Source organism: Amphiprion ocellaris, chromosome 16 (genome assembly GCF_022539595.1).
Source record: "Amphiprion ocellaris isolate individual 3 ecotype Okinawa chromosome 16, ASM2253959v1, whole genome shotgun sequence".
Classification (NCBI taxonomy): Eukaryota; Metazoa; Chordata; class Actinopteri; family Pomacentridae; genus Amphiprion; species Amphiprion ocellaris.
Window position 1 is genome coordinate 7663207 of NC_072781.1, and position 129473 is coordinate 7792679.

The window sequence follows — 129473 nt, forward strand, 5'->3', positions numbered from 1 at the left end:
TTTAGTGGTAGAATTATTAAACGAGTATATTTAAATAGCATGTTTCTTAAAAAACAACATTTACACTTATCCTGTTTTATTCATTAAAATGTGGCCCAGATATCACATATTCTCACTTTTTAAAAGCCTTCTTTCATATTTTTTGTAATGTGACTTTTTTTTATTGCACAATCAGCCCCTATGGGCAATCCCTTTCTGCCTAATTCATGACAACTCCCACTCTACAGAGAGAGCATTATACAGAAACACTAAGTATAAAACTAAAAATAACTATCACCACTCTAACATCTATTTCTGTGCGTATATTTTTGCACCGAGATTATGCTCACAAAACAAATACACAGCATACTTTTTGGCTGATTCCGAGCAGAATATTTGAAAAGTTTTTCCCCACTTATGGAAAACTATTCACTATTTGAGGAAAACACTACAAAATGATTCATAGCGTACAGGTAAAATGCTTGGCTGACTGTGTGAGCACTAAATATTTGAAAAGAATAACAAATAATGCAATATATTTACCTTTTTAAAACGATTTGCAAAAAATATTAAGATCAGTGTTTGTTTTGCATTGCCAAAGCAAAAACTGTTTCATATTTTACATCAAAACTCAGACAGATTTTCCTTAACTTCGTATTATAATAATAACTTACTGCACTGATATATTTATTAGAATAAACTGCTGTGGAGGTCAGGACTCTGTTTCATGATTTAGTTTACTTACAAGCCAAAAATCTAAGACTAAATTGTTGCATTTTAGCATCATTTATGTTTACTTTCAGCAGACTTGCTTGAGTAGAAGGATAGAAAAAGCCTCTTTTAGTGTGTATGAAATAAAAACTGAAAAGCATATTGGAATTGGAGGAGGAAAACTTAAAAGAATTTTCATTATTTAGCCACTAGATGTCACCAACTGACCATCCAATGCAAGCTGGGTACTTGATAGTGTCACACATTTTTGAGTGACACTTTATTCAAAAATGACTCCTAATATTTAGCAAATAACAAACAATAAGTAATAAACATTTTTTGTAAAAGTGTTTGTTATCAGGAATTGGGTAACTTTTTTTCATGTAGAAATGTGTTTACTCATATTTTAGGAATCTCATAATCTACCTTATAAGAATATGACTAGAAAATAGTTCAGGTTTATATGTTTTTATTTATTTATTTATTTTTTTAATGTTATTTAGTTTATTTCAACTTTAATCAGAATACTTAGCCAGTGATGTGTACATGTGATTTGTCCCACTCATGGGAGGACAGCTGGACTGGCTTTGAAAGACTCCATGTGCAGGTATTAACGTGCAATTCAACGAAATAAAGTCTGAATGCACAGAAAACACAGTCTAAATGCACATTTAGTGGTGTGATGCTGAGGAGGATGGATGGAGCCAGGATGTGGCATGTGTGCATGACGTCATTTCTCCATGTACTGTGCGCCATTTTGGAAGAAAAAAATCACGGATAATTTCCGTGGTCTTGACAGATCTGGACCCGAGTCTTCACACTGATTGTTGGATGCTATCTCTTTCCCCGAGCAAGCCGCATTGATTGATTAGGTATTGCAAGCTGTGTACAGCAAGAGCTGCTAAATGAAGCAATGGCGGGTAAGCTACTTTTGGAGGGAGGAAAAGGATCCACCTCACTTGGTGTGTGTGATGGCCTGAATCTGCAAGTTAGCTAGCCAACGTTAGCGCTGGCGAGCTAAGTTGCTAGTTGTCAAACTGTGTCACTGTCAGGTCATTTTGTCGCTGGGCGAAACGCGAAACGGACGCGAACTAACGCTGTGCTCTTCCTACAGGAGTTGCAGGAGGAAATGATTTCCAGTGGTGTTTCTCTCAAGTGAAAGGAGCGATAGATGAAGATGTTGCGGAAGGTATGTGGCTAGCGTTAGCAGTGCGGCTAGGCTAAAACGGTGGGCAGCTAGCTAGGTGGTCTGATGATGGTGCTCTGTGGGCTTCACATAAGGTGCACGATAGCTAAAGCTGGATGGACGTACGGGTTTTAGTGTAAGGCGGCTGTCGTGATTGCTATAAGTGTGTCTGTGGATCAGTAGCTCAAACGCCCTTCCCCTGTAAATTACTGTGTCGCTAGCTAGCTGTATGCTAGGTGGTGGCTAAACTATTAAAGGGGAGCGACCGTGTCCATGACGTCAATGTGCTGCGTCCATAAATTGTCGAGTGACATCATGCTTGTTTTCATTCATTCAAGATTGGGTGTACGTGTGGTGCGTGTTTACCTGTCACTGCCTAAAGTTACATTAAAGAAAATGTCACCTAGACCAGACTTATTCTGCAGTTCAACACATTAGCATGATTGTAGCTGTTTTCCCAACTATCACAGTAAAAGATCATACCTGCTTTTATGTCTCATTCATTCTAATTTGTGTCTGTTTCCAGCTGACATAATCTCAACAGTTGAGTTCAACTATTCTGGAGAATTACTTGCAACTGGAGACAAAGGAGGTCGAGTAGTGATATTTCAACATGAACAGGAGGTACGATTAATTCAAAATGACGGATGCATCATCTCATAAGTGTTGCAATCAAAATGATGGTGACCTGCGTTTTCTTAATTCTCGTTCTCTATTTCAGTCTAAGAATCGTCCACACCTGCGTGGGGAGTACAATGTCTATAGCACTTTTCAGAGTCACGAGCCAGAATTTGACTATTTGAAAAGTTTAGAAATCGAGGAAAAAATTAATAAAATAAGATGGCTACCCCAACAAAATGCTGCTCACTTTCTACTTTCAACAAATGGTAAGAACATTTTTTTATCTATTTTGATTATATGTGTATACATGAGTTTGAAATTGTGACGTATTTGGTGATTGTTCCTCACCTCTAAATTTTGTAAACTTTTTGACAGATAAAACTATCAAATTGTGGAAAATAAGTGAAAGAGATAAACGGGCAGAAGGTTACAACCTGAAAGATGAGGATGGACGACTCAGAGACCCCTTTAGAATCACCTCTTTACGGGTGTGTTTCATCACACGTCAGACCTGTCTCATTTTCTGACAAAAATGTTTATGATGTTTAAAGCATCTTATCTAAAAATGCATGTTGTTTGTTTCAGGTACCAGTACTGATGCCAATGGATCTCATGGTAGAAGCAAGCCCACGGAGGATCTTTGCAAATGCGCACACCTATCACATTAATTCCATTTCTGTAAATAGCGATCATGAAACTTACCTCTCTGCAGATGACCTAAGAATAAATCTATGGCACTTGGAAATCACAGACAGAAGTTTTAGTATCCTTTTTCCTCATCAGAAACAGATATTAGTTATGTGACTTATGTGGTTTATGCATAATTTGTGTCACAGACATATGACTGCTAGTTCCTTAACAGTGTGTTCCCAGATATTGTAGACATCAAGCCTGCCAACATGGAGGAACTGACAGAAGTAATCACGGCTGCTGAGTGCCATCCACACCAATGCAATGTATTTGTGTATAGCAGTAGCAAAGGCACCATCCGCCTGTGTGACATGCGAGCAGCGGCACTCTGTGATCGGCACTCAAAGTGTAAGTACCTCCACTGTACTATAGTTCTGCAGTGTTCAGCCAAGTAATCAATAAATCAATGGAAAACAGTATTTTCTTTAATATTTACATTTCCTCCACTACTTTTATTTGCTGTCGTTTTATTTTTGGCAAATTTTCTCATGCTACAATACAAATAGCTGTTTCTTTTTTTGGAGTCCTTTGAAGTCCCATCTGAGAATGATTTTTTTATAAAGATTTGTTGGGATTTTTCTTTCATTTTTTTTCAAGTCTTTGAGGAGCCTGAAGATCCAAGCAGCCGATCCTTTTTCTCTGAGATCATCTCCTCCATCTCAGACGTGAAGTTCAGTCACAGCGGACGCTATATGATGACACGTGACTACCTCTCCGTCAAAGTTTGGGACCTCAACATGGAGAACAGGCCAGTGGAGACGTATCAGGTGCGTAAATATGCTTATTCAAAGATTCAAACTGACATTAAACCTATTGGAGGAAAAAAAAATAGAAGCACTACTGTGTCCCAAAAATAACCTCTCTGATTCAAGTGACATCTTTTTAGGCTTGCGTAACACAATTTTTAAAGTGAAAAACACACAATTCTCCTTCTTTGATGAAGGCTGGAAGCGGTGTATTTTCCACCAAACATCAGCATTTCCCCAACGTATGTAACAATAAGCCGACAGCTGTAACCCCTCACCTGCAACCATTCTTTCACAAAGCCTGTCATGAAATATATGTATATTATATAATACATAAGCACAAGAAATCAGACAGAATTATACAGGGACATGATATATTAACAAATGGCATGAAAGCGTTTGCGACTCATAAATATTAGCCTACTCGTTCGCAGAAAAAAAGTCACTGTTCACTGAGATTAAAACTGTGAGTTAGACGTGCAATAGGCCAGTGACTATGTTTGCTGAATTAGCCCTTTTATGTTTTATAATAAGTGATGATGAGTGAATATTTAGGTCAAGCGATTTCTTTTATTTCAGGTCCATGAATACCTTCGCAGTAAACTCTGCTCCTTGTATGAAAACGACTGCATCTTTGACAAGTTTGAGTGCTGCTGGAATGGCAGTGACAGGTATGAGTCCTTGCTATATCACACGATCGTGTTTTTCTTGCTTTTAATGTGTATATTTTATCATTTTAGACAGTCTTCTTGGTTTATGTATTCAATTCCATCAGTGGTAACACTTTTGAATTCATCGAAGCAAATGCAGAAAATCAGTTGAATTTTGCTTTCTTCGTCAGTGCCATCATGACCGGCTCCTACAACAACTTCTTCCGAATGTTCGACCGCAACACCAGGCGGGACATCACACTGGAGGCGTCCCGGGAGAGCAGCAAACCACGGGCCACGCTCAAACCGCGTAAAGTGTCCACTGGCGGCAAGAGGAAGAAGGATGAGATCAGCGTGGACAGCCTGGACTTCAACAAGAAGATCCTCCACACTGCCTGGCACCCCAAAGATAACGTGATAGCTGTGGCAGCCACCAACAACTTGTACATTTTCCAGGACAAAATCAACTAGAAGATTTGGGGCTCCAGAGGATAGGGCTTTTACCGTACCTGTGTAGTTAAGCCTACTACTTGTCTATCTGTATAAGAAGAAACAGCCTTGTTGTCCTCCTGGTGAAGAATTCGAAAGCACGTGTCTACTTTTTTTGCCACAGGAGGTTGATCCATAGGCCTGTTTTATTTTGAGTCTGAGCTTAGGTTGTTTTTGCCTTTGGCACCAGGGCAATCAACATGCCCCCCTGACCCAGAAAGCCCTATTCGGGTCTAATTGACGGAATGGCACTCCCTAGAGGTCAAACTCTTGAACGTTGGTGTTTGTGTTGACATTTTAAGCCTTCATTTCACAATTTAACGACAGAACTCTCGGAAGTCCTTAAAATGACGTCTTGTCAAGGTTGTATCATCATTTCAAAGATTTTGGGCCCTCTGAAGCACGGATTAATGGCCGGTAAGCCTAACTGTAACATTCCCCCATTGGCCATGTATTCAGGCCAAACTACTGGTGGAAAAGGCCATGAATTTGGAAAGCGGACTTGTTTCTTTTCCTCTCCTCCCTTCTCTTATTTTACCCCAGTCAATACGGTGACATAATTTCACTGACTGTATCTACTCAAGTACACCTTGTCATCCACATAATAAAAGAAACTAAAACTACAGATGTGTTTTTAAATTTAGAAGTATGTATTAAAACATGTTTATTGCTTTGCATGTTTTTATGTTGTAGAGAGGTGGAAAAATGTCCAGTCACACCACTGTCTTTTGAGCAGATCTCAAGCAAACTTGTTAAGGAAATACTATTTGGGTGTACCAGTCTGAGAACCACTGTTGGAGACAACCGATCATGTGTTTGTGTCAAGAGATTAAGTTCTAGTTTTTGACCATGTTTTAGGATTGCAGGCTGGAAACTAAATGGCACAAGATAGGGTCCAGGACAAAGGGAATCTGCAGCCTTAATACCTACTTCTATCAGTGACAGCTACAAGTTATGTCCCCAAACGTTTTACAAACCTCATGTGCATTATTTGTAAATCCTATTTTATAGAGTTATGTCCTCATATTCTGCTGCTATACGTGGCTGTCTATGAAAACACATAAAGGAGGAAAATTGCACACCATACAGTTTATGTGATAGAGTGCCTCCGAATCATTTAACAAGTAGGAAATTCAGACAGGCCTCATACATGTGCCCTTATTCATTTATTAGGGATGTCGCCCAAATTTGACCTGCATATTGCAAATGTGGATCTTATCTCTGTAGTTGTGAATGCAGAAATGAAGGTTGACTACACAAAACATATACTGATAACATTAAAACACATAATAATGCATTGTCTTTGTCCATTGATTCCTAACATGGTGGCAATGTATTCACTTGTTTATTATTTTGACCAAAGTTCAATAAAATTTTAATTGTGTTCATCTGCATTTTTTCCTCTCATTCGATAAGTAAACAGCACCATGTTTCTACGTATTTAGTATAATTTGTAAATCCACTGAGGCCATGTATACACTTCCAACTTTTATTTAGTTTAGGATGAACAAATGGACCACATCTGTGCTTAATAAGCAAACAGTTGATTTTCATTACAGTAACATTTTACTAATGCACAACTGAGCAATCAGTAAGAGGCGCAATCACTTAAACATTAGGTTAATAATGCTTTGGATAAACAAAATTTAAAAAAATACTTAAGTCAAAACTATTTTCTTGATCCACTGCTGATCTAAAAAAAAAATGCAACAGTACGTTATTTTTAAATCAAACGTGATTTCAATTCAATCACAAAAATAAAAGGCAGAAACATACAATATTATTCAGTTCCCTAACGTGCAGATTTAAGGAGCAGAAAGCAGCAAAACAGTCATCTCCAGGACGACAGCAAAGAGCCGTGGATTGGTCAGTGCTGTGTTCAGAGGTGTACAATGACAGATCCTGAACTCTCCATGCTGGTGAGGACAATCAAATTGGACCACGTAACATGGCCATGTCTCCCTTGATCTTCTGAGGGTCCCATTTTAAGGCATGCTGAGATGGTTGTATGAAGGTGACGAGGTGTCGCAACACACCACCATCCTATCTAGTAGGTGTTATGTGAGGTGAGGCGCTTCCCGATATAGATTCTGGACGCAAGAAGACAACCATGTAAGAAAACTAGTTGAGACACATCAGAATTAAATGAGTCACTTGTATACTCTCAGGGTTAAATGCAACACCCTGAACAAGCTGGTTTACGTTGATCCTTGGTCTATATTGTCCTGTATGGTCATTTAATTATACAAAACATTTTCCTGATCCTGCTGCAACTGTTTCAAGAGGCTCCTATGTGTGTGTTTTTCTTCAGATACTGCAACGTTGCCAGAGTTAGAGATGTAAAATGATGCTTACCCCAAGCCGACGGCAAGTATGTGAGAAATGATTAATGAGGGAAGGAAAATCTTCAGAAAGTCAGGGGACAGAATGCCTCCCTTCTTCATGACGCTGGTGTTCCTGATGCTGAGAGAGGTCGAGCGCTTAGGGTACTTCAGCAGGAACTCCCTACAGAGAAGCACATTAATTTTTCATTGTTCTGAATCCATTAAAATCAGTGAGCGCCAGGTTAATGACATCCTGACACCTTTGCTCGCACAGACATTATCCTATTCTACAATTACAAACCATGAAGTAAATATGCTCAGGCTAATAGTGACTAGCAAAACAAAATTAACAATTTCCTATTCCTGTTATTTTCATCATCCGTGTAATCAAAACTATTTCTCTTGCTGCTACTGTGGTTTCAAATTGCACTACATTGTCATCACTGATTTGCAATCTAATCATGCAACTGCATTTTGTCTTAAATTTTAAAACAACAAACATAACTCCACTGAAATGACAAAATAAGCAACAGCAACATACTTTGGTGGACTGTTCTCAGGTCGACTAGACCAGTCCCAGATCCAATCAGCGTTTTTCTTCATCAGGTTCTCCACTTCCCTTCTCCTTTCTTGGAAGTCTTCATCAGACTAAAAACAGTAATTATGGAGCATCAAATGCTGTCAGAAAACACCATTAACTTGCCCATCACTGATCTTTATAAACAATATTACACAGTTAAATCTCATAAACAGACATGTTGACATGTCAGAGCAGGAAAAACACAGGTGGCTTAACAAACATTAGGTTAGTGAGTGTCCCATGAACACGTGACATGCACAAAAGCTGAACCTCTCCTAAAAGGAATGCAGTCTTCATTAATCAAACAGCACCTTTCCTGCTGTGACATGCTGAAATGTCTGTTATGAAAAAAGTAGATTTATTTATTTTAACCATATCAGTGTCTTCATATGTACCTGTGAGCTGTTTCCCTCTGAGCCCCTCCACATAAGAAGTGGGGTCTGCGCTCTGAGTGGGCTGCAGTGAAGAGAAAAATTTGCTCACTTGAATGCCATGACAAAAATGGGACGAAACACAAAATTCTTGCCCTTTCTGTCACAAACCTGTTGCACTGAGAGCTTCCCCTGGAGCTACTTCTGCCTGACTCATGCTGAGCGTCCAGCAGCATTTTCTCCAAGTCGCCCTCCTGGCTGGAGGAGGGGATGTGCTCCTGGCTCCCATGGTGGCTGGTGTTTTGAGAGCCACTGAAATGCAGCTCAACCCAGGAACCTTAAATCGAATATGCAGTCCAGTGAGAAATTACTGGCCTAGGACTACCACGCAGGCTGGACACAAAGAGGTACAATAAACTGATTTGAACTGTCCTTGGCCTGGAGGCATTTTGATTTTGCAATATTGCAAACAAGCCTCACTGACTATCAAGGACAGTGTTCTGCGCTACATTTCTAACCGCATGTTTAATAGATGGATAAATTAAAGCAGTGACATTAGGGTTAAGGCTAGCTAGTCAGGCAAATATCTCCACTGTTTACCTTCTCATGGGGGGAGGTGATTTAAGGTTAGTTACCCCGTGTTGCTTTTTTTTTTTAAACTAACGGCTAGCGCTAGCATCGACAATAATTAGCTGCTAGCTGTTTAGTCGTTGGTTCTTTACCTTGCAAACTCTCGTCAGACGAAACGTCCTTTTGGAGCGACATTGCGGTGGTATAATTCTTCTGGTTCACAGCTTTAGAGGCCTTAAATGTGAGTGAAATGTACGTGAGCAGCTGGCGCTCCAACTAGCACAATAACAATGACGCAACGTAGTGTTTACCTCAAAGCTGATTGGCTCAGAAAGGAGGGCACGAACGGTACGCAGGCTGAGCTCGTGGCTGCGAGCACGAGGAGCGCGCATGCTCGCACACGCTGACTGCAGAACATCAATAAACATGATTGCCCAAAGCACATTGTTGTTAAAATATTACCAAAGCAACCTTAAAAGTCCTTTTGCTCGTGACAGATTATTGTACATTTTGATCTGACCTTATTTATTACAGCAGTTTCACATATATGTCTGTAGATGGCAGTCATAGTTCATCTCCCTGCTGCTTCAAAACACAACATAAAGTAAACAATGGTGGCACAAATTTGAGCCCCCTTCTGGCTATTTAAACGCCCATTGTACAGTTATTTGGTCTGAAATAGCAAATATTAACATTTGAACTTTGAATCTCTTCACCCTCAGGGGCACCAGGGACTCCACTACCTACCTGGCTCTCCAACTTCCTCTTCCCCTCAGACTGAAAGGCTCCTAAACTGCATGCAGGCCAACTTAAACCTACAAACAATACCAATGAGCTGCACCCACATGGAGAGCAATGACTGTAAGTAACCTTCTGTCCATTACAATGCTTTGCAGTGTATGGAATTTACCAGCTATATTTAATAAGAAAATATAAAGACAACTTTATTATTGTACTATAATGCTAAACATTAAAGATAGAAGAATAAAGGCCTCATACATAGAGACAATATACCAGGCATGATGAATCTACATATAGATAATGTATATATATGACATAGTGAATTTGCATATGGATATAAGTACAGATATCACATGATGAGTAATGGATATGTATTTTACTGATTACAGTATTGTTTACATAAAAAGATATTATCATCCTTATTACTCCGCCAAGGAACGTGGTGGAGTTGTGACAATTGGCGTACGTTTGTCTGTGAATCTGTCTGCACAACATTTCTCAAAAATGGACTAATGGATTTGGATGAAATTTTTAGGGAAGTTCAGAAATGACACAAGGACCACCTCATTAGATTTTGGCAGTGATGCATCTTATAGTCTGAATCTACGGATTAGCTGAGGATTTCATTGGTATCATTGTGAGATAGCAGCACGGCATCACTGTAACTATGACAACAAGTGAAGACTATGTCAGCTGCCTGCTGATGATCACATGATTGCGATCCTACTACAAATCGATCCCTGCTGACTTACCGGTGTAAATGTCTGATAAATGGTATTATTATTCTCCTGCACAGTTTTGTTTACGTATTAACGAGACATTGTAATCCTGCACTGCCACCTTGTGGTCTGTTCAGCTTTTATTTTGTTAAGCGCGCGTTTCTTCTTCTGCTGTTTTTGTGACGCCGAACTTCCTGTTTCTTTGTCCAAACAACGTTGTGCTTCAGCATCGTCGGAGGAACGGTAAAACTGTCTAAAAACACTGGTTATACATCGCATTTATCTGTTTGAATTGTATTAAGAAAAGGTTACATTGTGATTTATCTCATTATACTGTATTCGTAGCTCTGAACAGCGACGTGTGTGTATCGAGCTGGAGAGCATGCTAGCTGATGGCTAACACTTAAATTAGCGCCCTTGGAACGGCGGAATGAGGTATGACAATGTTCAATATGTATTATTTTCAGATGAGTTGCATTTATTTGTATTGAATGTAAACAAGATTAATATGTGAACATGATTTATATTTGAAATATTTATGATACTACAGTGAGGCATTTTGTATTCTTCGGTTTTATTCTGTAGTTTTCACGGTGCTTATGGTACACGTGCTCCTGGAGAGTGAGAATAGATCAACACCCGTTTGAAACTCTCTGCGTCTTGCTGAATGAATCCAAGGGGCCACTACAATCGGAGTTTTTCCATCAGTAATGATGCAAGGAACAATTGATTTAATTATGGGGGTGTTTCTGAGTCCTATCAATTCCCGCAGCTGCTACATATTTAGGTCACACGATTCGGTATTGGTTCAAAACGTACACATGCATAACACACAGCTGTGTTCAGCTCAAGGTCATTTTGTTTGTGGGTACATCTATATTAAATGGTCACATTCTATGTTGCCGTGATTTCTGATCATCAATAACTATTCTTAAAAATGCTGCATTTCTGACAATGCCATATGGGGGAATGAACAGCCTTGGTGGAGTACTGCGCTCTCTGAGTGTATTGCTATTTGTTGTTTTTGCTAATTTAAGAGTGCTCACCCTTCATTTACTATTGTTTGTTGGGCTTATTGTCCTTAAATATCTGTCTTCTGTTGCACTGTGGCATGAGTAACTGTTTTCCTGCGTTTTGACATACATGGTGTGAAAATGGAATAATAACAAAACCTGAAACCCACTGTGCCACATGTGTATATCCCATATCAATGCGCTTCCTGCACTCTTGCAGTGTCTTTATACCTCTGCAATGTATTGATCAGTGTCTAAGAGTCTCTAGCTATCTACAGTTAATTCTTTGTGTTTTAAACTGACTTTTTTAACTCAAAATTACACAAGTGACTAACAATGTTGACGGAGTGACACGTAGATACTTATCCCTCACAATTTCTTGAACAGGCAAATCCAAATTTGAGGCAAGAAAATTTAATTATATTTGCTTGCCACGGAGATTAGCGTGACTGATTACTCTTGCAAAATTTAATTATTTCGACAATTGATGGGGGCTTATTATTCGGGGATGTATTCTTATTCCCGACACAGAATATGCGGCGCTTACTAGATCATTCCAAAATAAAGAAAAATTACTTGTCTAGAAAAAAGGACCGAAAATCAGTTCTTTACCAGAAATTAATTTTGCAAAAGAAAACTATAATAATAATCCCTAGCTGTGCAAGGTGTTTTTTTATTATGATTATTACTGTTTATTTTTATGTGAGCTACTTGTTGTAAACAATATGTCTGTCTTGTCATATAAATGAGAAAACTGTTTTTAAAGAATCCTTTATGCTTTGACAGTACAACGTAAATGCACACTGATTAAGCCATAAAATAATTTTAAATTCTGTTCACAGTACAAATCGAGAAAATATGCACTTTGTCACACAGCACCTGGGAATACCTGTAATTTCACAAGACAGATATTGATTAAACCAGACAGATGGACCTTTCTGAGAGGGCATGCAAACAGATAATGACATTGTGAGATCAAATAATCACAACAAAAGTTACCAATATTCAATCCGGTGCTACAGGAAATATTAGATAACAGCCAAAACATTATCAAACAGACAAAATAGAAGCATCAGGTTAGAAGACGCATGATTCTATATTTGAGAAGCAAAAGCCGATACATTCTAATAACCAAACCACTTGAGGGTATTATGTTCGGCACTGTTCAGCATGTTAGAAATGTTGATTCAGTCAACAGTGTAAACATGTATCGTATTCAATACCAGCTAAATACACATTTATGAAAACATAAGACATACAGATTTTTTTACAGGTAATATTCCAAATAACAAAATTGTCAGTTATATAATTTGTTTTGATTTTTATGCAGCGCCGTCTCCTTTTATGATGGAGGCAATATTGGCAGTAATTTTGTTAAAGGTTATGAATGTTGTTCCACTCTACATTCTAGTTTATATTACAAATATGCTCTCACCAGATGGCATATGCACTACTCTACGGTGTTACACCTCTCCCTTGTTACAGTATGCTATTTTCCATATGTGCATCCTCACTGTAAGCACAGGCTTAATTGATAATTCAGTGTGAAATGTGATGAATGGCATGCAGTTATTAAAAAAAATGAATGAAAACATAAAAATTCTACATCGCTCTATATCTGAGCTCACAAGAGCAATGAGCAATTGCCAAACCAAAACGCAATGAATTTCCATTTTACATTGTGCAGAACAGTAACTACATAAATGACTGCTTTAGAAGAAAAATTCTAACATATATATATATAAAGAGAAATTAACTGTTCAAATTAAGAAGCACAGTTTGGATGGTGATCTGTAAGACTCACAGACAGGAAATCTAAAATACTGACAAAACCCCCAAGGAAGGAAGTCCCCCCTCTGATCATTAAATTAAGCCAGAAATTAGCATCTGGAAGCCTATCCCCAATCAGCACAGATGATCTGCCATTATTAGAGGTATTGTCTTCCAGGCAGAAGAAATTCACATTCTGTTTTTCATCAGCCAGACCAAGAAAATGTAAAGCAAAATGGTACCACAAATCTACAGTTGAGGAATTAATGATATTAGCCAGTGGAATGAAAACTGAGGAATAGATCCTTCCACGCAGCATTCAAGCTACAAGTAATTCTCTGCCCTCTCATCATCAGCCACATGGTGGGATTACCTGTGGAGTAAGAGGTCAGTAATCATGGTAAAACGTGACACAAGAAGAAACTAAATCACATCAATGTTACTACATTCAGTCTTTACACTTAACAGGTTGGTAATGTGTTTGTTATGGACATTCTCATATAGAGAATGTCTCATTGGTGCAACCAACACTGCATGGAGGATCTCAAACATTATATTTGGCAAGACAAACCAGGTGTGAGATCACTTTATACTCAAATTCAGCAGATGCCTTCTGTAATCATCACTTTACATTAATAACATCTGAGCTTAAGATTTCCGAATGACTGATTTGTGGCCACAAACATGGACAGAATATTCTAATGAGGACATTTATTAAGAAAATATTCTAGAATGCAAAGCATGTTCATTCACAAATGTTAGCCCCGAGTGTAACCGCTCTTGCGCCCAGGATGCATCGGGAACAATCTGTTTTTGTCTGATTTACACATATTTCACGTTAAACCCTAAAACACTTGCCTCAAATACCCCAGACAATCATGCCTTTCTAGCTGCCATTTTTGTGGCAGCCTGGAAAATAGCTACAGCCAAATATCTGAATGAAGCACTATTGACTGGCACTGTCAGTCAAAACTATAACAAGGAATGCAGTTTAATGATGTTGAGAAGCAGTATGGCATTGTGGGGTTTGTTGTCTTCAGCACCATTTGTCGATGAAAATCTGTCTGACCTAATGTGACAAAGTAACACTTCTCAGTTTAACTCGTTGCATTTAGTCACGTATTTTCACTTTGCATCTAATGTAATATTTGCAAGTAACATTATCTAACATAAGGTTGATTGTCCATTCACCATGAGACGTATTGCTAGTGCTGTTATTTGTTGTCAAAACAACCAAAATGAATTACTATCACCAGTGAGCAATACAAACAGATGAATGAAAAAGCAACAAATATGCTAAATAGCTAGTTTGCATACTTCTTTTTCCTTTTGTTCTCGCTGGCATATAATTCAGTGTTGGTTTAGGCAGTATGACACCATTTATGGCCATCATTGAGACGGACCATTTTATTGAATAAAACTTCAAATTTCTCTGAGTTAGAAGATTGTCATAAACATTTGCAATAATCTAAGTACACAGTTACATTACCACAGTTGTTTTTAAACATTTTAATGTTACACATTATAGCTCTGACAATGTTTCCATGTTACACACTGGAGTTAGCAACCAGGAAAAACCTTCAGCTCATCTTTATCTTATCTATTTTCCTGAGCATATTGTCATCAACCTTATCACAGAAGTTTCAAAACAAGTTTCTAGCATATATGAAGTTGCAAGTTACACAAATTAGCTAGCTCATTAAACCAATGTTTTGAGCAACATCCTCAATAACAAGCAAAACAAAATACCAAACATACTTTGCTGCAATTATTATTTGTCTTTTCAGGAACTAAGAAGACTGATATGACGTATCCAGAGTCATAACATTTCTAATGTTGGATGGAAATCTGTCAAAGCAAATAAATGCACAAAGGAACAACACAATTGTAATCCCTCAATGCAAATGGGCTGGAAAAATGCCACAAGCGGCGCTCAAGTAACCAGTAGAGGTAACAACACATCATGCTCATGTGGAAATTGATTGACGTTGAAATGTTTTAAATGACCATATAATGGTCAAAACATAGTTTTTATTATTTCGACACATTTCAGTTGCTACTCTTCATAGTAGTTTTCCCAGCAGTACTATTTTACCATTTGCTCCTATGCGTACATTTAAAGGAATTAACTATTAAATACCTACCAAATTTGGAACACAAAAGACATTTAATTCATTTGTTACTACAAATAAAGCTGTACCAATAAAATTCTAATTAAAATGATCATTTTAGAACAATATTTAAGCTACAGTACTATCAAAATCATGTATGAAACATTAAAGTGTGCTTTACCGCTGTTTAAACTGCCCTCTAATTGTTGGAATTAATAGTTAATATCTTTCCTTTATGACCTCATTTGCAATTATTCAGAGGGTCTTTGCAAACAAGCATTGCAATTATTTTGACTGCCAGTAATAAACCTGAGGTATGGATTCCGCTCTATCTGCATAATGTAGTCATGTCATGTTTTCACTTCCAATAATCAGATATTGTGATTTATGATTCTGTGACCATAGTTTTTCTTGTTGTCTGCGAGCCTTTCAAAATGAGGTAAAACAGACACCTTTGCAGTAAATGTCAGAGCCTACAGAGACGTCAGCGTACAGCTTGTTCTGTCTGTGTGTAGGTGTGTTTGATAGCTGGCAGCACGTTGAGGGATGAATTGTTGTCTACAACAGCTGGCTGCTGAGGACAGATAAAGTGTGCACGAGGGGGAGAGAAGGCCAGACTGGAACTGGATGCAATCAATAGTACAGACATGACAAGATGGCTAAGAAAGACTTATGGTGTCTGGAGCAGATTTGCCACAGCTTAATTGGTATCATTGAGGATTCACGGCAGAGTATAGAAGGCATAGTAGTATTTTCACAGTGGGCAGACAAACTCCACTTTTAAAGACAATAAACAAAAAGAATCCAACTTGTTTCCAGATTGCAAGTTTAATACATTTTTTCAACGGGTTTGACAGGTTTTTAAGGTCATGGATCTGACAAATGAGTAAGACCCAAATTTCAGGATTTTTTCATAACAATACAACTCTTTAACCTTTTCAACCAATTTCCCCTCTCTCTTCCTCTCTCTCTCCCAAAAGCCCCGGTCGCTACAAGAAGGTCAAAGGAGTTCAGAGTATCCTGTCAAACACATTTTATTGTTTATACAATAAAATGTCAGAAGTTCACTTTAATATGACTAATATTAATACACAAGGCAGACAGAGCTAGTCTTGCCAAAAAAGATTTTACACCCAATTTGCCTAAAGTGGAATAACTAATTTACATTCACTTAATAAAATTGTTGTAGAACCATTAGATGAAGGGTTAGAAAGAATTATGCATCTCAAATCAAGATGTCAATAAGTGGTGCACACATTTTATGATATTCTCAGTTTTTAGTTTTTATTTATAGATGCAAGAATGACTTTGTATTGGAAGGATATCTGTTATATTTTTATTCATACAGCACAACCTAAAGTAAAAGTCTGTATAAGTGATAAATGTACCATCAGCAGAGAAAAACAGTCCTGTTAACTGAATATGATGAATAATTTAACAGTAATTTTCTGTTGCATCTGCAAACAAAAAGGCAAATTAAAGCATGAATGAGTAAAGACGATATGAGCTGTCCCAAAAACAAAATGAGCCTCCATTTGTTGATACACTTGAAATATTTAGTGAATTCCACACCATCCGTGCACTGTGGCTCACTTAATTCCCAGTGAGGTGCTCTTTTCCCTGGGGCCTTTCTCTTAAGCGGCCTATAATTGGTCCAGGCTTTGCAGGCAGAAAACATTGGACCATCAAGTCATTTAGAAAAGGTCCTTATTTGCATTTTTTATCCTTGGTCATTAAAAAATATTTGACTTGCAAAAATGCAGCTATCCTCCTCAGACAACTAGAAATATAATTTACATTAAACAGAACTGGAGGTTAACATTTTCAGCGTCGACGCAGTGCTGAGCAGAAACAGTACAGAAAGTAATAGCAACGATGAGACAAATTAAACAGGATCCTCCTGCTGCTGACATCCCTCACAATCTAATTTGATTATCCTGCATCCTTATCAATTCAAGAGGGAGGAAGTATTATATGCCCCAGCGTGCACGATGCATTCTGCTCTATCCATAATGAATGACCCAACATTCAATTAAAAACACTCTATTCATCACCAGCTATGATTTAAACTTGTTAGTGTGGTCTTGATGCCTCTGTCTGACTCTGCAATCCTGACTTGGCAATCGCTGTTTGTCTGGGATGCAGGCTGTTCTCTTTGGTTCTTTAATAGTCTGTAAGTTCTCTGGCCCCTTTCAGATGCATGACTGGCAGCTTTAAAAATCAACTCACTGACATGTAGGTGGGGGAAATTAGAATAAAATGAGACAAACTGACTGGGGAGCTGTGTGGAAGTTATAGGAACTCTTGCCAGAAGCAGCTTAGAAGGGATAGTTTTAGAAGTTGTGTTGTCACGATCGTAAATTGTGATGCTCCGGAGCCTTCAGAGAGGGAAATAAATCACTTTCTCATCAGACAGCAGAAGTGGACAAGCGTGTACACACACCGAAATTAGCAAATGTAACCAAGTGTTTATTGTTTGTAACCAATCATAATTCACACTGATGTGGAACAAGACTTAGAAACATTCAGTGAGATTTAATTAATTCAGTGTCAGTATTTTTGTAGTTTGCATTTAACCAACTAATCATAAGATATCGCCAAGTGAACTCTTAATGCATATTTATGATTTCTACTCTTTCATTATTCTTTTTTGGGGGGCAGCAATGTAATGGCCGTTTTCTGACATTTAATCTCTATTGCTTGGTGAGCGTGTGCTTTAAAAATGTAATTTATGCGTCCTGCTGCTCAAGCATAGCGATGGAGTCCAGGAGAATTGTCATTTTAATTAAAGGATGCATTCAGATGGTAATCACAGCAGTTTAATCTCTCAAGACACGCTGGCGTCCAATGGATCGGGGCCAGGTAGAAGCATTTCTCTTGAAAATATTTTATAACACTATAATGCTGGTTGCTCATTATGCATACGAGCAGCTACTTCTGTTAAAATGTTCCAACAGCTGTAATTATCTGAGTTTTTTTCGAAAGTGCTGTTTAAGCAGGGCCATTTTGTATCTCCTCGCAATGATTAAACAACCTCATGGAAATCCATTTATCTTGCATAAATTCTCATTAGCATAAGCCTCCCATACTGCTTTTTTCCCATATTTCTGTTGTCAGATTGTCCGTGGGAACTCTGATCAGCAATAGTCAGGTCTATAGTTTGCCATTTGTGGTTAGGTAAAAGATGTATTTTAAGTACGATAAGACTGGGAGACACAGTCAAACCCAAACATGTATACCACAGGAATCTCAAAACACCAGAATCCCAGAGAGCAAGTCATGGGAATCACTTTGTTACTGCACTAGTATATTTGAGAGGTGGCTGGTGGAAATGTTTGCTTAGTTAAAGCAATTATAGATGGTACGTTTACTTTATTTCAGGTTCACAGACTGATACTGGCTTGAGAAGTGTAATTAGAACAAAAAGCAGATATCAGAGAAGGTTGTAGAGCTGTGAAAAGTGTGCTAAAAGGGAAACGAGACGGGGACTCCTGATAACGGATCAAGTCTAGGAACACAACGCATTGATAAGCATGCGTGGGTATTAACCTCACAGTGTAATTTGCAGCAGCTCCTCATATTTCTATCACTGCAGGACTTCTGTTTGACTCCAGGGAAGGATTTAATGATATCCTGATATGAAGGGCTATAATTCATGATAAACTGCATTAGATATTGTTGTGCCACCTGCACCTCCAGGGCATAATTTTCTTTTGCTATAATTGTCTTGTTCTTGTGCTTGTTATGAGAGAATGAGATAGTTGGTGGTCTGGGGATAGCATGTTTTTGGGTACAGTTTGCTTTCATGCTCTCTTGCTATTGTTTGCTCCACTGTACAGATAGATAAATATCGTAGATTTTTAAAAAATGTATCACCAGAGACAGATTTTTGAAATAATGTGCATCATTTTGGCATTTTATTTCACCTCCTGAATAACTGCTGCTCTGAGTACATCACTCAGTTTTTAGGCATAATGAAATTATTTTTCCATTCCTATTTGCAAACTATTGACATTTTAGTGGATTTACAGCATTGTAAGTTACAACACAATAAAAATAAGTAAACGTTTTCATTATCTGATGCAGCCATGACAGTTTAAATGCTATAATATGGTCTTAACATTTGCTGTCATATTACCAGCATGATTATCACATGCATTCAGACTGGCAAGTTTAAATACTGCCACAAAACAAACACAGATATGTACAAAAATGTGTCGTTTATGTTAACACAATTATACATTTTCAAAATCAGAAATCACAGATTGCCTCAATGCAGCTTTTTCTGTATGAATAATATTGTAATATAGCAAAACAACCATTTACTGACAACAAAATGTTACTAAATTATGCAAGAGTTGACTTTTTTCTTTAAAAGTCAGTAAATAGCTTCTGATATCTTTTTACTATCATATTTACAAAGACAGAAGACTTCATTTAAACGAACGAAAAGGCTTTTGTGTTTGACGTGCATATTTGAAAGTATTATTTACAAACCTCCTTTCTCCCTTTTACAGAGGATTTTTTTAAAAGACTTCCTGAAGTCATTATTGAATATAGTGTATATAACTGGATTTAGTGAGCTATTGCAGTAACCAAACCAGAAGAAGATTTTGAACAGCGTCCCTGGGATGCAGCTGTCGCATACAGCAGTGAGCGTATATGTGAAAAAAAAGGGAAACCAGCAGAGAACAAACACTCCCATGACCACAGCCAGAACGAATGTGAAGCGCCGCTCTCTGTGCTGCCGTCCTTTCCACCTGCTCGTTTTCACGCAGGGCTGCGCCTCTGGCTTTGGAGAGGTTTCCCCAGCATTCACCTGAGTCACTTTAGTTATTCTTATTCCCTTCTTTTTCTTCAGGGAACACAGGATGGTTTCATTCCCATCAGACGAGGAAGGTTCTTCCTCCACATCTAACCCATTGACCTCGTTGCCGTCCCCTACTTTTACCTCTCTGTCTTTTCTCTCCAGGGGGTCCGAACCAATCTTTGCATCGTCTGAGTTGCCATTTTCTCGTTGCCTTTCTCCTGGAGGGGCTCTCGTTCTTCTCTTGGCGATCTGGTAGATTCTAACATACACCATAATCATGATGAAACCGGGAGCAAAGAAGGAGGCGGTGCTGGAGAAAATAATGTACCATTTCTCCCTGTTAATGTCACATTCAGGGCTTCCCTCTTTCTTTTTCATCGTGATGAGTGGAGGGAATGAAATGATGGCTGCCAGCACCCAAACCAGGCAGACTGTGCATTTAATCCTGCGTGGCGTCCTTCTCAGGTTGTACTCTATCGCTTGAGTGACAGACCAGTATCTGTCCAGACTTATTGCACACAGGTGAACAATAGATGAGGTGCAGAAGAGCACATCCAAAGCCAGGTAGATTTCACACCACACTTTACCAAAGTACCAGTAACCCATCAGCTCATTCGCTAAAGAGAATGGCATCACTAAGGTGGCAACCAGGATGTCTGCACAAGCCAGAGAGACTAAAAACAAGTTCTGGGGTGCTCTCAAGGCTCGGCTCGTGATCACAGCAATTACTACCATGACATTGCCAAACAGAGTTAGCAGGATGAGGATACCCACCAGGATGGTCAGAGGTACAGAGCTCTGCACATTGTACGGATGCCTGCCAGGTAAAGTGTCATTTCCGCTGGTTAAGTTAAGATAGCCCATCAGGACAAGCTGTGATGTCGATGATATTGTCTGAACAGCGCTCTGTCAGGAGGTTTGGAAGCTGTGCTTGCCAGCAGTCTATTAATTGCATCCATTCAAGAACACGGCATCAGAGGATTGAGTCTTTTCATTTTGTTCAATGGAAGAGATTGTTGAAAGAAATCTGGGCTCCTTTCCTCTTTGTCAGTGAGAAAACAGAGACCAGCAAAGCACAAAAAATGCAAAAAATGTATCAAAAAGACAAAGACAGAAGTAAAGGAAACTTTGATTTATTCCCAGATTCTCACATCAGATAGTTTTAAAAAAGAGATACATTCTTTCAAAAATAATTCTTCAATCACCAACCTTTAAGAACAGAAACTTGCAGTTAAATCCCCTGGAAGACATTTCATGAAACAGAGTTATATTGCAGTCAGTGCTGGCTCAGGCAGGTCTTTTCATCTGCTGTAGCTGAAGTGGTGTTCATCTTTTATATGGGCTTGATCTGATGCTGAGGATCTGTGATGCTGGCTCCACTTCAGTGAGAACAGGAATGGGCGGGGTTCAGCTAACTGGAGATTTAAAAGAGATCTGGTGTTGCTCCTAGACACTGAAAACCATTAACTGATTATGACATCAATAATATTGTTGATTTATAGAAGTAATATCTGTAGTCTATTAAATTACAATGGAATAAGGGTACACTCTGTATGTACTGCAGGTCTATTTCATGAACAAATGTTCAGATACATCTTGAGGGAAAAATAGCATGAAATGATACTGGATAGAAGAGGGGAGTTACTTACGATCAGTCACTAATAATACAAGAGAACAGGCAGTGCAGCACATTGGCAAGAATTAAAATTTCAGTTCAACAAATCTTTGCTTTACTTGATGTTGCGGTAGAAATGAACAAGCTGAGACATTTTGTGAATGCGAGAAAAATGATCATCTGAGGTTTTGCATTTTCTGAGTTTTAAAAGGGCAAAGCTAAAAATATGATTTTTAAAGCAAGATTTAGCTTCTTATGAAATGTTTTTTATGTGCAGTATCACTGATGTGATGTTTGTGAGAATATAAGTTAAAAGGAAAAACTGTTCAATAGTTTTTTCTGTTGAGCACTATTGTTCTCCATTGTTTGTATTTTATTCTTTTATCCTCTGTTTATTCTCTATTTATAGTCACAAGCATGCCGACCAGCTTGCATCACCTGTCGTTCAATTGTTATGAATAAAAAAAAGGCCAGCTTCACTATATCCCCCTACTCAACATTCCTACAACCTAAAATTTAATAGAAAATAGCATGGCATACTCACATAATAGCAATGCAATTGATGAAACAACCAAAAATAAGCCCAGTAGAAAGCAGACAAAATTTCTATTCACATGATTTATCATGGGGATTAGTCTTTTTTTATTTTATTTTATTATTATTTTTTTTTTAAATTGAAGATTATTATGTAATTTTGCTTCTCAGCATATTGTAATAGAACTGCTTAATGCCATCTTATATTGTAGTATCTGACTTTTTAAGTAGATCCAGTCTGTCTGGTGTTATGGATGACAACTTTGTTGCAGTTAGTGCTGGACAATATGGAAAAAGTCGTATATCACGATATGCATTATTTTGTATCACGATAACGATATATATCACGATATACCACAATAAAGTATGTTTTTAGTTATTCTGTGAAAAGTTTGACAAAAATTTCATTGCTTACTTTTCTCCATGAAACTTCAACCTGTTACTAGGGCTGGACCCAAATATTCAAATGCAAAATGGAGAACCACAAGCCCAAAAATAAAGCAAATGTGTTTGAATTTGTGCAATAGGAATGGGGTGCTGTGACAGCAGAACAATGTCAGAAGCTGGTGGAGAGATTATCAAGACGCATGGCTGCAGTCATCAAAAACAATGGTTATGCAATTAAGTACTAACTCCTGTGTGTATCATGTGACTAAAACAGACAGAAACGAAAACATGGAATGCCTAAAAGCTGTTTTTGGTAGTACAATGCCATAGCTATTGATGTATGAACTTAAGTGATTTTGGTTATTATCAAGAAAACCCTGGAAAATGGCTAGATCTCAGCTCTTAAATTCTTATTAGCTATTTTTGTTGTTATCATTATATTTGTCCAAACAAATGTAAATTTAGTTGTACCAGGCGTTAAAATGAACAAGAAACTGAAGAAAACGAGGGTGGTCTAAGAATTTTTTCCATGACTGTAGCTTGGCTGCAAGTAGTCTCATTTATTCAGCCTATTCAGTAGTACATAATGTAGGCTGCGTGAGAGGAAGTGAACCGCAGCCTGAACACATCACTGCGGGCCAATAGGGGCGCTGCTGGCTTGAGAGCGTCTGTCGTGTTATCGCGAGAATATCTTCCACGGGCTTCCGGTAGCTCTTCGCGTACGGGAACAAGAGCAGCGTATTGTTGTTCTTTCTTTTAAGCAGTCGTTTTGGAAAACTAGCGAGTTTGGATTTGGATGCTTGCTATATCTATCGACCAATTACATTAATACAAAGGTAAGATCCCACACTAATGCCTTGTTATTTACGGTTCACCTTTGCCCCTTCTAGCTAGCATTAGCCGCTTAACGTTACATTTACGTCGACGGTAGGGCCGAAGGCTCTTGCTAACCGCTTTAGCGTCATGCTAACTTGAATGTTGTGGTTGACGCAAAGTATGTGTTTGTTGTTGTATTTTCCATGAGTCGTATCTCACTCGTTTTGCGTTTAATGCTGTCTACACCAGAATTGTATACCGTGTGTTTGTCGCTAACATAGGCTAGTGCCCCAATTTTTACCTCTGACTTTATCGAGCACGATGCTAATTTAACTAGCCCTTTTTTCTGTTTGTCGACGCACAGATGTCGGAGGAACTGGTTAAACAGTTGAGCAGCTACAAAGCCCAGCTGCAGCAAGTGGAAGTTGCCTTATCTACCGACCCAGACAATGAAGACCTTCTTAAACTACAGAAAGACTTACAGGTTTGTGTATCTGTGCAGCTTAAACACAACACACCAAAGTGACAGATTATTCGTATGGAACCAAAGTAAAAGGGTTCAGTGCATATCACAAAAACTACAGCTCTGTATTGATGTGGTTTAAATTCTAGTTTTTGAAATTTAATTTCAAGTTTTGCAGCTTGAAATGTTTCACACACAGGTATTTACTTGCTTACAAGAATCAAACCCTTGTGCATTTTCAATACTGCCATAAATTTACAATTTTTTTTCTATAAGATTGATTTTTATGGGAAAAAAAATATATTTTTTAAATAAGATGAAACAGCCACTTGAATAAGTGAATAGTTTTCTTTAGTATAATCTTAAATTCCCCAAAGTCTAACAGACATATTTGTTTAAATTACTAACCCTTATGTGTTGAATTTGTCAATAGGTTCTTTGTGGTGCTTGATTTTATGACAAGCTGCCACGTTTGAACAATGGTGTTGAAACATAGTCCTTTCTTTTATAGCTGTAACTTTTGCCAGCTAGATTTCTTGGGGAAATTGCCTATGGTCCCGATGATCATCTGACTCACTGTTGATTGTGTTTCCTTTGCAGGAAGTCATTGATTTGACAAAAGACCTCCTGGCCTCCCAACCCGCTGATAGTACTTCCAATACCAGTGGCTCAGACATAGTTCCCCAGAAGCATGGCTGGAAAGTGGGAGACCGGTGTATGGCTGTGTGGAGTCGGGATGGACAGTGAGTGTCACACATCTCTTTAAATGAAACTGTTACATACAACCGCATGCCTATATAGCGCTACAATTTGAGTCTATCATCTGAATCACAGTAGGGGTTTTATTAATTCATTCTCTTCATTTATGTCAATTTTGCACTTTAAGTGCTTAATATTATACATTGCATTAGACAAAAGCATCTGTCAAATCAATTCTGCATAATATAATAAGAACGTTGCTGGATTTTGTTCTTTGGGCCAAGGCCAGTTTTTGTTATAAATTTTTGACAGTGTAGAAAAGATTTCACCCACTGGGAAATTTCCCCAAGCCAGACCATCTGAATCAGGTGCATTCTGTTTATATTCTATAGTATTTACCACTAAACTTAGTTAATTATTAATAACTCTCTGGTGAGTAACTCTCTTGGAGCTGGACTTGGTGAAATCCTATGGCATGAACATTTTGTAGTTACCCTGGTCAACTGTGCCACAAAGATGCTCTAGGAAGGATGTGTTTCTTTACAAGCACTGAACAAGCAGCATGTTTTTTCTTCCCTCAATGTTTTTGCCCAAACAACTTCCATGCATGTTTTAAATCTTGGGGGGAACAAGAATCAGTTCATGGAAAATTTATGTTGCTGAGGTAAAATAGAAACATAGAAAATGCTATAACGGTATCATACAGTCACATGTAACGCAGATTCACTTTTCTTTTATGTAGTATGCTGTATTATACAGTAGTATTAAGCTTTGCTTGTTAAGTAGAGCTTGAGTCTTTGGCTCATACTCACCTGCTTACAGACGTGATTTCTTGACAGGGTGTATGAGGCTGAGATTGAGGAGATAGACCGAGAGAACAGTACTGCTGCCGTTACCTTCATTGAATATGGGAATGCTGAAGTGATTCCTCTCCAGAACCTCAAAGCAGTAGAGGAGGGGAAACGCTCTGATGAGGATGGGAGCATGAAGCCAAAATCAAGGTATGAACTATTTCTTTTGTTGTCACTTAACGGAACAGACTTTAATTTATTGACAACTCAAGGAAAATAGTGTGATTCAACTACAAGTTCTCAGGAATTATTTTTAATAATGAAAGTAAAAACAATTGTGTGTTTAAAAAAAAAAAAAACAAGTATTAAGAGACTATTTTTCATTTTAAACCCAAGATAAACTGAACAACTGACAAAGGGATGTAGGCAGTCTTCCGTTATATTTGTTTTTTTTAAGAGACCTACCGAGTGAATAGTTTGGTTGGCTTCCCATGCTTGTTTAACACCAACATACATTCATTTCTGTTGATTTTGTGCCACACATTTTTTAATTGATCCCCCAATTTTTCACGTAGCCATTGTTCAATAAAATGGTGACAAGCTTCTGTTTAACTTGTGTACAAATTATAGGAAATTAGCACCAGTGAGTCAAGTAGTAGTAAATACAATCTCTGTTGTGCCGTCTTCATTTAGTGTTGCAGTAACTTGTGTTGGTTATCTTTTCAAAGTGACTGTATAGCAGATGATTAGCAGCAATAACATTTGTAAAACAACATTTTGATGAATTATTTCAACAACTGGTTGTTCAGATTTATCGATTTTTGGTTTGTGTCTGAATTTGAGGAAACGTGGTGGTGATTTTAGAGACATCAAAGATTAATCAAAATTGTTTTGTCTTCAACCTTTGGCTTGACAATGGGAAATGATGCATATACCTTTTAATAGTGCCTCTTCTGACTTCTTTTGGTTGTTGATTGGTTTAAAGGTGTAGATTGTGTCATTTTTTTCTACACAGAAAGATCATTTCCATGCCCATACTGGTAAATTAGACCTCTTTATGTCTGTACTTGTTAAAAATTGATTTTCATATACAAGTTGTTGGATTTGCTTGTTTTTTCTCTATAATATATTGTAAATTTTTGAATTTACTATGTAAAGGGTCCAAAGATTACTTATGTTGTAAATTGGCAATAAGTGTATTGAACTAAGTAATTTCATACATATTGTAAAATCATTCAGCTTGCAGAATACTACAGATGCACATATATTAATTTTTATGGATGCAGTATATTTCTTCGAGGTATACTGCATGTTGGGTTTGGAAATGTTATGATTTTTTTTTGTTTGTTTGTTTTAACCTGTGTGCGATTGTACCTGTACATCATGGACAGGATTTATGTGTTCTTCTCTGTTTGCCTTTTTAGGAAAGAGCAGATAGCAGAGCAGAGAGAGTATAAGAAGAAGAAAGCCCAGAAGAAAGTACAGAGGATGAAGGAGTTGGAGCAGGAGAGGGAGGAGCAAAAGTCAAAGTGGCAACAGTTCAACAACAAAGCCTACTCAAAGAACAAGAAAGGACAGGTGAGTTGTCTTTCTGAATATATCTGAGCTTAGTTCTCTGACACCTGTGGTGCATCGACCCACACTAGACTAAAATATTCTGTATTACAGTGGATAGATGAATAGGTACAATCAAATAAAGTGCAGTAGAAGTTATCTGCTAATAAATCATTATATATTTGTATCCACTAATTGTGGCATTTCTGTATTTTTTTAGGTAAAGAGGAGCATATTTGCATCTCCAGAAAGTGTAAATGGAAAAGTGGGAGTGGGAACATGTGGCATTGCAGACAAACCTATGACCCAGTATAACGACACGTCCAAATACAATGTCAGACATCTAATGCCGCAATGACCTAATATATTCTGTATATAATAATCCACTGTATACTAGGTGTATCTGTGCTTTCCATTGTGTTTATACATGATTTAAGTTTCTCCACTAAAGAAAGCCTTGAAAGTAATTGCTTGCACACCAGTGTTTGAAATATTGTTGTAGTTTTCTTATATATTATGTAGGTACAACAACAACAAAAATCCACATAGAAAGGGATTTTCCCTGCACTGGAATTAGGTCATTTGTTATGTAAGAACAAGAAGTGGTGTTTTAGAAAAGCCCTAGTGTGCAGTTTGTCCCCAGGCTCCACTGAGGCCAAATGCCTGCTAAGATGTGTACAAACATACACTTCTAGGTTTGGTAGGGAAGCTTGAACATAAATAATGATGTTTATTTGAAAAGGCTACATTTACATTTCAGTTTTCTGTATATAACAGTGAAATAAATGTTGTTTTGTTTTCAGTTTTTAAAGATTTGCTTCAACCTCATTGCACTGTTTTTGTAATACGTTTTCATTTAGGCTCTGTTGGGTCCTGTAGGTGGCACTAAAGACTTTTTTGTTTGTTTTATTTGGGAGAGATGCTCATCTTATTGAGTCAGGGTTTTGGCTGCACAGTATTTACTACGAACCTGATTGATTGATATGTGATACTTATATTTTCTTTAAACAAAATTACAAATACAGAATGTAAGTCTAATCCAAGTAACCCAAGTTGATTGAACATTAATGAAAGGCATAGAGAAGAAGGCAGCATTGGTTTATGTCTGTGTAGAGGTTTATTAAGATTCCAGGGACAGTTATCAGGAACTGTAACAAAGTATTTGCAGGGGACCAGCAGCACATGTTTTGCAAAAAAGTCACCTTGGATGGCTGATTAAGCACAAGAAAAACATTCTGGGGTGTGCTTCAATGTACTTCCTTAACAAAAGTCTTTTTCATAGTGCATTTTATAGGTTCCCAAACACGTTGGGGGGGAGGGGATAAAAGACCTGTAACAAGGAACTTTGTGCAAGAGTCATATACCCATGTTAAGACACAATTTGGTGGTGATCTACTTAGAACTTGGACCAGAAAAACGCAGATAAATGGTCATATTGAAATATCTTATTTGGTTTCATGAATTCAAACAGGTCAGCAGTGCAGTTCTTTGTACTAAATACACATTGAACTAGCAGTGAGAAATCTCCAAATTTCAAGGATTTGAACTTGTACTTTTTCTGCTACAATACAAAAAATATACAGTATTAAACACTTAAGTAGAAACAAAAATCTGTGGTGTTTATGTGGTTCATGCTACAGACATGTTTATAAGACTTGTCAATCAAAAGCACATTACATGATTAGAAAGGCTACATTCAATACACATGCACCATAGCATTTTAAAGTCAATGACAATCATTTTACTGCTGATTATTAGTAGCTGGTACTACCACCGGAGCAAGTGGAAAACTGTAACTTGGAGTTGGACAGACATAACATTGTGCTAAACCCAGCCAACGTACAAGATACGAAAAACTAGACGCGTTATTGCTTGAGCTTTGTGCTTGGACAAGTGTGGGATAGCTTATTACTGTCTAAATAAATTGAATTTGCGCACAGTGTGAAAGCATTCTTTTCAACAAAACACTACTGAGTATAATGGGTTAACCTTGTAGCACGGCGTGTGCTTCAGTGGGGATTTTATATAAAGTTTGGTAAACATATTTAAAGACACTGAAAAAAATAACAGCAGAGTTTTTTTTTCCCCGTTCAAGCATGACCAAAACCTAGCTACAGTACAATTAAATATACCAAAAATAAATACTATAATCATATGCAAAATAAATTAGAATAACAAGGGTGGACTACACCACCTGTTTGGATACGACTGTATTTCACTCAAGAAGAGGGACACCATGTGGATCGATGACGGTTGTGGGTCCTAAAGCAGAGGTTATATAAGTGTGATAGACATTTTGGAATGCAGACATTGTAGCCCTTGCCACTGGCTTATACATTGACAATAAGTGCTGTCTGGATATATTATCCAAAAGAAAAGGGCAAAGTTTTTACAAGGCAAATGGAGCAAACGTTCCCAATGGTGAGCTTCTAGCTGGTATTGAGGGATTTTTTTGTTTGTTTTTTGCTGGTTTCAGAGGATCAAGTTGACAGGTAGAGTTTCCCCTTCAGTGTTTGACACTGATGCGATCATGGGTCCTCTACAGGATCAGTATTGAGTGCATGTATGGTTGATTCAAGCTGGTAGTGGGTCAAGGGACATTCAGGTGACTGGTTAAGTTGAAAATGTAGGACACTATATTGCCAGAGATTTGAAACTGCTGAGTAAAATGCGTTGGGGTGACGTAGAGGAGCCCCTTGGCTTTTGGATAGACTACTTTTAAACTTTGAGACCGAGTTGAACTTAAGGCTGGTTCTTGGGTGGAGAAGATGTTTGATTTGTCTGGTAAAGGTGGGACTGAGGCTGGTTCTTCTGAGGACAGTTAACCTAAACTGTAAGGGAGAATGGAGCTGTAGGCTGGTACTTTGAAAGGTGAAAGCCATAAAAAGACTGCAGCTTCAGTGAAAGTATAGGCTGGTGCTTTAAGCAGAGAAGGCCAGTTTTAGACTGCAAGTGGAGTAGCCCTCATCACTGGCTGAGCTCTGCTGGCTGCTGTGGTCATCTAGGTCGCTTGCACCACTGGTGCTTACACTGTCCATTTCTCCATGGGAGAACTCAGTGCTTTCCACATCAACTTCAATTTCCTCTGTTCAAACAAAATAAAACACAGATGAATACAGATTAATCATCTGAATCATGCGAGTGTAGATATTTGAAATTGACTCTTTTGCATACGCTAACCTCTGTCAGACTCTGAGCGATCAGAGTCCATGCGGGAGCTGAGGCTGTCGGTACGAACCCTCTCCCTCTCTCCATGAGTCTGCAGCTGAGCCAGCTGCCTCTGCAGGTGCCTCTGCTCCCTCTCTAGGGTCTCCAGCTGGTGCTGACTCCTCCGATCCATCTCTTCAAGTTTCTAAAAAGAGGGGTGTGAGAAAGAGTTAAATGTATTCTAGCTATGGAGAAGCCTGATGATAATGGAGACAATCAAGGTGTGTGGATCCAAACTGCCGCAACTGGTGTTTATATGAATCATTTCACTTTAAATGGTTAGGACCACACCTGTCTAGACGTTCCTCTTGAAAGACAATGAACTTGTATATAGTGATAAAATGGTAATTTGTTTTTGCTGCTTTCAAATGTGACGCCACCTACGCATTCTAATAAATTATTCAACACACAAGGACAGCAACCTGTTGTTTGAGATGTAGGAGAATAAATGGTGTCATTGTGAGCAGGCTATAGGTGAAAGATGACTGGATGGAAAACAAAGACAGCTGGTTGATGGAGGAGATGATGCACATATGAATATATAAAGGTCATCTGTCCTGCATTTGGGTGATTTACTTTGCCTTCTTAGTTCTGATTTGTTTAAACTTTCCCATTGCACATTGATTTTAGTCCGTCTGTGGTGTTCAGTGGTACATACAACTATAATCTGTATACATCAAACAGCCTACTAAAAGTAGAACCAAAGTCCCGGAGATGCACTATGAACCTCTATAACCGTAAGGATATCTGATCACTTTATGCCAATCAGCACGTCTGATTGTCCCATAAAAAAACACAACAAAACAAAACTGATGCCTGCAACTGCAGCTCCATAAGTCCATGTTGTACACAAGTAAGCTGTTGAATAAGATTTACTGCTTGTAGAAAAAATATTGGCATCTGTAAAGCTAGATATGAAACAGAATAGCTGACATAGAGATGATACTTGTAGAATGGATGGATGGATTATTTAGCTTTAAGAAATTAATTTGTTTTTGCCAAGAGAAAGCAGGGCCTTACCTATAGTGAAAGATTTAAAACATATATATTTTACCTGTTACTAGAGGTTCAAAAAATGTTTTCGAATAGTACAATTTTGCCTCCATACAAGTGAGAGTAATACTTGCACTTGCTTTTCTTGTAGCACCATGCAGCTTTTTTTTCCCCTCCTTGCAACCATGAGCTTCACGCTGACTGTACCTGCTTCCACCTTTTCACTCTACTATACAACCATTGGTTCCAAAAATACAACAGCATTCACAAGCCACATTTCCTGGACTTAAAACAGGCAAGTCCAAAGTCAACAGCTGACCTCACAGGTACCGTTGCCAGGATTGCTTTTGCATTACAGGCCTCAGTCCTTCCCCAGCTGGACCCTGCACAAACAGCTCTAAAAAAATCTAATATTTCCAAAAACACTGATCTGACTTAGATTGCTGCCATCAAGGGAGCCAAAGTGTTTAATGTTGAATGCTTTGGTGAGTTTTTTCAGTGTCTGTCTCATGTAGTTCAGACACACTTAACAAACAAGGAAAATCTAGTGCTCTGAAGACTAGTTGTCGCTATACTGTTCTTACATTATTCTTTAGTGTTAAAGACACAAAATCCAATCAAATACTCAGCAAGGCTCAGAATCTTCCCAAAGACAACCCTGACAATAGCCCCATGGACAATTTTTCACAGGGTAATATAACTGCAAGCAACAACAGCTTTTTAAACTCTGAGGCCAAAGTGCCTCAAGGTCCAGGAGCAGCTGAATGTATCTTAGTTCAACGTATAGGGACATGTTTTCTTTTGCTTTGTGAGGGCTGAAATTCTTAAGCTAAATGTCTATAATAGCAAACAATAGGCCTTTTCAGTGAGGACACTTCAAACAAATAATTCAGCCGCTTTGGTTTGAAGGTTGTGCTGTTGTTCATGCTGGCTGTCTGGCACACAGCCACGGCTTACAGGGACACTATGTTGTTGGTAGCACCTGTACTTTTCCTGCTAAGACAAGTTAAACTGTGTGCTCTGAAAAGGACTGATGACTGACTAGTTGTGTTGTTCCTGCTACTTTCCTAAAAAAGTCCCTTTCTAGTCTTTGATTTCACTCCCAAAAAGTCATCTTAGTGTATCCAAGTTACACATTTACAAGTGTTTTTCTTTGAAAATAATACCTTTCTGCCCTAAAACTGCTTAGATATAACTACACTGTTGAACCTCCCCCCTCATGGCAGCTCAGGCACACCAGCGCACCTGCAAACTGACTTAGACTACTCCATGTTGCACAATAGCAAGTTGTAGCATTGGAGTCATTCTGCCATACAGTACATGTTTGAACCACATTCTGAAGAAAGATAATGAGACTGAAAGCCCCAACCTGCAGGCTGACAGGATTGGTTCCTTCGATTTGTTATGTGTGAAACCCTGGAAGTCTGAATCCATCCTTTCCAGACTGTCATCATTACAATGTATTTTCCAGGTGGAAATGCTCACCCATGGTATTGACTGCTAATTCTACCATATAAACAACACCATATGGACATGTTAACAAGGTAAAATGCTCATTTTTTAAATGCTTGTATTGTCAGAAAAAAACAGCAGCAGGTAGATGCATTTACAATATTAATTTTAAAGTCAGAAAAGGACAGGGATCAGCTCTCAATCCTAAGATGGCAACATAGTGCTGGCTTAGTCTACCACACCTTGATATGTGCTTTGGCCTTGTTGAGCAGTCCCAGTGTGGTGTGCCGACTGCAGTCTGGTCCCAGAGGGATGAGGGACTTCAACCTCTCCAAACACAGCCGGAGATGTGCTCGTCTGTGGGAGGAGACACAATCAAGCAAGGTAATTCCTCTTCAAAGACGGCATACATGCTGCAATATGCACTATCAAACAATTATACATGACAGATATCGGAAAGATGCATTTCCAGACTAATGTATTCTTCCTAATCCTGCTCCTGTCAGATTAAATAGTACCTCCTTATGCAGTTTGATTGGTTCTGATCAATTCTTTGCATCCTATCCATCTGTGATGAGCAATGTAACTGTCAAGGTATTCGGGCTCTTTATCTGTTTATCCATTTTGCTCATTAGCTATGCCATCGGACTCCTTTACAATTACATATGGATCTGTCTGGCCCCAGATTTAAAAGCTGCTGAGCTCAGCCTGATATTCTGTTTCTGATCCATCAAAGCCTCTGGGCCTGTGGTCTGAAATGAATGCAGGAACTGGCAAAGGACACTCACCATCCTTTCAAATAATGGAGTAAAATGTAGGTCAAGTCATGATGTCATCCCTTCTCTGCATTATCCACCATTTTGTGATGGAAAAAAAAAGTCCATTATAAGCCTTCCTCTTGAAGATGCCTTTTTTCCCTCATTATTTATCTCTTAAAGTAGCATTCTCACACACGTGTGGACATTTAATTTCAGGACACGTGTCCTGACATTTGTTTAATCCTCAGAATTGCTGTTAGATTTGCAGCTGAGAATCTCTCAGGAAGGAGCCCTGTTGTCTGGAAACAGACGGTTCCCGTTTGCTGACTGGGGAAATGTGTGCATGTCCTCCAGGAACAGTGCTGCTACTGAGGCTGCATTATACCTCCCTTTTATTTGCACTGCAAAATGCACACTGCTATCACCTATAATTTGAAAATTTCCAAGTTTTTGATGAACACACCAAATTTTTTGAAAACCTGTAATGATAACAGGCTGATTTATAGGCCTGCAGTGCATCTTATTTTGAAATTGTGTCCAACATATTTAGCATAAGACCAAGATATGCAGACTGTAGGAAGGTTTTGGTTCATCAGCTTGAAGCTCCATTTTGAGGTAACTGGCTCCTAAGATAAACTCAGGAACAGCAGTTTAAATACTATGGACATTCTGTCCTTCATCTTCTCTGTGGCTTTTGCACATCCACACTGTCAACTTGTGTTATGCATACATATATCAAAAGCTGATTGAAGTAAGCTGTAGGTAGAATCTAATAAGATTGCACTTGTCACATCATTTCACCATCTCTATCTTGCATTCCCTGCTGTAGTCTTGAGTTTCCAGGGCTGCCTGTTTTTGTCATAAACATGAATGCAAACAACCTCTTCAGCCTCGTTTCACTCACCTATTCTTTTCCAGTTCATTGTGTGCTGACCTGTTGAAATGGTAAATATATAAACATAACTGTCACACGACATAATGCAAAATACAACATATTATGCAATATATATGTACAAACCAAATCTAGTAGATTTATGAGCAAATGCTGCACCACAATACTGTTAATATTAAGGTAATAATAAATGTGTATTTCATGTGAGGATCTGTCTCGAGACATTAACCTACCTATTGTGATTATTGTCCAATTTCCTGTTCTTGAATTTACGCTGTTTCTGTTGATGTGCAATCTGGGTTGAAGGATATGTTGAAGCATACCCGTGCTCACACTCTGGTGATATAAAAAGATGAAGAAGGATTAAACATATTGTACATGTTGTACAAATATGCTACAGTCAAAAATAAGATCGGTTTCATCTCAGAGATGTGACATTGTTTGGCCTGAACTGTAAATGATACCTCAAAATGTGGCATCAATGAACAGACAACCCTTCTTGGAAGATGTTTTCTTGGATTTTTTTGTTTTGTGATTAACATTAATGATGTAATTACGTATCTCGCGAGAGTTAGACGATTTATATACACAAGTGCCCAGACTGAACGGGAAAATCTTCTAAAGAACTCTTCTAAAGTCAGAATATTTAGCATATTTCTGTCTCTAGTCTGCAGTAGCCTCTTCTAACGCTTGCTTTAAAAATCGCCTACAGTTCCCATGAACCCTCCTTCCCAGTAACATACAACGTCAGACCCGAACCTGCGTGTGATTGGCTCTCCGCGGTGACTCTCGCGCTGGGAACATGTGTACCGACCAATGAGAACTTCGCAATTTGTTCCATGTGGAAACCATGTGAACAACACATACAAGGAAGCGGCGGCTGGCCGAGAAAACCATAGTTGGACTTCGAATTAGATATTTTTAGACGAAATAAAGCCCAAATGCGTGGTTTCGGCTAGCAAGACGGGCGAAAAATGTGACATTTCTGAACGGAAGCGCTATTTTAAGGGCGTAATCTTAAAACGAGCTGCGATTGAGTGAGATAAAAGACTAAATTGGGAGTCTCAGATGGCATAAACGTATTTATGTTCGAACCGAGATGTGCACGTATGAAAACCGATTGAATATTATGAGAGTCGTGCGTGTTAAATCTTCTGTGGCGTGCAAAAAAGGGAGCATTCTTAACGGGAGCGGATAGCTGCAGGCTATTGTTGCAGAAAAAAAATCTGTCTCTCGCGATGCATAATGCACTCCGACTTCCAATTTAAAGCAAAATTTCGAGTTATTTTAAGCGATCTAAACGTGTAAGCGTTAGCTCGACTAGTTTTCCAGTAGCAGGTGAAACATCATCGGCTGCTGTCGGGCCAGTTCATCTGTCCGCTGCGCGTCTTTTGTCGCCTTCGCCTCTATTGTTGTCTGCTCGGCGCATTACGTGTTAATATCCCCCTACAGCCCGTGTTTACTTACTTCCATTGTTCTTCTCAACATTTTCAATGTAATCGGCCGCATCGAGCAGCACTTGCACGTTCTTCATAAAAGTGCCGATTTGGTCCATTGCGGAACATTTGGAGTATAAAACGTCGCTGAAAGAATAGTCGGACATCTCTCCGAAATCCTGCTGGTCCATGGACGCATCAGACTCCGACAGGACCTCTTCGGGTTTCAGCTCGCTGTGCTGTCTCATGTACTTTACCATTTTTCTCTTTTTTTTTTAACTTTAGGCTTTTATTTGGAGAGGGGTTTTGACAAATAAAGCGGCTCTGAAAAATTGCTCTCCTTGTCCCGTCTGTGCACTGAGCGGATGACTGAAATGAACTAGGCTGGATGGAATTGCAGTCCTTAGCCTCAGCCACTTGCCCTACTTGGTGGATAATCCCTCCCACTAACGCATGCACATTGCATTCATTGTCAACTGTGCCATAATAAATCCTCATTATCAATACTGCAGGAGAGTAACAAATAACACACTTCTGCCCGGTGACATTCAGGAATAATGTCTGCTTTCATTTGCAATAAAAGCTGCTTTATTCCACTTGACATAAACTGAATAATTATGACAAATTATCTTCCTTTCATGTGCACGCTGCTGTCTCCAAATGCATGTGAGCAGACTTTAAAAAGTGTGTGGAGAGGGGGAAGAGCATTAAGATCACATGGCAGTAGACAGTATCAGGTCTAATCAATAGTTCAACCAGGATATCAGGGCCTGCTGCCAGGTTTGGCCTCAGTTATAAATATGTAATCACCTGGGGCTTTTGTGTTGCTGAAGGGCCCCACATGGTGAGACTTTAATGTTGGAAGCACGCATTATTCCCGTGCTTTTATTTATCATGTGTAATTAACATCCGCTCACGTTTGTGCATTTGCTGGAAGAGGTTAGAGAGATGCATCATTATTTCCACAAAAGCATAAATATGCATATGTGGGATTTGCAAGCCTTTTGAATGCACAACAAAATGCTGCACTCAGGTGTCCGATGTGGTCGTTTGTGGTGATTTGCTTACTCCCCGCTGGATCCCAAATTAAGGCGGGTGGGGTTGGAGGTTCCCCCTGGGTGTTAATCCAATAGATTTATGTGATTTTAGTGGCAGTTTGTCATTATTTGCATTAATAATCCCATTGTTGTCCTCTTGCTTGAAACCACTCGTCATCACCTCAGCCCCTCTGGGTGTACTTTCCCTCATCTAGAAACAATATAAGCTCACACAGACATAATAAGAAAGTAACAAACCAGTGAAATTATGTTTAATTTCACAGTGTGCACAGCCCATCCCTTGGGGGGTGTTTCATTTAAATGGACAACAGAATTTTCCATGATACTGAACATGACCTTGCTTTACCAGCTTTTTAAAGTTGTCTGCAGCTTGCAACAAAAAAAAAAAAACAACCTTGAAATTAAATCTTCTTTTAGCTTGACTGTCCACTTCTGTTGTCCCTTTTGAGAGATTAAGAAGTCATTTTTCCCCCCACACTGTGAGGGATGGAGGAGAACAGAGGGGAAAGGGACTGCCTTTACGAGGCCAGCCATGCGTGCAGGGCTGTGTTGTGCCTCTGAGACAATGGGTGCAGATGGCTGGCCCGCTGCAGATGTGGCCAGGCCTGTAACGGACGCCTGTGAGAGAGTACACCCTCCCATGGAGTCTATTTCAGCCGCCTGGCGAGGCCTGACACATGCAGACAGCCCTGATCTGGACTCTGAGACAGCGATGCACAATAAAGTGGTGCAAGTTCTTACAAATACAGGTCTATTTTGATATATATGTATGTGGTATGCTTCTCTTCTTACATGCAATTCCCATTGAATCAAAGCTTTTGCGGCTAGAGCATCTTGCCCATATCAAACAGCATCATTAATGTAAACTCAGACATCAACTGCTGCTACCCATGTGCTCCACAGGACGCATAAAGGGAGCCAGACGTGCACAGAGAGTTCAGTGGGGGGATGGAAACTGACAGCATTTCACCAGGAAAAGGCTTGTCTGTGCTGTGAGGCTTGTGTGCAGAACCGAGTGACTGTGCATGCAGCACACTGATAGCGGCAGCATGGAAAGCTGACCCGCTGTAGGTTGGTGTAGAATGTGACCCCAACTGGAGTAATCTGAAAAGCCTGAGGATTACACCAGTGGCTTGGCTGTCACAGAGGAGGCAAAGTCACACGGCGCTGGAGTGTGTACGAGTTTTTTAAAGGAATGTGTCCAGCATCCCAATCTGGTCTCACACATCATGGACTAAAAAACATTTTAGGCATTGTTGAAAGGGAAAATCTATCTTTTTATGTAGGTCTATCTATACTTTTATCTGTCGATGTACCTGTTTATCCATCTGTGGATGCAGCATTGTGCGTTCTGGTTCAGATGGTCTTAGATGATGCATTGTGCAGCAAAGTCTCCTGTTGTTTTAAACAATAGCTGCACTTCGCCCTGAGGTCACAACAGGACACTTGAAGCATGTGTCACCTGCCCTGTCCTCTCCTTATCACCATCAGGCCATGGAAGAGCTCAGCACTAATCTTTCTCATTAATCATTCTTAATATCTGCCAATCTTTTTCATTAACTTAATCCTTTTATGTATGCCGTGCTTCAAACGTGCTTCTTTTTTCAAATTTTTTTATGTTCAATTAAATGCACCGCCTTCTTACCTCCTCCTCCTCCTCTCCATATGCCACCTCATAGTGGAGGTGTGTGTGGTTTGGGGGTGGTGTAGGTACAGATCCTGTCACTCCCCCAACATGAACACCTGTTGGAGACACCAAATCCCCTCTTTGTCTCCACAGCTCCCTCTCAGTGAATTTCCATGACAACGCCCATTCATATCATGGCTGAAGACTGATTATACAGCTTCGCACGGTCAATTATCAGTGAACAGAGTGCATTGTTTTAGGGGGACGCTGCTTTTTTTTGTTTTTTTAGAAAGGGGAGGCTGCGTAAGGAGTTTTCAAGAAAGCTTTCTCTCGTACTGGGGGTGTTGTTTTGTCTGCTAGGCATGGATGTAATTAGCTGGAGAGCGGCCTGTGAAACAAATGCATCCAACAACATTAAAGGAAAACCTGTTCATGTTTTCACTTTCATACGAAATATCTTTCAGCTAGTAAGCCAGACAGCAACAAGAAAGGTTATGGAAACATATCCCAGCTTTTATTATGTCAGGTAGAAGGCAGTTTTAAAGGGCTGACTTTGAAGCAAGGTGACAGGAATGTAAAGCACCATGGAGAAAAAAAATCTAGGCGATAGAAATAGCAATGTAAACAACAGAGGAAATACAAGCACTAGGCATACAAATTACATAACCTGTAAACACAAAGCCGCTGTGCATGTTCAGTAAATAAGTATAAAACATGATAAAAGAAGTGTTAAAATGTCGTTATTAGATTGTACTGTCACATTTCTATGTTTAGTCGTTTAACATTTGGTTTAGGGTAACAAAAGAAGCTTCACAAAATTAAAACTATGTACAAAGGCAAAGAGTTCACTTCCTTTGGGCTGAAACAAATCATTCACATTATTGACTGGGATGTAAATATACGGTCCTATAATATACTTTATATCTAACAGTGGCTACGAAGAAAAGCTTTCCACAGCGTATCGCCACCAAACTGACTATCGGAACAAAATTAGTCAAAAACATCCATCGCATTCGACTTTCTTTGATTCAGACTTGGCACTTTCATTGTCAGCATCCAAAGAAGTGGTGATTATCTGTCAATTCTGTTTAAAAAAAAAAAAAAAAAAATCTAACTTTGTCACTCGTCAACAACAACCGTCACTTAGCTGAGCTCTCTCTGTTAGTCACAGTCGATTCCTTGTCACAAGTACAATAAAGCAGCAACCATGGGAACAGCATCACATACAACATGAGTTATTACTGTATTATCAATCACAGCATGTTTAGTGTAAGAGTTAGTATGTAAATAAGTAAAGACTATCAAATCATTGATGTAACTATCAAACACTATATTGTAATACCTATAATATAAACCAACATATATTATTACAAGATAACTATGATTATATTCTGATACAAATCATACTTCTTATAAAGGCTAAACATCTCATAATCTTAATAATCTCCAGCCACTGTTACACTACTGGTATGACTTAAATTTTAAAAATTGTTAAACAATTTTCTTAGCTGTCTGGATACATTCAACAATGAACTTGTGCAAAAAAAAAAGAAAAAAAATGTAACAGGTCCAATCTGTTTTATTTGTGAACTTCAGATCCTTTTAAACCCCAATACAAATATGGGTAACAACCACTAAAATGCAGCTTTGCATTTACTTTTGATTTGATTTCACTTTACTGAGCCATAAGTGGTCAATCACAATTTCTCAAAAGAAAAAAAAACTCTTCCACATTACCATCTGCTGGCACATCTTGGAAAAACGATCACATAGAATAATAGCTGTGAATGAGATGAATTTGCAGGATGTGCAGCAACTACACTGTTCCTGGGAGATTCTCTGATTAAATGGTTCAGTCATCTCTCTTATTTCACTTCCCTTCAACAAACTGAAAACTAGGAAGGCAATTCAAATGTTTTCCTTGCTAAACACTTATTGCTTTTCGAGTTAAACGCTCTCAGGCTTCTGTCTTTTCTTTCTCCTCCTTCTTTTTCTTGCTCTTTTTCAAGAATGAAGGTGTGCGGAACTTCTTCTTCTTCTTCTTGGGGGACTTGCTTTGGCTCTCTGGGGTCTGAGCCTCCTCCGTCTTCTCCTTCGTTGTTATGGAGATTTCCACCGTTTCCGAAGTGCTCAGGCTCAGCTTGGATACCTCGATGCTCAGATCCTCCTCCATCTCCGCCAAGTGGTCTTTCCCGTTGGGTATTGTGTCTGTCAACAGATGAAACCAAGTCAGGGAACAGGGATGCAGCTGAGAAGAAGCAGTAAACTATCTATTTAATGTGAGGTATTTCTGGTCCTTTCACACAAAATACCCACTCATTTGCTAATTACCTAGTTTAGCCGGGGTCATGATGGGAGAGAGGGAGAGGGAGATGGTGGAGCCATCAAACGTGGTCATCTCGTCTGCATCAGTGGCATCATCATCTTCTGTAATTAGATTAAAGTCATGGATACGTCAAAGCTTCATGTGGGCGAGGCAACAAGTGTCCACAGACATATCAGCAGCTATAGTGAGTGTGTACTTTGGTAAAGTGGTGCTTTGAGCTGAAGGCTGGCATCTGGATGAAATACAAATAGTAGCAGATGACAATGCTACCATTTGTAGCATTTATTATTTCTGAATTTTTGTGTTCTTGCATTGTGCACAATAAGTTAATCCATAGGCTTTAAATTGTGCGGGTTTAGAACACAGGTTAGGTGCTGTATCTGGTCCAGCTTTGGAATGAAGATTGGGTTGTAAATGCTCATAGGGTCTAAGAATCAGACTAATTCCTGGGTAGGTTTTCTGTGGGTCAGACGAGGAAGAATCTGGGTGCCAATGAAATCACAATGTGAGGGATCACCTCCTTAAACAGTGTTCATTTTTGACAGTTTGGTCAATATTTGTACAATACTTCTGTCACTGAAATAGGAAATGCTCTTTTAAGATGCATTTTACATAGAATTTTTTGCACAAAGTCACTTTTTTAAATGTTGAATACCATCTTTTTAATTTTTCCCCTTATGTTTATTGTCTGACAGAAAACCCCATGATTTCAGATTACATAGTGTTGATGAGAGCAGATTTGTGCCACACAGGAAGTCAAGATTTTCATTTTAACGCTACCAGACCAGAGAGTGATGTGTGTGCCAGTGTCAGAGGGCATCATACGGTATTCTTTTCTGGTGTTATAGCATGTTAACATTTCCTAATTTGTAGCAGGAAACGTACAAATTAGTCTAATGCAAACAGAACTCTTTTTGCAGGTATTAGATAATAAAACAAACTAAAAATCTGACCTGATGATGGCGCTAGATAAACAGTTTACATAGTTGCAATGCATCAACAGGGGTAATGTAAATATTTGCGTCAAATCTCATGAGAATCCATTTTTGAGAGCAAATATTTTGACCTGTCACAGCAGGGAAAACACAGACGAATTACTGATTCCTGCATCATTTAAAATTAAGCAATTTACCCTCAGGGATCAATAAAGTATTTCTGATTCTGATTTCCTGCATAAATCTCACAGCTTATTAGGACACTTAATGAAACTGAGCATCTTTAACGTGCCTCTGCCTTCTCAATTGTGATAAATGAAGATATAGGTCATGAAAAAGGGTCTATTGTTGCAAGACGTTTCATGCACAACCTCATGATGGCACCATAGAAAAGGTCAGGAGATCACAACATCATTAGGATGCCTCCTCCGGGCGTCATGAAAACTTGTGCTAATTTTCATGGCACTCTGTGTAACAGATCTGGTCTGTACTAAGTCATCCCTACATCCATGCTGCGAACACAGTAAACACAATAAAAACCACTGAACACCAGGCTGGTTTAACAGCTATGTTACAGTTCATTAATCTCAATTATATGTTCCAAGACCGACACATGACTGTCATGGTGAAAAATAAAGGTGCTACTCTGATACGCAGTCACAGAAATGTTTCCCCCCCGCAGACACATTTTTTCCTGTGTCTACAGTCATAACCGGGACACGAGGAGTTTGACAAGACTGATGTCTTTGCAGCTCATCTCTCACCGTCCCTGTGAGCCGACTTCACAGCTCAGAGGAAGAGAGAAACTGTGGGTTGACAGTTTTGTCCTGATGGCATTTTTGCAGGGAACTCTTAGTTTCTGTTAATGTATTTCCAACTTTTCCTCCAGGCAGGAACTAAGGACTCTGGCTGGACTAATTAACTGCCTGGACTACAGGCTAATGACACAGTTTTCATGTGGCAACAATGAGAAAAAGTGCACAGTTTGACTAATGTGTGAAGGATAATGATGAGTACCTTCTTGGCCTTGCTGCTTTTTCTCTACCATGTCCTTGTATTCCTCCAGCACCTTCTCTGTGAGTTCATTGAAGGGGTTGGGGGGAAGAGAGCGGGTCTGCTCTTCATCCTCGATGATGAAAGCCTAATACAGGGAAGAGGATAAACAAATGTTAGGGCAACCTGGTGTAATTGCTTAAATGGAAGACCGATGACTGTTTATGTTTCTCTTGTCAAATGACAGTGGTAATTTCCCCAAATCCTGTGAGCATTTCTCAGATCTGTAGCTCATTTTCACTGCAGCATCTGCATTTCTGGTTGCCTTCAGAAATCAAATGTATGCACTGCGTTCGCCTCTGAAATCCAAATCAACTAGACTTCCTGCTCCAGAGTTAGCAGGCAGCTGTTCCAAACATTAGAATGTTTCAAATTGTTGGCAGTGAGTAATAGAATTATTTTCAGTGATAGAAATCATTCACTGTAGACATTCTGACTTGTGCCACACTTGATAAAAACACTTTTATACATGCCAATACCTATTTTATAACCTGAATACAGATATTGAATGAATGTATAGTTTTGTTTTTGCAAACAGATGTGGGATTTAACGGTATTGCACACTGTAGAAAAAAGTGCACAATTCTCCAATGTTAGATTCTGACACTGAAAACTGAATACAAGCAACATCCTCATTGATGCTCCTTTTTGGATTTGGTTGAAAAAAACTCATTTTTTTCATTCAGCTGCCTTGTTTTAAGACTGAAAGGATATGTCACTTCCTGTCAGTTGTAATTCAAGCTTTTAATTTTTGCAACAAGGTTAATGTTTTGATTGAGTGACGGCCTTGTTTAAGACAATGTGTTGCCGTGGTGATGTTTTAAAAACTAAAGGAGTATTTCAGACAAATTATTTAAGCAAATGACATAAATTGTGATACACAGTTTATCATGGAGGTGTGGCTGCATTACTCTTTACGAACAAGACTTACCGGTCCTGGTATGGTGTCCACAACAATGCCTGCCAGTAACTGAGACTTTGGTCCAGGAGTCATCTGGTCACCTCTGTGCTGTTCTTTGATCTGAAAAAATCCATTTAACAAAAGAATATTAGACCTGCTTCAGGAATTTTTGACACTGAGAATCAGGTTTTAACATACCTGCCAACATGAGACACTATTGCAGTAGAGCTGATATGTAATGCAGTTTCCATGCTAAAGGAATGATTGTCAATAGACCAAGCAATGGATAATTCATTAATAGCTAAGGGGAAAAAAAAAAACTGGCAACAATTGTTTTTGTCATTTCTCTTGAATTTCCCTCAAGATTAATAAAGTATCTATCTATACATCTATCTATGAAAACGTAGTTACAAGTTCCAGCTTCTTAGATTTATTTATTTTTTTTACAATTTTACTTACCTTTTATCCAAAGCGACGTACATCTGAGAGTAGATACAACACGAGTTACGAAGGTGGGGCACCACTAAGGACTTTGCCTAACAGTCCTCACTGGACAACTACGCCCTGACTGGGATTTGAACCACCGATCCCCCATGTCAAAGTCACTGAGCTATCGAGCTGCAGTAGATGTTAAAATCTGATGCTTTTGTTTGTAGTATATCAGAGTCAACTGAATATATGGGAGACTTTGGTTTTTGGTAATACCACCTTGGCATAATGTGCATTCTTCCTGGGTTTCTGTCATAAAATAAGCAGCAGATGAATCAATAATGAAGACAATCATTAGCCGCAGCCCTATAAGTCAGAACATATTGGTTGCTGTGTGGTATAATACAGGCAGTGCAGTGCCCTTGCTGCGATCTGATAAAGAGTCTTTGTGAGTCTTTGTTCCGCAGGTGTGTAACACATGGGAGCAATGTTGTGGAAAACTGTGCTCAATTTTTCAACTGACCCGATTCCTCTTATCCAGAACCTCAGTGGGATCAGTGTTGAGTGGAACAAACTGGTTGGGGTCTTCGATCTTTATCGGGGTGCCGACGCTGTTTCCTGGCTCTGAGGACTTCATCCACTGAGAGAATAAATAAACAGATGAATAACAAAAATTTAAACAACATGCATTTTTCAAACTTGCCACAAGGGGGCAGACGAATACAGAGGAACGACAGCAACTAAGTTCAGTCTCCTGCCAGAGCAGAGAGAATCAGATCAGGCAGTTTCTAGTTACACTTTGAAATGAAAATCAGCGCACCATGGTTCTGGTCCTGGGGCTGACGTCCCCACTGGGTGACTGTTCAGGAACATTGACCCTCAAGTAGCTGTTGGGTGAGTTGAGCCACCGGGTCCTTTCTCTCTGCTGTTTCTGCACCATAAACTTGAAGGGGCTCCGCAGACCCAGCTCAGTGTCCTCCGGTGGCACAGCCGACACCGTGGCAGGGATTTCCACGTCATTCTTGGAGCGGGGTTTTTCACGGACAATAGGGTTCCTGTAAGAGTAGCCTGTTCTGTATCCCTAGCAGGTCACACAGTGAGGAAACGTTATTAGAACATCCTCATTGAAAACTCCTCCTTTGTGAGATTTTGCACAGTGAATTAAAAAAAAGGAAACAATAACTATAAAACAGCCAGAACTCAAACAATTCACAGGCCACCCAAGAAGCACTTGCACAATGCTTTTAAATATTTGAACAACGCAGCATATACAAACAGCATTTTTGCAGATGTGCCCAGTTTCAGAGGGAGAAGATAAAACTCTGATTTGAAGCAGTAGGAGCGTGTTGTGTGTTGTTAAGAATACATCAAAGACCGAGAGAGACAGCTACTGATGGGAACTTGCAGTATGTCCAAAGTGTAGTCTGAAGCCGGCAGTGCAACGCAACAGTCTAAGAGAAATCAAAACTGGCATTGCTGCACAGGCAGTATGACAAGTTTGCCACCACAAAAAGAAGCCCTGCATTGGGCTTTGAGCACCACAGCATGAGCAAGCTATTGTTTTTTTCAGACTTGCTCAGTAAAAACCTAAAGCACAGTTTCCAAATGGTTAAAATGGCATTGAAAGACTGCAAATATATGACATACACATACCTTCAGTTTATTACTGTGAGTACTAGTTGCATTTACAGTGTAAAAGATTTACTATATCAGTATAATGAATTGGTGACCTCATGGATAGGAGAGTGTTTTTAATGAAGCAGCTACTTTTGAAACCCTTACTAAGCCGCTCATCCACACACCTCTTCTGTTTCTTCTTCCCATCTGCTTGTTCGGTTGTCAGCAGCATCATACCCTGTCCTTTGATCATTTCTGTGGCTTTCAAATCAACCTCCTCCTTCTGCGTTATTAGCCGTGACCTTTATTACAGCCGGACCTCTTGTCGTCTTTGTTTTGGAATCTCTTCCGACATCGCCACAACTATCAAACTCCTCCTTCTGTCGTAGAAGGTCAAACCTCCACTTACAGCCACTCTTGTACTGGCATTTGCCCCCTGTGGCGTACTCGACAGTCGTGGAGAAAATGCCAAATCCTATTTCCAAATTGAGTGCGCGAGGGTCCTTACACCACAATTACTTTGCGGTCTGTGTGGCTGGAACTGCCCACAGCGTGCCTCACCATCTGGAGGCTATGATTGAGAGGGCGGGCGAGCTAAGATCACACAGAGCTAACACAGCTGCAGCCTCCTCCAGACAGAGTTGTTAGCGAGCAGCACACTCGAACAGACAGTCTGACATCTTCTGTGTCTACGTGAACATGTGAGCGCCTGGCCATTATCAGCGCAGGGTCAGAAATGCTGTACAGAAATCTTGAGGATGGAACCAGACCAGTGGATTAGCCACAAAGGACAGATCACCATCCTTTATATTGTAGTGAAAGAACGCTAAAATAGACACGACTATTATAAAACGCTATTATTCAATTACAGAAAAAACATTTTTCAGATGAGATGAACAAAAACACACATCTAGTTTCTTTGTGTTCTCTAATCAGACACTTCCCGAGGAAGCGCCCGAGACAGGAAACTCAAAGCATCATGGGTACAAGACACAGGGCAGAGTTCACTCACCAGGTTGTCCAGCATCCTCATGAGGGACTCGAACTCGGCCTCGCCCACTTTCCACTTGACCTCGTTGTCCATCACCACCCCGGCAGCAGCAACTCCCTGGGTCAGGGGCTTGAACTTCTCCCTGTCCAGCAGCACGAGGTGATCGACACCACCCACACACCTCAAAGCATTCACCTAAACAAGGACATTAGTTTCATAAAATTAGTCTATTCATACAATTTCTACTGACAACTTTACTCATATATCCAAATACAGAAAACAGTCATTTTAGAATATTCTATATTTTAAAACACTTAATTTGAAATACAGTCTAATTATATAAGAAGTGAACTGCAAATATGTGTCCAAAATGATGAGGAAATGCTAAAACACTGCAGCATAATGGGAAAAAAGCCCACCCTAACTGCCTCTTCAACACAAAGCAGCAAGAGTATTTCAGAAACACTGCAGGCCTCCTCCACCTGACTGAGAACACAGATCTCTTGCACATATTTGACTTGCTCAAACATACTGTACGCTAGAACTCAGCTTTGCTTCATGCACTGCTTTGTCTTTTGAGTCTGTCTCATTTGTTTAACAAAAGAAAAAACATCTCGGAATGATGAAAAGCTGTCTCGCTGACTCAGACACATAGAGCTACCTTACAAAGTGTCAAGTGTGTGGAAAGGCCACTCTCAAGTTTACAAATTGCTTTGACCCGAGTGGTGCAATTACACTTCATTAGCACGCAGAGGTAGGATGAAGAATGCGAATCAAGCTCTTTTTGTACCTGGATTTCACAGGCTTGCTGTGAGTGGTAGACATAGTGAAAAGCTTCTTCTACTGTTTCTCCCAAAGCCAGTAGCCCGTGATTCCTCAGGATCATCACCTGAAAAACACACAACGCTTTAGCTGCCTGATGGCTCGTCATAATCACTGCTATATACTGAAACAATCCAGTTGAGCAACTGCACATTAACATATCCAGACACTAAAGTGCATTGATTAATTCCTGCATACATTAATGACCAAATGCCAACTTGTCAACATGTTTTGACATGACACGTGCAGCAAAAATACTTCACAATACAAAATGTTAATTGTTCTCTTCTGGTAATTTGGGGCTGTGAAAACTGTAAACACACAAGATGGAAATAGGAGCATTAAAATCTGAACTGATGGTGTCAAGAGGTGGCTGACCCTGTTCATCCTCATGCATGCAAATAATTAAAGGTACAGTTTGACATAATAGAAAAACATGCACATTCCTGTTGTCGTGGAGAGTTAGATGAGAAGATTAATACCTCACTCACATCTTAGCTTAGTGGTAACAACAACGTGACTACCAGCATTTTTAAAGCTCTCTAAGTAATAGCTTATATCTTTATGTGTTTGTGCACAAAAGGAAGAGTAAAAATCACTTCTACAGTGGGTTGTGTGCAGAACTATTTATTGACTTGGAGAGGCGATATTTTGGAGTTTCCGCCGGTTGCCTGGCAATCTTACAGGGATGATAAGACTTGAGAAAGTTTATATCAGGCCAGAAATAGTCCAGCACAAAAAAATGTCTTTTGACAAATGAGCTGTTTCCAACATGTTTTACACTTTATGCTGAGCCCACTGCCTCCTGCTAATAACTGGCTCGATATATAATTGAGGGACTTTTGAAGTCCATGGGATATATTCTGCATGCATTTTTATTAGAAGTAAAAAAAAAACTAATGTTTTTTATGTTCATTATGATCATGTCTTTACAAATTCCATAATTATTATGGAAACAATCACTTACTAAAAAAATGACTGGATATCACTAAAATGTCAACTAAATAACTGTCCAAATTTAATAACAACCACCTTATAATTAGCTAATCAGTACTAAAATCAGCTTATTTAAAAATTGTTTTGATTGTGTTCTTTTTATTAAGTTGAGATAATCATGACAAATATTTATTTTTTTGGCAATATATCAAAATTTATATGGAAAATAACAAATTGTACCTGTGTCTAAGTTCCCCATTACAAAAACACATCTCAAGGAAGTGTTAATTCCAGATCACATGACCTGCTCCACATGATGTCATTTCCTCCTGAAGAAAAGTCTGGCCAGACTCCAAGGCTTTCTGAGTTATTTAATATAAAGTAGTGTGTGAGTCAAGTGTGGATTTATGGCATGTCAACAGGTTTACTACAATACTTTTATCAATAACTTTCAATTTTACTCAATTGTATATATAATATTTTTAGAAGAATCTTTCTGTAAAAATGCCATGTGGTGATTTTGATTTTAGGGCCTGAAAACAGCAAAAATGTCAACTATGTTACAAAAAGTTACAATTATATATTTACCCAACTGCGTACTTAGTTAACAGGTATGAGAGTGGTATTGATCTTCTAAGGCCATTTCCTAAAATGTCACTATTTACCAAACTCTTGCAGTAAGAGGTGCTTCTAATATTCTTGTCTATTTATGTAAATGTTTACAAAATTAAGAGGTAAATACCTACAATTTAAACAAAGTACTTGTAGTTGATACACAAAAGATAGATGGCAGCACACTTTAATTGTACACTTTCACTGTATGCTCATGTATTAATGTATTTACACACACTAACCAACAGGTACAAATTGCACAAGTGAGTTCAGTGTAATAAAACCGGGCCGCTCTGTCCCATGTGAAAGTGAGTCTGCCACTAATGGAGTGCCTTGATTTGACAGTACCTTGGCAGTCGGGCCCAGAGCTTTCTGAAACTCCACCTTCTCCTCTTTATTATCCAGGCTGCCATGGTAACCAAAGCAGCTCACGTCTCCCAGAAGCAAAGCCTCCTGGGAAATGGGCAGGATTCCACATTTCATCGAGGACACCTGTTAGCACGGGATAACAGCGACTGAGACGGTGACGCACCGACATCTAAATAGAGGCACATTTTCTTGCTATCAGGCACAAATAAAAAAACTTTACGCGGCAATGTTCATCATGTGCTGTGCATTTTACAGCCCAGCTTCAAAGGAAACAGTAAAAATGCATTACAGGGTGTCTGCATCTAAAATGAGCAGGCATGCAGGGGGCTCTCTTTAATTCAGCCTCCTTCCTCTGGTGCAAAATAAGCGTTTAGCAGCAGCTTTTATGCTTTAATTAAAATGAAGCTCATTTAATATTTGCCTGGAGCGTACTTACAGCAGCTGTAGCTGGGGTATGTATATGGATGATGCATCGCACATCAGGGCGCATTAAGTAAATGGCAGCATGAGGAGCGAATCCAAAGTGGTCGATGTCCAGATCTGTAGAGCCCTGGTCCACAACCTCACCAACTATGTTTACTTTCACCTACATCCAGCACAAAGAAGCAGCAAAGTTAGAAGTGTTATGAAACCTGCTGGCAGCCAAAGATTGTTCTGTTGTTACACATTTTTTTTAAACAAACAAATATATAGGTATCTACAGCATGCCTGACCCATTAAAGGTTTTTAGAGAAAGTTATGTTTACGTTCATTCACTTACATACATATTGTGTGTATTTTTTAAGGCAGACCAAACATGTTTAATGTATTTCTTTTCTCATTTTAACATAATGCAAAGCCCATTTTTCTAATAGTTTGGAATATGCAGTGTTTGCATCCTTGTTAGATAGCTAGCTGACAATCTTCTCTTCCCTGACTTGTGCAGGTGTGCATCTGCAAATTATGCGTGCAACTTTGAACACATCACATGAAACACAAACCCACACTAGGGTTGCATAACTTAGAGGAAATGTGTCATTGCAACTTTTCAGACAGATACTATGGCTTAATTTGCAGCATAACTTTTGTTTAAAAATCAAGTTCTAATGCAATATTCACGGTGAAATAGAGTTAAAACGTGATGGAGCACTACCACATTGGATACCAACAAAAGCAAGACTGTCACACAAGGGTGGCTTGAGCTTGTAAAACCACTGACTATCCAGGGTCACATGTGCTCTATAACATATATCCTAAACTGAATCCTTCAATTTACTAATTGCATTGCTTAAAATTGCAAATTTAATTTGAATTATGAGCCTCTAGGGCTACTAGTATTCACACACTCCACAGTGTCTTTAAGGCAGAATTACTTCATGTTACTCCTTCTGTATACATGCATTTAAATATATATAAAATACCCATAAATTATACATTTTTCTCCATTTAGACTGTTTAAGGACATAAATATCAAAATCATATGGATCAGAAAAAAAACATCCTACTGCCAGTCAAAAGTCTCATTCAATGCTTTTTATTTCATTATTGTGTACATTGTAGGTTAATACTGAAGACATCAAAACTATAAAAGTACTAATGGAATTATGTTGTAAACAGAAAAGTTGTTTATCTTCAGAGTTAATCTACAATGTAGAAAATAAAACAAACAAATAAAAATAAAAAAATAAAAATTGAATGAGAAGGTGTGACTTTTAACTGGTAGTGTATATGCTGCCAAAGTTCAGATATTCTGCTGCAGGCATCGGCACAATGTGTGGATTATACAGGTGAATGTTCAAATGGTTTGACACGTATGTCGACATCAATATTAATGCGATAGCCAGTTGAGTATTTTACACGTTCTACATTTTCTGAACAATTATCTGGATAAAAATACATCTTAAATATCCATAAATTGTGAAAAATATCTCCTTCTATTTTATTCTATATTCATTCGACTCCATTCAAAACCGGTTTATATTTCTGGGCTGCTTGCATTAAATAAAGCAAAGCCAATTAGGATGTGAGCACTTGACAATTTGTCCTTCATTTCTTTGGTAGGACATGCTCACCACTCGATGACTACTCACATCAGAAAAGGGAAAGGCTTTAATTTAATGTTGAATAATTTACCCTAGTAGAGAGAAACTAATGATCTTTGAGCAGTGTAGCTTCCACTATTAGATACATGTAGAAATCTGTGTCTGTCTGAAACAGCTCTGGCAGACATATGTTTAACACACAGACAGCTTTGCTATCAGATGTAGCTGACAACAATCCATTGTCACTTACAGATGCCTGGCCATTCCCAATCACTTACACAACCTACCCAATTTTCACATTGCAAACTATTCATTCAATGGACTTACAATAGCATGAATTGTGATTTCAACCAAAACACTGACAATGATTTACATTTTTCCATACAGTAAAACTCCATTACAGTGCATTGTTATCTGTAAACACACACAACTATTGTGCTCACCAAATTTGCTGCCGTCACCTCAGCGAAAGACAGACCTCGTGGACCGATAAGAACATGGTCCTGCTCTTTACTGACGCGCACCTGCAACAAAATGCAAAACTTACTGTATCCAGGCAACAATGGAAATCCAACAATTTCAAACATCCCTCTGTCAGTTTATTCTCGTCAGGGTCAAAAAGCCAGTTAAACGGCACTGCTGCCATGGGAGACCAAATCTTTGCACTTAGAAAGTTTTTAAGCGGGGTTAGCAGCTGCTCAGAGCGCCAAATCAAGGGTACAGGAAACTCTACACCACAGAGGAAAGCTTCTTTATTCGAAAAAACTCAAAAATCGTTGTGTGGGTTGATAAAACTTACTTTTTTTCTGGCTTTGTCTTTGGGGAAAAAGTGAGCTTTGTATCTTGACATTTCAGGTGCTCATCAAACATTTCATAGTGAATTCTTACAAGCGGGAAGTTGTTCATATTCACAAACCTTACGTTTCTCAACCATAAATAATATATGGCTGCTGAAAATGAAGAGGTATTCCCCTTCAAGTCTTCCAGGAGCCTGAAAACATGGAGCTCACATACGGAAATGCAAACCTTGTGCTGCATACACAAGCAGGTGTGCGCCGGAGCGTGATGGTGAAGGTGTACTCACAGTAATGTAGGAGCTTGTAAAACGAGCCCAGCTGAAGAGGTCAACGAGCCTGTAAAGGCTGGCCAGCCTGCAGCGACTTAGTTTCTCCCCTTTGGCAAAGGAGGGCGACTCGATGCCGTACAAGTCATTGACTGGAGTCACCATCCCAAAGCCTGTCACAAGACATAACATCACCAGTAAGCTGCAATGCACACAAAACATTTACGAGGATGTTTACATGGTTTGTTTCCACTGTATATAGACTGAAACATCCCGTCTGCACAGCTGAAGATAGAAAAAAAAGGCCTTTCTCAGAATTCCCACCGTGAAACTGAGGGGTATTTTTGGACTGTAATGCCATATAAGGGCATTTAATGAAACAGGACCAGATCTTTTACAGCCATTTTAGCTTTTAAAAGAGCAGGCCTGTCTCAAGAACTTCAGGGCCATTTCTTACTGTGACATTTTCCAAACATTTACAGGTCTGACTGTCAGACTTTCGATAATGGATCTTTTCGGTTCCTGGGTGCTCTGTAACCTCCCCAGAAACGCTGCACTATTAGGTCAGGCTAACATGACGAGCGTCGCAATCTGCTCTAATTCATTACTAAGGCTGGTCATGAGAGCTGCTTAATAGAAACACTGACAATGAAGAAGGCTGTCAATGATTTCTTGCTTTTCCTGCTGTTTCGGGTGTTGTTCAGTGTCACAAGAGTCTGAGAATTCACCCTCTGACAATGAAGATATTCAGCTTGCATAATGCACACTGACAGAGGATACATGCAGAATGACAATCAGGCCCTAAGGGAGATAGATGGATACGTTCACACACAGAAACACACACTGACACTCACTGATGGGTGAAGTCAGGGGGCCGGCCCCTCCTATGGTGCTGGCCATGACCAGGTCAGCGATCTGTCTCAGAGCCAGGAGACCTGTAGGGGTGTTGCCCTTCGTCAGCTGGTCCTGAATCAGGCCTTCTAACTCGTCTTTAAACACCTGTAAACAAAACAGAAAGAGTTTCTCACAGAAACTCATCTAAACACGACCGAACCTCAATCTCATTCCAACACCTCGGGATGTGTCAGGGAGCACAGCATGCTTTCAGATGCTCCTTATTACGACTGTACACAAATCACAAAAAGCTACTTAAAAAGCTCTTTGTATGTCTGTGAAAAGGAGGTTCATTCGAAGCAGAGGTGGGGGGGGTTGGCATTAAACCTGACCATCAATTTTTGCATCAACAGTAGGCTGTGAATCTTGAAACAGCACTATTTCCCTGTGAGCTGCAGCTAAGCTCTGGCATTCTGCTTCATCCGACCACGGTTCCCATGGTGATGAGACGAGTTCTACTTGTTGGGTCTGTTATGCAATCGCAGATGAGTGTGGGCTCGTCTTATTTCCATGCACTTCATTGGCGTGTCTTTATTGCATCTCGTTGTGAGACTGTGCTGCGCCGTTTATCATCTATTTGGATTATATTATAGTGATATAATAACAGCTATCATACACATTGGTGTTTCTCTTATTTTGTCCCAATGAGAGCAGACTAATGTCATATCTGTACATATCCATATGTAAATTTATCATGCCGTGTACATTATCTTTATGAGATCTGTATTCTATCTTTCTTCCATGCCTCATCTGTGTCTATCTGTTGTAACATGCAAATTTCCCCAGTGTGGGATCAATAAAGTTTACCTCATCTTAGCTTAAATATCAGCAACATCTCTCTGTAAAATGTAACAAAGTTAAACAGCACCACAGGTTACCTTTTCACATGAATCTCTAAAGCTGTTTCAACTGCCTTATTAAGGGAGAAATTATTGCAGGACTACCGTTTCTGACTAGAGATCAACTGATATGTGTTTTTCAGAGCTAACACCGACTATTGGTAACAAAGGAAGACCGATGAATGATATTAGGAACTGATATACATTAAACAGCAGGTATCAGCAGAGAACCTGTCGTTCATACCTAGACTAATGCCTTAATGAGATTATTATTGCTGAATATATACATATATACAATAAATATTACATAATAAGAGCATGTGGTAGAATACCTAGCATTTATAACTTACAGAACTCTCTTCTGTTTACTGTGGTATCGATTCATTAACCTTAAACAGTTTGTCTCCTGCAGTTAAATCTGCTGTTCTTCTGTTTTGTTAAATCGTTCATTGTTCTATCACTTTAATCGTCCACTGAGGGCATAATCTTAACGCGTTATTAGTTTCAGGGTCATCTGTGGCTTCCTTCTGAATTAGCTGCTAGCCATTAGCATTGCCTTTGTGAAAATGAATTCTGCTTCCTGTTCAGTGTTTGCAAGCTGCTAAAGAGACACTTTGTAACCTAGAGCAGATTGTTGAAGCTACTTTCGGAAGGTATTACGAGTACTCCAGTTGGTATTAGCTACAGGCTAAGAGGCCCAGCAAACCTCTCAGTGATAGCTTTAGCCAAACACCATCAGCAAACTAAGTTCCGGTTGAAGCGGAAACAACAAGTGAATAGTTCAGGCATTTTCAGTGTAACAGGGAAACTGGGCATGCTTGGTAAAACTGCAGTGTTTAGTACAACTTCCGCAATACCTGCAACCTCACATTCAAAACACAGCTCCACTAATTCACTGGAACTGCTCTGGAAATGCGCCCTTCTGTCCCTGTCTGTAAACAGTAGCTCTCAATGCTGATCGGCTCAACACTCATGACTTGTAACCGTGTTGGTTGCAGCAGAGCCTTTAATTCTTAAAATACTGATGATAATGCAATGGGGGAAAATGCAGAACGCCCCGAAAATCAACCGGGTCGATCGATCACTACATCTGCCCACATGAGTTTTAGTTAAGCGCACCTAATAAACTAGCAACTGAGGTTCGCAGAATGAAAAGAAGTGCTGCAATTAGGACTATTAAAAAACTGGTGCTTACTACAAGTCCCCAGCGGACATACCGGTGTCTTTATATAACTGATGTTGTCCGACCATCCGTCCAAAACCCAAACATATTCAGTTTAATATCATTAAAGGCAAAGAAAACCAGCAGATGTCCACCTTAAAATTGTAGTGTACTGATGACAGTCTGAGAAACATACTGGGGTTTTAAATGTAACAAACCAATATTACTGACTGATTACTCCAATATTACAATGTGTATTTGTGTAGAATGGAGTAGTTTTACAGTACTTGAGGAGAGTTGTCGGTGAGTTGGTGTGCTTGAGCTGTTGAGATGTGGAAACTGTATAGAGCAACAGTGTAGTTACATCTAGGGCATTTTAAGGCAGGACAGAGCTATTTTTCTTGGAAATGCTTCTGAATATGTAACTCTGATATGCATGGATGAGTTTTGGGGGTTTGATCGATAACTAGAAAGGGACTTTAATCCAAATGTTTGTTGTTTAAACCACTGGTTATTTCAGCTGCAGCTACAATACAGATTTTGTACATTTTGTGTGTTTAGGAAATTGCTTACAACAAGAAGTTTAGTCTGCCTTTAAAAATAACTAATGCACTTCATCTGTAATGTAACACAGAGACAGATATGTCAATAATTACATACATATAAAGACGGACTTTGAATTTTGTCTTTGACTGTAGCGGATTTCGTTGTAGCCAAAGCTTAACAATGTTTATAAGCTTGGATAGAAACAACTGTGACAATATTTTACGGAGAAAAATCACAGCTACGCCTATATCTCAGTCCCTCGCAGCACATGAAATAACCTTCACATGAACGAGAGATAAACATTTTCTGTTCAGTCTTGAGTGAAGGCGCCTCTGCTTTCAGAGTGCTGTTTATTACTCATACACAGTGAAAGCTTGTGTGTAGGAGGGCGCTTATATAGAGCTGCAGGCTACATACTGGACTCTGCAGGATCTGTGTGACCCTCTTCTTCTGCTCCATCATGTTGAAATCCTGCCTCAGGTCCGGTGACATGTTCCTGCTACGGAGGTACTCGGGGTCACTCTCGTCCACCCGGTCGAAGTAGCGCTCCTTGGAGTCGTTGCTGGACAGCGACAGGGTCAGAGACCCCACCGTCTGCCTCACGTCCACCAAACTCATGTCCTCTGCAGAAGACAAGAAAATATGACAGCTTTTTTTTCAGCTTCAGGCTGTCAAGGCAACGGATGTTGTTACTGCAGAAAGATACTGTATGGGTGCAATGGTGACTCATGTAATTACAGACATGGAGACAAAAGAGAGGCGAGCATTGTTATATGATTGATGCTGCTTAGCAAGTACAAAGCTGTTCATGTGGAAAAATGAGGACTTAGTCACAGCTGCTGTGAACTTAATGCTGGAATTTTTCTCTGCAGTAATTACAGTTTAATAACAGAACAATGACTGTGAGCATCTTCGCTCTCCACAAGCACTCACTGAGCTCTTTTCCTGCTAATATTACTTCTGAGTGGGTTTTAGCACCAAAGTTCGGTGTCTCTTTTCTCTCCACGCAGATGGAGGGCAGCTCATAGAGAGGGAGATGAAAGCAGCAACAGTTTTCTTCTATTGAGCAAGAAGCTATAAAGCCTGGTCTACAGTAAACAAAGGTAGGCCTCATGTGAAAAGACGTTAGCACCTCTAGTGCAGCCGTTACCTGGATGTGGGGGTGGAGGGAGACGCAGAGAGCACTATTAGGCCTGGAAATGAAATAGCTTCACCAGAATCACACTTTCGTTCCTCTTTAAAGTGCAGCCTTGTGTGCAGCCTCTGGATGAATGGCATCAAATTACAACTTTAAACTATCCACGCTGCGTAAAGTAACGCGCCAAGGTGATGCATTTAGCCGAAACTACACATACATGTGTGCGTAAAAACCAAAACAACAAAGAACCCACGCGTAAAACTGTAACTGTAAGTAGGAAAAGTACCTGTAAAAAAAGTACCGTGGACTGCCTCCTGGACGGCGTGATGTCGAAATCCTCCGACAGAGGCTCCCAGAAACGTGGATATGAAAAGCTGAACCACACACGGATCTTATTTCGGATACATTTTGGTGGAGGAAAAGAGTGGGGGGAAAAAAAGAAGCTTGCTAAGGCGCAAACTTGTGCAGCAGCTACAGTATCCAGACGGAGCAGACTGCCCGCTGCGGGTGAGCAGTGAGTTGAAGAGAGAAGAGCGGCTGCATGGAGGAGGCTGTGGGTGTGTTTGTGTGGGAAAAAGGAAAAGTGACCATGTGACTTCACTTATCCACCCACCAGGCCTGTATGTGTTCAGCGGGACAAAAGAAATGGCCACTCAGTAGTGATTCCTCGCAGCAGCGCTTCATCTAATATTCCTGCGTGGGGTTTGCTGCGCCCTTATTTCTGTGGGAGTGTTTTTTTCATTATCTTCTATGGGACTTGTTACAAAATTTTTGGGGAGGAAATTCGAAGTTTTTTATTAGTCTTGTGATTAATCTTCTTCTCTGTGTCTGTAGGTGTGATTCATTAACTCCTGCCACTTGGTTTCATAAATAACTCCTCCTGTGTTCCCACCGCAGCAGCTCAGTGGAGGTTTTCATCAAAGCTATATGGCTCAGCCATGCCAAAACACAGCACATCAAAGCCAGAACAAGTGTTTGCCTTGAAAAGTTTCCCATATTATTGGATGTTTGCTCACAGAAAGTCTTATTTGCATCACGTTTAAGTTCACATCCATCAGCACAATGATTACTTTCATGTGCCAAACTTAGACGAACTGTGGACTGTACACTGCCTAGCCCCCCCCCCCCCCCCCCCCCCCCCAAAAAAAAGTCACCACCTGGATTTAACTACGCAAATAGGTAAGAGCCTTCCACTGGATAATTACTGCAGTGATGAATATGTTTCAGCTGCAACAACTTATTTAACTCTAGCTGATGCAGTGAGGAGCTTCTCATTTTTTAAACAACCATGTTGGAAGACATATCCTGTGGTCATGGAAAGGATGTTAATCTGTCTCAGAAGGGTCAAATTATTGGCCTGTATCAAGCAAAGAAAACTAAGAATATTTCTGAAACTACTAAAATCAGGTTAAGAACCGTCCAACTGATTATTAAAAAATGCAAGGATAGTGGTGAACCATCATCATTGAGGAACAAATGTGGTCGGTCATGTGGTCTAATGAGTCCAGATTTACTCTGTTCCAAAGTGATGGGGGCATCAGGGTAAGAAGAGAGGCAGATGAAGTGATGCACTCATCATGGCTAGTGCCTACAAGCCTGTGGAGGTTAGGGTTATGATCTGGGGTTGGTCAGGTTCAGCAACATTATGTTCCCAAAGAATGAGCTGACTTCCTGAATATACTGAATGAAAAGGTCTTTCCATCAGTGGAGGATTTCTTCCTTGATGGCACAAGCATATTCCAAGATGACAATGCCGGGATTCATGGGGCTCACATTGCGAATGAGTGGATCAGGGAGCATGAGACAACATTTTCACACATGGATTGTCCTCCACAGAGTCCAGACCTCAGCCCCATTGAGAATCTTTGGGATATTCTGGAGAAGACTTAGCACAGTAGTCTGACTCTCCCATCGTCAATATAAGATCTTGGTAGAAAATGAATGCAACTCTGGACACTTACAGATGCCTGGTCATTCCCAATCACTTACACAACCTACTTGCTGAGGTATCGAAATGATTCCACAGTGAATGAGTGCCATATTCAAAGCTAAAAGTAGTCCAACAAAATACTAGAGTGTGCAACTTTTTTTTGGCCAGGCAGTGTATATCCACTGCTTTGTTTTCTTGGAAATCCTGAGAGCTTCAGACTTTTCTGTTTGGTTCCTGAAAATTCCAGAGTCCAATAGGCTTCTTCAGTATTCCTCAAATCCATCAACGACAGAGACTCAGCAAGTCTCTTGGAACAAACCTCTTTAGGAACCAAAAAGAAAAGTCTGAAGCTCTTAGGATTTCCAAGGCAGCAAAGCCAGCACATTCAGTGATAGTGATTTTACCTTTAAAAACAAACAATACATAATCCAGAGTATGTCCTTTTAGTATTGTATATGTTTGGCACATGAAAGTTAGCATTGTGCTTGCGATGCAAATGAAATTATTAGAAATAGTTCCTTTTTGAGCCAGCATCTGTGAAAATAACCATTGCTGAATGTACCTGAAGATGCTTCTTCAGTTTTCCTCCATTAAATCATCACCAGCAATGTAACAAATCTCTTGGAGGAGTGGTTAAACATCTTCAGGAACCAAAAAGAAAAGTCTGAAGTTCTTAGGCGTTCCAAGAAAGCAAAACTAGTACATTCAATGATGGTCATCTTAACTTTAAAAGCAAACAAGCAATGGTTACATAATCCAAAGTATGTCTGATTCAATGATTATATGTTTGGCAAATGAAAGTTAGCATTGTGCTTGTCAATGTGGGTTTAAATGTAATGTGAATGCAGTCCAGTAACTTTCTGCTGAAGCTCTTGGGATAGCCATGGCCTGGATGACTGAACATCTGAGCAGATTTCGTCTTCACCTTAAAATAATATTATGATAATAACACCATTTCATAGAGTGTCATGCTACGTTGTTTTGAAACCAATTGCATGCTGCTTTTCTTCCAGTAAATTAAATTGCCCATCTTGCCCTAAACAGGAAATAAGATTAAAGCGAATGTGAGGCTGTGCAGATTTATCTTAGGGGGAAGAAAAAGCAAGGATCCGTCCTCTTCCTGACACCTCTCCACCACTGTTTATTTATTAGCATGATTTCTTTTTTAATATGTTGTGTACAGACTTACTTACTTCTCTGTCTACTTTTCTTACTCCATGTAGGTTTCCCAGAGACTATGGGTTGAGGAGGAAGTGGAAGTTTGTCGGCTTAGACCTGGTGTCATTCCATCAGTGTTAAACTTCCCGGCTCATCTTGGAAGAGTACGTGCCAGAAAGACCACGACCAAGCAGCCTTGAGATCTTAGACAGCGTCTCCCTGAGGTGGGTGTCAACAGTGTTCACAGTCAGGTCTGTGGTAACCCTGTCAAAAAACAAAACAGAAAAAAATCTAGATTGTAAATCAACATGTAACCAAAGCACTCTGTGTATAACGCCATAGTATAGGATGTAGTTCAGAAAATGTCATAGTATACTCTTCAAGAATAACATAGTATGGCCTGTAGTTCATAGTATGGCAAAAAAAAAATGTCGGCAAAAAAACCCCATAGATTATTATGTGGTTCAAAAAGCGCAAAATGATAGGATGTTGCCTAAAATTGTCATGTATGATATGTGGTTCAAAAAATGTCACAGTGCAGTATATTGTCAAAATAGTATGTAATTCAAGAAAACATCAGAGTATAATATGTCATCTAAAAAATGCCATAGAATAATAATTTCATTGCACAAGTAAAAGTATAGTAACTTTTAAAACTGTTCGAATTCTTATATGTTGCTAAAAAAACGACAAAAAAACTAAAACAAAAAAAGTCACAGTAATATGTCAATTAAAAAAGCCTATAGTATAGCGTGTTGCCCAACAAACGTCATAGTATAGCATGTCGCTCTAAAAGCGTCACAGTATAGCCTTGAGTCCACAGCTGTCAGTAGGTGAGGAGCAACACAAAAACAGTCCAAATGCTGGTTTCCAGAGGGTTAGACAAGAATTTATTTGAAAGAGTAAGTTTACAACAACACAACATGTGAGGGAGTTAAAAACAAATGGGTGTTAGTAAAATAAAAATGAACAGAACTAAAAGTGAACTTCATGTTGACATTGATGGGCATTCCAACCAGGAACAAAGTAAAAGATAATCAATACAAAAAAAAAACTCTTCCTGTTCACCTCTTAAAACCCAAAAACACAATGCAGTAGCACCCTAAACTAAAACTACCAATGGGTTCCCTGTTTTCCTTTCTGAACAATTCAAAGGTCCCTCTCTATCTCCCCACACATCCACCAACCACTGGAACACATCTCCAAAGTTCTGCCAGGCCAGCTCAGCTTCCCCTCAGAAGAAGTTCCACCAGATGAAGGAGCCTTTTGAGAGGCAGCTGGCATCGTGATTGGACTGTACTTTGGTCTGTTCCAATCCAACTTCAGCTCCAGAGACGGCAGGCGGGACGAGTCAACGGAGGCCTGGTGGATGAAGACATGCAGCTCAGTACAATCCAGAAAACAACAGAGGAGGAGTGCATCAGCCCAGAGCCAGAACAGAGTAGCATCGTATGTCTCTTAGAAAACATCATAGTATAGCCTTTGGTATGAAAAAACGCCATCATATACATCGTATATTGTACAAATAACAAGTCAAAGGAAAGAGACATACATTGTAGGATTGTAGTAATTGTGGGCTGACTGGTTTACTGATTATCAGTATTTTATTTTTTACTGATTTACGGTAATAAATACATTTAAAAATGGCGCTACTTCGGCTCTGAACCTTTATCTACCTGTGGTCGCTCTGTCTTCTGGAGTGATTTGATTGGTTATACGTAATGAATAAAACTCCTTTAACTTAACATCTGTAAACAAAACAAAAACGTATCAAAGTTTTCTGTTAAAGTTTGTGTTCTTCTAAGTTTAACTCAAGATTTTAAATACTTTCATTTACTGCAAATGAATATCTACTCCAAATGTCTCACTGATAATCATTATCAGCCTTAAAAACCCACAAAACACCCCTCTATACTCCACCACACTTAGTACAGTCCAGTTCCCCCTTCTATAAATCTGCTTGGAATCTTCCACTTCCTGTTTGTCAAAGTGGCCTTCTACCTGGACAGGTTTTGTTGGAGCTCATGCAACAAACATTTTGGGTAACTGCACTTTAATATGGATGGATGACACTGAATTAGAGTCTGTTTTAATGACACTGAGTTAAGATGTGTAGCTGTCATTAAATATGAAATTATTTCTCAGAATTCACAGAGAAAAGTCTGAAATGTTTGCTAGGTTAGCATCCCACATGTTCTTTGGCTCAGCTAAAGCTAACTCTCTCCAACTTCTGGATCTCTTGAGTTGCTTGTTGTTAAAATATCTTGCTGTAGGTGCTGAAGCTCAGAAAGTCTGAGATGTTTGTTCAAAATAAGCTCATTCTCAACTCTTATCTGAACTGTCCTCTCTTGTTTGAACTTTCCCAAAACTTAGGAGTTAATAACAGAGCAGCACATCCAGATTCAGTCTCATTTATGTAGAGATTAAACTTTAGTGTCATTCATTGATGTTAAAGTGCAGTTTTTCAAATGTTTGTTGCAAATGCTCCCGACCAAACCAGTCCAGGTGGAAGACGACGCGAAGAGAAAGCTCCAGAGGATGAATATCACACATTTACGTTGGAAATAAATGTCCTTTAATTAGACATTGTCATGCAAATGATGTTCAGATCTTTGAGTACTTTGCTGATGTTTGTTTCTAAATGTTTTTTGACACTCGGCCCCAAAGATTAAAACGTTTTACGGCTCACAAGCTGCAACAATTCACACATTATCAACTATCTTTCTGACTAAACTAAGATAAAAAGTGAAAAACTGCCTGATTCCTGCATCATGAATGTAAATCTTTTTAGTTTTTATGACTGTAAGCTGAATATATTTGGGCTTGACATTTTATAATCCAAAACAAGAAATGAATTACTGGAGAAAACGACAGATTAATGGACAAAGAAAATGTGTTTTCCAACATATATGGCTGAATTACTCCAACATTACAAGATACATAAAATTTTAATTCAATTTTATTTATATAACGCCAATTACAGGTCAAATTGTCTCAAGATGCTTTATTTTTAAATTTTTTTGTCATATTTAAAATATGACAAAGTAAGAAATTTGAACCGCTTGACTAATCCAATTTATTATTTAGTTTTTAAGAGACTATTTGACAATTCAAACTTTCTCCACTAAAACTAATAAACATGAGGTCAAATAGAAGGAACAGTTTTAAATACTGCAGTCCCACGACGACAAGAATAAAGTTTCTCAACAAAAACTAAATCTGCTGGTGGATTCCATGAAAGTCCTAATAAATGATAATAAAGTGTGATACTAAAGGTTTGTGGTGCTAAAAATCTCCAAGTAAAGATATCAAGTTGAACATGTGAATGGAGGTTGATAAAAGTTGATCTCCCTTCATTTCTCTGGAGTCGACTCCATGGATTTTATGGATGGTGGTTAAAGACCTGCTCTTCTAGTGGTCTTCCTTCTAGTCGCTGTAAAAAGTCAGTCTACCCAGCCGACTTCAACACCTCTTCATGACAACTTGTTCTGCCTCCGACCTGGTGGAAACTCCAGAAACTCGGGAAAACCTGTCGAGACTCGAGGAACTCCTCGAGACTCGAAGAACTCGTCGGGCGGGGGAAGGTGTGGTGGGCGGTGGAGGGAGGTGGGGGAGTAGAGGGGGGAGGCCGCCACCCACCTCCCCACCTACTCTCCGCCCTGACTCCACCCAGACTCCGCCTTGGCTCCACCCGTGTGGTCACTTGGAAACTACGATGCCAAAGGGACGACGAAATCATTTCTTTTTATCTGATCTGTAGCTCAGTGAGTTAAGGATTTGCCTATGGAGCTGCAGGTCGCTGGTTCAAGACCAGACACTTCTTAAATTTTCTCAAAATTCTGACAAAGACAAAGAAAGAAAAAGGCCGGTGGTGGGTCTTGAACCAGCGACCTTCCAGTTGGTAGTCACTCTTCTTTTCCCCTGAGCTATTCGCTCAGATACTAAATCTTCTTTTTTTTGCGCATTTATCATCTATTTTTTGTCATTTTCGAGTTTTTTTTTAACTCGAGTCTCGTCTCGACCGTTTTTCTCAGGAGGTTGGACTTCAGCCTTTGTGCTGGAGGGTGGAACCCTCAGTTCCAAGACTTTCCAAGCCTCCAGACCTCCCGAGTCCTCAGGACCTGAGCTTTCACACAGTCTGAGGGCTGAAATTTTCTAAGTCCCACAGTAGTTCTCTGTTAGATTGAACTTTCAGACAGTCCAAGGACTGATATCTTCTAAGTTCCTGAGTAGTTCTCTGTTAGTTTGAACCTTCAGACAGTCTGAGGGCTGAAATTTTCTAAGACCCACAGTAGTTCTCTGTTAGATTTAACTTTCAGACAGTCCAAGGACTGATATCCTCTCAGTTCCTGAGTAGTTCTCTGTTAGTTTGAACCTTCAGACAGTCTGAGGACTGAAGTTTTAAAAGTTTCTCAGTAGTTCTCTGTTAGTTTGAACCTTCAGACAGTCTGAGGACTGAAATTTTAAAAGTTTCTCAATACTTCTCTGTTAGTTTGAACTTTCTGGTGAACAGAAGCCTTAAAACTTATGACCATGAGTCTTGATTTCACATTTAGACCATCCATCTGAGTTCTTCTCAGACCTTCACCTGTGGGTTTTTTAGAAATCCTGAACAAACTTTGATTCACTTCACTGAACAGTAACGTTTGTGGAGATCAGAAGGTAACATTAGTTTGATCAATGCCTTCAACTACTAGTAGACTTTATCTGGAAATCAGTTTAGTTTTCTGAAATGAGTTCTTAGTAAATCTGTCCACAATCAAACCAAGAACATAGAAAGAGGAAATGTTTGAAGAAACAACGATGTTTTCATTTCAGACTAGAAAATGCTTTCAGACCCTTATCTGTTTTTGCTCTTTTTGATCGTTTTATTGTCTCTTCTGTTTAATTTGATCTTCTAAAGTTTAACTGTTGTCTTTTCAAATGTTTTGTCTTTAGTTTGATTCTTCTTAAATGTTTAGTTTTGCTCTTTTCTCACCTTTTATTCTTTTCTCATGTCTGATTTGATTTCCAAATGTTTTGTCTTTTTAATGTTTAATTGTTTTTTCAATTGTTTTATCGGCTTGTTTGAATGTTTTTTTTCTTTCCCAATATTTAATTTTTCGATTAAATCTTGAAGGTTTTTCTTTTTAAATGTTTTACCACCTTTTAATGTTTAATTTTCTTTTTAAATGCTTCATTGTATTTTCTGTTTAATTCCTATTTGAAGTTTTATTGTCTTTAAGGTGTAATTTTCTAATTAAACATTTAATTTTTTAATTAAATGTTTTGTCTTTTTAAAGGTTTAATAATCTAATTAAATGTTTTGTATTTTTTTAAATGTTTAATATTCTTCTTGTTTAATTGTATTTTTTGAATGTTTAATTATCAAAAATATTTCATCTGTAAGTTTGAATATTTGTATTTGAAAAATTCTGTTTAATTTCATAGTTACATGTATTGTATCTTGTTGAATTATCCAATTCAATATTTTGCCAGTTTAATATAGTTAAACATTAAATACAATTAAATTCTATTAAACAGACAAAATATTGAATTGGATAATTCAGCAAGATACAATACATGTAACTATGAAATTAAACAGATTTTTTAAAATACAAATATTAAAAATTACAGATAAAATATTTTCGATAATTAAACATTTAAAAAATACAGTTAAACAAGAAGAATATTAAACATTTAAAAAATACTTTTTAATAATAAAACTTTTCAAAAGTTTTATTGTATTAATTTTTTTCCTTTAATTGCTTTTTTACTGTAGATTATTTCTGTAATCTTTTTTTCTGTCAAGATTTTAACCCCAACCTTAAAAATGAAATAAACCCTTAAATCACAATGAAAATACTTCTGTTGTCACAATCATGAGTTAGTCAATTATTCAGTTTATCAATTCAGCTTTATTTGTTTAGCACCTTTCACACAGATGACAAAACTAAACAAGCAATGAGAAGAAAACTATGCTAAAACTATGATTAAAACTCAAAAACATTAAAAAAAAAACAACAACAAAGATTTAACATGGTAATACAATCTGTTGTGTCCAGGGGATGGAGGGAGTTTATTGAAGTCTTCTTGGGCTCACATGGTAAATCATTTAAAATATAAACTTGATATTCAGTCTAAGGAAACTGCAGAGCGACAGAAGAAGCAACAATATCTCCTGTTTTCTCCTTTAATGAGTCGACTGTTCTTGTGCTTTCAGACCAAAGAACTACAGACTCTTCACAACCTGCTCAAACGCTTGGTACAGGACCTCACCACACGGGTCAAGAAGGTTTCCGTCTCATTTCTACTCTGAAGCTCACCTTCTCCTGCTCAAACTGCTGACAAATGTTTCTGCTGCTCTAAAGTCTGGTCTCCAGAACTTCCTAAAAACTCTCAAAGTCTCTTCTGCTGCAGGTTGCTTTGTAGAACTGTTCCAGAAAACCTCACTAAACCACATGGAGGAGCCTCAAGATAGTCGTCCAAATGAAACCATACAAAAACCAAACTAGTACAACCCAAACGCTAAAGTCTCCTGCAGCCTACCAGAGAACCTCTGAGAACAGAGAATCAGGACAGGAACTCTTACCTTCTGGACAACCAACACTGGTTCACAAACAAGAACACAGAATGTGTCTGACCAAAAACCTCTGAAGACTCACTACAGCCAAGATAAAGACACAGCTGCACCAAATCTACTAATCACTGCATACATTAGTACCATGTGCTCACTGTGGCTAAAGAACCTCATTTACCAAGACAACTATCCAGTACAAAGCCCTAAAACACACCAAGAAACACATTAAAGACGATTTTACTGCTGGAAGCTGCAAGCCAACGCCTAAAGAACAAACCAAAGCAACGAAGCCAAACCTCAGTGGTGAACAGAAGCAGAGGAAATGTTTGAATGCAGCTAAATAAAGCAGGAAGAGACTAAGCTGCTCAGGTGTTCCTGAAAACACCAAGCTGCTCAGGTGTTCCTGATAACACCAAGCAGCCACCTGGACAGCCAATAGGAACACAGCTTCCTGGAAGTCCAGAGGGCTGGGTTAATGAAGGAAATTTAATTTAAAGTTGAAGCAGAAAGTTAACAAAGAAAGTTGAAAACCACCTTCTGATACCTGAAATCTGAGTTTTCACACAAAGAACACCTGAACATGTCAAACTGGTTTCATAGTAGAACCATCATTGTAAAAACGTCATAGTAGGGTGTGTTGCTCAAAAACCATTAGGACCCGGCTGTCAGGGGACAAACATGTAAGAAACATGAGAACAGAGAGAACCCAACCAGTAGGTCACAGTTTATCATCCCCCAGTCATCTCCTGAAGTCCATATGGTGAGAGACATCAGTATCTGGTTGTTCATTTACCAGAGGATGCTTATAATCATGCTGATGTGGTCTGTACTCTACAGTATTTTAGTGACTCAATAAATGCCTAAGTTGTTTTTTTAAAAATGCTTTTTAGTTTTTAATAAACATTTAACAGCCTATATGTAATCAATAAATGGCCTTTGCCTATCTTAAGAAAAATTCACTCAGAACTCTGATATGTTAACAGTATTAAATAAATCAATAAATACATGCATACACACAAAAATAAGTTAATACATTAACTGTGTTAAGATAAGATTTAGATTTTTTTTTTTAAAAAGTTGTTTATGTTTTTGCAGAATCCAGTATTACTCACTGGTTGGTCATTACATTTTATTAGTTTGATTTCACTGTTTAAAATGATGCCACCTCTTTTCAGACAGAACCTGTGATAATAAAACAATACAAAATTTTTAGTTCTGTGTTAATAAAGCACTTAAAGCTTTAAGTATGGCTAAATGCTTTTTTCAGAATTAAATATATCACTCCTTAGGTGGTAGTGGCCCCAAGTTCGGTAAAGTTGGAAAGATATTCACAGATTGGGACTTCCAGCATCAATAACTCATTAGATATAGGTTGTCAAAACATAAACGGTGCCTCTTTCCCATTGTTGCAAGGGAGACAATGTGCTACAAGCCCAGTTTTATCAAAAGTAGCTGTCTTTCAAGCTACAGGAATAACATTGGTGTCTATGGAGTGAACAGGGTCCGTCTGCAATTTGCAAAACTGCTGCAACAGTAAAGAGAGACAAATATTCAATAACTTCACTCTTATACATTGTAGTGTCACTAAAATCACTGCAGCCTTCAACTGGCTCCTGTTGACAAAGTGTTTTAACAGAAATGTAAATGCTGTAATTTGATTCTTTTAATGAACCATGTAACTTGAATGGATGTGATGCTGGTGTGACCACAGTGCACACGTCTGATGTTGCTCACAGTGGTCCAAGGGACGCTCAGGGAGTTTGTGTGTTTGCTCAGACTCATGAAAAATTACAGGGAACATTGCTCTCCACTGTTTTCTGCTTTTTCAGAGGGTACTGTAGCAACATTCAGATGCACTCCATATTAAATGAATGCAACCCTGCAGTCTCTAATTTTCCCAGCACATTGCTCCTGCCAGCCCACAGAGTTATTGCCACTTTTAATCGCACTCAGTCAGTCGTACAAATATCTAGACTTGGGGAGTAACAGAGAGAGCAGGATTGGATCACTGACTGACATAACAATTCCAGGAAATGGAGCGGAGTCTGGGAGGCAGAGCAGATATGTGGACATATGGGTTGATGTAATGAAAAGCAGAACTTTCTCACTCTGGAGCAGTGTGACCCCTGAAACCCTGAAACCCTGCCTCCCTGTTTCTGGCAGAGTTCCCGCCCAAACCACATGCAGGCTTAAATGCCTGCGCACAACATCCACCCACCTTCCAGCCCCCGCATTCTTGCTGACTGTTTGAACTTTTCAGCGAGGGCAGTCTGTCTTGAAAGCATTTGACCAAATGTCAGGTGATATTAGTGGAGGTCTCATTCGTGCAGATTACCGCTGAGGATATTGATGTCCACAAATAAAAGCGCAACTCTGTCTTGTCACAAAGCAGCATCTTTGGTGGAAATAGCCTCCAAATGGAGACACGCAAAAACTCTCTGGCTGAATGTAAGATGTAAACCTTTGGAAATGAAGGTTTGACTTTCATAAAAAAAATCTTACATCAGTGCTATAACTGAAATGTTGCTCCTAGAAATAATCACAATTATTACATTTGTTATAATCACACCTGCATGAACATGGTGACTTAAGTTTATCATGTCTTCTGACCAATTTAATACCCCACAATACTGCTTGCTACAGTCATCCTGGTTCAACAAGTCAAGCCAGATTCCTATTTGATTCAAAGAATAAAAGCTGGTAGATAACCACCAACTGTGTGGTGGAAACTCGGCAAGAAAACTGAATTTTACTGTACAGTGTGAACTTAGAAAACTGTCGAGTACAAAAAGAAAAAGAAACAGGTGACTTTCCTTTCTAAAGGTTTGGAGAAGAGTAGGCGTAAGCTGTCAGGATGTGCTAGAGGAGGAATCATTGCAGAGTAAATACAAAGTAAAACCAGCGAGGTATCAGCACAAAGAATGATGATCGGTTTTCATGTCGTGGTTGAACTTTGGCTGAGCTTAAGAAAGAAAGTCTGACATTGTGGTCAGCAAAGCGCTGAAAGAGTGCTTTGCATGAAATCACCTTTTGACCTGTGGATTCTCTGTCTTGTCTGAGCTGGTGGTGGCTTTGAGGAGGTTTATGATCACACTGAGGCTGATTCTTTATCTGGTTTATCCAAACAGGGAAAAGCTGAAGGAAGAATCTTTGTTCTTTAAGAGGCACATAATACAGAGAATGTACAGCAGGCCCCTGAAGTGTGCAGCACCTAGTGAAGCAAGTATGTGCCTCTGTAGACAAGAGAAAAGGTAAGAAAATACAGTTTTGCTGTGAATGCAGTCCTCTTACAAAGCAAAGAACTTTTGCTGCTGTGGTGTTGGGTTTTTAGAATGATCTACACTGTTTGAAATGTGAAACTTTGTGCTTGCAATTCGGAATGGAGCTGTGCCATTCAAAATACAGCAGCAGAATTTCTAGTTCTGTTCTGTTCTCTAGTGTTAGAAGGGGAAGCAAGTACACTGTACAGCCAAACTCTAACAGTTGTGGAAGTTTTTTGAAAACATGCTGTTAAAAACTGTAAAATCTGATGCTGTCTTAGTACCAAAAACAGGATAGGCTGTGAACTGAACAAGAAATATTTATGCAACAGTTGAAGAAAGCACTGTTTACATGACAAACTTCATTTAGGCACTTTTGTCCTGAAATATGCCATATTTGTGTTTTTTTCTTGTTTTACATTAAGTTAAATAGTTTTTCTTTGGTTTCTAAAATGTATTAAATAGACTACAATCTGTCATATATTGTTGCCTTGGAATAAAATACATTCATCGCATAAAAGTATAACTTGCTTTATCCTGTATTCTTCATTGTTGTAGGTCGTTTTAGGACTATATGCATCTTAAATGTTAAACACAGATGGTAAATCTAAATTCTGGATCCAAATTTTTTTTGAAGACACATCGTTATTTGTAGTCTTTGTCTGTAATTCAAAGTTTTACATGCTTTAAAAGAAGAAAAAGTTGTAATTTACAAGTCTCTACAGTTGCATTAATGTTGATTCCAGTGGCAGCACTGTTTAAATGGTGCTGTTTGCAGTATTAAACTAAAAACTAAAACTTTACTATAGTCTGTTGTAGGCTACTATTATCAGCTGCACAGTAATTAACTATTCAAGTAAATTACACTTATTAAACTGTTAAAGTATAGTAAGATACTGGCAACCACAGCTGTCACTGTTTTTGCCTGAAAATGTATTATAATGTAGACAAGCCACAAAACTGACAAGTGCAAATAAAATAATATCCACCGATTTATAAATTCTGAAATGATTAATTAACAGGAGACAAGCTTATGAGGTGACTTTCAATGACATTTCATAGATTCTATTCAAAAGATGCTTTCGTTAAGTATATATATATATATATATATATATATATATATATATATATATATATATATGTATATATATATTTACTAAAGTTCAGGTATTTCTAAGAGGCAGATCAAAGAATAAACTGATGTAAATGACATGAGGATATCTTTGTTTTTAGTCACGTATGTGTGCCAAGCTCCAGAAATACCGGATAATGCATTTCCTGTAATGGAGCAAGTGCACTGCTGTAAAATACAATATTCTACTGCATGCAGCTGCTGCTACCTTTTAAACTTGATTAAAATTCAGCTCATTATTTTTATTGCATCAGCATTTTCACATATTTGGTATCGTTTTATTCTGAGGCCATCAAATGCATCTAGTGTTAGTGGACTCCATCAATCGAGGCTATAGGTAGTGATGGCTGATCGAGGCTTTGTTGAAGCTTCGACACTTCATTCAAAACATGGTTCATTACTCGAGGTCTCAATGACACACAGTGCTCGAGTAGGATATCTAGTGGTCAATAATATGAAGTGCAATCAAGACGTGGTCGTTGGTTCATGGATTGTTTTGGATTTGATTCGCCATGCACACATTCCTGTTTGACTACACTAGATGATTGTATGGGTTGTAGTGGACACAAAAATAATATTACTAGTAATAATAATGACAATAACTATTGAAGAGCACGTTTCTTATTTCCCATGTTTGTCTGTATCCCTATATACTCTTTGCTTATATTCTGTGTTATGAAACATTTAAACGGTGCTGCTACATTCATGAGATGCTCTACAAATACAGACTGATGTCATTTTCACATGGGGCTGGTGCAAATAAAGATTTTATGGATTATTATGGATTTTGGCAAAGTATGTCTTGGGGTTTATTGGTAAAGAGGTCAGTAAAGAGGGTGTGCTTATGTAACTGGTTATGAGGTTTTATTGAGAAATAATTTATCAACAGTTTTGGGACCACTGTTCCCTCTAAGCTGCGCGCGATACTTTTTTTTTTTTTTTTGCGCATTTATCATCTATTTTTTTTGCCATTTTCGAGTTTTTTTTAACTTGAGTCTCGACTCGATCGTTTTTCTCAGGAGGTTGGACTTTAGCCTTTGTGCTGGAGGGTTGAACCCTCAGTTCCAAGACTTTCAAAGCCTCCAGACCTCCCGAGTCCTCAGGACCTGAGCTTTCACACAGTCTGAGGGCTGAAATTTTCTAAGTCCCACAGTAGTTCTCTGTTAGATTGAACTTCCAGACAGTCCAAGGACTGATATCTTCTAAGTTCCTGAGTACTTCTCTGTTAGTTTGAACCTTCACACAGTCTGAGGACTGAAATCTTAAAAGTTCTTGAGTAGTTCTCTGTTAGTTTGAACCTTCAGACAGTCTGTTAATGTTTCGATTAAATCTTTAAGGTTTTTCTTTTTAAATGTTTTACCACCTTTTAATGTTTAATTTTCTTTTTAAATCCTTCATTGTATTTTCAGTGTAATTCCTATTTGAACTTTTATTGTCTTTAAGATATAATTTTCTAATTAAACATTTAATTTTTTAATTAAATGTTTTGTCTTTTTTGGCCTTTTATTGGATAGGTGTAGTGAGAGACAGACAGGAAACGGGGGAAGACTTGCAGCAAAGGGCCAGTAGCGGGACTCGAACCCGGGACGCTGCGTCAGGGACCAGCCCCTGTACATGGGTCACCCGCTTAACCCGTTGAGCTATATGGGCACCCATGTTTTGTCTTTTTAAGGGTTTAATAATCTGATTAAATGTTTTGCATTTTTAAAAATGTTTAACATTCTTCTTGTTTAATTGTATTTTTTAAATGTTTAATGATGGAAAATACTTTATCTGTAATTTCTAATATTTGTATTTTAAAAATTTTGTTTAATTTCATAATGACATGTATTGTATCTGTTGAATGATCTCATTCCATATTTTGTCTGTTTAATATAATTAATGTAATTTAATGTTTAACTCTATTAAACAGACAAAATATGGAATGAGATCATTCAACAAGATACAATACATGTCATTATGAAATTAAACAAAATTTTTAAAATACAAATATTAGAAATTACAGATAAAGTATTTTCCATCATTAAACATTTAAAAAATACAATTAAACAAGAAGAATGTTAAACATTTTTAAAAATGCAAAACATTTAATCAGATTATTAAACCCTTAAAAAGACAAAACATTTAATTAAAAAATTAAATGTTTAATTAGAAAATTACATCATAAAGACAATAAAACTTCAAATAGGAATTAAACAGAAAATACAATGAAGCATTTAAAAAGAAAACTAAACATTAAAAGGTGGTATATGTACATATAATTTAATTGTATTTAATGTTTAACTCTATTAAACAGACAAAATATTGAATTAGATAATTCAACAACATACAATACATGTCATTATGAAATTAAACAAAATTTTTAAAATACAAATATTAAAAATTACAGATAAAATATTTTCCATAATTAAACATTTAAAAAATAAAATTAAACAAGAATATTAAACATTTAAAAAATGCAAAACATTTAATTAGATTATTAAACCTTTAAAAAGACAAAACATTTAATTAAAAAATTAAATGTTTAATTAGAAAATTACATCTTAAATTTCTTAAATCTTTTTAACAATAAAACTTTTTAAAAGTTTTATTGTTTTTTTTTTTGTTTGATTTAATTGCTTTTTGTTATGTAGTTTATTTCTTTAATCTTCTTTTTCTGTCAAGATTTTAACCCCAACCTTAAAAATGAAATAAACCCTTAAATCACAATGAAAATACTTCTGTTGTCACAATCATGAGTTAGTCAATTATTCAGTTTATCAATTCAACTTTATTTGTTTAGCACCTTTTACACAGATGACAAAACTAAACAAGCAAAGAGAAAAAACTATGATTAAAACTCAAAAACATTAAAAAAAAAAAAAAAAAAAAACATTTAACATGGTAATAAAATATGTTGTGTCCAGGGGATGGAGGGAGTTTATTGAAGTCTTCTTGGGCTCACATGGGAAATCATTTAAAATATAAACTTGATATTCAGTCTAAGGAAACTGCAGAGCGACAGAAGAACCAACAATATCTCCTGTTTTCTCCTTTAATGAGTCGACTCTTCTTGTGCTTTCAGACCAAAGAACTACAGACTCTTCACAACCTGCTCAAACTCTTGGTACAGGACCTCACCACACGGGTCAAGAAGGTTTCTGTCTCATTTCTACTCTGAAGCTCACCTTCTCCTGCTCAAACTGCTGACAAATGTTTCTGCTGCTCTAAAGTCTGGTCTCCAGAACTTCCTAAAAACTCTCAAAGTCTCTTCTGCTGCAGGTTGCTTTGTAGAACTGTTCCAGAAAACCTCACTAAACCACATGGAGGGGCCTCAAGATAGTCGTCCAAATGAAACCATACAAAAACCAAACTAGCACAACCCAAACGCTAAAGTCTCCTGCAGCCTACCAGAGAACCTCTGAGAACAGAGAATCAGGACAGGAACTCTTACCTTCTGGACAACCAACATTGGTTCACAAACAAGAATACAGAATGTGTCTGACCAAAAACCTCTAAAGACTCACTACAGCCAAGATAAAGACACAACTGCACCAAATCCACTAATCACTGCACACATTAGCACCATGTACTAACTGTGGCTAAAGAACCTCATTTACCAAGACAACTATCCAGTACAAAGCCCTAAAACACACCAAGAAACACATTAAAGACGATTTTACTGCTGGAAGCTGCAAGCCAACGCCTAAAGAACAAACTAAAGCAATGGAGCCAAACCCAGTTCTGTGGTGAAGAGAAGCAGAGGAAATGTTTGTCTGCAGCTAAATAAAGCAGGAAGACACTGAGCTGCTCAGGTGTTCCTGATAACACCAAGCTGCTCAGGTGTTCCTGATAACACCAAGCAGCCACCTGGACAGCCAATAGGAACACAGCTTACTGGAAGTCCAGAGGGCTGGCTTAGTGAAGGAAATTTAGTTTAAAGTTGAAGCAGAAAGTTAACAAAGAAAGTTGAAAACCACCTTCTGATACCTGAAATCTCTGAGTTTTCACACAAAGAACACCTGAACATGTCAAACTGGTTCCATAGTAGAACCATCATTGTAAAAACGTCATAGTATGGTGTGTTGCTCAAAAAACATTAGGACCCGGCTGTCAGGGGACAAACATGTAAGAAACATGAGAACAGAGAGAACCCAACCAGTAGGTCACAGTTTATCATCCCCCAGTCATCTCCTGAAGTCCATATGGTGAGAGACATCAGTATCTGGTTGTTAATTTACCAGAGGATGCTTATAATCATGCTGATGTGGTCTGTACTCTACAGTATTTTAGTGACTCAATAAATGCCTAAGTTGTTTTTTTTTTAAATGCTTTTAGTTTTTAATAAACATTTAAGAGCCTATATGTAATCAATAAATGGCCTTTGCCTATCTTAAGAAAAATTCACTCAGAACTCTGATATGTTAACAGTACTAAATAAATCAATAAATACATGCATACACACAAAAATAAGTTAATACATTAACTGTGTTAAGATAAGATTTAGATTTTTTAAAAAAGTTGTTTATGTTTTTGCAGAATCCAGTATTGCTCACTGGTTGGTCATTACATTTTATTAGTTTGATTTCACTGTTTAAAATGATGCCACCTCTTTTCAGACAGAACCTGTGATAATAAAACAATACAAAATTTTTAGTTCCGTGTTAATAAAGCACTTAAAGCTTTAAGTATGGCTAAATGCTTTTTTCAAAATTAAATATATCACTCCTTAGGTGGTAGTGGCCCCAAGTTCAGTAAAGTTGGAAAGATATTCACAGATTCGGACTTCCAGCATCAATAACTCATTAGATATAGGTTGTCAAAACATAAACGGTGCCTCTTTCCCATTGTTGCAAGGCAGACAATGTGCTACAAGCCCAGTTTTATCAAAAGTAGCTGTCTTTCAAGCTACAGGAATAACATTGGTGTCTATGGAGTGAACAGGGTCCGTCTGCAATTTGCAAAACCGCTGCAACAGTAAAGAGAGACAAATATTCAATAACTTCACTCTTATACATTGTAGTGTCACTAAAATCACTGCAGCCTTCAACTGGCTCCTGTTGACAAAGTGTTTTAACAGAAATGTAAATGCTGTAATTTGATTCTTTTAATGAACCATGTAACTTGAATGGATGTGATGCTGGTGTGACCACAGTGCACACGTCTGATGTTGCTCACAGTGGTCCAAGGGACGCTCAGGGAGTTTGTGTGTTTGCTCAGACTCATGAAAAATTACAGGGAACATTGTTTGGGACTCAAGCAGTTCCTTCTTTTACTCACTATCTCCCCAGCCTTAGAAAAAAAAAACCTGTTCACACGGCACAGATGAGGCTGAGGTACACAGGAAATGTTTGGCTCCATTGTACAAGTTTGGGTAAACGGTTTTGTGGGTTGCCCAGTAAGCCAGTGGGTCTGCCGTTCTTTCTACAATTGCATTCGCTGTGGCGCTTTGCATTTGCCAGGCTCTACTTGCGTCTTCGTCTAATAGGCTCCACAGTTGAACTGAAAAATATTGAAGATCATCATCATCATCACCAGAAATGTCAGTCATTCCCTATTCAGAAGAGAAAAAGAATACCTGTGGAAGGTGCTGCTGGTGGTGGAGGACGAGGCTGTGGTGGTGCTTGTGACGTAGATGACTGCTGCTTGGTATTCTTTATGTTAATTGTTGTGCATTCTGTTATTAAACGTTCTTTCACACTGGCTGCCACTCTGATTGGTGAATCCAAAAGTTTTGAACTGCAGAGCCACAAGTGTAGCAACAGTCAGTGAACTGTTCTTTTCTTTGGTTTGTAGTCTGTCAGCTAAGCACCTGACAAGGTTCTGTGCCAGGTGTTGTGGCATGGGGGTGGTGAGTTGGGAATATATATATATATATATATATATATATATATATATATATATATATATATATATATATATATATATATATATATATATATATATATATAATCTATCTATCTATTCTCTACGAAATACGAAATCTGACATACTACTAACTCTCAAAGCAAAAACAACAGCAAAAAAAACCAATCTGTTCTGCGAAAAACAATTCATGTGAACAACACTAAATAGGGATCTCCTATCCCGGAACACTCGATCCCGCTGAGTGATTCACATAACAAACCGAACCAATCAGGTGATTCGAAGCAGTTGAGTGCTTCAAACGTCACTGAAGTGATTCAAACGTCACGAGTCACGTGACCAAACCACGCCTCGGCACAGTGGCTCGATACGTTTGCTTCATGAGCTACAGCGCATGTGTCGAAGCCTCGGGTATCAGAGGACCATCACTAGCTATAGGTGATGCTGTTTTGGTTCACTGGATGTTATCATACTTAATGTCTCCTGGTAGAATCGGATGAAACCCCTCTTGCAGCAGTTAAATCTTGTGGAATGAAAACAGAAAGTTTGTCTCTGCAGAATCTCCTCTCTGCTGTTCGGGAGGAGAGCGGTGGTGTAAATCCAGCCTGTACGCCAACACAAAGCACTGCGGGACCAAAGAATCCTGCTCTGAGTGAAATGTTGAGTTTTGAAACGCTGCAAAATGGGATTTTTATTGCGAACTTCTTGTTAAAGACATCATCAAGGTTTACTGCCAGTCGGAAACTGCTAACATTTAGAGCTGCACATGTTTTATGATGATTAATTTTGAGCCGGGGTAACACCCCCCCCCCCCCCAAAAAAAAAAATAAAAAAAATAAAAATAAAAATAAAAATAAAATAAAATAAAAATGACAACTTTTACCTCAGATCTGTGCAAGCATGACTGCCACGGTAACCAATGCTTATGTTGTCTGAGGCGAAATTAGTCTGCGAAGAGTGAATGGCTGCCGGATAGCATGCACTCAGGGGCGGATCTACTGGGATGGCATAGGGTGGCAACTGCCACCCCTAGAAGATGCCTTGCCACCCCGGCTGCCACCCCAGTTCTGAACGATCTAATTCAAAAATATGTATATGAAAGGTTATGGCCGGCCGTAAAGAGCGAAAGTCCAGGAAAGACGAATAACGTGTGAAACTCCGATGTCCGAGTGCTTTCGAATGCACCATGTAGACGTAACGTCCTGTACAGTCTATGCTGCTACAGATACGAGGTGACACGCCCCCCTGAGGGGGCTGCTCTTAAACCTCACTCATGTGGATGACAGCTGGACTTCGGTGTGACGGTAAGACACTAGTTAGACTGGGTTAGACTACATGCTAATATAACTGTTCACAATGTGTTAAATGCTAATAGTGTCTAAATTCACATAAAGTGTTTGCTTGCGAGACGAGCCACGGTTTCCAGTGAGCCTGGGCCTTGCTAATTTTTAATTATGTAGCTAGCTAATGTTAGAGAACAGCCACAGAAGGATGGTGGGGGATCGTCTGTGGAAGTTTTTTTCTTTGTTTTTTTTTTTTTTTTTTTTGATAATTACAACCTGTGGTTCTGACAACAGACTGTAAGTCAAAAGAAATCACACATTCACTAAGACTTTACATGACATTAAAGTGTAACCAAACCTCCAGTCACACCAGGTTTTCATGCACTGTTTGAAAACTACATCCTGCTTGTTTAATGCTGTTTTTTATAATTTTGGTGTCAAGGTCATAATAACACCAACAATGATGTGTTTCATCATAGTACAGTCATATCATTTAGTTTACAGCTGAAAAAACGTTTACATGTTAAGTATCTCTTTAAAGGTTTAACTTGTACACATCAGATTGTATCATAGTTGATAATGAAAATTATCAAAGGAAAAAACAGTTCAGTCAGTGTGATTCTTGTAGGAGACGGTAAACAATGAAGAGGAAGGGAACCACCACCAGCTTTTCCCAGCCTAAAAGAAGAGAGGAGGAAGAGCATCCCAGAGAGGAGATGGAGGAGGAAGAGTTCAGAGAGAGAAAGAAATGAAGGCATGCAGAGCTCAGACAGCGAAAGGTAAATCAGAGACTATCTCTGGTCCAGCTGGTCCACATGCTATGAATATTGCTTTAGTATTATATATCTGAGGAAGAGGTACACCTGTCACAATAATTACCTTTTTGGACAAATTATTATCTGATGTAGTTAGTCTTTTAATTTTAAGATGATAAGTAGATCCTTAATTCTTAAGAATATCCAAATATTGGAATTATAGAATTATTGTAAGAAATGTCTCAAATAAAGAGCATCAAAAAATAAAACCACAAATCTAAGACAGTAAATAAAATTATCTGGACTCTGAATCTGTTGTAGATGAATTGAAAATGTAATCATTGTGGCAGGCTGAACATAAGCATAGATCACACAAATGCAGATTTCCCAAAACAGTGCATAAGAGAGACATTGTCTAGTCTTAATCTAATTTGTTGCTAAATTTAAGAAACATTTTTAACATATCTAGCATTTGGTTTCTTCAAAGTGTATAAGGCTGACTTTATTTCAGTTTAAATCTTTTCCCCTTTCTGCTAGACATATCAGATCACATATTGTGATTGACAGCTAATAAGAACAACTCATGTTTAGGATTGGCTGACAAATACAAATGATATTTACTTATTTAACACACTTATTTCAGCAGTATTTGCATCAATTTGATAACGCCTGCTGGTTTTTTTAAATCAACTTAATCACCTTTATATCTCACTGCAAGCCAAATGATACTGGCTGCTTACCAGTAAAGTAATCTAGGAAGCTCATTTTTATTATAATATCCAAATATTTATATATATGGAAAAGGCAGCACAACCTCGACAACTTAAACTTGGCTACAAAGAGACCTCATTTAACATTTATATCTACACTCTAAAAGTTAAGTAGTGTGAGGTGCCCATTTGGACAATTTAAATGTCTCATATCATGCCACTTTTCAGCAAATTAATGGAAGCCTCAAATGTGTTTTTCAGTTCAAAATAGTGCAAAGATGGTTCATTTCACCATGACTATATAACTTTTGGATTTAGCCCTGCTCTAAACTTGTCTGGAAGCAGGATTATGCTAATTTTTATCGAGTCGACTGTTGGTTCCTCAGTTCAAACAACAAGTAGAAAGCCTCTCAAAACTTTTTCACTGGCTGGAAGGTTATCTAGTAGTGGGGGAGCTCAAGGAATGGCAGAGGTAAACATCCTCTTATCTGAACAGCTTTTACTGTGCAGCTTCAAGTTTGTGACAACCACAAAACAGAATAAAAATGGATTTTCGCCTTATTGGATGTTTAAAGTTAGAGCAAATAATTTTAATCCAATACATGCCTCGTCAAATTCAGTAAGTATCTCCTCACAGTCCCCTAGCCTCACCGGTGTTTGTGCACAGTTCTGGCTCTGTAAATGGGACACGAAAAGTGGTTCAAACCATTGCACACAGCACTTTGGCTGATGCATGTGTGAAAGACTGTGACTTAACAATACTTCACACCCTTTTAAATGACTGATCAGTACGTTTAGTAAGTGTTCACACTGTCAAACTTCTACAAATGTTTTCTAAAATGAAATCAAAGGCTCAAACTACATTTCCAACTGGAAATAGAAATTTCCCTACTGTACTTTTCTAGATTTACACACAACGGTACAGGTTGACTTGCAGCCAAACTTGCACACAAAAGGTTCTGCAGAGAGAACTTGAACCGCAGAGTTTTTTGGGTTTTTTTTAAAAATATTTTTGCTACAAGACAATGCCATTGTTTTGATAACTTCACACAGAATATATCACTCCAACACTTGCTAAAAATGGTTGTGCTACACCGACTCAGCAGGGTGGGTGGCAACAACAGAGCACACTTTGAACCTGAAATAATTTACATTGTTACAGTTGGATCGGTGCCTTCGCGGCATTTGTGTGTCGGCACACACGCTCGCACGTAATCACACACACACACACACACACACACAACGCACACACACTGCAGTGGTGTGGAAAGAGACAGACTTTGTTTACCTTAGTGGAGGAGCTGGCTGTAGTCCCCACTGTGGTTGTCTTTGGATGGCCTCCATGTTGGAGATCTGGTGGTTAGCGTGTGGTTCACTTTAATTGAGGCTGAAGTGGAGGTCTGGCTAGCAGATCCCTTGTATGTTGTCACATTAAAATAACAGCTATGAAAAAAAATGAAGTGGCGGTTTCCGGTGTTGTAAAGTTTCTGTGAACGTCTCACGTTTATGCTAAAACCTGACATTTACTACAAACCGAAAAACAGCTCAATTGCAGTGCAGTGGGAAAAAAAGTAGTTTGTTATGAAATGAATGCAAGGAGGAGCTGATGACAATATAAAACTCAATCTAACGTAAAAAATGAAAACTGTGCAAAAGTGTGAACCGTAACAGGAACAATCGATGGCACGGGTGAAAAGCTTTGGGGTCACGACCTGCCATTTTGGGTTTTATGGCTGTCTATAACTCACATCACCAGGCGCACATATTATGAAATCCTGAGCTGCCCCAGGTCCACATCTAAAGTCAACACATGCTTGTTTGGAGTAATGTTTCTAGAGGGTGACACTAATTGAAAGCAGCTGTTGTAAGCCTCTGCAGCTGGAGTTGACAGTGCAGCTGCAGACAGGCCAGTTATGCAGTGAAGATCTACTACAATGCTAAATGTCGGAAAAGCAGCAAAAACAGATGCAACCAAGTCCCACTGCAAAAGATCAGACTCTCAGAAACCACATATTTCAATGTCTGGATATTTTAGATGCCTTATGCAAGGACATGTTTCCATGAACAATATGTATTTGAAAGGAATTCAATTGTTATGAACCATAAAGCGTGTTATCATCATACAGAAAATAGCCTTTTACTATCCAAAAAGCTTCAAAGCCCACGTACCGCAAAATTTCACCATGCCATATAACTTATTTACTTTGATCTTAGCTCCAACTAATGCTTGCCTCCACAGATAAAAAGATAAAATTAATACACTTACAGTGCTGGCGGTTTTTACACTTCTTCACGTTTTATTTCAAACTCCCACGGTTCCAGCCGTTGCTTGATAGCTGTTTACATTATCACTTTGAAGAGGGTCATCTGGTTTCCCAGAAGAGAGGCAACTGCTGCTTTGCCTCTGATCTCCTGAACTCCCTCGGCTCCTCTGTGACAGCGGCTGCCTATTCTCATAGGAAAGTAAGGAAACCTGACAGAGGAGGCTCTGGAGAGCAGACTTTGAAATGGGAATGGACAGAACAAAGCAAATGGGAGGGACAAGCCTCCATATTATGGCCGCTAATTTCTCTAAATCACACGTGATTCACTTGCCTTTCAATGTATTGCTAAGGCTTTTACTAAGCAGGAATAACTTGCTACATTTATATGCCACCATAAACGGAGGAACACTGCAGCAGTCTCCTGCCAGGCATATTTTTCCTCTGCATATTGAGTGTGCCTCATGTTCTAAATTTTGCTTTCGAGGAGGGCATTGCACACACTGAACGCTTGCCTGCTTTCACCTCCTCCCACATACTCTCTCTTACAGTGAATGAGTAGGATGTGCTGCTCTCCCTCTTTGCTGCACCACCTGAATACATCAGGCATCGGAGGAGTGCATGATATCGGTGCGGAGAAGGTAGAAATACAAGATAATTACACGCTGTACGCTGCGCACCGCCATTTTGACTAAGTGTAGGAACAAAATGCACCATGATGACAAATGATCAAACGGTGCATGTGGGAGACGGCAAACGCCTGCAATTGAGGGGTCTGGGGGCAGTTTGTCTTATCACAATGATAAGAACGATGGAAACCCATCAAGAAACAGCGAGAAATATGTTAACTTCGCACAGATTCCAGCTTATACTGCATCAACAAGTCTCTGTTGTGATAGTTGTAATATTCAATCTATAATATTTACATCCTCAGTAAACACAGATGTGATCTATCCGGTGAAATTCCAGATGTTTTGGAAGCGAAACCCACAGGAAACCGTCCTCTGACGGTTTTATTTGACTTGGCATCAGCTGATGAGTTAAATTTAGACCCTTTCCCACCCACTATGCTGCTGCTGTTGTTGTATTTGCACGGCCTGATAAAACATTCATTTCCTGAGCTTTCTGAAATCGCTGGACCACACCCACAGGATGGCCCCAGTCAAAGCACACACCCAGGGAGGTCAAAGGTCCCAGACTGATGATGGCAAGTTATTAAAATAAACATGCATATGGTGAAGCTCAGAAACTTCCTCTGCAGGGCTGTAACTCTGAGCCATTACTGCATTTTTTTGTTCTAACTGCACACTTGCAAAAAAAGTGAGAGAAGGAGGCCTGAGAAAGTTTCTAAAATGATGCCATGTGTGGTTAAAAAAAACACTTGTGTGATATTCCTATGCTACACTGCCATCTAGTGAGGACTTGGCAAACACAATGACAGGGAAAGATGTCATCTCTCCACCGTTGTCTCCTGTCACAAACATTCTCGCGGTGTCTCTCTCTCTCTCTCTCATTCCATTTCTGGTCAGGCAGAACCAGCTATCTGGAAAATCAAGAAAACAAGAAACACTCGGAGGCAGAGAGCATCAGTCTGTGGCTGGTTGGTAGCTGTGGGCTGTGAGGTTCGTGCCTCAGATTTGGGTAAAAACATCCCTCAGTCTGTTTCAGTGAGGAGTGTCAGCCAGATACTTTGTGTTGCTGACATGCTTGGGAAAGTTGTGTTGTTGACATGCTCTGGGAAGTGGAGCTACAAATGCAAATGTGAAAAAGCATTTAACTAAATAGATGTATGATTTGGACTCCTGAGCTGAGTTAATGAAAAAAACAAGGCTGAAAATTGAAATAAATAATGACACAAGATCCCCAACACAGTTTATATTCAAATGTGACTTGAATTGTTTGAACTGTTATATAAAAGCGCAGAAATTTATGCAATTAATTATAAATATTAGCAGTAAAAGAAAGCCCTCCTTCAGCTGTATTTGGGAAATAAATCCCCAAATATATTGTAATCCAACCAAGAATTGTTCTCATAACTCTTTTCCCCTCAGCAGCCTTTAACTGAAAATCAGATTCATGAGTATTTCTGCATAAACACAACTTCAATAAAAGGAGGATCACCTTCGGGTCACAGGGAAAAGTTGTGACATGATCACAAAAATTGGCTACAACAGGACATCGTGCAGCACAGGAGGGAACATGTCAGGTCTGTTGAAGTGGCAGATGTGACAAAAACAAAAATAACTAGTTTTCATCTGGCAGAGACTTTTACTGAAGCTCCTTAAGTGACCTTGAAATGCTTGAATGGAATCAGAATCAGGCAAAATTTGAGAAGATTTGAGATTAAATCCTTTTCTGTCTAAATCCGAATCCCACAAAGCAGTAAGAAAAGAAAAAAATCCCCCTTTAGAGAGGAAACTAGAATATTAGTGTTTCACTGAGGTATCATTACAGCTAAAATGTAATATAATATGCTGTAACTGACTATGAAACTAAAAGCGGAGCCCAAAAAAGCAGTGCCAGTCAAGATTTTTCAGAGGGAATTTAACTGGGGAGTGCATTTGTACCAGTGACTGTGACTTGTCAAGACACACAGGCATCAAACTCGAGCGTCACTTCAAAACACGTAGCCAATCACACACACCTTTGAAAAGCTGATATGTGTAGCGCATCACCTTAATCTAGCGGTGGAAGGATGATCACATGATGGCAGTGGCAGATAGTCGGGGGGGGGGGGGGGGGGGGGGGGGGGGGGGGAGAGAGCTGCTTCTTGTCGAGAGAAAAATAAAATAAAAAAAAAAACACTGGAGATGAGCGTTCTGGTTCTTTCTCGGAGTGCTTTCATTTAGGCAACAACATGAGCATGCACCGCCAGTGTTTGACTCTGCTGCTGTTACTTATCACAGAGTCCAACAGTTTGTAAATAAATCAAAGCCTCTCTCTTGTGGGGCTGCAGGGCCACGGTCTTTGTATTCAGGAGTCTTTGCAGTTTGCCATTCTTGCTGTCATTCAAGCACTTACCAAGGCATTTGCTTTGGTCCTTTTGCATGGCCAGCTCCTTGGATGGAAGCACACACACGGATAGGATGAAAATGTTAAGCAGACTCCCCTCATTGACCGGCTGGACTGCTCTTGGCTGCCTGCACCGCCTAACCGGAGCTCAGTGCCTGCCATGCTCGCCACAGAGACAGAGAAGAATGGCTCTGATCTTAAAGGCGAAACCCCCAACTGGGGTTTCACTTTATGCTGGAAGAAGGACTGGGTGCTGTCAGACCAAATTCCCAAGTACTCGAAGAAGCTGTCTCAGGCACAGAGCAATTAACTGTAGTTGTGGTTGTGATGGAGCCAAGTGGGATGCGCTGCTTCCTTAATTATGAATGAATTTTGTTCTTTATTGATATTATCATCACTGATTGTTCACTTCTCAGTATTTATTTTCTATCAGTTGTGTTGCTTATACTATAGTTTGCCTCACAATATTTGGAAAAATGTGAAAAGCTTTTATTTCACTGACTTCTATAATGGAATTCATTGCCTTGGTGCTCCAGGTAATTTGCCTGACAACACACAGACGTGTTACATTAATACTTGAGTGGTAGAGGGCTCACTTGTGAAATGACCTAAAGTAGCCTAATGGCTGCTGAGTATATAGTATAATTTCCTCCTGTAGCACATTATTAAAGACAAAAATAGCTCCGTTCATTGTAGAATTATGCCTCAGTCATCCCAAACAATACCAATGAAGTCAGACAGGTTCACTCAGGACATGACGCACTTTTCCTAACTCCAGTGCTCTGGCTCGGCCTGTCGTTGAACTCAGTAAAAAGCTCTTCATTTTATCACCCACTTCACATCAGGAGCTGCCCTCAAACTCTCCTCATTTATAGCAGGCTTTACCTTCACAAAGCACACACAGAGCCACACAAACAAAGGCTCATACATACATTACCCCCCACGCTGTGCTGCAGATTGCCAACGCCTGCTAGTTTTGGGGGAGTCACAATATATCCTGAGGTGACTCCAAACCTTAATTACCCCACGAATGGAGGCAGAGATGGATATCTAAGACAGCATCTCACTGAGTGCTGCGCTGCCTCAAGAATCCCTGTACGGTAATTACTACTTCTGCAAAAAAAAGAAAGAAAATCAGGAGGCAGAGGTAAAGAAAGGAAAGCAAACTTCATTAAAATGAAAAGCATTAAAAGCATATCCCCTCCTGTGATCATCATTTTCTTGTCCTGCGGTTCTCCAAACCTGGCTCAAGCCCAGACTCACTGAAGCATCAGACTTCAGCAGTATCAAACTAAGAGGGACTTAAAACTGCACAGCTCCGCCAAACCCCGCCCGCCAAAGCCATCGTTCCTATCACATCATTTATAAGTTAAATGGATGCCTTGACCCTGCAAACATACCCTCAGGATTGGGAATCAGGCTTCCATCTGCCTTAAATTCATAGTTATGGATTAAAAACAATAGTGGTAGAAATCCTATACCTGGAGCTGTACCAAAATGTAATCAACTGTTCTTTGGCTCAAAGCCTACCTGTCAAGCTAATGTCATGTAAATCCATTCAAACATTTTAGGAAATCTAGTTGAACATAATAATAATAATAAGAGGCAAAGACATAACCTTGTTATTCAGGTAATAAGATAGTTGATTTGAGATAAATATTAAATACTTGCGGAGAAACTTTCTATATTTTCTAGGTCAGTGGATGGTTTCTACCATTGGCTTTTAAAACGTAATTATATTCTAGTTATTTCTAGTAGAATAACAAGGGAACATGTCATTAAAAGTTACTTTCGCTGACTTTTAATGACTGAGATGATGATGTGGATGATCACCCCTCTGAGAGCTGTAATACTTTGATATGCCATATACGTTGGCTGTAGAAGTGATACGAGAACTTTATAATGTAAAACAATGTCAAAGAGTAATTTAATGTTAGGATGTGTAAAGCAGGTTTTCTCAGACAGCGTAATTTGTTACCTTTTTTATTGTGCCCAGAGTGCTCAATTATTTGTTTGATCTTCCTGCGCTTTTTGAAAAGAACAAAAGCATTTGTGATCTTAAATTCCACGCTGTGTTATTCACATAACACACCCGGTCATTTGGATTCAGATCTGACAGATCAAAAATTGTTTTCAGTGAGGTTTCAGCTGATTGAAAAAGGAATATTTTAGACTTGTTTGGGGGAGAGAGTCTTTTTAACTTCTAGGATTTGAATAAACACGTCTTTTCTTCCTAGATTTGGTGTTCCTGCAGAAGCAGGGACATCAAAGCTTTTGTCTTGTGGTTGTTGTCCCTCGAAAATCCTTGAAGGATAAGAAGACTATTCCACACATGCCCTGCCAGCGCATGTCAAACTTATGCCTGGACCTGATCCCTGGGCGCCCCATGATGTGATTATCATTGAATATTTCAGGCTTTTCACTAGGCGAGAAGAAATATCAGTGGAGCAGCACCATTCAGCTGTAGTCTGCATTTCGTGTGGAGGACACAGACATATTGAGTAGCCTCTAGCTTATCTAACCATAATTTAATGCTGTGCTTTGTCGCTCCTCATCAGACTGCTGCTTAGTCAAAGAGCCATGATTATAGCAACATTTTTCATTGTTGAACAAGGACATTAACTGTAACGAAGTCTGTATATAACTTTGCATGACTAAGGGTCAGTTTCCTTGATGTCTGTCCTAGAAAAAAAACCTTATTTTTCAATGGAAATCTCCATTGAATTTTTCTTCTATTTTAGAACTAGGCTTGATACATGTCTAGCCGTAAGTGTACATCCCTACTTCCAGCTTTGTGACAGCAGTCCATTGAGGAAAATGCTAATATCATCATGCAACATGCTCACAATGGATACAACGCTTAGATGCTACTGTTTAATTACACTAAACAGAAAGTACAGCTGAGGCTGCTATGAATATCATTAGTTTTACACATATTCCATCATAAAACGTATTAGAGACATTTAAAGTTTGATCTGATGATGGTGCTAAATGAAAAATGAGGGAATCACTGAGGTATTTTATGTCTGCATCAAATTTCACAGCAATCCATTCAACAGTTTTGGAGACATTTAATTAAAAACCATAAATGTTATTAGAATAAACCCCCCTGGGCCTCATGAATGTCTGTAGAAAAAAAATTTCCAGCAGTGCATCTTTCAGCGTAAAAGTGCAGATTTGGACTTGCTGATTTAACTGCAGCACAAGAAAAGTTAAAAGATTGATGATTAATTGTGTCCGTCTGGGCTTGTGAGCAGCTTTATCATACCGTATTTTGTTTTATTTTATTGTTATTATTGACTTTCTACTGTTTATGGGCCAGCACAAGCTCCAGTGGTGGCTAACAGGCCTCTGTAATTGAATTCAGACTGACTGACTTGGGCACTGCTGCTACTTAAGCAACTTTAATGATGAAGAGAAAGTGGGAGCCCTGTGCTTTTTAGGGCAAAGAACAGGACGATCAGTGCAGAGTGCAGCAAACACAGCCTCCTGAGTTCAAACTTCACTTAACTTTGGCCTCAGCTCACAGTTTAGATTCCAAGACACAATGCATCTCTGGCAACACAGTGTTCACACTCACGTTGAAATGAGAGAATAGTTAATGATTTTATTTCTCTTATGTTGAAAGGATTGTTAAACCAAGTGTGAAACTATTCGATAGCAATATTCTTCAGATTTTCATTATTCACAAAGCAGCTGTTGAAGTGAAAGAACAGATTTTCACAAAGATGTGGACGGGAGGTTATTTTTACTGTGGCAAATTATGTTGTGAAGCTTTTTTCACCAAACACAAAGAGCGCATTAAAACACACCGTGAACAGATTTGTCACAGATGTATCATCAGACACGGCTCGATCTTTTAGCAACATGGATTCACCCTGTGGAACATTAGCAGTGTATTTGTGAGTATCAGTGGTTTAAATATTGTTTTTCCTGACAATAACTGTAAAAAAAGGAGCATCGCTCAACAATTCAACATATAATGGAACACTGCCATAGCTGAGTGAGTGCTGGTCCAGTTGTGTCAGGTTTGCACAAATGACATGGAGGCATGTTTATTGAGATTATGTGAACTATTAGACTTAAGATAAAAAATACACTTGCAATATTTCACATATTCCCCACAAACATGGTCCTTAACCTACCTTTAATTTACAGTATTCTCACATTCAGCAAAAACCACTAGTTACACACCGGACAGTTTTTCAAATGCAAAAGCACACAAAAGTGTTACAGATCTCTCAAAAAGTCGATCACACAGCTGGAGTTTTAACAAAACGCTGCTGCTAAAGTCTCGCAAGACCTTGGAACACATAGCTCCACTTTCTCAGATCTTAGCTCAGACTTCCTGTGTGTCAAATAATTGATTTTAAAATACCATTGCCGGCTTTGTAAAGCAATGAATGGTTTAGGGCCAAAATACATTTTTATTCTGCTATTCTTTTATGCGCCATCCAGACCTCCCAGGTCTGCTTACCGTCCCCAGGGTCAAAACAAAACACGGAGAAGCAGTGTTTACTTTCTGTGAACAACGAATAGGAGATAAACTTCCACAAAACTTGAGCTTCACTCCAACGCTCAGTTCAGATTTTTTTGTTTGCTTGTTTGTTTTCCACTGCCTAGAGCTCATTCTATATCTATTTTATTTTACTTTTTTTTTTACACTCCTTTTTGTATGTAATAGTAATTATTTCTTTGTGCATCATTTTGTTAAATGGTGTTTTACAAGTGAACTTTTCTTAACAGTGATTATACATTCAGGTATGTACTTTAAAAGCTGATTCAGGCAAAGGCAATGCACGTATTTAACATTTGCTTGTGTTCTTTTGCAAGTTTGTAGTGATCTAAAATATAGACTATTACATCCTGTAAAAATTGAAGTTTAAAAAAACCATGCGGATCCTGTGGTGAGCTTTCTGATATTGATTTTGATTGGTCAAAGGGGTAAATGGTTTTAAATTGATAGTTGAATACCTGCTGTTAAAGACTGCTTTCATTGACATTGTGTGCATCTGTGTGTGTGTGAGATGTGTCTATCTTTGTTTTCACTGACTGACCTTAGCTACAGAAGTCAAACCTAATATTTACCTCACTTTTCTCCCTGCCTCCCACTGCACCATTCATTGTTGTACACTCACCAAAGAAAGACAAGAAAAGGAAAAGATCCTACAGAAACCTGAGGGGACCTTTACCTACAATTTACAATAATTAATGTAATAGATGGAAATGAAAGCCCCTTTGGTTCATGAAATATAACCAAAGGTTGGGTGCCATACCAGGTGCTCTTGCTTGTCATTGTCATTATCAAAGAAGAACTCGATTAAATGAAAGAATTAAGGTCATGACTTCAGTTTCTTGGCTCTGATTCATGTTCGCCTGCTGTCCTGGGATTTGAACTGTAGGTCTTTGAAGACCAACTTCAATCATTTTAATGAGTTCATCATACCATTGCTGACTGAGATTGTTGTAACCATTGATTTTTCTTTTTTTTCTCCTCTGATACATTCATTTTTAACGAGGCAGGTGTCCTCTTTGCTCCTCAGAGGCAATCAGAAAAAATGACACATACAGTAGGAACCCCGGTGGTAGTCAAACACTGCACTGCTCTGTAGGTTAAACGTGAAGAAAACCTCTTAAAATAGAGCAACAGAAGTGTGTAATCTATCACCAAAACAATGCACTGTTCCTCGTGGAGATAATTATTTTATGTTTCTCACGGGTTATGTCTAAATGCCTGTAGAAATCACATTTATACACAACTTTTAAGAAAAGTTAGACTACAGATTATCCTCACAGAACATTCCAGTGAAGGGAGAATTACTGTAAGGTGGTGGTCAGGCTGTATGGCAGAAAAATAAAGCACTTGGATGGAGTTTGAATGATGAAAACAACAACGTCCTGATTAAATAATAATAAACAGTCATGGAGTCTTGAAATCACTGTTAATCAATTCATAACTATAAGGAGACAAAGTGGAGGGTGATGTGCAGCTACTGTTAAAGAATATAAATTATTTTTATGATTAATAGTTAAAAGACAGAGAAAATCACACTCAAACTTCTTCTCTTGTAAGGTATTGGCAGTGCTGGACTTGGTTATTTACATCAAAATGACAAAGATAGTTGTGCTAAGGATGAGAAAAGAGAACTAGGTCTGATTGGGTCTGATTGTTGGATTGTCAATTCTGGAAAGCTACAAAAATGTTTTCCAAAGCTATTTGACCATCGAGCTGTTTTCACAGAGTATACAGGCCCTTTAACACAATAGACACAAGTGAGAAAAGTCTTCCCAAGGTCCCAAGAAGCTACAGAATCAGTTTGTTGAGGGTATTTATTTACAGGTGTAAGGATTTAAATTTAACTCCAGGAACCAATCGTGTACAGTTGAGCCACCAGTCGCAGCACGCTGATATTAATGCACACATGAAGCCACATTTTCCTTACAAGCAGGATAACAAGGCCTGTTTTTTATAACTTAAGTAGGCCAATTACCGTCACACATGGCTGTAATGTGATGCAGGCTTATTTATATTATTCATGAACACAAATGAAGACTCACCTTGGCTTTGTAATTTGGTCTTTAAACAGCACTAAATTAGCATCATGTTAGTCACATTATTGACCGTCACGACTTACAGTGTGAGAATTAATCGAATTTTACAGCATCGCAAAGCATTTAAACCACTGTTTAGTTGCTAAAATGAGAAATCCAGAACTGTAATCTTCCCTTTTGTTTTTATTTCTGTACATAGTACAATGTCCTCATAAATGCTTTTATCACAAAGGAGCTAAATAATTTGAAAGTGACAGCGTCTTTTATGTCTTTTTCTTCTTCATAACAGATCTGTTTGAAATCATTGTAGAACAGCCCAGACAGTGTTTCTTGCTGTTGCTTAAGCACACCCATGTGAACGTCATATTTTATTTATGAAGCCTGAAAAGTGTGCCACAGAGAGGGCCCGGCTTCCTACGTCAGGCTTCAAAAAACTGGATGGCGCTCATAAAAGTTTCAGCTCCTTTCAGAATGGAGAGTTCAGACATGTTGTCTTTAATTATTTCATTTCACATTAAAAGTTTGAAAACATTCACTGCATACCCCAAAATGGGAATATTTCTTGGTGCATTCTGAGGGTATCCCCTTCTGGACCTTCCATCTCTATCCATAAAACATGTGAGAAAGTTTGGCAGTTCTCCAGTAGCTAACCATATCTGACTGGCTTTTCTTTTAGATGTAATTCTTGCTAGTGTCAGATGTAGACTAATGTATTAGATTCGGGGATATTTCCTGAAAATAGAAAACAATAGTAATGTTTTCCCCATAGACTGTATATGAACATGAGTGAACCCTCCCAGCGATTCTGAAGCTGAGCGTGGTGGCTCGGGCCATCGCCATCTTGGCAGTACATGAACCTTTTAACTCGCAGTTAATCCAAAAATGAACAAAGTGGTCAAACGTTAGGAGGCTCGAACTGTCCTTTGATAGTACCTACATGTCACATGTCACTCACAAGCTCTTATGCAGTTGCCATGAATGGGGAAATTAGCAACAGAGACTAAAAACTAGTTTTTTTCTGCTTAAAGTTGAACATTTTAACATGGAGGTCAATGGGGATTGACTCTTTTTTAGAGCAGCCTCAAGTGGCCATTAGGAGAGTTGCATTTTTTTGGCACTATTGCCCTTCATTTTTGCAGCTTTGGAGGTTACCCCTTGCTTTTTAATGCAACGGTAAATGGCGACTTTAAAGTCACACTCTGCTACAGTAAGTGCAACCTTCTTTTCAGTACAACTTGGAGCTAACAGGTCTCTGAAGATTTCTCAGCAGATTTCAGAGCAGTGTTGAGTTCTGCAAATTAACAACCAATAAAAGAATGTATGTTTATGCATTTCTTTGGCAAAAATCCACTTAAAAACTCATTTTTGTATCACATAGGCTTCCCTATCATTTTGTTGTCCACAAATATATAGACCACGAGATTTATGGAAACATAACACTGAATTTCATCATTAGGAAGAGTTTGCCCCAAAATTGGTAGCTTTGATGCCTGCAATATTTCCAATGCTGTCACATCAAAAATGTTCTGAGCAGCCACTGATCTCTGACAGTCTCCCATGTGAGATTCTTGTACCTCATTTGTGACATGTTTCTAATTTCGGTCTTTCACAACAAAGTACAGACAATAAGGCTGGAGAATGATGAGGTCATACTGTTAAACAAAGTGTGAGTGTCATCACCCTAACACTGAATACTGATGCTTCCATAAATAGAGAGTCGATTGACGTCAGTAAGATTCCTCACACAAATTAATGTGAACCTACACAAGGTTTGTGAATAAATTTCTGATGGCCTTGACAACTCTCTCTTTTCTCACACCTCTGATAAAACTCGACTGAGGAGTCTGCAAGCCTTTGTGTGTGCTTTTCACAGAGGCAAATCTCAGAGGAACAGCAGTACGTTGAGCTATGACAGTCGAGCCTGGGACGTCGAAGTCTCGCACTTTTCTTTATCTTTCTTTTTTTTCTTCTTCCTTGGCTACTGAGAATAGGCTGAGTCTTCCCAATTAGCAGTTTTCTGAAGAGGTGTTGTGACAGCCAGGGAATACAATTTACAGTTGTTAAAGCCTATCTGAAGACGCTGTCAGTGTCTAACAAAGATAATATTAAGCTTGATAATAATCCAGAAAACTATATGAAATAAAGTATTGTGATGATTGATTGGACATGCTGGGATCAAATGTGGTCTAATCCTTGCAGCACATCTGTGCAAGCTGCTTAAACTGCTCTCCTGAAATTGCTGTCTGCTGCCAGATAATGTAGACCAGTCGCAAATCAGACCTGCCTATTGTAAGCTGGTGGGAGACCTACTCAGCTTAGCCGAAAGCAGGAAGGGAGTTTACAATGGGGAGTCTAGGAAAGGAAATGCGAGATTGGTGCTGATGTTTCCAAGAAGTGCTGTGGCTCCATTTATCACTGTCTGACAGGAGACAATCAGCAATGTGTGAATGGGAAATGAAAAATGCTATGAAGGTGTCACAAGCTTGTCTTATGAAGTTTATTTGCAAAATATATGTTAATTGTAAATATACCACAAACAAAACAGCAGCTTTATCTGTCTGATTCTGTGGTGGACTAGTTCCTTTCAATGAGCAAACATTTTTAAACATCAGTGGTATGTTTCCTTTCTGTGCACTGTAAAACATTAAATTGGTATTTAGTCAAATCAACTCATCTTTTCTGGTTTACTCAATGTAAATATGTGGGTTTTGCAAATCTCGGGTTAATTAAACTTAAAATATTTTTTTATTTGCAGATAACTTTAGTATGCTTGAAACATGATGTCTTATAACTTGAGCCGTTTTGGCTGAAATGATGAATTTAATGAATAGCTAAGAGTTCATTCAACTCATTAAATTAAGTTCAAACAAAACAAGCATATAAGAAAACTTCCCATGACGCATTGTTATAGAGATAAAACTCCCCAGACACTGTTGTTTATTGTAGTTTGAATAGACAGACATGATCCAAATTTGCTTGATTTATCTTAAAAACATGTTAAGTTATGGTTGTTTCTTGTCATAATAATAAAAACAGTTCGAAACATGACAACAATCAGTATTGAATTCAGTCCCAACCTGTAGAACTGTTAATTGTGTCACTGTAACAGAGAGAAGCTTCACAGACTGACTTTGGACTGAAAGGCTTCAACAGCTGTATCTATAATTTCCCAATATTAAATTAAGAAGGAACTCCTTAAGCTTGCAAAATGTAAAATGAAAGCAAACCCGTCTGTAACCATTGTCTGTGTGACTATAAGATTCAATTTAATATCATAATTTAATATCTCAACTTGATTTGTTCAGTTCAGTTAATTTCACTCAGCCATTTTTAAACTGCTCATAAGATGACTTGGAACTAATTAATCAACCAAAGTGCAGTTAACTTCCATTTTCAAGTCAGCAGAGAGACTTATGTTTCTAAGCTGGGGGAACTTAAACTGATTTACAGTATGGAGATTTTGGGGAAATAAATGCAGTAACACCTTAAAGAACAGGGGAACTGGCTTCATTCCCTCCTTACTATGAATTAGATATTACTCTCATAGAAACAGGGTTCTATGTGCATCTTGAAGAAAAATGCAGCTGGAGCAGATTCTTCTCAGCTCGAGGACAGCAAATTTTCAGAGAACAAAAAGAAGGCTGATGCACACTGTTTATTTCACTTTTCACCTTTTGTTGTGCAAACTGCATAATCTTTCAACACTATAGTGTATTCATCAAAGTCAAAGGGGACACAGGCATGAAGGAAACATACATTTACCCCAAACCGGGTGTACAGTTGTCATTTGGTTAATAAGTTGAACAGAGTTTCTAAACTGTTGGATGATAAAGGTGGGAGTTGCCGTAGTCTGTGTACCAGATACTACTCTCATGTACAGTAAACGTAAAGCCAGCAGTTTATCTGTTGTCTGCTTGTCCCTGCTATCCTCTTTTAGCCTCCCTTTGTCCTCGCCTCGATTGGTCAGGGCAGATGGCCACCCTTCCTGAACCTGGTTCTGCTGGATGTTTCTACCTGTTAAAAGAGATTTCTTCTTTTCCACTGCCACTGTTATGCTCGCTCATAGGAAATCTTCTGATTCATTGAGTTTTCCATTTATAGTTTTGCAGAGTTTTAACTTAAATTTTTAATTAGTTAGGTAAATCTCCATAATTAATAATACCATAGGGCCATAACCTTAAAATTCCATTTAGTCAGGTGCCCTTGTATTTTATATACTTTTGTACCTAATATTTAATTCACATCATGATTCATGCTGTAGGGTTTCAACCTTAATAATTAAACTTCAGGTAAATTTGCAACATCAGTCTTGTACCTCCACTGGAAGAACTTTGACTTGAAGGCTGTTGTTTTAAATGAGCAATTTAAATAACAGTGACTCTAATTCAGTCAGAATCAACACAACAAATCGCTGTTACAACATTAAAGATTCAAGTAGATGGATCTTGTTAACTCTGGACTGAGCCAGGCTAGCTGTTTCCTGTCTTTTTGCTAAGCTAAATTGCTAAATTATTGCTGGCAGTTCATATTTAGACGGGATAGACATGAAAGTGGAAATGCTCTTCTCATCTTACTCTCAGCAAAGAAGTGATTTAGCTCATTTCCCAAAATGTCATCATACTTCTGCCTTGCCAAGGAAGGATACCTGACCTCAGAATGCAGTAACAAAGTGAGCTTAGCACTAGCCAAGTAAAGTAGTAAGGCTTGGCTCTATGTCTGCTTTGAGACAGACAAGATTTTGGTCCACCTCTTTTAATAAAATGCCCCTGACTTTTTTTTTTCTATTGAAGTACTGATAAGCCTCTGAGCTTTTCAGGTCATTTATTGTCTCGCTGTCAGTAGCAACAGAATCAATAAAATGGAGCTGGCTAAGTAAGCTACTGTACGTTATCTGAGGACACTTGGGTCATTCTCCCATGTCTCAATTGTAATAGGCACAGGTGTGATTGCATTATCCTGTTTAAGGTGCTACTGGCTGTATTCCCACACCATTTGTTCACCCAAAATTTAAAAAAACAAAACAAAACAGAAGAAGGTGAAAAGTATGTGGGAGTTATACTACATAACTAGAAGTTGCACCTATAACTATTTCAAGCTAAGGCATCATGCAGTTCAGTATAAGATGGATAAATTATCACTTTCACACACCACATCTGAATCATGAAAGTCATCTCTTCCTACCTCCTGGGCGACGCTGTCAGGCAGATACTCACATCTTACCAGTGGCATTGGAAACAAAGAGACTTAGCAGAATTGATACCTAATGGTGGCTTTAATCTTAAATGACAGCTCTATGTGAGTGCCTTTATCTGAAAGCTGCTCCAATCAACTCCATTGATTAATTTTGTCTTTTGAAATGGCAGCCTTGGGTCCAGTAAGTATATTTCTTTTATTCTGACACTGTAAGTCAATATGTGGCCTTCTGTGCTATTGTTCTGTTTTTCTGTGAACTTCTTCCTCCACTCGGAGCTCAGTGTGTCTTGGAAGTGATGCAGTCAGATAAAGCAAGTCTGTCAATAGTATGCACACATGCTCTCAATAAAGACAGTCTTGAATAGACTCATTTAATCTCTTTCTTCATATGTTATTCATGGAAATCTGTATGCCGCGGATGTCCCTTTAATGCCAAAATATAATCTCACATGGTTTCAGATAAAGCTCGGTAAGCTGTGCTGCAGTGCAGACCAGCTCACTGTACCATCAAGAACTGGGAATAACAGTGAAGGGACTAACCTATATGAAAGGAGCAGTGCATTTTAGACCTTCAAGACACTAAATTAAAACCTTCATAAGTGGAGATTGACAGTGCAGTTACCTTCTGTGCTTGGGGGAAGTGCTGCAAAATGCTGTACCTGCATCCCTAGCTGCAGTGCAGGGTCAGCGCTGGAGATGGTCACCTTAGCTGGGTGTAAAATGGCCAGTAAATCACAGATAATACAGGACAGTGCCTGTGTGGAAGAACGTGCCCGTGTGTGTGACAGAATGTGTGCAGTCTTTTACATTTCAATGCGGTTCATCCTGTCCGCACTGTCTACACAATGCATGCATGATCAGCCAGGAGATTATGTGCATTCGGGTATCAGGGTACTCTTTGTGCACTGGTGGATGTTTCTGTTTGCTTCTATGCCAATATTTGCATTCGCATGTGTGTGTTTTTGTGAGTGCATGCGGGTCACCCTGAAGCTGCCAGACCAGATGTGCAGGAGTCTGGATTGTGTGGAGTGATGAGTGGCTCCCTAGCTGACTCTGCAGACTTGGAACAATGCACACAGGTCTCTCCAACTAATGAGCTCTCTATATAGAGAGCACACAGAGAGAGCCTCCACTCTGCCTACAGTTTCAATCAGGACCTCCATATCTGGTGAACAGAGCTTTTTATGCTTTTGCTGGCACTGGCCCAAGGAACTTGATACAAAATGCAAATCAGCATCTAGTACCTGAGGTGGTTCCAGTTTGTTTGTGTCACAAGGTGGAGAGTGACAGGTTCTGTGGATCAGGATGGAGTAGACTTAGGAATGCAGAGGCAACAGGGCTATTTTTGCTTTAGACTCTCTAACAGATAGGAATTCATAAGCTTTGCCTTCCCCAGATTCTGCTACAAAGCACTTTGTATATCTGGAACTGCAACTACAAACATATAAAAACACGTCTGAAATAACTTCAGCGGTATTTTGTGATGATAAACATGCTGTATCACATTTATGCACCACAGCACAGGGACAAAGGTGAATAATCTGTTTTAACATCGCGAGCCCGTTGTATTGGGAAGTTGTAATCCCCGAAGGGCTGTTAAAACCGACTCAAACAAATATAGGTTACAGGGGCTCAGAGAATGACGCAGTGCCCCTTGGGGCAAGTGTCCAGACTTCTTACTGAGAAATGACTCTCCATTATTCATTTCACCTCTAATGTCTTTGTTTTGCAACAGTGCTTTAAGCAGAGCAGGGCCACTACCCCTACTCTGAGATGCCCCAACGACCAATGGGAAGCTAAAAACATCAGATAAGTTCACTCAGTGCATTAAAAAAGTCTAAAAATAGATTTGTTTTGTCAGCTGGAAATATACAATAAAAGTGCTATGGGAACTGTGTCTCATCATTATTAGCAGCTCCCACAAGGAGGGGAAACGTCTTTTCATCATCACTAGAAGCAGAATGAAACACGGCATAAGTTGAAAACTAGACTTCCCAGTGCTATATAATGAGTCAGGGAATTGTGGGCTTTTAACCCAGGGTAAACATTTTTACCTTCCTTGTGGCTTTAAACCTCAGGGGAGACAACAGAAAATGCCCCTCCACATGCTTTTGGACGACCGGGTACATTAAGACATAGCAAAGGTTGGTAATGATGAATTTTTTGCACAACAGGCAGTTTAGAATGCAAATCTACTCTTATGCTACAAATCATAGCCTGGTAGCAATGTCATAAAATATTCATTTTCACAGGAACCCTATTCTGTGGTGGTGCAAAATCCTCTGCCTCTGATGGAGAAGTACAAAGATAGACTCACATACCCTGCAGTGTTCCTCTGCCATATCGTGTACCTGTCAGGGAAATTACAAAGACTCGTGAGCTCACGTCAGATTTCAAATGCCTAACCTTTCTGTTTTAAGGTTTGTGTTTCTCTGGCAGCACTAAATATATGAGATGCCCTCTAGTATCTTACAAGCTTGCTGTTTTGATCTATGAGGTTGTGATATAAGCTTTGGTTAATAATTGATGTCTGGAAGGATGTCTCTCTCCAGCTCCTTCATATGACTCAAAAATGACATTCCTGAAAATAAGAGGGGTCTTCTGCGGGATGGAATATTTCACTTTGTGAATTACTGATGCACTGTGTGGGAGTTCCCACCCCCTCCTGGCTGCCTTATTATTGTGCAAAGTTCAGTGTTTTTGACTAGTAGGGAAGATGTCCTCGTTGGTGGTTACTGACTAAGACATGACGGGAGTCATGAAGTTTGTATCTGTGTGCTCGAAAACAAAAATGACCTCCTCATTTTCTCATGTGTGTCCCTCTAGGACTTATTAAACCAGGAGAAGGGTGACCAGAAGACACATGTTTTAGAAGGTGAAACATGAGAACATCATGTTTCTTCCAAAGCTAAACCGCAAAATCACATGGTGTAATTCCAGTTTAGAAGAATAATTCAACATTTTAAGGAGTAGAGATAATAGAGAGGTACATGAGAAGACTGGTGATATTCTTGTTGCAGGTTGGTGAAGATGAAGCTACAGCTGTCAGCCTGTTAATGCCTCTAGAACTTACTGTTTTATATGTAATTAGTTTAATCACTACAAAATCAGATGTGTAAAAACTGCAGGCTTGGACAAGTAGAAATGTATTTTTTAGCTTAGAGTAATTTGGAGGACTTTTTTAAATGTCTAAATATTCCTTTAGGTGACAGTTAATAGCATTTTTATTGGATTTGATGCTTGTATTCATTTATTAGATAGATAGATAGATAGATAGATAGATAGATAGATAGATAGATAGATAGATAGATAGATAGATAGATAGATAGATAGATAGATAGATAGATAGATAGATAGATAGATAGATAGATAGATAGATAGAAGGATTGCAATTGGAATTGGTGAATTTTCCACTTGATGAATATGTCAAACTAATTTTTTTGGGAGGTACTTGCAATAATTATTATTCTGTAATCAATAGCACCACAGAGCGCTGAGCTTTATGACTCATGTCATTTGGAAATTGAGGAAATCGTTAGAATGGGCACATCCATAATTGATAATTACAAGTCTCTGCGTCATGGTTGTGGTTCTGCAGCTGGAGGCTAATAAAGAGCTGATATAATGTGTAACTCCCACTGGGCAGACAATTGTTTGATTTATCCAGCTGAAGAATCAGAGTCACTTCTTTCCTGCACATCTCTTAAACATGCGCCAGGAACACTTTACAAATGTTTACCCTGTTCATTTATTAGATTTATATGTGCGACTATTACGTAAGAATTTGCAGATGGCTTTAATGATCCCTCCTGTAAATGTGCAGCTAAGAAAGAAAAAACTGAGAGACACTTTAAGGAGGTGATGTTCAGCGGGGTGCCCAGACTTCTGTCACTACCACACAGAATTTAAGTGGACGTGAAGGGCTTGTAAAAGTTGTAATTGCAGACTACTTCAGGAGAACTTCAGACCCGCTGTGCCAACATTTCAATATTTCTCTCAGATATTAATGTTTACAGCCGGGGTGTCCTCTACTATAGGTTCAGGTTTGTTTTACTTTTTCCACTTTCACTGCTTCCTCTGACCACCTGAAGCCGTCCCTCAGGAATCAGATTTGTTAATCTAATAGCGGAATGAATCATCCAGGCATCATTTCCCAAGGTGTCCATGTTTATGAAGAACAATAAAACATGGGGCCATTGTCTGCAAATGTGTGTGATTTCGCTCTCCTAAAATGAACTTTACATCAAGTCTAGAAGCATCTCCTCACAAATTGCTCCCTGCTAGCTTTTATAGTGGGTACTGGCATAAAAATTACATTTAAAAACTATACACTCATGCAGAGAAGGCTATCAACATAAACATTTCCTCTAACTCTAATGTACAAGTCCATAAAAAACCTAATTTTAAGATCATCTAATTTCTGACATTTTCCACTGAAACAGGGTATTAGTCTGGTACATAAGGCGAGGTTTGGTTAGGTTTAGGTGTAAAAATAACTCAGGGAAAAATCAGGGTTCAAACTAAGAACCTTTCTTGTCATGGTAGCAAAATAACGAGGCAGTTGAGGTTATAAAACAGCCATGGTTAAAAGTATTGACTCGAAAACTGTACAGTTTAGAGGTACTTGTACTTTAGTTGACTCCACAACATTTCCGACACCAAATCAGTCAATACAGACAACAAGGAACACAACAAAAAATACAATACAACTTGGAAAGTGTGTGTCTACAGTCTAGCTTAGCCAAAAACAAAGCTCTAAGTGGAGCTGAGTGAGTTGGTTGGTTATGCTGGCAGATATAAATGTAAACACATCTGCAATATCCAAGAGCTGATGCAGTGAATAATGAACACCTCCATTATGAAACTCATAACGCAAATACTTCTCAGGGCCTGTATTACGTCTAATGTTTGCTGGTGATTTAAGTCCTCTAAAGTGTTTCATGTTGGATACATAATGTGAACAATAACATAATAGAAGTACAGGGAGGCATTATTCGTTGTTTGTTCATTCCTTTGTCTTGTCTACTGTTTTCAAAATTCATTTCAAATCAAATAACCTCCCAAAAATGGTCTAAAATACATAATAGTTTATGTTTTATCATAATTCTACACATGGTAAAATGAAAACACCTGGTTCCCTCATCTGTTGTTTAATTTCTTCAACTCCAACAAGCAGGCCAGGCTACTAATGTGCTCAGATCTAACGCACTAAATTGCAGTTGAGTTAAGGTCACGCCACATCAGTGCATTTGGCTTTTGAGCAGGAGTGAAATGAGGGAAAATTTAGGCCTCACGCTGAAAACATTAATTTCTTTACATTCCCTAAAAAAAATGTGTGCAGAATGAATCCTTTCAGATGTGGCTTAATGAAGCTTTGCGATAATGTCGGGGTGCTGTTGTTGTCCTGAGCTGCACCGAGGCAAATTCTGTGCACTGAAGGTTAAGCAAAATATTGGGAAGAATGAGGATTAGCGTAATGTTGAAGAGGTACTTTAATCCACCTCACCGATTACCAAATCTGTGCTGAATAAATAACGTACTTAAATCAGACCTCATATGCAAGAACTGAAGGCCAGTTAATTAAAGCTGCTTATGCTGTACAATAAACCAAGTAGAGAATGGACTGAAGTGCAGAAAACATGCGGTGTACTTCTCAGATATTGGGATTCATGTGTACAGATCTGTCTGTATTATTTAATATCTTTTTGTGAGCAGCACAGCAGCATCTCACCTCTTGACTTCAGGGGCAACGCAGCAGGCTAAGATCACATATTTGAAAGACTAGATGGAGGGTTCGGGGTGTCAAATGGATACAGCCTGCAGCATTTCACTGGGGTCAGAGCACTTAACCCGCTGCCTGTATTGCATTTCGCCGTATCTCTCAATAATGTAATTGAAATCATTATTTGAAAAGGTGATTTTTTTCTCTTAGTGCCCCAGAGGTGTGTTCAGCATTAATTGAAGTGGATGTTTCAGGTGTCCATCATTAAATTGAGCGACGCCGCTGCTACCTCAACAGCTTTCAGACTGAGTGGATGTATAACACAGCATGTGCACACAAGTTCCACTCTTTTTTTTACCATCTTTTGTTTGAATTATAACCGAAAAGAGCGATTACTTTTCAAAGGTGACTGCGTGTGGTTTTATACACATATTGGCAACGCTAAGCAGCACTGAAGGCAGATGTTAGCTTTTTAGTCGGAGCAGGAGGGTGAGACAATGCACTGTGCATGACTAATGCCCTGACTGTCGTCGCTCCTTTTTTTGTTATCACTGTCATGTGTAACGGAGTAATCAGGGCAGTCGTGAAAGTGAACCAGACCTCATAGTTGGAAAGACTAATCTCAGAGATGGCCTATACAGTGCTCTTTCCTTCTTTCACTGAATTCTATTTAATTAAAAACAGAGTAATCCAACGACATAGATAGCTGTCACCCCACGCCTTTGTGTGCTTTTCACACTGCCTGCTCACAAGTTCCCATCATAGAAGTCGGAGCTCGGGGAGCATAACGCAGTTTGTATTCAGCCAGTGTGACAGGCGGCAAAGCAGCAATCTTGCCTGTCGAAAGACAATGATTCCACTCAGCTGCCATGTTGTGCACACAGATGTGCTATACGACATCAGTCCTGAAGTCTGTCACCTAGCAAAGTGAAATTTAGAGTCTGTGAACAAGTCAAAAAGATCCTCGGTGGATATTTGATTTTAGTGCACACTTTGCCACATTACACCAAGCCGGCTTGTGCTTTCTTTTGCTGAAAGGTTTTCATGTTACAAGGTGACTGTTAAAGTGATAGTTTTTTTTGAAAAACACACATTCACACACCTCTGCTCTCCTACTGTGATTTCAAATAAGAATCCATAGTCAATAAAAAACAGAAGTAGGACATTTAACTCAATTTTGAATGATTTGTCACATAAATCAAAAGAAAAATAATCAGTACTATTTAATGGTTTATTCAATGTTTAAGCAAATTTTCAAATGACACAGCTTTTTAAAAATTACACTTTTCCACTTGCCCTTGATTTATATCACTGCAACCTGAATATCTCTGAAGTTTGGACTATTTTTCTGATAGAACAAGTCATCTGAAATGCCACATCAGTCACTGTAACACTTTGATGTCTATTTTCTGATTGAAACAAATAATTTAGAACTAAGGAAAATATAGATTCATAAAAAATTACTGTAGCTATTAGTTGTATTCTTTCTTTACAATATGACAAGCAAAAAACAACAACTAGCCAATCAGGAAGTACACAACCAACCATGTCTAAACTAAGCAGACAAGTCACGCAGACATCCTTTATGATCACTCCACTGCCACTGCAGTCACAGCAAGTACAAAACACACAGGAAAAAGTCACATAGGTGTCTCTCTCTCTCTCTCACACACACACAGCCATTGCTTTGTTCTGCATTAATAGTTGGAGTGTGCTTTAGGTTTGCATTACAGTCAAGACTTTGGCTTTTTAGCCAGTGTTCTCCATGATTGAAATTCTCAGTCAGCCATCAATCTGCATTATAGACTGGTTTCCCCTTGTCTGGTGGGGGCTAACTGAAACAGATTGAGACAGCTCTTGCTCACTGCATCACTAATGGCTGGCAATGAAAGACGTCTCTGTGCAGTTGACCCGTATGTGGAACAGGATCACGTCGCAGCTCAGAGCGATGGGGACAACGCAGCTCAATATAGGGAGTCTCTTCAGCATCAGTCACCAGTCAACAGCATCTCATCCTATTGACTAAATGTTGCCCAGAAATAGAATCTAATCACAGGGTTTGGACAGGCCCTAGTTCTCCTAATGGTTTACCATTAGCTGACTGGAAGAATGCCCAAAGTATAGAGAAATATAACAATATATTCTAGGGGGTCTGCATTGGATGGCAATAATGAGTTCCCGATTATTGCCATGGCACCTGCATGCTCCCCTGTACTTGTATACATCAGCGGAGATCAGAAGAGGTTTGTAGCGAAAATGATTAGTCATTCGCCTCTGCTTTGAATCCTCCTCATTATTTTCTGTCATACAAGCCTCCATTAACCCGAGAATAGGCCACAGAACACATGAGCTTAAATTTGGAGAATATGCATTTTCTCCATTGAGCTGTGTTGAATGGATAATACAGGAGTGCAGCCTTATAGTGGAATCATTTCCAAGCCATTTTGCAGGCAGGGCCACAACAGAGTCATTACCTGCATGGCGTAATTGACAGTGAACACAGGCAATCTTGTTAATTGATTACCCAGACCTGTGCTAATGGAAAATGCAAAGCTTCATTGTACCTTCCATAAAGAGCCTGTCAGTAACATTTCCTCACAAAGAGGACCAGACTCAGACCCACTAATGTTTCCAGACATTTCCCAAGAGATGCTTACATCAGAAGACCTATCAGGCGCTTTTAATTCACTGCATAATCACCTATAAGATGATTGCCCGGCCAAATATTTCATAGTGACATTGAATGAGGCACAGTGCTGATCAGAATCGCAATAAAGACCCACAGGAGAGCACATGTCTCCACAGAAATAGAATTTAATTAAGAATACGCCCAGTTGCTGCTGTTTTGTTTTTTGTTTTTTTTAGCCAGGTTGAGATGAGGATGCGGGGGTTTGGGCCCCGCTCCCCTCTCGTGCAGGATTCAGCCTTCAGCTCCTCCTCTGTTGCATCGTTTGCATCAGTACTTGGGAACACTTGTGCGCGCTGCTGCTGCACCTCCCCACAGCGCATTCACGGACTCCACTTTGCCAGGTGATGACAGGCAAGCGCTCAAGACTGAAAATGATACGTTTCTAACACGCCTGAAGTCGGAATCAACGTAGAATGGAGACGCGCCTCGGCCACTGCCTTTTTATGATTTTCTCTGAGTGGATTTGGCTCTTGACCACAACTTCCATCCTGGGCGGAACAAAAGCGGAGGTAAGGTGCATTCCCTCATGCCAGCTACCGCTCGTCGCAGCATTTCCCCGGGAACTCTCGGCGCTGGATTTGTCTAATTTTGGCGACGCACCAGCTGAAGAATTTGTTGGATTTACCGAGGGGTCACCCAGAGCTGGCTTGGACGAGAAGCACAGCGTTGCGGAATTAACCGCGAGCGAAGAAAGTTCGCACAAAGTACAGCCGCGGTCAGGGGAGAATGACACAAATTGTCTGCAGAAGGACGCCGTGAACCGTCACCAGAAACTTTCCCACCCTGAAGTGTTTTCCCAAAGTGTTTCTGACCCCTCTTCGAGTAACAAAACCGAGAATGGCACCGGTGATGGAAACGATGTGGCGCTAAACGAGGACGGGAATGTGGCCAGTTGGAGACGAACGCGAGGTGCGAGGAGCGCAGAGACTTGGTCCGGATTCAGACCCGAGGGCGGGGAGGACGCTTCGGTTTCGGACCAGGAGGAGTTTCAGCTCACAAGTTCGACATTTGCACTCACCGAGGACACGGCTCACAACCAGGCGATGGTGCACTGGTCCGGGCAGAACAGCAGCGTAAGTACTTGATGTGCTCCAGATTTACGCACGGACCTCTTTTGACGCATTGTGGTCAGCGTTCACTCTCAGCTCTGTTGTGGTGATACGAGTGAGTTAAAGATTCCGGTTTCACATTGAATAACGCGATCTAGATTAAAACTGAGACTGCTGGCAGAGTTTTAGAGGAATCAGTCCTGTGTGTCTGTCTTGCCCCCTTCTCGCACATAAACACACATGCACACGCACACACACGTACCAACACACCCTATCCATGCCATTCTGTATTGATGAGCTGACTTGGCACGTATATGAGTGGAATTTAAAGAGGAAAATAAGCAAACTTTAATGCTCTGCCTGCGCGAGTTGAAAGGGAATTGTGTTTTCTCGCTCTTTTTTAAACCTCCCTATCATTTGTTTTTACTCACATACTCACACAAAGGCTCGTTCTCGTATTTTCTTTTCTTTTATGGACAATTACTGATGTGGACAGTTTTCTGTTGGCATATATTTCGTGCGTAAATGAGATCAATAAACCCCTTTATGTTCCCCAAAATTGAAAAAATGGTGATGCTATCAAAGACTAAGGTGGGGAGTTTAAATAGCATTAATAATATTTAATTTCATATAGTGATGTTTAGTAAATGGATGGATGATATGGTGCAGTTTAGAGTGTAAATAATGTGAACTTGAAGTGCCTCATAATAAACAGAAATTAGGGCCATAATGAAGCACAAAAAAGCATCATATTATAAAATGCTAAATATAAGCACATGGCGACAGATAAACATTTCAAGTTAAATGACAAGTTGAAAGCTAAAGGTAATTAGCAGTGCAGCTTAAAAAGATCTTCTGAGATTTCCTGTCAAATACCCAAGGGGACTTGCACTCTACGATTTTGGGAAGATTCAATTTTCTTATGTCTTTCTTTCATACGTCTCTGAACTTCAAACAAACTCACAGTGGAGGATGTGAGCAAACGTAGAGGCACTTAAAATAACAGGGAGTCTTCGATGTAAGCTGGTCCCACGCCCTGTAGAGCTCTAAGCAAAGAGACTTTAAAGTCAATCCTAAAAGATACGTGGATCCATGTCAGGTTCAACTGAAACCATAATCACTCGATGTGCTTCTTGTCTTGTTTTGGTCAAGAGTCAAGCAGCAGAGTTTGGTATCCTTATGTAAATTTTCAGCGACACCAGTCAAATGTGTAGTAGTCTGCTCAGGATGTAAGCATGAATTAGCTTTTCAACAAAAGAATTCTGATTTAAAGGTGTAATTTAACACCATGCTCAAAGCCCAACACACTGTCATACTGCATAACGTCCAGGCTTGATCTGTGGCAGCAGAGATCCAAGACTGTTGAATAGTGTATGTCTTCGCCTTGGGGCTAATCAGAAGTATTTATGTCTTGTTTGTCGGAGTTTCAGAGGGTTCATATATTGATTAAAGATTAAGAATGTGAGCCAGTTTGTAGCCACCATTTGGCTGCACAGATATGTATAATTCTGTGTCATCAGCATAGATGAGGAAGTTTCCATTTTGAAAGTGTTAAAATAGGGGTTGCATGCAGACGTGCAAAGCGTGGGGCGGAAGAAGGCTTCTTCTGATTCATCACAAGACATAAATAAAAAGCAAAACAGACTCCAATAAAGAGCCTAAGCCAAGCTACATTTTCTTGAAACTACTTCTTTCCAAAAAGAATAGTTCGACTTTAAGAAAATGAAACTTAATTGCTTTTTTGTTGAGACTTGATGACAAGACACCTCTCTGTACATGTTTGTACAGTAAATATGAAGCTAGAGACAGCAGATGGTTACATTTGTTAAGCATTAAGACTAAAAATAAAGGAAAAAAAGGTAACGTGGCTCATCCAAAAGGCAAGAGACCTGACAGCATCTCTAAATATGACTTTTAAACTCTTGGATCATGTTGTTTATGTGCACATAAGCAGAAATTATCTTGTGATGGGTCAGATTGAAATATTTCTTAGCTATTTCCATTTGTTTGCATTCTTTATGCTAAGCTATAAGTTCATCACCATTTGCATTTGAATTCATATTATTAGTTATACTTTTCAGGGAGTCTACAGTGTTGTTACACGTGGTTTATTTTTAAATGGTGCAACTCAACATGCATGAGTCAGTTGTACTCCTAAACTTGTTATTCAAATATCTGTAATTGATTCAAGTCATTTCCCCCAGACTTTGGCATCGTCATTTCCACAGTAACATTTCTGCTTCAAGAAATTTCCCTCCGTGATGCACAGTCTCACTCCGCCTACAAACAATGTAATGTGTGTCTGTGTGTGTTTTTGCTTGTGTGACATACCACACCCCGCCTCTCTCTCCATGTGTGTAATTGCAGCCAGGTGGTTATCAAGAAAAGTTGCAGCTTTTTCCAGCTGGTGTACTTATTTTATAATTCTATTTAAAGGAGTGATCTGTTTAAAAATTAACTGAGTTTCCTTTTCCTAATTAAACATCTTTGTACAACTATGTTAACATTTACAGTTCAGTCATAAGGGCTTCACTCACCCTCCCTCGGTAAGAGAAGACATTTAGCAGCAACCTATTCTCATGGGCTGAATGATAAAGGAGAGACAGTTTAAATGTTTAAGTAGATAGATAGTAAGTTGGCCTACAAATACAAAAAAAAGTGTTTTGGGGCTGTTAGATGCTTGAAGTGTTCATGTGTGCGCATGTATGGTCTCCTCCGGCTTGTTAGCGTGATTCAGTTTGTGTGTGAAACTCTTCTGACACTTCAAGCTGTTGTCACATGTTGAGTTTGTCACACATGAAATCAAATTCTCAGGAGGCCACAACTCCTCCAAAAAATCAAGGCATTTCTCTTTTGTAGTATTTGTTCACAAATTCTGAAATCTGACAACTGTTTTAGTATCAGGTCCATGGGACACAAGCCAATAAGTGCAATTTTTGAGACAAATCGAATCAAAGCATGTTGTTGACTAATTTTGATATTTAGTTTTTATGTCCAATTCCATTTTTTTTTTTTTTTTTTGCCACCCAATCGCTTTTGAAACTGGGTTGATGGATTTTTCTTTACTCTTCTTTTATCATTTGTCCAATTATCACTGTTTGAAAATTAAGCTGCAATGTCATTTCAGCTTTTCAATCAACATGAAAACCAGGGAATATTATGCGAAGCAGTGTTGAGTCCATGTGCTGCTACCACTCTAATTCATGTGGTGATTGTCTGTCACATGTAACGTTTTAATCCCAAGTGTCCCCTCACTGGACTTGAACAATTTAACCACACCAATTAATTGGAGAGCTTCAAAGATTTGATTAGAAATTAAAAACAAGAAACAAACTGTAATAAATCGAGAAGATGTATTTGAATATTGGCTTTATTTTTAATTTGAATGTCATGTGGCGTTCATGCTATCATAGCCTTGAAAAAGCCCAGTGTGGTAGACGGACAATTTCAATTAGCTCATGTTCATCAAAGATCCACTGTGCTTTTTTGAGCCACCAAAAGCACAACATATTTTAAAGCAGACAATATCAGGGGCTTAAATATCCAAAGTTCATTAGTGTGTGCGGTGAGGCATATTTGATTTAGCTGAGATTGTGTTGGTTTTGTCACTTTCAATTTGAAATTGGAAAAACACTTTGAACATTCTAAGAAAAATATCAAACATTCAATCTCTATTGATCTGTTCAAATGTGGCAGAGATTAAACTCAGTTAAATTAGTAACGGCAACACTTTTCTGGGGGGTTGTTAATTCCACAACACATGTTGGAATTAGGCTACATGGGTTTCTTTTTTTTTAATTTGAATAAATTATGTATTGCATTGAATTTATTTTGACTTATCTTTTGTGAAAGTGAAAGACCTGCTCTGTATGTTGTCCTTGCGTTTGAATGGCTTTTATTCTGGTGTTCTAGTTTCCTTTCACAGTCCACAGACGAGCAAGGTGAATCAGAAAGTCGAAATTGCCTGTAGGTGTGAATATGTTTGTCATTCTGTTTGCCCTGTGAGTCTGTCAAACTGTCCTGGGTCTTGCCCAGTGGATGCTGGGATAGATTTTATCTCCCCATGACCTTGAACACATCTGTGCTATTTTGTATTCAGTCTATCCAGCTGTTTTAAATACAGCAGGTGTGATGCAAATTACTTAAAATTCTACCCAGACGACACACTGTATTATTAATTTTATGAACAAAAGGCTTGTTGTGTTGTATTGTGTTGTGTATCCAGTTGAAAGTGGATGCCACCCTCTTTCTCTTCTTCTCTTCTACTTTTGTGTTGGAGCAAGACGATGAAGATCTCTGAATCCAGGACTATTCTCATAGTTTTTAACCTAAAACATTCGATTCTTGGCACAACCTCCATGGCTTTGAGCTTCAGCTCACTACTCAGTGGATTTTTTTTCATGGTTCTCCATTTCTTGGAGAAGAGGTCATCATATTCCATCTCTGCCTTAAACTGAATGGCCTGCTCGTGCATACACAAAACCTACTACGTCTGGAACATTTCCCCACCAGCCCTCTGCTCATGGAAAAATACCCTTTTCTCTTAGAGCAAACTCGAGGAGCAACTTCGCAGTTGTTATAACCCATGTTTTGTAGTATTTTCAGCTTTTCCATTTTTGTTGAGGGCCTCCTCCTCTTCTCAGATCTTGAGTTGGATAGCTCGCTGAAGAGCTTCTCCTCATCGGCTTCATTGAGCTCTTGGTGAATTGTCTCATCCGTTTCTGCAAAGTGGAGGCGGCTCAGGTATGCAGTCAGTAGTTTCATTCCTAGTTGCATCTCTGACTCACCGACTGAACTGTGGATGCAATGTTTTATTCTGTGGCACTCTCCACTTCCATTTCACGATTTTCCTCAGTGTCCCAGAGAAACCGATGGATGTGAGCATGCAATAGATGTTCTATCTTTTGTCATGTTGTTGACCTGGGACTGTTAGGCTTAGACTGTAAGTACAATGAAGTGAGAAAGCTGTCAGTGCAGGTTCTGTCTGTCCAATGCAGGTATCTGTCCTTTTCTACTGTCATTACTGAAGCAATTCTATCCTTCAGCTACACAAACTTACCAAAAAGTCCACGAAAGACACTTCACTGATTTTAAGCTAATATGGTTGTTAATGCAGGAAATATAATTACATAGAGAAATGTACTGCCAGTTTGAACGATATACAAACATGCTTTTCAACACCAGTGCCAACTAGAATGTATGGGAAGTAGAAGTGGAATGTTGGTGTTGGAGCATTACTCAGGCATATAAATGACTACAGTAAAAGTAAGCCTTGAAATATGCTGCAAAAATTAGATCTGCAGGGTTTTGAAAAACTTGAAAGTTATGGCTTCTTCATCTGTGACTGGCAGGCTTCTTCTCCTTCTTCTTCTTCTTCTTCTTCTTTGCCATAGATACCCGAGTCCTGGAGTCACAGGGAAAATTCTATATTTGCCCAGGGTACTATATTTTGAGGTGAAAGCCGGGCTTGCTCAAAGAAAAATGTTGATGTCTAATATGCAATGCATAAAAATATATGGCAAATATTCAACACAGAATATGATTAGATATGCAGGATGAATTAGGTCAAAATAAAACTACAATATTCTGTCTGAAAACTGTGGGACACAGTTGTGTGGATCAAAGATGAAAGAGAGACATGAGAGTGATATTGATCTTCTCCTATAACTCGTGGCAAGAGAATGAATAATCATATTTCCCCAAATGTTAAAATATTCCTTTATGGAAGAGGCTTTCATTTGCACAGAAGCAGCACCCAACTAAAAAAGTCATGACCTCATTGAATAACATGTGTAAAGGTCAGAGGTCAAACTGAGAGTTAACAGGATCAATATATAACTGAGTGACTTTTGAAGTCCATGGGATATATCTCCCACACATTTTAATCAAAGGTTAAAAAAAAATAAACTAATGTTTTTATGTTCATTCTGATCATATCTTTAGAAATTTCACAATTATTTATTATGGAAACAATCACTTATTAATAAGAAATGACTGGATATCACTAAAATGTCAACTAAATAACCGTCTGAGTTTAATAATAACCACCTTCTAATTAGCTAAACAATAATAAAATGAGCTTATTCAAAAATTGTTTTGATTGTGTTCTTTTTATAAAGTTCAGATAATCATGACAGATATTTCTTTTTTGGCAACATATCAAATTTTATATGTAAAATATCAAATTGTATCTGTGTCAGAGAAATCACTTTCAACTAAGTTCCCCATTACAAAAACACCTCTCAAGGAAGTGTGTTAATTCCAGATCACATGACCTGCTCCACATGATGTCATTTCCTCCTGAAGAAAAGTCTGGCCAGACTCCAAGGCTTTCTGAGTTATTTAATATAAAGTAGTGTGTGAGTCAAGTGTGGACTTGTAGCATGTCAACAGGTTTACTACAATATCTTTATAGATAACTTTCTATTTAAATTTTACTCAATTGTATATATAATATTTTAGAAGAATCTTTCTGTAAAAATGCCATGTGGTGTTTGGTTATAGGCGGCCATGTTGATTTTAGGCCTGAAAACAGCAAAAATGTCAACTATGTTACAAAAAGTCCCACAATTATATACTGACCCAACATACTTCCGTCTATCAACAATCATTGGTAAATGTAACAAAAGTAAAATAGCCTATTGTTGTTTTCATCCAAAAATATGTGCTGCACCCAAATATTCCTGAGCCAAATTCAAAACTACATTTATGTAAAAGCAAATTGTCTTTTGTGTTTTGGCAGCTGGAATAATGCCTTTCATTGTATTTTTTAAAGCGTTTTTTTTTCCAGATTGAGGAGGATTTTGTTGTCAGGGGATTATTTATTGTTTCTAATGAAACAAGATGAATGAAAATAGATAGATGCATTTAAACTATTTAGGTTTTTCAATACGCAGCATTCGGTTTTTAACGAGAACATAATGACCAAAAGGGGATTTATGACTACATGTGTCCCAGTTTATCAGCTTGTCAATGTTTCTTCTTGTTCCATCGCAACAAAAAAATCACAGTTTTTTGCTATTATAGCAGCATTTAATCTGGATGGTGATGTGGGCAGTTATTGTCACCTTTTCTACCTGGTTCTTCATGCTGTGCTTTAGAGGAGGAAAAGGAGACAGAATGTGTTCAATTGTTTAATTCAGTTTTACACCTTTCCACCATTTTATCTCTCCTACCTCCCCCTATCTTGATTCTGCCTCCTCAGCATACCGTCACAATGCTCAGGACACATGTAGTTTCCCTCAGAAAACGTGTTGACATGCTCAGAGAAGCCTGTGGCCACGGCTGTCAGAGCGGACCGCCACCGGCTCGCCTCTCTCTCGGGTGGCTGTGATGGACAGGCTGTGGAGGGAGGGTGAAGGCTTGATGTAATGTAGTTTCAGGGAGTGAACATCATGCACATCAATAAATTCATGAAATACATAATGATCAGAACTGTAACACCTCAACCTAACCTACAACAACAGAAGACAAAGAATTTGTTTTTTCTCCTAGCAAAATTCGTGGCATTGCCTCTGCTGCCTGGATGAACAGGGGGACGAGGTTTTTAAAGCTCAGCACTGCACAGAAACTACTGGCAGGCTGAGTTCAGCTCTGCCAAGCCACCAAGCCTTCCCGCGGTGAGGTTCTCTAACTCCTTGAAATCCTGCTGAGTGTGTTTTTTATCGGCAAGCTGCGTTCCCCTCCTGGGTTTCCTTTCTTCTCCACTGAGTACAATCTAACCGAACAGAAATTCCAAATCCCAGTCAGGTGAAGATTTTATTCTAGACCGGGATGAAGTTAATTTGCCAGGAATAACAATGCATAATGAGATCTCACCTCTTTCTCTTTTTTTCTCCCCTTTTTCTTGTCACAGACACATCTTTGTGTTTGCATTTCTTCGTGTTTGCTTAAATCAAGCTGCTGCGCAGGTCTGTATTTTTATGTGCGCTCCAACTGTTTCCACTGTGACTCAGTGTTGTTTCAAGAACAGCTGCTGTAGCTTCAGAATGATTGTAGTAGCAGCTGGTAGGCAAAGAATCAGCTTGTTCATTTGCAGACATATCATTTAAATGAGATAATGTCTTGACAATTAATGTTAAAATTACCACCATGTCTTGGAGAGGGCTTTTTACTCCTCAGCTGTGTCTTGGTGCCTCAGTGCTCCATCCATGGATCAGCAACACTCTCCCAGTTGGTTGCTGTTGTCAGTGTTCTTTTGTTAGCCGTTGCTCAGTTTGCACCTCATTTTGTGCTTCAGAACACTTTCATTTTACTGCGGCCACCTGCATTAGTTGTTCATATGAGTTATGCCATCTGGCTGCTGGAAGAAAAGCTTCGCATTCAGAACCGTAACGTTGATTCACTCGCTCAAGTTCTTCACTTTGGATTTACAGTGATGCACTTTGGCAAACAGGAGGTTTCAAACACAGTTAGAGAAGCTAAAAAGACATATGGACCAGAGAAATTCCTTCCCCGGCATATTTATCTAATCAGCTGTTTTATTTTATTTATGTTGGTGGAAATGTACTACATTAAAGAGTCCAGGGAGCTTTTAAGTTTGTCAACATGCGACTAATCTTTTACCATCTCGCTCAGCACTTCCAGATTTCAGACTGAGAGCTGAAGATTTAAAAGGAGGTTTTGGGAAAAAAAGAGAAATTAAAAAAACCCACTCCATCCACAGTGGGCACAACTTTTTGGTTGGGTTGAAAAACCTACCCACTCGCTGTCTAATCTTGCCTGCATTGATCAGACCCCCTCCTCTCGCACGCAGAAGCTTCCAAGCTCAGCAGGCCGCCGTAGTCAACTGCTGAACTTGCCCAGGCTTTCATTTATGCCAAAGAAGCAAATGATGCGCGAGTATAAGCCCACAGAAGAAGGAAGTCGTTTCAGTTGACTTATCAACCGAGCTTCTTCTTCGACACGGAGCCGTTGTCTTGGCATGAGGAGTCCAATAACGTCAGACGCTCGCTGTTCTGCTTGAAAGCGGCAGCTGTAACAAGAAGCACCTGCAGCAAGCTCGTTTAAGATACACTGGTTATTTGACGTTCACAGATCAGTGGTATTACCGTCTGCCAAAAGTAGCAGAAGGCTGCTATGAGTCACATTATAACTGAGGTTTATTACTTCAAGAGCGACACGAGAAAGTCTAAATAATACCGTACAAGTGATTAAAGCAACACTGGAAATTCTTTAGTGACATTCCCTGATCTTCAGCACTTTAATTCACTGTGATTATCTCCTCCTTGTATCTACATACCAGCTTTATCAGGACAACTAGTAGTTTATGTTCTGCAAAGTGATATTGCGAAGTTGCTTTATAATTTATGATTGCGGTGACCTGCTCCCATCCATGGGAGAACCAACAGCTCTGACTTCAAACAGCCGAGCTTCAGCACAACATCTGGCCCACGAGGAAATGTTGCCTTTGTTAATGAAGTGATATAAATTGATGTGGCAGACAAAAGCCTCTGTACATTATGAGTCTCACTCAGGTGCTATTGAAGAGTACATCAGTGCGCTCTTCTGCAGGTTTTTACTGCTGCCGAGCGAACCGCACGACAATAAACAATATGATAGAAATAGACAATTCTTTCTTTGTTAAAGGTGTTAAATGATGCTCTTTAATGTGGGGATTTTATCAAGTGAAGTTCCATAGTTTATGCTATTGTGGCCCCCGAAGGGCTTTGAATTTGCCTGTTATGCTGTGCTTTTTTTTTCATTCTTTGAAAGGAAAGATTATTAACACTTATGTGGTGTTGGTGTCTTGTAAGTAGGTGTTTTCGCCTTTCTCCTCCCAATTAGTTTGTTTTAGTTGTGACATTTAATGTCAACAATTATCACACATTTCAATATCGTAATTACACATCAGCTTGATTCCTTAAGAAAAAATGAACTTCAGATCTGCATAATTAAAGCTGTTATAGTTAGTTATATTTAAAATGTTCACACAACATGCTTGTGATTGTGTGTATTTGTGTATTCCTGTTGAGGGTCAAAGAGGAGCTGGATCCTTCCCCAGTATACGCTGGGCGAAAAGGCTCAAACATGTGACCACTTTTGGACATATATTTGTCTTTATTATTAATATTCCAGTCAGTAACTCCTCCAACAATTGCTTTTATGGAATCATCCATCTGTTTAATTGCTGTGGCTAAATGTGATGACAGTTTTATTGATGAGGCAACTTAATTCCAACAGCTGATAAGGCCGGATCACCGGGTTGGTGAGAGTGGGAATGAATTGCAATGTGTACTCTGCTGCTCATTTCATTTGTCTCAGGTGTTCATCCTTCAATAACAGAAAGCCTCTGCTTTCTCAATACCTCTACCCCATCCTCACTCTTCTTCGTACACCTTCATTCCACAGCAGTAATCTCTTCACACTAAGCCCTTTAAGTCGCCATTAAGCCCCTATTCATTCTTACATAATGATCGAATTCATCCCAGTCCATTTACCTCCAAGGTTTAAGATTTACAAAGGATTAGAGTTGAAAAAAATCAATTTGCTTGCTCTTGGATGTCAAGTAATCCAGTTTGGAGATATGTTGGTGCTACTGCCGTCTAATGTGTGTACTACATGATAGCTGACACCATAATGTGACACTTTTGTTGAAATTCAAAGGCAGGGAAAAGCTAAAATGTGTAGCATTATTAATCAGAATCAGAGTGTAAGTTGCCATTATCCTCTCTGCGGTGAAATCATTAGAAGAAGAGCCCTCACCCAGCGATTTCAAATAGTAATTTAATGACTTGTGTGACATGCTGAGCTTCAAACACCTGTTTGACACAGAAATATCTACAAAGTGAATATGATATCACTGTATTGATGTGTTAACTGCAGCCATAAAGCTTCACCTTACACTTTCAACATCCTGCAGAACAGAGGAAACTTTTCTAGCTGGCACTAAGGTGAATGCACATTATGTTTCACTGGAATCCTGGATTCTTCCCAAGTAAATGCATAAAGTTAATTGCCACACAGTAGAGCGGGCGGGGGTGTAATTTGTCCTAATTTTGCGACTGCTCCCAGTTGTTTTATTGTGTATGACAGTGTCCATGAGGGTATGACTTTTGGAAGGCGAAAAGGCCATTTTATTGGAAGATCATAAATCTCTGCAACCCCGGTCTGGACACTTTTGTACCAAAGTTATAACAAGCTGTGGGGATTATCTCTAAACTAGCTCTGATTTATAGGATTTCATACATTCAGCGTAATGTAGGAGGAGCAGAGTCACAGTTTTCTTTGTCGGCCCATTCATAGAGAGAACACAATTAGATAGCAAACTCAAAGTGTAAAGTCTCATTTCATTGCATTATGAACAGCCAGAGGAGGTGTGGAATTACATGATTTAATATTTACACTATTTACAATGTATAAATAAGGTAAAGACGTGTTCATTATGGAAAACATGAGCTGTGCATGAAACAAAGCTGAAACTCCTAGATATCTAATTGATTTATAGACTGAAATAAGATCCTCATCTAAATGAATCATCAACAGTCTAAAGTTAAAAAGCACATGTAATTACAGGGATCTCTGTATGATCATTGGCTCAAATATGACTATGTCTGTTGATACAGGAATTAACAATAACCCCAGAAAATCAGATAGTTTGTGTTTTATAAATCAAAGTGACTGTTGCGTTTCATTGTGTGACACTTTCACTGGCAAATGACTGGTGCTGTTGTGTTGTTTCACAGCCAAATTCTGGAGTCCACCTTACATAACTGATCTGATCGTGCCTCATATGTGTCTGTTCTGTTCCACTGATTAGTTTTAAGAAGGGCACACTTTCATTCAGCAGAGATAAGAAGGATTGATTTGATTTGAGCCTGAAAAAATGACTTCTGTTTTTAATCTCTTCAAGCTGGGATTTCATAAAGAAGTTAAAATTTCTTGTTTACATGACAGAGTTCTTAGTTGTTAGAAGGAATGTTACCCCGAATGCTCATATAACACTTGATAATTAGACGGTAGCTGTGAAAAGCTGAACAAGATGCCCAGAGATTCTTCCCGAGAGAGCTATATGATCTGCAGGTTTTATGATTGCACAGTGCAGGCGGGGCGCTGCCGGAGCAATTAATTCCTGTAAAGGATGAAGGGCACCACGCGAACAACTGTTTTTTTTTTTTTTGTGTCAGTGACTGTTGAGGTTTTATTCTTAGTTCTGAAAAAGCATTCCTTTGGACTAAAGTTAATACATAGTCGAATAAGTTTTCCCTTTATACGGTTTCCTTGCTGTGTTTAAAGGAAACTACGAGTCAAAAGCATGTAAACATGACTTCATGCATCAGTAATTTCTGTACATACAAACACACCGGCTTTGATTCAGATATTTTCTGAGGCAAAGAGGCAAGTCGAAATGTCCACAGTGAGCTGTTTATTAATATTAATTTACAAGACATCTTGAAATCTGCTGCTTGTCATGCATTAAGTAAAGGCCTGTGAATTGTGAAGCGCGTACGACTTTGACACTTTTTATGATCGACTTCCAGAAAGATGTCCACGGTATTTACGACATCTGCCTTTCTGCGCCCGGAATAAATTATGGTGTTTACTTATTCATTTAGTCATAGCTCACCAGTGGGAGCATTTGCTGGTAGTCTACTGGGCCTTAAAAACCATTACAGCATACATATATGATCCGAAATATCCCCGGGGACTGTGCACGAGGCTTTACAGCAAACTGTGCGACATGTTATCACAGTTTGTTTTTTAATAAAGAGGCGTCTGTCAGGAAGCTTAAAAGACACGTGCATGGACGGCTGTTGTTGCACTACGTTATTGCTGCTGTTGAAAAGCGAAGCTAGTAATCTGTTTGATGTGTTTTGTAGGTGATTCTCATGCTGACAAAATACTACGACTTCAACTCTGGCAGAGTAACAGAGAGTTCTTTATGGAGGTAAGACATTCTAGTATTATCGTCTATATAGGAGAAAAAACTGATGCTGCATTTGTAGCTGTTATAACTAATTAATATAATGACACCATCTAATGATATTGTTGGACTCCTGGAGAATTCATTTAACCCTGTAATGAGCAATAAATAAATTAAATAAGCAAAAAATTATTTCTATCTATCTAGAAATAATAGAAAATAATATTTAAAAAAAGAAAACTGATGTGTGGGTTTTACAGGGTTAAGAGTTGAGAAAGCGTATCAGCCTGATGGCTTTTCCTAATTGCTATTACTGCATGCAGGATAATGCTGTTTCATTTCACTGTCTTCACATAATATGTGAAATATTTCCTGATTTGGCGTAAAGAGCACTGCTTTTTGATAAAATCTGCATTTTGTCACCTTCATCAAATGTCCAGTTTGTGTCAAAAAAAGAAAGAGCTACAACTTTAACCTTTTCAACATCTTGCTTCTTAATAAGGTCATGACAAAAACGAAAAAGTAATGTGAGGAAAAAAGTGTTCAATTCTGCAATAATTAACACTATTTTTTCTCTTGGCTCTGTGAGACATTTCATCCATAAACAAGGATTCCAAAAAACGTGTTTTTCAAAGGTGCTCTTTACACATCAAAAGCTAAAGATCCTGTAAGAGATTTTATAAAAATATATGAAATGCACAACATATGTTTTATATTGTGCAGTACAAAACATCCCTTTGCTGCTTGTTTTCCCCCCTGAAATGTCACCAAGAAGCTGATACTGATCTATTTTTGTCACAATAGCTTACATCTGAAATGAAATCAGCAACACAGTACCACTTCTGGAGCACAAATAAACCATATTTTAAAGAATATATGCATTGGGAGAAATCTCAACACCCCCCCCCCCTGCATTTCTTTTAAGCCAATATGTCTTCTAATCCTGAATTTGATTTATAAAACATGAAAGTGTCAATAATAATAATAATATCTCATCCCCTAGCCATGCATGCCACACAGGATGTTCTTGTTTATTCTGATAATTAAAAAAATCTCCATTCATCTAGCAAATTGCTTCATGACTTCTGCTGTTGCAATTTTCTGCTTGCCTGATATGCTTAATGATACCATCAGCATCTTAACTAGTAGGTGTTGCTGTGTTCTCCTCTACTTTCTACCAAAGCCTGTTTATGTTATCCTATAATTGAATTTTAGGTCAACTGATTATGGGACCACGTATGAGAAACTTAATGAGAAAGTTGGGACAAAAACCATTCTGAGCTACTTGTATGTGAGTCCAAACAACAAACGGAAGGTAAGTTTCAATGTGCGTGCAATGAACAATCCTGCCTGTGTTGAATAAATCTGTCAGTTATTATCACCGTGCTGCAGAGTTGTTATCATTTTTCCTCCATAGCTACCCAGCAGCAGCCTCCACCTTGCACATTGCACAAGCACACTTAAGCCCTGTAGAATGGATGCTGTCAAGGTGGGCTGCTCATTCCTCCCGTCTCTTTTCTTGTCTCGTCTCAGATCATGTTACTGACCGACCCAGAGGTGGAGAGCAGCCTGCTCATTAGCCTTGACGAGGGGGCGTCCTATCAGAAACACAGCTTAGCCTTTGATATCCTCAGCCTGCTTTTTCACCCTGAGCAGGAGGACTGGATCTTGGCTTACAGCCATGACCAAAAGGTAATGTGTAGCTGTCAGATGGTATGAGATAGCTGGAATAAAAAACTGAAAATATGACAGGAAACATCTCTGTGTGAGAGAATAAGGGCTGCTGTGTGTGGCTCCCTTGCAGTTTATTCGGCTGCTTTTGTTAGCCGTGCTGCGGCATTCGACCAGATTGTTGTCACCGTGGGGTCGCAGCAAAACTAATATCTCTATAAAATGTGAAACATATCACTGTCATGGTCAAATGCATTCATTTTGATAATAGCAGCTACGTTTCAGGACACGGTCTTCATGAGCACAGACGTCTGCTACTTAAGCCAAGGCTGCAGTCGCCACCGCAGAAGCAGCCGATTACCTGTGGCCCTAAACAAGTCATAAGGTCTGGCTGCAGACAGCTCTGAATGGATGAGTCCTAGATGGCACAGCGGAAAGTTAACAAGGGAGACACGCCCAAACAATCCACAAGCTCACACACACAAGCACAACTGTGAGCGTAAACACATACCCTCCATTACTCTGTGTGAGAGCCCCGCTGTCTGCTTTACTCAACGCCTCAGACATCAAACTTGGCCTCTCCAGCCTGCGATTGGAAGACTTGATTTTCAGAGAGAAAAACAGTCAAGGTCCGGGAAGTGAGATAAATGGTGCAGGGAGGAAGATGAAAGCTTAGTTGAAAGCCATCGACGGGTCAAAAATAAAGATGCTCTACAGAAGTTTGCCTTCGGGTCGTTCCCTATGTCTTCGTGAAGCAAATTTTCTGTAGTTTTTCTCTCCCTTTTATCGGTATGAGAGTTAAATGAGACTTAGCTTGGTTTCATTTTACATTTTATTGATTGTCTGTCATGTCTTAAAAGCTGTAAGTTCTTAGATTCGTCAGAATGGTGTTGCTGATCCTTGTAAAGCTCAGAGCTTAGATGCGTGCTGCTGGATCATTAAGGCGAGATGACAGGCCTCCTGACTCCTCGAACACCAGTAAAATGGCTACATGGAGAAAAGCTACAATGACAGCTAAATGAGTGATTTTATAACGTCAGTTAGGCTGAAGTCCTGCTGAGTTGCTGAAAGAACGAGTCACTTTGATTTTACCATGTAGAGCAGCTTGCATGTCCTCCTTTCTCTCATAGCCAAGACATCAGAACACATAACTTTAACTCATTTCTATTTTATTTTTCGTTTTAGAAACCTGGCTTCAAAGTATTACTGCATTTTTATGCGAAATGATGGATTTTCTTATATCTGATGCATTTCCACATAAAGTCTGCACTCAGTAGTGCAATATTCAAAACATCATCAACATGGTGATGCAGAAAAATTCGTACAAATGCGACAGCTGCTTGATAATACAGGTGGACATAAATCTGGAGATAAATCTGTTGGATATTCTCACTTGGAAGATAATTCATTACAGTGTACTTCATACCATGCTTATCTGATTAATGCGTTCGTATTTTTCAGCTTTATGTCTCCGTCGAGTTTGGAAGGAGATGGCAGCTCGTGCACGACGGCGTCGTCCCCAACAGGTTCTACTGGTGAGCTTGACAGTCGCTCATTTGCCAAATGTTTGTCCTTACGGTAGATAAATGCTGCGATATTTTCATGTGAAATATGGAAATGTGAGTTGTTTGCATTTTTAGCATTTTGCTCACTACAGTAGTAGAGAGGGGAAATGATTAGTCAGCAGCTCGTTTAGAGTAATGTTAAAAAAAATAGAGTCAGATTTGAACCCATTAACAAATCTGGAATGTCACGTCTCAAGTGTACTTTCAGGAAATGTCACAAATTTAAAAAAAAAAAAAAATTGGCTACATTTGTTATTCTAGCAAAGGTATATAAAAAAAGGAGTCAATGAAACTCACTCAACACATTTTAAACCCTTTTGCTTTTATTAACAAATTGCCAAGCTTTTAGAAAGGCGGATTTTGTATTGATAAATAATACATGTTTACTTTTTCACTTTTTACATAATGTACTAAGTGTGTAGTTTACACATACCGATTAATATTTGATCCATTGAATGCGGTCTCCTCATAAAATATTGTTGGCATAGTGGTGGGATACCACAGTGTGTTACAAATCAAATCCCGTCCAAACATTATCCATCAGTTTTTCATTTATTTTGTATGACGCCTGATGTATGTTGCACACACTCAAGATGAGGCGGAGAGCTTTTGGACGTCTCTCATGGTGTTTTAACATTATTAGCTCATGGGAGGCGGTGCTGGGATTATGGCCCGGGATAAATGATAAATTTGTAATGGTTTTTATAGTTGTTGGCTACAAACTCCTTTTCGCACTTCTCTATAGAGAAAAAACCAAAACCAGAGATTAATCAAAGAGGCTGGAATGACCTACAGTGGAATGATACTCTTGTATTTGAAGTCTTGGGAATGAAAAGTGTTAATAATATTAGGGTAAATAAAAATCTTTAGGGAAGAGGTAATGGCTCAGTAGATTTTAGGGGAGAGCCGTGTGAAAGTCAGTTTACTATCTTGTTTATGAGGCGGATAATTTTTACCCTTGAAGGGAACGTGGATGTGTGACACTCAGCTCTTGAGGGGGTTGAGAAGTAATATATAACTTGTTAATTTGTTTATCCTGATGAATAGAAAACAGAAACTGGGGTAAAATTTAGGTTAATGGTACCTCAGATTGGAGTCGGCTTGGAACATATGCATATCCTAAAACAGCCTATAATATTTAGAGACTATGCTTATGTTTACAACTTATTGTGTAAAATTTCCAGCCTGTACGCGCACTAAAAATACAGTTGCAGTTATAAAACAGTTTGTCAGTCATGAATATAACTACTTATAAAATACGTTACATTGTGAACAAGTCCAACAATAAAAAATCCTCTTTTTACTGATCTAGAAATGCACATTTACAGGTAAGTGTAGACCTTAAATCACAGCATAATTAGCAGCAAATGATATGATATGATATGGACCTCATCTTCTACAAAGTCCCTTCTCATCAGGAAGCTCAAACTGTGTAGAAATGTGCACACATTTGACTTTGGGTTAAATCGTGCCTTGTTTTTCATGAGAGAATATGTTCATAATTTAGACTTGCACCAAACATCAGCAGATGGTCTTTCCTCACACGCCACAGACAATTTGAGCATCGTGAGTGTTGCACTGTGACGTGGTTTAAAAAATGAATAGCAAATAAAGATTTCATTTCTGTAACCCAACAGGGGTATCCATGTAAAATCTCATAGTTAAGGATCTTTCGAGTGAGCCAGGAATATTCAGAAGTAGCGTTTTACAGTCAATATATTAAATAAAAGCAATGTTGTCTGTAGTATTTTTGGTACAAAAACTCACATTTTTGATGTTTCAAATTAGTAAATGTTTAACAAAATGATGGAGAAGATGCTCGCTACAAATTGAGAGGAATGATTTTCAGCACTTCCTGCACTGCTCGACGTGTCTAAAAAAAATCTGACAAACGTGATTTACAAGAACATGTTAAGAGGACCCCATAGGCCGACACAGCGCTACGCGTTAGTTATGGGAGAACATAGTGTAACATTGCAGGGGTTTATTTAAGAGCAAGGGCTGCTGTTCACTGATAGAATTGGATGAAGTATTTGACAGAAAGTCCATTAAAAGAGATGGAGCTGTGAAGCAATTACAGAGTGCTGAGGGAAGCAGGATGGGGGCTTTTTATATTATAGTTGAGACACAGTATGGAAAATGAAAAGAAACCCATCTTCTGTCACAACAGCTGCTATTAATACAACAAGTGGTCACTCCTTGTCGCTCTGCACTGAACAGCTGCCATGAAGAATTACTCGTGGAAGTGAATGAAATGGCCAAGTACGTCTTAGACATAATGAGCAGCGTAGGTCAAACGTTCTTCAGGCCAGCGTTTGGAGATGAGGCTGTAGCAATATTCCTCCTGAGAGAACGGTAAAGATCACAGCCGCATCTGTTACTGCCCGAATGAAAATCAAATTCTAATCTTAAACAAATATTGCGGCACTTCCGATAACAGAAAAACACAGATTACCAAGGGCTTGATGTATTTACTGAGCAGTTTTCTCAATTTTCTTTGTTTTTATTCTAATTATTTATGCAGCTTGAGTTTATGTGCTTTGGGAGAACAACAAAATAGTTGATAAAGGTTTTGCCTCAGTGTCTTATCAAGCTACCTAATGTTCAAAATAAATAACAAGAAAGGTAAAATTTTTTAAAAAGTCTCTGCATCAGGGGAAATTTTAACTATTAAAACTTTTAAAAGACAAGAAACCCTTTGCTAGTTGCTGGGAAATTTAATATTCTATGTAACATGGAGAAGATCTGCTGTTCACTAGTCCAGATTCTTAAAGAAAAATATACGTGCATCGGCTTTTTACAGTGAACAGAAACTCAGCAATTCCTTTTTAATGGTTGATTATACATAATTCTATAAGTTTGATGAATGGCAGCTTTTTAAACCACAAAAGAGTCCTATTGTCTGCAGGAAAAAAACTTCCTCTAGCTGGAGAAAGCTCAGAAGTCTGAATAAACTGAATTCTGTACACCTGACCCTTACTCTTAGGGTTAAACATAAAAACAAGCTAATATATAGGCAAAGACTATCAATGGATAATTAAAGCATAAATTAAGGATGATGTTTTCACACGACAAGATGATTAAAGACATAAAAAGGATATGATTCTGCTACATAAAGATATTTATCCTGCATTTTCTCTCATCTAAGGTTATGTATAAAGGCCTTTTATAAGTTTGAGTATAACTACAAGTCAAAGATCCTCTCCATCAAGCTACACTATCTAATCATATGAATCTAATCATAAAGTAACTGCCAAACATAACATTTTATTGGCCAATCTATGAATTAAATTAACTAATAATCCTTCGTAGCAGGTGTAAATTAGTTAAGTTAGTTTCTTTATTAATACAAATCTAATCAAAAACATAACATTTTGCAGTTTGAAGCATACTGTGTTACATTTGTGAAGTCAGTTTGTCATTTTCAGCTTGTGTTTGTCCTGAAGTTTCAGATATGTCCTCAGAATCAGAATGAGTTTTATTGCCAAGTGAGTTTTCACGTGAGAGGAATTTGGTGCAAAACATAAAATGCTGACAAGTAGACAATTTGGGCTGCACAGTGGTGTAGTGGTTAGCACTTTCGCCTTGCAGCAAGAAGGTCCCTGGTTCGCGTCCCAGCTTTCCCGGGATCTTTCTGCATGGAGTTTGCATGTTCTCCCTGTGCATGTGTGGGTTTTCTCCGGGTACTCCGGCTTCCTCCCACAGTCCAAAAATATGCTGAGGTTAATTGATTATTCTAAATTGCCCGTAGGTGTGAATGTGTGAGTGCTTGTTTGTCTCTGTATGTAGCCCTGCGACAGACTGGCGACCTGTCTAGGGTGTCCCCTGCCTTCGCCCGAGTCAGCTGGGATAGACTCCAGCCCCCCCCGCGACCCTAATGAGGATTAAGCGGTGTATAGATAATGGATGGATGGAAGTAGACAATTTCTAAAGAAAAATAAAAAGATTTTCCTAAAAAAAATTGTCAATATTCTATAGACAATAAGTGTTACAAGTCAAATAAACACCAATTGTAGCTAATACAACTAATTTTAAATAATAAAAAGTCATATATGAATATATAATATAACAGTGCTCACAGTGTGCAATGATATGCAAGTTATTTGTCTAAAAATGTGCTAATTTGCATTGTATATAGTGTGAACAACTTGAAATATGTAAAGAATAACAATAATCCTATTTTAAAAGCTGTGCATTAATGTAGCGCATTGAGTCGGTGTCTGTGGTGGAGGGTGTGGGAGAGAGGCAGAGTCTCTGAGGGTTCTCTAGCCTTAACAATATTTTCTATTCTTTATTCCTCACCTGGCTTATATACACGAGCGCCTCCAGAAATATTTTGTTTGTGTGGCCCGATGGAGCCACTGAAAATCTTGGGATGACGAATACCAAACACCAGAAGGCATGGCCGTGCTATGGGTTCGATGAAAATTATGTGTACGAGTTAAGAAACTCCATAGTGATTTAGTTGTTCTTTTTTTTTTTAATTTTACAGTTAATGCTAATCATTTTCTGCTATGAATTTATACAGGTGCTATTAGTATTTTCGGGTGGCTGACCCTTCAAAATAGCCTGGGAGAATAGAAGCTGCACAGTGTCTGAGGGGAAGAAGTTCACCCAAGACATGTATAGTTTATTTATGATTTCAACAATGAAAATTCTGTCCATGTGCAATGATAATTTATCTACCTGCAGCCACCTGTGGTAGAATAACATGTGTTTTCATTGTTACTGGGATGGACCCATTGCTGTGTTTTAGTAGTTACCTGGAAGTTAGTATGTCCCATAATGTTTGTATTCACACAATGTTGTTGCTGCTGCAAGAATTCTGCTGTGAATCGGAAAGAATCTCCCTTGCTTTTACAAATAATTGGGATTTTATGATCAGATCAGACTTTTACAGTGAAATAACATCAAAAGATGATGAAGCCCAGGTTTCCACTTTGTACCAAATGATTTAACTGGAGTTTAAACTATTTCACAGCTCACCTATCTGAGGTGAGGAAAAAGTACTTTTTGTCATTTACTGTCAGATACTTTTATTTGGGAAATATCAGTAAATAATAAAATTACCATAGTTGTGTCATTTGCATAAATGTTTGTTTGGATCCTGCTGCTGTTTGATGCTGCTTGTATGCAATAAACTCAGAGGAAAGACTCCTTCAAACTAAAGTTTAGCTCCTGTTAACATTTTATCACAACCTGGATTCATTATTAGTGGGTCTTGGAATTCTGATGTGTTACAGACTCTCTTTCCTTTGCAGTTAAGTTGTGTTTTAAGAGGAATTTCAGTTAGAAGAAGAAGGTCAAAGATGTTTTAGGATTTTGAAGGTCTGTGTGCATAGCTCCTGTCTACCAATGACATGCAAACTGTGTCTTTTGCACTCTTTGTGATGTTTATGGATGGGCTGCACAGCCAACTGGCTGCTTATGTCAAGCTGGTTTAGCATTTATTAGCTGTACTGGGTATGTGTTGCAGATATCTGTAATTCAAGTATTCCGAGTCAAACACAATACTTCAGATATCCGCAGTGTCATTCTTCCTGTTCATAGTTGTCATTTCAGATTCTCTTATCATCGTTCTTCAAAGGACAAATGACGTTACTGTAACCATTCATGTTTATTAGGTTCCTCATTCATTACAGATATCCACAATTCTGTTGCAGGGATCCATAACTGAATTATGACTATCATTAATTCTAGTTTGAGACACCTACAGTTTAATTCTGACCACAGCAGCTCATGATGTATTTGAATCCTCTCACTTCAAGAATTCTGCCTTGTGAAAATGTAATTTCAGATATTTTGAATAGACTTTGTAGATATCTGTATTCACAATAGAAGCTATGAGAAACATACTGGAACTGCAACTGGAACTGCAAATGACAAGTTATTTTAGAGAGCTTCCTTCTAGTTAAATCCGACCTGAAGTCTGAAATGAAGAAAGGCCTCCTCAACAAATTCCTTGCTGATAAGCTTTTCCTATTTCATGGCATATTCTGATGTTATCCACCACTGCAACCATCATTACATATGCCAGCAGTGTTTCAGACACTTTGGTGGACCAATATCCAGTGGAAAGCTTTGCATGAGCAATAGTTTGGACAGTTAGAATAATTTTTGTTCTATTACCACAACAAGGTAAAATTGAATTATAGATATCTCTAACGAAATAATGTTCGAGATATCTGAACTAAGAAATACTGACGAGTCGCAGTGTAATAACGACAAGTCAAACCTACATTGTTGAAATGTCATAGTTTAGTCTGTCATCCAAATGTGGAAACAAACGTCATAGTTTAATAAGTCGTCCAAATTGTCACAAAAATGTCATAGTTGAGTATGTAGTCCAAAATGTCACAAAATGTTATAGTTTAGTATGTCGTCCAAAATGTCACAAAAATGTTATAGTTTAGTATGTCATCCAAAATGTCACAAAAACGTCATAGTTTAGTATGTCGTCCAAAATAAGACAAAAACGTCATAGTTTAGTATGTTGTCCAAAATATGAAAAAAAAGGTCATAGTTTAGTATGTCATTCCAAATTTGACCAAAACATCAAAAATTAGTATGTCATCCAAAATGTCACCAAACGTCATAGTTTCGTATGTGGTCCAAAATTTGATAAAAACGTCAGTTTGCTATGTTGTCCAAAATATGACAAAAACGTCAGTTTAGTATGTCGTCCAAAATTTGACCAAAACGTCATAGTTTAGTATGTCGTTCAAAATATGACAAAAATGTCAAAAAAATGTCATAGTTTAGTATGTCGTCCAAAATGTGACAATACTATGTCAAAAAAAATGCGATTTTTCAAACATGTTGTAAAAACGTGCCATATGATGAAATAATGTAAAGGAGGCCGTGAAAAACACTCCAGAAAGGTTTTCTTTGAAAAAAAAATCATCATGAATTTTGGCGCAAAAAAAACGCCTTACTATACTATGTCGAAAAAAAATGCCATTTTTCAAACATGTTGTAAAAACGTGCCATATGATGAAATAATGTAAAGGAGGCCGTGAAAAACACTCCAGAAAGGTTTTCTTTGAAAAAAAAAATCATCATGAATTTTGGCGCAAAAAAAAACGCCTTACTATACTATGTCGAAAAAAAATGCCATTTTTCAAACATGTTGTAAAAACGTGCCATATGATGAAATAATGTAAAGGAGGCCGTGAAAAACACTCCAGAAAGGTTTTCTTTGAAAAAAAAATCATCTTGCGATGTCGTCCAAAATATGACAAAAATGTCA

The 129473-nt window shown here is 38.8% G+C and overlaps 7 protein-coding genes and 1 long non-coding RNA gene across 10 annotated transcripts in view; 4 read left to right on the forward strand and 4 right to left on the reverse strand.

The window, feature by feature from the left end:
• The first annotated feature begins 1447 nt into the window (after positions 1 to 1447).
• On the forward strand, positions 1448 to 6456 carry ppp2r2d (protein phosphatase 2, regulatory subunit B, delta). Its single transcript, XM_023267691.3, has 10 exons — positions 1448 to 1610; positions 1805 to 1879; positions 2403 to 2500; positions 2598 to 2763; positions 2873 to 2985; positions 3083 to 3260; positions 3371 to 3535; positions 3785 to 3954; positions 4513 to 4604; positions 4775 to 6456. The coding sequence occupies exons 1-10, from the start codon at positions 1604 to 1606 to the stop codon at positions 5052 to 5054; spliced, it is 1344 nt and encodes a 447-aa protein (XP_023123459.1). The 5' UTR covers positions 1448 to 1603; the 3' UTR covers positions 5055 to 6456.
• Positions 6457 to 6547: 91 nt separating this feature from the next.
• On the reverse strand, positions 6548 to 9228 carry bnip4 (BCL2 interacting protein 4). Its single transcript, XM_035946996.2, has 6 exons — positions 9070 to 9228; positions 8519 to 8684; positions 8372 to 8432; positions 7938 to 8044; positions 7428 to 7577; positions 6548 to 7162 (listed from the first exon to the last, which is right to left on the reverse strand). Exons 1-6 carry the CDS (start codon positions 9110 to 9112, stop codon positions 7120 to 7122), a joined length of 570 nt encoding a protein of 189 aa, XP_035802889.1. The 5' UTR covers positions 9113 to 9228; the 3' UTR covers positions 6548 to 7119.
• Positions 9229 to 10791: 1563 nt separating this feature from the next.
• Positions 10792 to 27751, forward strand: smndc1 (survival motor neuron domain containing 1). 2 transcript variants are annotated; one of them, XM_055018851.1, is made up of 6 exons: positions 10792 to 10812; positions 23798 to 23917; positions 24497 to 24639; positions 25435 to 25596; positions 26811 to 26964; positions 27161 to 27751. In XM_055018851.1, exons 2-6 carry the CDS (start codon positions 23798 to 23800, stop codon positions 27296 to 27298), a joined length of 717 nt encoding a protein of 238 aa, XP_054874826.1. In that variant the 5' UTR covers positions 10792 to 10812; the 3' UTR covers positions 27299 to 27751. The 2 variants fall into 2 exon arrangements, with proteins under 2 accessions (XP_054874826.1, XP_023123476.1); XM_023267708.3 differs by lacking the exon at positions 10792 to 10812 and adding an exon at positions 23295 to 23453.
• Positions 16091 to 21418, reverse strand: LOC111566897 (alpha-2A adrenergic receptor-like). Its single transcript, XM_023267706.3, has one exon. It carries the CDS (start codon positions 20943 to 20945, stop codon positions 19761 to 19763), a length of 1185 nt encoding a protein of 394 aa, XP_023123474.1. The 5' UTR covers positions 20946 to 21418; the 3' UTR covers positions 16091 to 19760.
• A 283-nt stretch (positions 27752 to 28034) lies between the features above and the next one.
• Positions 28035 to 36071, reverse strand: LOC111566898 (max-interacting protein 1-like). Its single transcript, XM_023267707.3, has 6 exons — positions 35710 to 36071; positions 34476 to 34578; positions 34255 to 34284; positions 32835 to 32949; positions 30121 to 30292; positions 28035 to 30025 (listed from the first exon to the last, which is right to left on the reverse strand). The coding sequence occupies exons 1-6, from the start codon at positions 35936 to 35938 to the stop codon at positions 29862 to 29864; spliced, it is 813 nt and encodes a 270-aa protein (XP_023123475.1). The 5' UTR covers positions 35939 to 36071; the 3' UTR covers positions 28035 to 29861.
• On the forward strand, positions 32703 to 61753 carry LOC118470114 (uncharacterized). Its single transcript, XR_008604424.1, has 4 exons — positions 32703 to 32976; positions 46561 to 49508; positions 60171 to 60329; positions 61261 to 61753. It is a non-coding gene; the product is annotated as an uncharacterized LOC118470114 (long non-coding RNA).
• add3b (adducin 3 (gamma) b) lies at positions 38856 to 60280 on the reverse strand. 2 transcript variants are annotated; one of them, XM_023267698.3, is made up of 15 exons: positions 60141 to 60280; positions 56297 to 56502; positions 53293 to 53437; positions 52460 to 52611; positions 51819 to 51899; positions 49791 to 49940; positions 49334 to 49477; positions 47406 to 47504; positions 46637 to 46810; positions 44828 to 45088; positions 44531 to 44647; positions 43609 to 43698; positions 42642 to 42765; positions 40695 to 40790; positions 38856 to 40571 (listed from the first exon to the last, which is right to left on the reverse strand). In XM_023267698.3, the coding sequence occupies exons 2-15, from the start codon at positions 56495 to 56497 to the stop codon at positions 40321 to 40323; spliced, it is 2085 nt and encodes a 694-aa protein (XP_023123466.2). In that variant the 5' UTR covers positions 56498 to 56502; positions 60141 to 60280; the 3' UTR covers positions 38856 to 40320. The 2 variants fall into 2 exon arrangements, with proteins under 2 accessions (XP_023123466.2, XP_023123465.2); XM_023267697.3 differs by lacking the exon at positions 60141 to 60280 and adding an exon at positions 57304 to 57604.
• A 43520-nt stretch (positions 61754 to 105273) lies between the features above and the next one.
• Positions 105274 to 129473, forward strand: part of LOC111580706 (VPS10 domain-containing receptor SorCS1-like) — a 51446-nt gene continuing 27246 nt past the window's right edge. The window contains exons 1-5 of the mRNA XM_055018763.1: positions 105274 to 106150; positions 118945 to 119012; positions 120204 to 120303; positions 120522 to 120680; positions 122121 to 122194. Coding sequence (XP_054874738.1) covers positions 105491 to 106150; positions 118945 to 119012; positions 120204 to 120303; positions 120522 to 120680; positions 122121 to 122194 — 1061 coding nt within the window. The 5' untranslated portion in view covers positions 105274 to 105490. The remainder of the gene's footprint in view (positions 106151 to 118944; positions 119013 to 120203; positions 120304 to 120521; positions 120681 to 122120; positions 122195 to 129473) is intronic.

What these genes read in the sequence shown, in the direction of transcription:
- add3b (XM_023267698.3), bottom strand. Translation starts at nt 56,497, where the DNA reads ATGAGTTTGGTGGACGTGAGGCAGACGGTGGGGTCTCTGACCCTGTCG. An exon ending in AGGTGACGGCAGCAAATTTG is followed by an intron (nt 49,941 to 51,818) that starts GTGAGCACAATA and finishes TGCTGGATGTAG; the next exon opens with GTGAAAGTAAACATAGTTGG. An exon ending in CTCTGGGCCCGACTGCCAAG is followed by an intron (nt 47,505 to 49,333) that starts GTACTGTCAAAT and finishes TGTGTTTTTCAG; the next exon opens with GTGATGATCCTGAGGAATCA.
- LOC111566898 (XM_023267707.3), bottom strand. Translation starts at nt 35,938, where the DNA reads ATGGTAAAGTACATGAGACAGCACAGCGAGCTGAAACCCGAAGAGGTC. An exon ending in TGTTGAGAAGAACAATGGAA is followed by an intron (nt 34,579 to 35,709) that starts GTAAGTAAACAC and finishes TTATATCACCAG; the next exon opens with AGTGTGAGCACGGGTATGCT. An exon ending in TTGGACAATAATCACAATAG is followed by an intron (nt 34,285 to 34,475) that starts GTAGGTTAATGT and finishes CCATTTCAACAG; the next exon opens with GTCAGCACACAATGAACTGG.
- ppp2r2d (XM_023267691.3), top strand. An exon ending in CTTTCTACTTTCAACAAATG is followed by an intron (nt 2,764 to 2,872) that starts GTAAGAACATTT and finishes ACTTTTTGACAG; the next exon opens with ATAAAACTATCAAATTGTGG. An exon ending in TGCTGGAATGGCAGTGACAG is followed by an intron (nt 4,605 to 4,774) that starts GTATGAGTCCTT and finishes TTTCTTCGTCAG; the next exon opens with TGCCATCATGACCGGCTCCT.
- LOC111566897 (XM_023267706.3), bottom strand. Translation starts at nt 20,945, where the DNA reads ATGGGCTATCTTAACTTAACCAGCGGAAATGACACTTTACCTGGCAGG.
- smndc1 (XM_055018851.1), top strand. Translation starts at nt 23,798, where the DNA reads ATGTCGGAGGAACTGGTTAAACAGTTGAGCAGCTACAAAGCCCAGCTG. An exon ending in AACTACAGAAAGACTTACAG is followed by an intron (nt 23,918 to 24,496) that starts GTTTGTGTATCT and finishes TTTCCTTTGCAG; the next exon opens with GAAGTCATTGATTTGACAAA. An exon ending in CAAAGAACAAGAAAGGACAG is followed by an intron (nt 26,965 to 27,160) that starts GTGAGTTGTCTT and finishes GTATTTTTTTAG; the next exon opens with GTAAAGAGGAGCATATTTGC.
- bnip4 (XM_035946996.2), bottom strand. Translation starts at nt 9,112, where the DNA reads ATGTCGCTCCAAAAGGACGTTTCGTCTGACGAGAGTTTGCAAG. An exon ending in GTCTGACGAGAGTTTGCAAG is followed by an intron (nt 8,685 to 9,069) that starts GTAAAGAACCAA and finishes ATTCGATTTAAG; the next exon opens with GTTCCTGGGTTGAGCTGCAT. An exon ending in CAGAGGGAAACAGCTCACAG is followed by an intron (nt 8,045 to 8,371) that starts GTACATATGAAG and finishes TACTGTTTTTAG; the next exon opens with TCTGATGAAGACTTCCAAGA.